Genomic DNA, 144,179 nt, shown 5'->3' on the forward strand with positions numbered 1-144,179 from the left:
AATGGAAAGTAAAACTAAAATATATAAACACCATAATTTATTATACCATACCTGTTCAGACTGAAACACATCACAATATTCTGTGGATCTATATTAAAAAAAAACTTGTTAAACTTTGTGACATATTTCCATTCTATGGAGGTCAGGTGCGAACGAACACCCCATAATTTTATTATGCCATATTTCTTCAAACTGAAACATAATTATCAAAGTATACTTACACAGATACATATGAAAAGTCTTCATTAAAGTTTGTGCCTATTTCCATTCTATGGAGGCCAGGTGCGAACGCAGACCCCACAATTTTATTATACCATCCCTATTTAAGTTAAAACATACTTATCAAAGTATTCTTATGTACATCTATATCAAAAACACTTGTAAACGTTTTTTTTTATTTTATTTTTTTTATTTCCATACTTTATGGACCAGGCGCGAACGCAAACCCGACAATTTTAATGAACCACCGTTCTGCCAGATCAAACATACCCATTCCTGTGTCTCGATACATCTTCTATCATTATATGTAATCAGTTTTTTTAAAATAGTCAACCATATAGGAGCCTATTCGTGACCACACACACACATACACACACATTCAGCTTTATATATATATATATATATATATATATATATATATATATACTAGCTGTACGTCCGCTATCGTAAAATACGCTTAAACATGATATTTTAATTTATGCCGGTTGTAGCATATACTAGACTACCCGTGACCCGTTGGGTCAGTATGTTATATTGGCTATGGAATTAATGTATGAGCGTGACAATAGCTTTTTGTGACATAACAAACATTTCTATTAAAGTATATTCAAATGAAAAAAGAAAATAGATATATTTCTATGAGTCATTCTGTTTATAATTGTTTTTATTTTTGAAAAAAAAGCCTTACAGCCATTGAAGTATAAATGGTTTGCCATACTTATAGATAAATCTGCACTGAACAGATACCATAATACTTAAAGTTGAATTCAAATTTTGATATACCTTTTAATTTAAACGCGAAAAAAAACAATTGGGACGCTGAAAACGTACACAGTAAAACAATACGTTTTATTGTCGCGTGGATTATTTGTTTGTAACGCAAAATAAAAAAAAACATATTTTCATGGTTATTTATTCATGTTGGTAGTGTAGAAGAAAACGGTTGAATGTTTTTTAAGACAGGTGTATTAAAAAACGGAGAATAAATTAAGAAAAATATATAGGCGCTGTGTAAATCGCCGTTGTAAAATGCCCTTATGTTTGTCAACGGGTTAAAGTAGATTTATTTGTAAGAAAATTGCGTTTTAATAACTTAAATGTAATACGGAAATGATGATGTAATAAAAATGCGGAAAGTATTAACAATTGTTAATTTGGATAATTTAAACACTTAGATTGGGATGCTGAAAACGTACACAGTAAAACAATACGTTTTATTGTCGCGTTGATTATTTGTTTATGTACACATGTGCAGCCAGTAGTCGTAAAGCGAATGCTGGGTTACAACACCCGTTATAAGGTCATTTGAGTTTTATAATTATATAGATTATTATAGAACCAATCCTCTATTGAATATGTTACAAGGAATAATTAGTCCAGTGTACTAATTTGAAAAACATAAAAATTAAATAATTATAATAATGATAATGATGTTCATCAAATTTTTTTTACAATATAACGTAAGATGATATTTGGGCTGGACGATGAATGCCCCAGAAAAGTCATATTTGATTAATGTTTAGTTTTAAAATACGAAAACGAAGTAATGATTTGCGCCGATTTTAAATGATACCTCTTCTCTCATCGTAAATTTAACTAATTAAAAAGGAAACATTAAAATAAAATGGTGGGGTAGACCCAGCCTTTAACAGGGGGATAACTGAATCAGCAGTCGAAAACTGTGCTACATCTTCAGTATTGGTATTGTCAAGAAGACATGATTTGCTAAACATTGAATCTCCAAGTGTAACATAAAAAATTCCCCTGTAAAATGTATTTTTTATCTATTAGAAAGGAAGACTATTTTTAGGATCGGATATTTTCGATTTCCAATACTTATTGGATGAAAACAGAACATATCTAAGAACACTGTCAGACATATAAATTACCTTTGTGTGAAATTTGCAAAAGACAGGCTCAGCCTTTTCGAAACCTAAAGGGAATGGACTCACACACACAAAGTAACTTCATATATATATATATATATATATATATATATATATATATATATATATATATATGAAGTCATATATATATTAAATCCCCGAAACAGTGTTTCATGGTAAACAACTGATGATCCCTTAAAAAATAAAAAATTTGGTATCATAGTAAATTCGAGAGAGTTGATGAAGTGATTGCAGGTGATTAAATGACTTACTGACTATATGTTTTTTTTTTTTTTTTTTTAACGAATGATAAAAAGTAAATTTTTGTATGGTTTCAAACTTCAAAGACTATATATATGTGTGTGTGTGTGTGTGTGTGTGTGAAAGTTTAATGATCTATATATAGATGTATATAACTACTTCATTTATTCACATAAATTTAATATACGAAAGTATAGATTTATGCGTAAACTTTAAGTATTTACTTCAAAAGTGCTCAATACGTAGGTAGAGCTAGGTAGTAATTTATAAAATATATATGGCGATTAAGCTACACTGAATATTCTGCGTTTCATCCAACTATAGGATTCGTCAGGCTTATGCGCGAATTCTGTCGTTGCTTCTTGTTTTTATATATATGTTGAGGATTAGTAGTTGGCCAATCAGCTTTCTAGTCTCCACCGCGCCCCTTCCTATCAGCCAATGGGCATGCATTTTATCAAACAAAGGGTCTGTTTTAGAACTAGGTTAGTGGTTTTAGGTGGCCGCTCTCCTTTTTTTTTTAACCTAGTTCTAGTTTTTTTTTAACCTAGTTCAACGACAGAATTCGCGCATAAGCCTGACGAATCCTATAGTTGGATGAAACGCAGAATATTCAGTGTAGCTTAATCGCCATATATATTTTATAAATTACTTACTATATATATATATATATATATATATATATATGTATATATATATATATATAAATTTAATGATTAAAGTTAAATTATGTAGATGAGAATATATATAAAAATATATTTAAGTTAAGAATTTATTTCCTCTTAGATCACTACTCGTCTGACCTGGCAGTAACATCCCGGAAACTAACTTATTCTGATATTGGACTGCCCAGGTTGTATGCTATCCTTTTTCTATGACTTTTAAGCCCCATCTAAATAACTTTTAAAAAGCATTTTCAATATATGTGTTAAAAAAATTAAACTTAGAACTCCAACTCCCAACGTAGACTCCCACTACCAGGTTTCTTTCTCTAACATCAGCCATCTACGTCCAGAGGTTGAAATCCAATTAGAGGCATTGGACCAACTGTTTTCCTAGATGAGTTTGCGATTACATAAAACAATAAATTATTAAACATTGGTTAATATTATTAATTGAAAAACTATTCCAATTATTTATCTGGAAACAAAAAAAAAAAATCATGTACGAATTAGAAAAAAAAATATTTAACCCTTCAAATATATTATTAAGTGTTAAGGAAGCATCACTTGTTATAGGAGGTGATTATAGTTCAGTAGTTAATGAGCCACGATCACTAGATACCTGGGTGTCCCAAGTTTAAATCTAGTTCGTTTTACAAAAATCACTTTCACTTATGATGTTGGCAACCTTCAGGTTGTCCCTCTTGATGTATTTAAAGAAGGAATTCTGAGGAAAAAATATCGGAGAAACCAATGCTAATAATGCTAATAATATGTTAATAGGTTTCGGATTCATGAGTTATGATAATGATCCCGTGTTATGATATACAGACTGTTGGTTTTATGGAATTGGCTAGAATAATATAAGAATACTTTAAATTATTAAATTATTTGAATAATCGTGCATTATGCCATTTCAGCCTTTTAATTGGCATTATTTTGATATGCGACAAGGTTCCTTCAGGGTTAAGTTTAAAGAAAAATTACGGAATAAAGAAAACCTTTATTTCCTCATTTTCCGACACACGCGAGTTCGCGTTACGATTGTGACGTCACCCACGTCTCTAACGCGATCTTTCTCTTTTTTATAGTCCTTTTCTTTTTTCTCAGCCTGGCATCATTTTGTACACGCATTCGTATGCATGCGTCTGTGCTCTATTACACATGGGTATCGGTTAACACGCCATAGTCCAGAGAAAGTCGCACAAATAACTACTCCCCCCTTATATTTGCCGCAATTTTCCGTTCACGATGTTATTAAAAAATTGACAATACATTCTTACTGAATGAGCGTAGAAATACAATGAACGTTTTTATGTATTATTTTAATATCGGAAATTATTTTTAATCGTATACAGTGCATTTTATCTGCATTACTGCGGATATTATAAAACCAGTGAATATTAAATCCGCGGGTCTGGACATAAGCAAATAATACCGAATATGAAAACTGAGGCACACACAAAATCGAAACATTTAGAATAGAAGATGGATCGCCTAAGATGGATATATAGATATAGATAGATAAATGAATGCGTAGGTTAATAAAATATAGATAGATAAATAGGTATGCACCGACTGATATGTTAGAAAGATTAAGGTCTATTCTTACTCTAATTCCAGGGTTTTGTCTCTTTTTTTTTCATTTAAATATTTCCCAAAGAAACTTAGAACATGAGAACCAGTTCAAGACTTTCATGCCTCATGGCATTTCTCTGGTTTGCGAAGAGGGGAAAAATGTCAAGTTTACCAACAATGTTGGCCTTGTTTGCGTCGTACTATCAGAACAGTTACAGACGACGAGGCTAGCACCCCCCCAAAAAAAAAACGATGATAAAATTAAAAAAAAGAAGAAAAACAAATAAACATGAATAAATCAGGATTTTCTTCTTTCTTTTTCACTGCATAGCCAGAATAGTTGACTTGAAATTCAAACAAGGTTCGTTATATTCTTTTTTTAGTCTCGCACTTAAGTGAGTAATGTCGCATGATACAAACCTTCGTTTCGGGTATATAAATAGAACTGTTGACTTGTGCGTGCAGTCAGCAATAGAGAGACAAGAAACAATTTTTTGGCGGGGAAAACCGTCGATTTGAGATGTTACGTTTTATGACACATTTTCTGCTAAAATTTTGGTCAGATCCTGGGTGTGGCAGCAGGACTTAGTGGCCGACCCACAAGTCCAAAGAGACCCAGGCTTGGCTTCAGAAGGAGTGCTACAGCTTTGTACTCTTCTCTCACTACCCCCTTCTCCCCCAGCTCTACTACATAACCAAGTAACCTGAATTGATTTTTTTAATAAAACTTTTATAATAAGGCTGGAGTGTTATTTTTTTAGGACGACAACTTTATCGTTCGACTCAGTAGTTGAGGATCCCTCTCCGGTATGCACTGAGAAAAAGCTTCACGTACTTCTTAGTTTACAATATATTGTAATTTACATTGCACTGTAAAGAACCAACTGTTGATATTATAAAATTATTTTTATGCAATAGCTGGAATTACAGCAGAACTTTGGGATACGGTCGTCCTGGGATACGTTCTTTTTCCAAGTTACAATGAGGAATGCGATTTTTTTTTCGGACCCTGGTTATAGCATTTGCCCCATCTTATGATGTTATTTATAAGGTTATTTGTATTATATACATCATGTACTCTACAAAATTTTGCTTAGGCCCCATCACATAGCGATTTCATCAACCCCGGTACGGATTACTGCTGTAGCCCGGGGTTCTACTGTATAGTAAAAAATTCAAAAGTCATGGGTTATTTGTGCTCTAAATAGAAGCAATTATTTCGAACGTGGCCCTGTTATATTAAAGAACCTACTGTTCATTTTCTATGACTGGCCTTTCTGCTTCTGGGCCAATAAAATTTCTCAAATTCTCTTGTGATATTAGACTGTATGGGATGTTAACTTTTATCAAAAATCGACCGTTCCTTCTTTCATCAAAGTTTTACGATTATCGATTATGGATACTTATTGAAGACTTTCTCATGCAAACACTGCCGTAGATCATTGCCAGCCACTTAAAGTACATTTGTTTGAGTTTTGTTATAAATTAGTCCACCCCGTTAAGAATCGATAGGAAACGAACTCACACACAGAGGCAAACACATAGACAAAGTTCCTTTTATTTTTTATTTTTTTTAATACATTTTCACCCCAAGCAAAACACAGTGCTACTTTGATGTAGGGGGCTACTATCAGGGAGATATGTTGCTGGAATACTATGTATGGAGTTGAACAACAGGATGTTTGTTCACATGACACTTGAATTTCTGCATGTCAGTACAGTTGGGAAAGCAGGAAACCGGAAGGGAATTCCAGAGCCTAGCAGTTCTGGGGAAAAAAAACTGTTAGAGTAGAAGTTTTTTTTACATCTAGGGATCCCTTCTGTGTAAGGGTGGGATTTTGCTGCTTGTTGGGTTCGACGGGTGCATTTACGTCGAAGGAGTGCAAGGGCTTGTAGTTAGTCGGAGCATCCACCATTAAAATACTTGTAAAACAAACAGAGGCATGCAACATTTCGTCAGTGGGACAAATGTTGGCGCCTAGATAACACTTCAGAACCTATCAGGTTGGCGACTCTCTTTTGAACCGTGTCCAGGAGTAAGAGATCAGTAGCAGATGCACCAGTCCAAATGTGACAACAGTACTCCATATATGGGCGAATTGTGGCCTTGTAGAGGTACAGGATACTTTCAGGCGCAAGTAACTTTTTAGCACGGTAGAGAGAACCAACTTTTTTTGCAGCAATTTTAAATGAGTACTTCCGGGTAATGTATCTTTACCCAAAGCTGTTGATGGTAAAGAAGGTTACTTGTAATTATTGAAGGAAACACGGTCTTGGCAACATTGAATGTGATCATCCATTTTTGTCCCCATTCCACTACAGATTAGAGGTCTTCCTCTAGTGTTTCTGCCATTGCCTTAGCTATGTGTTCATTCGTTTTCCCTTCGTGCCTGTTATAGAGCGTGGTGTCATCAGCAAGTATACACATCTTAGAGACAATTTCATCAGGGAGGTCATTTATGAATATTAGGAACAATAAAAATCCAAGGACCGATCCCTGACGTACACTCGCATTTATATCATATTGTTTAGATGTACGACCATCGAGGACAACCTGGATTCTTCTCTTGTTAAAGAAGGATTTCATTATTTTTATATAATAGTAAATATGCAAATATTTAAGTATCTGATATTATCTTTTTGAGTCTTAAAAGTATGATTCAGGAATTAGAAACATATTTAAATTTATTTTCGATACATTATTCCTATTGGAAACTTGACGATTCATTTTTTTTGTTCTTGTCATTATTCCGTTGTATATTTCGCGATAAACAAAGTGAAGCGTCCGTTCTGATGTTACTTAATCTATTTTGCCTTCGGCTTGTAAACGTGAAGTGTTTCTAGACTGAGGTAATTTTTATTTTTGATCTAATACAAAGTGTTCCTTTTGGGGTAGTTGGATTTTCCCCAACATTAAAAGAAACGAACCCGTCTAACTTTGCTCTTGTAAGAGAACAAGTAAATAGGAACCAAACGAACGTGGATCATCGTGAATAATCATATTTTTATAAAGTTATAACTAGTACAGTTGACGAATTTATATTTTTCGAAAAAATGCCGCCTTCCCACAAGGGCGGATTTATACAAGAGGGTAATTTTTCGATGTGGAGAAAATCCAGTGTCACAAAATGAGGCTCAATATATTGGAACACAATCATAAATTTTGTCAATCCAGAATAATTTACCTGCACTAACTGAGCACAAAACAAATGTAGTGTACTTGCAGAATTGATCCTATAGTTCACCTTTAGTATAAAAGTAAATGCAATCGAGGAAAGAATGTTTATATCGATAAAAAAAACTTATTGAATTTAAGAAAAAAAAAAGACATTAAAATTCATAAAATCAAGAACTGTTCCAAATACTGTGAATCGAAGGTAGCCTTCCTTGCCATTATTATTATTATTATTATTATTATTATTATTATTATTATTATTATTATTATTGTTGTTGTTGTTGTTGATGTTGTTGTTGTTGTTGTTGTTGTAGTAGTAGTACTACTACTCATTAGGAATTTTTCACACAGATCATCATCGAAGACTCCTCTTCGTCCCCAACCTACGGTGTTCACTAGAGTCTATGTGATAATTAGTGTCCCCAGATTTACAGTACACCCCTCTTCTTTCGAGAAACTTTGCAAATGAATTCCTGTTATCGCATCAGCCGTCTACCATGAATTTATCGCTGTCAACGACAATTGGTCTCCACTTTGACTTTGTGTTACACTAAGCCTCCCCAAGGTCCCAGCCCACTTGGCAATCATCCATTGAAGGTCTGGTTAAAGATCCTCTTCTCGGTTTTTTTCATACTCCTTCACCCTCCATGGTCATTTGGTGTAATGCCAACAGTACACATATTTTTGGAAAGGGGCGATGATGATGATGATGATTATTATTATTATTATTATTATTATTATTATTATTATTATTATTATTATTATTATTATTATTAGCAGCAGCAGCAGCAGCAGCAGCAGCAGCAGCAGCTCACATGGAGCTTTCACACAAGTCAACAAACGATCTGATTGGAAACCTGTGGTGTTCTCTGGAGGGTGTGTGACAACAAGTTTTCCCAAACGTCCAGCTCTCTCCACCTTCGATAGCATTTGCAAATGAATTTGTATCATCGCAACAGCTCCTTACCATTGATTTCTCGCCGGCAGTGGCCATTGATTAATACTGGAATGTGAGTGGCACTAAGCCTCCCCAAAGTCCCAGTTCTCTTTGCGCTTGTCCAACCGAGGTCTGGCTGGCGCTCTTTCCTCGGTCTTTCAGTCCTTCTTGACCCTTTATTATTGTAATTATTATTGTTATTATTATTATTATTATTATTATTATTATCGTTATTATTATTATTATTATTATCGTTATTATTATTATTATTATTATTGTTATTATTATTGTTAATATTATTATTATTATTATTATTATTATTATTATATTGCGTGGTAGTAGCGATGGTAGTATTAGTTTATGTGTGACAGGTGAGATTGCCTTTCTTAAATCTATAATCAAATATGAGTTTCCTTGTGCGTGACATTCCTTTGTTTAATGAAAACAAACATATTGGCCGCTTCAAGTTCCATCTTCGGCTTGTATATCATTTAATATATAAAAGGTTATCTCTCTCCCTCTCTCTCTCTCTCTCTCTCTCTCTCTGCCTGTCTGTCTGTCTATCTCCATATTTTCAAACTCTGTCTCTTTCGAAAGTAAAAGTCGCAGAGCAGCGCTAGGAGTCTCAGATGATTGGATCTATTGTGGGCCTTTTGTCGGTAAAAATAGTTATTAAAGAGTTAAAAATGGGTCAAAATTTTTTAAAAAATCGTTATAAATTTTGTATATTTATCTTAATTTATTATAATTTTTAATTTTTAATCAGTTCCTATCTGTGACACGTTGGTTCAGCGATAATTTCGCCAACTTTGAATGCTGCAGTTTTGCTTTTAGTTTCGATTCTAGCTAATGGCGCCAATATATATATATATATATATATATATATATATATATATATATATAATTTTGAAATCATGACTCTATAATTATATGTACGAAATCTGGGCGAATTAAAATATCATATTTAAGCGTATTTTACGACCGGACAAAGCCAGGCACCCCCGGTCCGTTAGTATACATACCAGGTGGGGCAAGGGAAGTGGCTTATTTGAAATACAATATAATTTGAATAAGCAAGTTGCTCTGCCACACCATATATATATATATATATATATATATATATATATATATATATATATATATATATATATATATATATATATGCAGGTCACACGGCATAGCCCGGTTATAAAATAAGCTTAAGTATGATATATTAATTCATGCGAATTTCGTATTTATTATTATACTAGCGGGGGTACCCGGCGTTGCCCGGGTGTTTGGAGGAGTTAAATAAAAAAGAAATCGGGGGGGGGTAGGATCGAACCCGAAACCCGGAGGCAAAGTTTGAAAATAAAATGTGAAAAAAACATGAATCGTTCGGCCAGTCAGAATGAGTTACTTAAAGATGTTTGAATTTATTTAAGTAAGAACCAAATTGACAGGTGTCCGCACGGAAGTCGTAGAGCGTTACGACGACGACGACGACGACGACGACGACGTAAGCAATAGCTATTCAGCAAATGAGGTCAATGTCCAGGTTTGTTTGTTATAAGCGAAGTAAAAAAAAGAAAACAAAAAACGAACGTTAAAACTTAAGCGAGAGGGGGGGTAATCAACCATCGAAAAATAAAACACAACAAAAACTAACTTAGGGCAAACGAACGATGTTAAATGTAAAAATTAAAGAAACAAAAAAGAAAACAGAAAAATGAACGTTAAAACAAACAAAAATCACGTGAAAATGGCTTAAATAAGCCTGTTTCGATATTAAAATTTAAAAAATCGATGGGTACCCGGGTGTTTTTTGGGTGTCGCTTAGAATAAGCGAAGTAAAAAAAAAAAAAAAAAAAAAAAAAAACAGAAAAACGAACGTTACGTAAAAAATGGCTTAAATAACATTGGTTCAATATTTAAATTTAAAAAATCGAAAAAAAAGACATCTCACACCACGATTCGAACCCAAAACGTTTAGATAATGACCCAACGGGCTAACCAACTGAACTAACGCGACGTACATGTCAGTTCTTCAACTATTTAAAGTAAATCAGGTCATGGCGTCATCTGACGCATGCGTAGAACCGGTCGTCGTTACGAGAGGACCGTTCTTGTTGACTCCCCCTGTCGAAAATTGTCGATGTCGGGGTGAAAAAATTAACGTTTTGGGCCAGGTTTTCGATATTTTCGGGCGAAGGGTGGGCTTCAATATGATACTGATTTTGTGAATTTTTGTTCTGTCTGTCGAAAGTTTTTAGTGGACACACAAACACACATACATACATACAAACATACATACATATACACACACATTTTCGCTTTATATATATAGATAACCAATACTCTATTTATTATACGGCATCCACTATATAATAATGATTTCAAAAGTTATATAGTAGTTCCCCCAGCATATGATATTTTGATTTATGCACATTTCGTATTTATTCTTATATATATATATATATATATATATATATATATATATATATATATATATATATATATTCTTATATATATATATATATATATATATATATATATATATATATATATAGCGTTATTTGGCTGTGGAATTTATTATACAATCTCTCACATTCTGAAAATCCTATTATAAGTTGCTCGTTGGGTTAGCATTGCTGGACGGCGTCGTCCCTTCGAGTTAAAATCCTACTTGTGAGACATCGGCAAGGGTTATTGACTGGTTGGACGGATTTCGACGCGGTTTATTTGATCTGTGTTGATTAATAATATATATATATATATATATATATATATATATATATATATATATATATATATATATGATTATATCTATTGATTATGACAATGTACTTAATGCACAGTAATGGCCATCCGGTGTGGCCCAGTCGTAAAATACGCTTAAGCATGGTATTTTAATTATAAAGATTTCGTATTTATTATTATAGAACCAATCTTCCATTGATTATTATATTTTACGTAATATATAGTAGCGGAAGTTCGGCGTGAGCCAGTTGTAAAATACGCTGAAATATGATATTTTAATTCATACAGATTTCATATTCATTAATATAGAGCCAATTGTCTATTGATCATTATATTGTACCCAATATATAGTAGTGGCCGCCTCGTGTGATCTGGTCGTAAAATACACTTAAATGTGATATTTTATTTCATGCAGACTTCGTATTTATTATTATAGGGTCAATTATTTATCGAGTATAACACAGTGCTCAATATATATTAGTGATAGAAAAAGTTAAAAGAAATATGACATGGCTGCCATCCGATAGAATCGAAACTAAATGATATAATTCTACGGGCTTTTTCGATACCTTCTAAGCCACATCTAGAAGTTCAGTTTAAGTCGAATTACGGCTGCCAAGTTGTATTTTTTTAAAAAATTATTGATCTATTAGTAGCTATTTCTTACCGGCTAAAGACCAAATCAAATTTGTTCCACAGATCCTAATCCCGTATACATCACATTTTTAGTCTGAAGAAGTTAAAACTTTGCCAGCGTAAGTCGACTAAATTGTACTATCTGCGCATGCGCAAATGCACATTTTGTACGGTAAAGTCGATTAATTTTTTAAAGTTTGCTTATCAATCTGGGGTTAGCTCAGACGATGACAAGTTAGACTGGAGCGCTAAATGCTTTATTTTCGATTCTAGATGATGGCATCCAATTTTTTTTTTAAACTTCTGAATTCACTATTATGAAATCACATATTGGGCACAATATGATAATCAAGAACATATTGGCTCTATGATGATAAATAAGAAATGTGTATAAAATATAATATGAAAGCTGCTTTGCAACCAGCTGCTAGCCTTAAAATGAAATTATTCGTTGATTTTACGTGATTTTTGTTTAATTTAAGTAACGCGAGAATAACGTCAAGAATGAGAGTTCAATAGAAACGCTGTTTTAATTTGAATAAAATAAAATACGCATCAAGTGCGCTTGAAACCAAATCACAACGTAATATTATAAAAATAAACAAATATATTACTTGCTTGAAATTTATCACAAATATATTTCGCTACATCATTTTATGTGACATTTTTTGTACAAAGTTTTCTTGACGTCATGGATAAGATTTTAACTGTTTTTGCATATGTGCAGAATACTGTACAAGTACCTTATCTCTTATTTAAAAATAAAACGACTCGATTATTTTACGTTATTTTTCTTGTACAATTCCTTTCCATCATGGTTATTTTTTTTTGTCTCTTTCTTTAATTCTGTACGAGTTCCTTATTTTCTTATTTGAATGTAATTTATCTTGCCTTTGGTAACAGTAATGTGTTGTAAGTATGGCAATAATGTTTTCGCCTGAAACGCCTGGGTCTATACGATCACCAATCTAAACAACCGGGCCTCAATAATAATAGGTTTCTAACCTACCCTCTGTTTTATTACTATCAATATATGTCCTTAGATGGCGTGCCAAACAAAAATCATGATACAATGTTTTAGTATTAGTATGATAGATTTTTACTTTCTACTGGTATAAACATTACTCTCTGTCTTCATATGTATATCTCCTCCTACTGCCACTATGCAACCATTTCATTGCATGTAATGTCTTAAAAATAAAAGAAACCTTAAAATTTAAAAACAAAACATTTGACTTAACTTTCTTCAAACGCAAAATGTTGTAATTCTCTAAAAAAAAAAAAAAGAAATGAAAAAATGTAATGCATGAAAAACGCATAAAAGACTGGTTTAAAAAAAATTGTTTAAAAAAATTATGAAAAACCCTGCAAATTTTCATGTAGTTACGTTCCATAGAGCCAAAGATATATGCATTTCAATATTCAAGTTGGCTACCTGTATGTATATATATATATATATATATATATATATATATATATATATATATATATATATATATATATATATATAGTCATCCACATACAGTACTGTTTCGAAGCTCATCAGCGCGCCTAGACAGGTAACTACCTCAAGCCAGGATTGAAACCCGCCCATCTGTACGGCAGTCAAGGCTCCTAACCATTACGCTATTGGCGGCTGCTGAACGAGTAGTGAATTTAACGATGTTTTGACATCGTCCGAAATACCTCCGCTCGATATATATATATATATATATATATATATATATATATATATATATATATATGTATATATGTATATATATATATATATATGTATATATACGTGTATATGTATATATGTATATATATATATATATGTATATATACGTGTATATATATACGCATGTATATATATATACGTGTATATATATATGTGTATATATATATATACACATGTATATATATACGTGTATATATATATATATATATATATATATATATATATATATATATATATATATATATATATATATATATATATATATATATTGGCAATAAGTCATTACTGGGGCTATGACAACAGAATATTCTTGTTGTTTTGACTCTTGAGTATATTTCCGCACAGTTAGACACAGTTATCAACTGATAACCTCATCACTCTATATAAAAGCATATCAGATATAAATGAATACACTCCCGAGTATCAAAATAAAAGAATATACTGTTGTCATAGCCCTAGTCATTATTGAAACACGGCTGATTGAACACGACGTAGTCCTTCTTTCCGATTTTGTTCAATAACTTGCTTGAGTAATATATATATATATATATATATATATATATATGTGTATGTATATATGTATGTATGTATGTATATATATATGCATGTATGTATATATATATGCATGTGTGTATGCATGCATGCATGTATGTATGTATAAACTCACGTATATGAGGATATGTGGGTAGCGTCTTTATATATGTATATGTATATATTTTCGGTATCTACATGAGAATCTCTTTCAATCAGTTCGCTTAAGTTTGAAGTAAGATTTTCGTTGTGTTGTTACGTTTGTTTGCGAATGTATTTCCCCGATGCGTCTACGTTTCTCGACATGTCGTTTTATCTTCCGATTGTCACGCATGAGTTTGAAGTTTCATTCTTGTACAGGTTTAACCGCGGCATCTCATGAATACCCGGGCTTGTTTATTCTGTCGTTATTTATTTTACATGTTAGTTTATTTGTTTTAGGATAGCGAATAATGCTTTGTAATTTAGTCCATTTTGCTCTGACTAACAGATTCTTCTCTCTTTCACCTTCCTATTGGTCCGTTCGAACACACGAACTATACAGCCAAACAAATAAATCCCCTTTTTAGTCTTGTCAGTAAAGTGTTATCACTGTGGCCCGTCCCACATCCTTCCTTATCCCTTCTAACAACACCGTACGTTGTCTACAGGTAAAACAATACTATAATACTTCAGACCTCGAGTCACCATTTCCTGATACCACCTGTCTTTCTTTTCGTCTTTCCACAGTGCTATTTACCTTTCATCCTGATATTCCCCAGCACCCCCGCCCGAAACTTACCTTTCATTTGAATTCTCATGTTATCCGCCACTAGTTTTTTTTTTTTTTTTCAGGTAGATAGATGCCTATGGTTGATTGAAAATCTACTGGTCTAAGCCTTTATTTGACCTTTGTTCGACTGATGTTTCCCTACAGTGTGGGTGGCGATATATTTTAGGAGTGTATGGACGTGGGAGTTAGGAGATTGTTTAGACAGCGATGGATATGGAGGGGACATAACTTTAGCAGTAACGGGAGTGAAAAATGTTTGTTCTGACTGAAAGATGATGATGATGATCATCATCATCATCATCGTCATCATCACGGTGACGAAGAAGAAGAGAAAGAGGAAGAGGAAAAGGAAGAAGTAGATTAAGAAGATGAAGAGAGAAATAAGAAGATGAAGAACAGTACTTGTGCAGAATTTGAACCAACCATAACAAACTGGCCGCCCAGCTTTGCTCGGAACATGTCGTAAACCGCCGGGTTTCACTTAGCGTCGCCGATTATCAAATTATAACAACGCTATTCAAGGAAAACACTGAAGAAATCATTTAAATATAACAAAATTACCAGATTAAAAATATAACAAAAATAAAAAAGAGATAAAGACCTATCGTAACAATTTCTGTTTTATTATCGTAAACATTTTTAAGTGAAAGAAATAAACAAGTTGTATTTTTCAACCATTTTGTTTTTCAAACAAAATGTTACAAAATTTATAAGGTAACTAATTTTTTTGTTTTTCATAATTTTTAAAACAAATGTTTTTTTTTAAACCGGTTTTTTTCATGTGTTTTTCAAGTATTATATTTCTCATTTGTTTTTTGTTTTTTATTTTTTTGTAAAATAACATTTTTGTTGTTATTTTATTCATGAACATTTTTTCCTGGAGGGTGGGATTCGGCAACGGCTCTTTTGTATATTTTATTAAATTAAGACAGCCGGAATATTCTCTTAGGATTAGGTAGACTTTTCTACAGTCGCGTCAGATGATGTCAAAGTAAGATGAGAAGGGTCAGCCGGTATGGAAGAAATTTCTCCAACCGGGTAGCTTTCCAATTTATGGTTTACTATGGATACAAAATGAGGATCACCAAATTTCTGTCTCCACATATACTCGAAGAGATAACTGGTGAGAAACTCTCTGTTGGTCTCGCATTACGGCCCTTGCCGGCATTTCGTCCTGGTACACCTCCAGGCACATTCATCCTTAACGGGTGATGCACCTCTCACCACAAGATGCACAATTCTTCTTTGCAGTGATTAGTCGTTTTGTTTGGCGATATGAAACGATATCTTTCGGCCTCTGCAATTGTTAATTCAAAGTGGAGATATTCATCTTGTATAAAGTTGTCAGGAATGGTCGTTTGAGCGTGTGTTGTTTACTTAATTTATTGATTATTTTCTTCCAATATTTTCCCCAAAGATCGTCTGCTCCTTTGCCGCCCATTGATTGGTTGATCGGCGTCTTATCTCAGATTACCGCCAAACCTGAGCGCTTGACGTCATGTTCCGAGCAAAGCCGAGCGGATGGTTGGTTACGTCTGATTCAAATTCTGCACAAGTACCGAAAGAATAATCAAGAAAAGAAGAGATTAAGTAGATGAAGAAAGAAATGAGGAAGAAAGAATAAACAAGAAGAAGAAGAAGGTAAAGAAGAAGGAAAAAGTTAAGAAAGAATTGGAGAAGGAAGGAATAAAATAATGAATGAAAGAAAACGAAGAAGAAGAAGAAGAGAAAGAACATTACCCACAACAAAAAATACAAAACAAAGTTAAAAGAAAGAATTTGTAGTATCAGTTCCCTTCATGGTGCATATGTTTTGTAATGACAATGTCAAATTTAAAAATAATAAACGAGACCTTTCAAACAGAAGAACTGGAAAGGGTCGCCATTATTCATAACGGAAAAAAAACAAAAAGAAGGAAAATAAACAAAAGAAAAAAAACGTTGCCAGGTCATTTCTTTTACTTCTTTCATCAAACAAAAATCAGTAAGTCTGCATCAAACTCCACCCAGCCCGTCGCTCTCCTCATTTCGCACCCGATTATTCTGACCCACACATCAAAAAGCCACGTTCAAAAAGACAAAATATGTCATTGTAAACACATAACCAGGAGTAACCTGAGCCCTCAACAGGTCACGCAAGATTAGTAAAGGTTTTCGGCCAACAAAGCAACAGTTAATAAAATCCCGGCGGCTACGGTGAACGTTGTACAATATTATTTCCTTCCCAGGGTGCAGGGTGGAAGAATGATTTTTTTTTTTTTTTTGCTAACGGTAGAAGCAAGACAAGGTCAGGGAGGGGATTAACTTTACCTGATAAAACTGGATTTGTTTGAACAAAGGGAAGGGGGTAAACCCTACTATTTGAGTAATTCTAGTGACACTTGACTGACACCGTAAACAAAACATACTTTTGTCCACACATGATTTGTAAATATAATTTCCCCCACTCTATATCTGTGCCTAAATCAAAACGCGGATTCCATGAACTCTGTTCCGTCTGCCGGCTTCCCTCCGGACTACAACTTGGATGTCTTCAAGTCTGATGTTAACAAATTCCTAATGAACCGCCCCCTTAAGTAAACACTCCATCAAATCTCCACACTAACGTAATGTACTTGCAATAACTCTTATCCCTGAGTGGCTTCCGGGCCTTGATAAGTGGTGATCACTGTGTAAAAAAAAAAAAAATTAATATAATGTAGACCGTGCGTCTGTTTCTATCCAAAACTAGGAATATTATGTAGACAAGCATTGACATAGAACGAGGTGTATAAAATTAGTGCTTAAATGGTATTCGTATATACACGAGGTGTATAAAATTAGTGCTTAAATAATATTCGTGTATACACGAGGTGTATAAAATTAGTGCTTAAATGGTATTCGTGTATAGACGAGGTGTAAAAAATTAGTGTTTAAATAATATTTGTGTATACACGAGGTGTATAAAATTAGTGTTTAAATGGTACTTTCCACGTAATGCTTAATTAAGCAGACGAATAGAAAATTTAATTGCATGTTTGAGTTACCTCTCAGGATATGATGTCATGGACAGGAAGTAAAGAACAAGACGTGGCGAATAAAAAAACTCTCCTTTTTAGTCTGTAAGATGATATTGTACGGTCTATTTTATCGCATCTCTGTCCTCTTTCGCCACTTCGGTAAAGGGGGCATAGAGGGAAGACCCCACGTAAATTATACAAGAATAAAACGTTAAAGAGCACGACACAATTGAGTAAATATATAATTGCTATTTTTTTCTTTATTTTCACACAGTATTGCAGTTATAACGAGGCATGAAGATACCGAAACTTCGGCTGATACATCACCGCTGCGGTCACTTTTACAACGATGATTTCAAACGACAATTATTTTCATGCTAGAGAGACGAAAAGATGGCTACGTAATATACTGACATGCAATCCACGGGAATCAAAGAACTGCCCCTGCAGTATTACAGGTGAAAGTCGGCGTTAAATATCACAGTTGATTATATCTAACTATACAATTTCATAGACCTGCTGTCCAGATTTCGAATATATTATTATAAAATCGTGATTTCAAAATTAAAAATATATATTTGAGTGCCTCAGCTAGAATCGAAACCGAAAGCAAAGCTGTAGCATTCAAAGCTGGTGACGTCACAAATAGACTATGATGAATGTACAAAATGTATAGCGATTTTTTAAAAATTTTGACCCACTTTTGACCCCTTAAAAAATTTTAACCGGCTAAAGACTCATAAAAGAAGGATACATAAAAAAACAAAACACCAATCATTTGAGGCCCCTACCGCTGCTCTGCGCATTTTAGTTTCGGAAAAGATAGAGTTTGCAAATATGAAGACCGACAGACAGACAAATAGACGGACAGACAGACATAGAGCTTTTAATATATAAGATTTCCTGTTTGTGTTTCCACTCGATAATACAAAAAGGCAGTGAAAATAATTTTCGAACACGGGCACAAGTTTTATAAGGCGATACAAATTTTATAAGTCAACACAAAATATAAAAACATAAAACCAGGCAATTATACGTAAATTAGCATATAATTTAACACATTTGTTGCCTTACAATAAAATGCACAAATTATCTATCTATATATCTATAAAAGTAAACGTGTCTGTGTGTCTGTGTACATTTACCTACACAATAGCTCTGTCAATTTTTAGTCTACAGACTCGAAATTTGATATACAGGGTACTGAGATTTGGAAAACTATTTTTCATTGGTTTTTGGCCAGAAGTTTGGCTGCTAAAGGGTCAAAGTTCAACTATTTGACCTTTGAGAACTCTACCAAACTCCTCCGACAATTTTGGGTCTAACCACTTGAAATTTTAGATATAGACTCCTTGGACATGGATCTAACTTAATAACTAAATTTAAGCCCAATACAATAAATGTTAAGGGGTTATAATAGGGGTCAAAGTTAAAAAAAATGACTTTTATTTTTGCTCAGTATACACCTCCAAACACCTGGGCAACGCCGGGCACCCATGCTAGTTAATAAAAATAAGAATATTTGTGTTCCGCACAAAAAGGAAAACGGACATTTTTCCGATGGCATCTTTTCAATATTTTCAAGACAGGTACTCGATTGGGATTAAGTCTGTGGTCACGCCTGTAAGACATTCACAGTAAAACCTCGTCTAACTACAACAATAGTTTCCTTTTCTCTCTTTTTCTACCTATACTAAAGAATGCATTTATGCATAAAGTTTCTCTCCTAGAACTGCCTGTCTGTGATTCATGGTGTACAGAGGTTTAGTCTACGCTTATCACAACATGGTTGAATTCAAATCCGATATAAACAAAATTTGTTTAACCATCCTGTTAAATCAACAAATTCTACTAAATCTCCATCATAATTAATTATCACGGTGTTGTCTTACTGGTAAATTGAAACTTATTTAAGCATTATCCTCGAGTTGTTCTGACTTTAATGATGATGATGATGATGATGATGATGATGATGATGATGATGATGATGACGTTCAATAACGTTCAATAACGCGCGTCTTGATAATTTTTTACACCTTAGTAAAAATATTTTGTATAGTCACATAAAATGTTTTAGAGAGCTATAACATTTTATGTATATGTTTAGAGTGCATAATTGAGAAGCGCTTATTATTAGTGGCCTGGCAAGTTCAGAGAGGAGATAACGAAGCAAAAAAAAAAAAAAACTAAACAAAATTCATCCCAAAGTATCAAAACTAAAGCTGGCATGCCAGGGCACTATATATACATATGTAGGAAAATTTTTGGCTTAATTTATTGGTTTGAAAATATAGGAATAGATTTTACAAATTGTCATACAATTTTAACCATAGTGTTATAATTTTCAAAAAGCGGCAAATTTTCATGTAGTTTGGCCCATAGAACCTAAGATGCGATCATTCAAATATTCAATTTTGCTACATATATATATATATATATATATATATATATATATATATATATACTAGCTTTACCCTGCCAATCATTGCTGTGGCTCAATTTGGTGTAATGGAAAAATCTAATAAAAAGAGAAAATGCATGTTTCTTATATTCTTAGTACAGCTATCCACTCCAAAGTGAAAAAGAAGGCGAAAATGAAAAAAAAATTGTACTCTTGCAGAATTTGATCCGCATCCTTCGGAGTTTCCGTCAATCATAGCTTGGGCTCGACCAACAACCAGTGGATTAAGCCGAACGGTTCTAAAATGTTGAAACGCTAAATCGAGTTTTTTTGGGTTTTGTTTTTGTATTAAAAAATGTGAGTTTTTAATTAATATTTGGGTGAGGGGTGATTACTATACACAGATTCGAAAAAGTTGTCCAAAAACGAATAAATGAAAGCAAAGGAAAGTTAAGTTACGTTTCTACTAACTGGATAATTTTTCAGTGTTTTTATGGAATATAAAATGTTTAATCGGCTCGCAAAATATACAGTGTTTATTGATATATTTGAAAAAGACAAATGGTCGCGGACTCTGTTGAATACGTTACGTTTGGGAAAATAAAAACTAAAAAACTATACAAAACAGTGTCAGAAACTGAATATATGTTACCGTGACATAGCCTGACATATTCGGTGGGTTTCTGACAGTATTTTGTATAATTTTTAGTTTTAACCAATTTTCACAAAATTAAAGTAATCAACAGTGTCCGCCACCATTTGTACTTTTCAAATACACCGATAAACACTGGTGTTTTGAGCCGACTAAACATTACCATAAATAATAAGGGTTTGTATTACTAAACGCAGATACGAAAAAGTTGTCAAAAAATAAATATATAACAAATAAATATTATCAAATGCAAGAGAAGTTAATTTTCTACCTTACTGGATAAGATTTTAGTGTTTTTATTTAATGTAAAATGTTTAATCGGTTCGAAAACAGGCAGTGTTTATCGGTATATTTGAAAAATACAAATGGCAGCAGACTGTGTTAAACACATTAAGTTTGGGAAAATGAGTTAAAACTAAAGATCTATACAAAATACTGTTAGGAACTCACCCAATATATGTTACCATGATATAGGCCGTCATATATTCGGTGGTGTTTTAACAGTATGTTGTATAGTTTTTTAGTTTTAACTCATTTTCCCAAAATTAACGTGTTTAATACAGAGTTTGCTGACAATTGTAATTTCCAAATATAGCTGTAAAAGCTGTGTTTTTCGAGCGGAATAAACATTTTACATTAAATAAAAAAACACCAAATAAGTATCTAGTTTGGCAGAAAAGTAACTTATCCTGCCTTTGATAATATTTGTTATGCATTTGTTTTTTGACAACTTTTTCGAATCTATGTGTAAAGTAATACAAACCCAATAAAAACACTATAAATGATCCAGAATGATATGAAGAAAGGTAACTCATCTTGTTTTTAAAAACATTGACTTATTACATATTAGTTTTTGTTGACAACTTTTTTCAAATCTTTGCCCCAATACAAGCCTGAAGGGGGTATTTTTCTGTCTATTTTTATTTTTGGTACCGCGCTATTTTAAAACGTTTTTCCAAGCTAAATTTAAATTTCACGATATCTTTTTTCTTTTTGGTATTTTGTTTTACATTAGGTCTACCTCCACAATTTTCTTTACAATGACTACTTTTAAAAGGTTTTCAACTATGCTGAATAAGAAAATATCATTAAAAATTTGTAGGGGCAAGTAGTTTTCGACCGGTACTATGCACTATAATTCACTGGCGGCCATGAATAAACAGCCCAAACCTCCCCATATTAAGAACGTCTTTCGGAATAAACACCCCTTACCTCCCCCATGTTAAAAACGGCTTTTGGAATAAATACCACCATTCTCTCCATGTTAAGAACGGCTTTCGGAATAAACACCCCTACCTACCCATGTTTAAAATAGTGAAGGTAGACCTTATGAGAAAATGTACCTTTTGTTTTTTTAATAAATTGTTAATTGAAAGCATAGGATAGTTATAAAACACCATCCTCTCCCCATGGTTGGGATGGTTTTAAAAATAACGGTTTCCTTGGTAGAAACTTTTCTGGGTTTCATTTAACAATTTCTTTAATAAATAAAAAGCATTCATATTTTCTTATGTAAAGACAACTTCTGTAAAAAAAGTAAATAAATAAAAAAGTGTAGTTTCAATTTTGTTAAAAAAACGTTTTCTTGAAAAAGAAAACAGAAACAACTTTGACCTAACAATTTACGGTAAAAAAAAGCAAAAACAAAACAATCGAATCTTAATCGGACCTTATTGCCATATAAGACCACTATGTGGAACGCGCTGTCCACGTTGTTTTTTTTTGTTTGTTTTTTTTAAGCTATCTTTCACAATATCTTTTATAATTTAACGATATCTCTTTTTTAATAAGAAATTGTTAGTTGAAAGCACAGAATGTATGTTTTATCGGAGTTTTCATGGCAAATGCTCGTCAGAGCTCCAATCTATTTTCTCCCTTCGCCAAACTTTCACGAAAAAACATTCGTCTAGCTGAAATGACCATCAATAATTTTCCCCACTCTATATCTGTGCTTGAACCTAAACGTAAATTCCATGAACAAAGCGTCTTTCTTAGAACTGCACGCCTGTGGAACTCTGTTTCGTTTTCCTGCTTTCCAACTGACTACAATATGGCCGTCTTCAAGTCCAACGTAAATAAATTCTTGATGAGCCGCCTCCTTAAGTAATTCCAATTTCCACTACTAACAATGACTACGATATTGTCCCATTAGCTAATGTACGCTCATCAACTCTTATCCTCGAGTGGCCTTCAGGCCTTGATAAGTGGTAACTTCTAAGTAGAAAAAAAAATTAATATTACTATTGTCTAATTATTCTTTAAATTTATCAATAGCAATGGTACGTCAAACTGTTACTCATGATTCATGACAGCAATACCGCTATTATCTCCATATTTCATAATGGTTTATTTCATGTTATTTTATTACAAAATTTACATTATTATTATTATTATTATTATTATTATTATTATTTTCACCATTGTTGATATTGTTATCACTATTAATACTACTATGATTTTATCCCTTTTAAATTTAATGTTTTCCTTATTACTGTTAGGATTGAATGACCTTGTAAATTTGAGCACCTATCGTATGACGCGTGTTTCCAAAGACACTGAAGAGAGTCCAACATAGATGATCAAGACTGGTTCTGTTTGTGTTGGATTTGAAACAGACGGTACGAATGTTCTTATCTTTTATAATATATATATATATATATATATATATATATATATATATATATATATATGGGCGTAGGGTGCGCGCACGCGCGTGTGTGTGAGAGAGTGTGTATATGTGTATGTGTGTGTACGTGCGTATGTGTACTACATTTAATTTGGCTTAGATTTATAATAGACTACCAAATACATATATATTAATATATATATATATATATATATATATATATATATATATATATATATTAAGTAATGTGATTTATAATTTAAAATTTTAAAATTTAAAACATTTTTTTAAATTTAAAAATCAAATTTTAATTAAATTAAAAATCAGTTTCATAAGAAGGAACAACAACAAAATCAATTATCTGTACGATCGTTTCGGAAAACAATGCTTTTTATTGTGGTATACATCAAGTTATGTAGAACAATTATATATAGTTTTTTGATATCATATCACTTATATATATATATATATATATATATATATATATATATATATATATATATATGTATATATATATATATTTGTTTGATATATTAAATGTTATATGTACACACGTACACACACATATTTATTTATTTAATGAACGTATATATAATTCGATATGATATGAAAACGCTTACAATTAGAAAACCGCTTTGTTCTCTTTACAATAAAAATATGTTTTGTATATCTCGGGAAAAAGCAAAACAGTTCCACACAAATGATCTTTTTATTTCGTTGGACTTTTATTTTATTTTCCTTTTACCCCTCGGGCAATTTTTCCTTCAATAATCATCCACCGACAATAATATTTTTCAAAAAGAATAAAAACTTACATAAGATAATGGCGTTAACCTCGCGCGGTTAACAACGCGCGTCTCATTTAGCGAAATGCGTGAAAAATCATTTACGGTATTTAATTTGAGCAATTGTTATTTTGTTTTCCGCCATTTTGTTTTTTGCTTGTTTGTTTGTTTATTGTTCTTTTGCGCGGTTCTTTCATTAAATGTGGCTTCTGCGAATTTCCGATAGAAAAAAAAATCACTAGCGTTCCATTCTTCTCTCTCGACAAACCCGGTTACACCACTAGGGCCATCACTGCCCTCATCACCGCCACCACCACCACCACCACCACCAACAACAACAACAACAACAACAACAACAACACTTTCCTTGTCTTCTTTCTCTTCTGAACTTCTCGCGGGTATTATGATATCTCCACCAACCCTCCAGCTGAAAGTCCCTTCCAGGAAACTAATCGCATAACGTTCACTGCGATGTCACGATGTATGTCGAAATTATTTAATGGTTTCAATAAAAATGCTGTCATAATAATCCCAACAATATAATAAAAACGTATCGCGAGATGCGTCAACTTAATCTGCACGTTTAGTGATGAAACTTAAAAACTATAGCACCATTATAATACTTCTCCTACAAATACGTGAATATACTATAGTTGTTCTATGTTTTTTTTAAACTCAAAACGTTGAAGAACTACGCAAACAGGAGTAGTATCATAAAGACGAACGATCTTTGGTGCTCCAGAACTTATGTTTTTACATAGTCACCAACATTCTCAATGTAATTTTGCTACGAATTACATGACGCATCTCTGCTTCTGACGTACGTTCATGACAGGGGTTTTCTTAAAGTCTAACGCTGTCAATATCTGCAATGGAGAGACGAAAGTTTGAGGCCATAAATGTATGAGATTAGTACTCATAACAATGAAATTTGCAATAAACTCTGATCCATTCGGGCGGAATAAATAAATAGAACACATTACGTTTGGAACGCAATCGTGTATTATATATTTCTTAGTCTGTCTGTCCCTTCTACTTTTTATCGGAAACTACTGAGCCTATCTGGCGTTGTTATGGTAGCGTGTTGCAAACTAATTATTGTAGTGATCTACCGATGCAAAATTGGGCGTTTATGGGGATTAATAAAGATTAGTCGGCACATTACCACAGTTTCTCTTGAAGTTTTATCGGAAACTACTGGGCCGACTTGGCTGAAATTCTGTATGGTCATTTGGTATGAAAAGCTGAAATCAACAAAGTATTATGGTATCCATTAGATTCAGTGAATAATAGAGAATAATATAGATTACTTGTCATAATACTACACTTACTCTAGAGGTTTTCTCGGAAACTACTGCACTGTTCTGAGAAACATTTTGTCCGGACGTTTGTTATGATAAGTTGCAGTGAACTAAATTTTATGGTATCTGTTCCATGCATAGATAGAGAGTAATAGAGATTAATAGGGATTAATAGGGACTAATATTTAATGCAAAAATGAGCACAAATTTAACCATAGTGAACCATCAATTTGACATAAAGCTCTTTATTCTTATTTAACGGTCCATAACTTTTGTTCATTTGTAACGGGTTAAAGAGTTTAGTCGTTATAATAATACGCTCAGGCAATTACATAGCTGTGAGTATGTTAACACCCTTCATCTACGCACGATCACGAAGGATGCAAAACAATAAAAGTAATTACGATATTTGCGTCGAACGCGCAGCTCTAACTAAAATAGGTTTTCTTGGCCTTCGAATCAAGATCACAAACGACCACAAAGGTTGTGCAGGCGGATTTGAATAACCTAAGATATTATGAAACTATCAGGTCAGCGCAGAAGCTTTTGCAGGTTTGTTGAAGGAAAGTTTTGAACTATTATAATTTATTTCATGCATAATGCTATTGAATGTATCACTATGATTAGTTTATGTTATTTTCTCGGATTATTAAAGCATATTCATATTTTCTACTATATTCTCACTGCAAAATATTTTGTTTAGTAGACAGAAAGGGGGTCACCTTCTATCATAGTAATGCTCGTCCTCACAGCGCAAAACTGACCAAAGATCAAGGATGGAATACTGTTGCCATATCTGGGTAGGAGCTGCAAAAAACAGCCTATCCTGCCTTGACAGAGTACAAAATAGACTTCGTGGCTTAGTGGGGGATGCCCTTTTCTCTACCCTGCAACCTCTCTCCGACAGAAGAGACGTTGCGAGCCTATCCTTGTTTTATCGTTATTTCCATGACAGGTGCTCGTCTGAACTCCAATCTCTGGTCCCCCCCCGCCAATCTTTCACGAAAAACACCCGTCTAGCCGAATCCACTGTGAAAAATTTCCCCCACTCTTTATCTCTGCCTAGACCAAAACGTGGATTCCATGAACAAAGCTTCTTTCTTAGAACTGCACGCCTGTGGAACTCTGTTCCGTCTGCCTGCTTCCCACCGGACTACAACTTGGATGTCTTCAAGTCCAATGTTAACAAATTCCTAATCAACCGCCTCCTTAAGTAACACTTCATCAAATCTCCACACTAACGTAATGTACTTGCAATAACTCTTATCCCTGAGTGGCTCCCGGGCCTTGATAAGTGGTGATCACTGTGTAAAAAAAAAAATCTTATAGGAAAATTTGTTAGGGAATGTTGCTCCATCCCGCATATTCTCCTGGCCTAGTTCCCTCGGATTATGAATTTTTATCGATAATTACGAAACCATTTAGACGGCCGTAGGTTAGCATCACGAGATAAACATGAGTAAGACTAATATTTCACAATAAAAGTGAAAGAATTTTAAAAGCGCGGCACTTGTCAGTTTGTCGACAGATGAAATCAAGTTATAAAGATGAAAAGTCTTCTTGTTACGAATAAATCCTTCAAAATAAGAATAAAATTTTTAATCGGCAAAAAGTTTTGCTCCACTATAATACAAAAAAAAACATAATAGCATGTTTCAGTTTAAACAAAGATGATACATAATTATATTGAGGTCTACATTCACGCCGGATATCACTAACTTCTACAAGGATTTTCGAGAAAGCAATATATAACAGATGAGGGACAAAACTCCGAACTTCCAAAAGTCTCGCTAATATTGCAATATTAATCAGGAAAATTAGAATATACGACAACGGATTTTGGTAAGATGCGTCCATTGATTCTGTGCATTTAGCAATGAAAATAATATATTATACTTAACCGTAACCGACAGACCGATAGACAAACTCATAATAATTCTTCCATCGATATTAGTCGCATTTGAACATTTTATCAACAACTTTACAAACAAAGGGTATGCAATTTAAAATGTTGTGTGTGACAGCCCAAAGAAAATGCTATTTAAAAGTTATATCTATAAAAGTGAACGTGTCTGTGTTTTTGAGTGGCTGTGTGTCTGTCTGTGTACATTTCCCTACGCAATAACTCTGTCAATTTTAGTCTACAGACTCGAAATTAGATATACAGGGTACTGAGATTTGGGAAAATCGATGTGATCGAGTTTCAGCCAGAAATTTAGCTGTTAAATGGGTCAAAGTTCAACGATTTGACCTTTGATAACTCTATCACACTCCTCCGCCAATTTTGGGTCTAAACACTTAGATATAGGTTCCTTGAACATGGATCTTACTTAATAACTGGATTTGAGCTCAAAACAATAAATTTTAAGGGGTCATAATAGGGGTCAAAGTAAAAATAGTTGACTTTTTTTTTTGCTGAACATACATCTCCAAACATCCGGGCAAAGCCGAGCCCCCATGCTATTAATATAATAAAGACAATAATATTTTAAACTGACGTGTGACAGACGACGCGAAATATTATTTTATTTATTTATTTTTTAAACAGACCAAAAAACATGCTAGTTCAACCTGTGACAGACAAAATAATAAGTTATTTCAAACAATAATCAGTTATCTCTGACAGATTAAAGAAACTGTCATTACATATTTATGCGCGACAGAAATAAAGAAAATGCTATTTCACGCTTGTGTGTGACAGACGACATTAAATCTTATTTCAAACTTATATGTTACAGACCAAATAGAATCTCATTTCTGACTTATGTGTGACAGACTAAAGTAAATATTATTTTAAACTCATTTATGACAGACAAAAATGCTTTTTTAAACTTTTGTGTGAGAGACAGAAGTAAATATTATTTCAAACGTATGTGTGACAAACAAAGGAAGATGCTATTTCAAGCTTATGTGTAACAGGCAAAAGAGAAAGTTATTTCAAATGTACGTGTGACAGAATTTTTATTTTCAAATGCATGTGTGACTGACGGTGTAAGTCTTATTTCACACTTATGTGTGACAGATTAAAATTGCTATTTTAAACGTATGTGTGACAGACGATGGAAATGCTATTTCACACTTATGTGTGACAGATAACAAATACTATTTAAAAATTATGCTTGACAGACGAAAGAAAATGTTATTTCCAGCTAATGCCTGACAAAACAAAAATATGCTACTTAAAACTCATGTGTGTCAAATAAATCCCTTTTAAAACTTATCTGTTACAGAAAAACGGAAATGGTACTTTAAACTAATGTCTCAAAGATAAAATATATATGTTTCAAACTTACGTGTGGCAGACTAAAAAAACATGTGTGATAACTTATGTGTGACAGTGACAGACAAACGAAAATAGTATTTTAAATTAAAATGTGAATGATTGAGAAAAGGTTAAAATTCTTAGACTCATAAGAAGAATATAATTATATTCAATATATTTGGGGGTTTTCAAAATGCTATTCGGAACTAAAGCGTGACAGACAGACAAACGGACTGAACCTCTCATAAATATGCTTGGACGCATCTAAACTAAGTTGAATACATAAGCCCTCTGTTATTGATCTAAATCCTATTTGAACTTAAAGCGTGACCGACCGACCAACCAACCGACGCTTAAGGACGCAATGCTAAGGTGTAATAATCATAACAATAATTGGAACGTCGCGTTTATTGCGAATGTATCTCCATGATTCAATAAACGCAATTCATACGTATTAATATTAATTCCTGGATGTTTCCGGCGTAAATATGAGAAGTTAAACCTATTATGGCAGCCGTGAATTGATAATCTTTTCGCACGGATACAATTACTTATGGAACGAGAATAAATAAATCAATTCATTTCGGTATTTTAACGAAAGAAGGATTTCCCCGCCAACACTAACCCGTTCCTGTCAAGATTTCCACTCAACATATTACTTCAGATCAAATTTGGAAAGTTATAACCAAAACAATACGCCATATTCATTTGACAAATTATAGCGTTATTTATCTCGTTTCGTTTTCCGCGTATCAATGATATATATTATACTAGCGGATTTACCCAGCTTTATCAGGCATACCTTCTATATAAAAGGCAGTTGTCTGTGTGTTTGTATGTCCAACTAAAACTTTAAAAATACACAACTGCACGTTTAAATGTTATTATTTTTTATCAGTGTCACCCCGGAAAAATAATATACAAAGTTTCAAAGCGAAAAGATTAATTCCATAAGGTAAAATGGACATATCATTTAATGTTATCAAGAATTGAACATGATTTTTAATGTTATCGTGTATGTATACAACACAGAAAATGAATCGCCATTTTTATTTTTTTTTCAAATTAAAAGACACTCACTCCGGATCTACACAGAACGGGCTTAGTTTTATAAAAATGTTCTGTGGGCATCCTTCATATCATTTGGCGTTTTAAGTAGCGCTCTTGCAGCCTCCAGTGTTTTATGTTTTCACTTCTTACATAATAAAGGAATTTCTCATCTAAGCAAGAGTGTGAAACTTAATACTATTTAAACATTTTGTGTTTTTTATTGCCTTGAGAAACGCCGGGTAGTCCTGCTAGTCCGTACTATAAATAGCAGTTGTCTGTGCGTATGTTTATATATTCGGCTAAAACTAAAAAAAAAAAAAAAAAAAAAAAAACAACGATGAAGACAAATACTACGAAAATTAGAATTTTCATGATTGGTGTTGCCCGGGTGAATTATATCTACAATTTAAAAAAAGAGTATTCATTCTCGGAAGATAAACTGAGGCAGTTTACATCAGGGAGGGTCGGTTTTTTCAGTTTTACTATGTATCAAGTTGGATAGAAAATGTCGCCTCATGCCTCAAGGAATTATATATAGGAGAGTGGTCTGTATTTATATTCAACTAGAGAGAAATATACTGAACGGGTGAAGAAAAAGAATTTTTGGAGAGGGAGAGGTAAAGAGAAAAAGATAGAGAGATGCAGACAGATATAAGTTTTAATAGAAATATGTTACACTTTTGCCCCGGGCAATGCTAAGTAATCCTACTAGTCTGTTACATACAAAAGAGATGTCTGCGTATTTGTGTGTATATTTATTTCTGCTAAAAGCTTTTCTCATACGCATCGCACACGCAGCAACTCATTGTTAGTAAGAGCGATCTCTGAGACAAATAATATCAGAAAATATTCGTAAAAAAAAATGGTCAATTATTTTGTGTAAAAATTGCATTTTATTTCAAGACGGGTCACCTAAAATCGTCTCTTTATAAGCGAGTTCAACATGTGCGCATGCGTTAACTCTTGTTCTCTGAATAAGTTTGAATAAAAGAATTTTCAACATGATTTCATAATCAGGGCTCTAGTCGAATAGGTTAGTACGTTGTCTCATGAGCATTAACTTTGTGGTTCACGCACGTCATCCGGTGGACGTCTTTTTTATGCCTTTAAACAAGATTGTTTTGTAATTTGTACCATTTACTGGGATTTTCTTTTTACGGCTAATTATATTTAAACAAAAAGCAATATTCTGATTTCGATTTTTTTATCAACGGTTTAAATCAACTAAATGTTAAAGTTTACTTAAAAGGAACAAAAATTCCAATTCAATTACGATTCTTTAATTAAAACAACAAAAAAGACCTTTTTGACATTTTCATTTTTTAACAGTTTCAAATTTTTTTAATTCATTATTTAATTTTTTTTCTTTTACATGGAGTTCACCACTTATCAAGGCCCAATAGCCACTCGGGGATAAAGGTTATTGTGTGTGCAGTAATCAATGGGTTAGTGTAGTAATAGTATTGGAGAATTAATAAAGTGTCATTACTTAAGGGGGCGGTTCATTAGGAATTTATTTGTGTTGGACTTGAAGACATCCAGGTTGAAGTCGGGAGGTAAGCAGGCAAGCGGAACAGACTTCCACAAGCGTGCAGTTCTAAGAAAGAAGCTTTGTTCATGCAACAATTTCGAAGGCTAAAACCAATGCAAAAAGCAGTAATAACAACAAAAAAAGCTGACGAATTGCAGTGAAATGTTTTGACGACTTTATAATAAAACTAAGTTTATAACATTAAGTGAAAGTGCTTTAGCGAACCAACTAAATACTTGCTATTTAGGTATTTGGGTTTGCTTTGAACGAATACACCATTTAAGTAGTTTTTTTATTTTACATTTTTAACAATTTTTAAAATGTTTATAACCTTTTTTATTTAGTCATATTTATATTTTTTCCATGCAAACTTTTTAATTTATCTGTATTTATTTTTTACCTTATTTTACAATGGTTGCTGTCGGTTTCAATTCTGGGTGATGCCACCGAAGTCACAAATTTTATTCCTTAAAATATAATTCTTCAGCGGATTTTACAACCACCTCATCCCGCTGTTACAAATATTTGCAGGATGAATTAAAATATCATATTTAAGCGCTATTAACCTCTAGTCTATTATATAAAGGAGAGATGTATGTGTGTTTGTATGTCCTCTAAAAACTTTTCTCATGCGCATCGTACACGCACTTACTCGACATCTTTAGATAGAACGATCACTCAGACAAATAATATCCAAAAGTTAGAAAAAAAGGGTGAACGTGAAAGAGAGGATTGGTGACAAAGGTAGACGAAAAAAAGGAAGGATGAAGAGACAGCTAGAGAGAAAAATGTCAGGAAAACTATGTTTTAATCTATAAGTGTTACACACCCTAATTTATTCTATTTAGTTTATTATGGCCCTTTAAAACGCAGTACCAATATATTAGTTTAAACTAATGACTCGTCACTTTTCAAGCATAAAAGCCATTTGGGAATAAGGGTTATACTTGCAGACTACCTCAGCTAGTTTATTTAAAATAACATAAAAAAGGCTGAACGAATGGAAAGCAATGGTATTTTCACACAAACACCTACTCACTGCACCTACTGTCGCCAGTGAACGACTAAGAAACAAATCAATTAATGAACTTTTTTTTACATACATATGCGGTCTTAATTTTTTTATCGCCATTTTCCATGTGAGTGGTCGTTGATATACAGTTTAATCACGTTGACACGCCGGTGGTCCTTGGATCATTGAAATTAAACAACGTTGAGCCTTGTAAAAACCAGGTGGATGATCATGTAGAAATAGCAGGCGATGGTATGTAAGAGGACATTGACACCTCCCGGTAAGAGTTTCAAAAACCTAATGTCGTCATCTGCCCTGACAGGGGATATACATGCGACTGGGGACCGTTTGTGAATTTCGTATTTATCTGACATTTTCTCCTTCGGATGAAGCCAGTTAAACCCTCATAGGGAGTATTTAAGTTCTGTGGTCGTTAATCCTCTTTTGGTTGTAATTTCCTGTTAAGTCAGAACGAATAAAAATCATGCATGTTAAAACAATGGAGATTGTTGGCGGTTTCAAATGTTTTATTGGAAAGAAAAGTTCGTTTACGAGGGGAGAGACCAAACGAGCCTAAAGTTGATTTATTCTAAATTTTCTTACTTAGCCTTTAAAATGGTCGATGAACTGATAGCCTTAGGGAAATTATTCAATTAGATTTCTACATTCTTGTACAGGTCTTCCCGATGCGAACTCTCTCGAAACTCTGTCCCGTCCCGGACATGTCCTCATATTCCATGTATATCATTGACATCTGTATCTAGCGTGTTTAATCTAGGGAGCTGAGTCTTGACACTCCGTTAGGTCTACTGAGTCTATTTCTATTTCTCACTAATTGCCAAGTAAATATCAACAATACTATAAACAGGTTGAAATCGAGAAATGAAACAAAAAAATACCGTTTAAGGAATCTTTATTTAGATTGAATTAAAAAAACATTTTGTAGACTGCAAGCAAGTAACCCTGTTACAATGTATTCCACAGATATATACCAAATAAAAAAAGTTACCCAATAACATATGCCTAGAATATGCATCGTGCTTAATTAAAACAACTAGAAAACTTTATTATTATCAGCAAGAAATTATTTTATGTTTTAAGTGTTCTATATTATATCAGGAATTTTAATCAGCTTCTACGTAAATAGTGGCTCATTGAAGCCTCGTTCCTACAGAAAAGTGATTGCGAGTCTGTCTCTTTCTATTGTTATTTTCATAGCAAATGCATAGCTGAGCTTCAATCTATGATTCCCGCTTGGTAAAAATTAAAATAAATGGCCCTTATCTCGAGGAAGCACTCTATGCTGACAAACATTTAGGACTGACATTTTTTTTTTATCTTAATTGGGAGAATTACTTCAAATCTGTTATCAAGGTCGCTGGAAAGATGATTGCATGATTCGACCAATTCAGAAGTACCTCACTCCCCACGCAATCTTCTACCTGCACAAGGACCAAAATACGTCATAAAGGGTTACTTTTCCGGCATCTGGTAGTAGCCACTAAAAGCAACATTTCTTGCATTGACATTAAAACCAGCTTACCATAGTAGATGATGTCCTTTACGCATTCTTAAAAGTTTTTCTCACAGAGCGTTGCTAGTCTGTTCCTGTTCTATTGATAGTTAACCACACGTGCACAATTGGAATTCGGTCGTGGCAAATATTCACAACAAACATTCATTTTACAAAAACATATTCAGAACAAACCACCATCTTACTAAAAAATCTATTCAGAACAAACGCCCATCTTACTAAAAAAAACTATTCAGAACAAACGCCCATCTTACTAAAAAAAAACTATTCAGAACAAACTCCAATTTTACTAAAAAAATATTTACAACAAACGCCGATTTTACTTAAAAAGTATTCGTAACAACCCCTCATTTTACTAAAATACATATTCACAACAAACCCCTATTTTACAAAAATTATTTACAACAAACACCCATTGAACAAAAAAATATTCACAACAAATCCTTATCTTACTAAAAAAAAATATTCAGAATAAACCCTATTTTAGTAAAAAAAAAATATTCACAACAAACCCTCATTTTACTAAAAACATTCACAAAAACACATTTTTACTAAACAATATTCACAACAAACCCCTATTTTTCAAAAAACATTTACAGCAAACCCACATTTTACAAAAAATATTCACAAAACCCCTCATTTTACTAAAAAGATATTCACAACAAACTCTAATTTTACTAAACAAATATTTACAACAAACCCCCATTTTACTAAAAAAATATTTACAAAAAACTCTCATTTTACTAAAAATATACTCACCAAAAACCATCATTTTACAAAAAATATTCACAGTAAACCGTTATTCTATTAAAAACATATTCACAATAAACCCCACATTATTAAACAAATATTCACAACAAACCCTCATTTTATTTTTAAAATATTCACAATAAACCCTCATTTTATTAAAAAATATTCACAACAAACACACATTTTACAAAAATTATTTAGAACAAACCCCCATTGAACAACAAAAATTCACAACAAATCCTCATCTTACTAAAAAACTATTCAGAACAAACCCTCATTTTCCTAAAAAAATATTCGCAACAAACCCTAATTTCACTAACAAATATTTACAACAACCCCCCACTTTACTAAAAAATATTCACAACAACCCCTCATTTTACAAAAAATATTTACAACAAACCCTCATTTTACTAAAAAATATTCACAACAAACCCTCATGTACTAAAAAAATATTCACAAAAAAATCCTCTTTTTACTAAAATATTAACAACAAACCCTCATTCTACTAAAAAAAATATTTACAACAAACCATCATTATACTAAAAACTATTTACAACAAATACTCATTTTACAAAAAGATATTTACAACAATCCCTAATTTTCATTAAAAAATATTTACAACAAACTCTGTTTTTACTAAAAAAATATTTACAAAGAACCTTCATTTTACTAACAATATACCCTCATTTTACAAAAGAATTTTCACAACAAACCCTCATTTTATTAAAAAATATTCACAACAAACCCTCATTTTATTTTAAAAAATATGTACAACTAACCCTCATTTTATTATAAGATATTCACAACAACCCTTTATTTTATTAAAAAATATTCACAAAAACCCCTCATTTTACTAAGAAATATTTACAACAAACCCCTACTTTACTAAAACAATATTCCCAACAACCCCTCATTTTACAAAAAATATTCGCAACAGACCCTCATTTTATTAAAAATATTCATAACAAATGCTCATTTTACTAAACAAATATTCACAACAATCCTTTTTTTACTAAAAATATATTCCCAACAAACCCCTATTTTACTAAACATATTTACAACAACCCCTCATTTTGCTATATAAATATTCACAACAAATCCTTATTTTACTAAAAAAATTATTCACAACAAACCTTCAATTTACTAACAAATATTTACAACAAACACTCATTTAACTAAAAAATATGTACAACAAACTTACATTGTATTAAAAAAATACACACAACTAAACCTTATCCTGCTATAAATATATTTTCAAAAAACCTCATTTTACAAAAAAATATTCACAACAAACCCTCATTTGACTAAAAATGTTTACAACAAACCCTTATTCTACTAAAAAAATATTCACAACAAACCCTTTTTTTATTAAAAAATATTCAAAACAAACTCTCATTTTACTAAAAATATTTACAAAAAACCCTCATTTTACTGAAAAATATTTACAACTAACCCTCATTTTACTAAAAAATATTCACAGCAAACCCTTATTTTACTAAAAAAAATATTCACAACAAACCCTCATTTTACTAAAAAATATTCACAACAGACCCTCATTTTACAAAAAATGTTCACAACAAACCCTCGTTTTATTAAGAAATATTCACAACAAATCCTCATTTACTAAAAAAAATATTCACAACAAACTCTCATTCTACTAAAAAATATTAATAAAAAACCTTCCTTTTTGTAAAAAAAATATTCACACCAAACCCTCATTGTACTAAAAAATATTCACAGCAAACCCTCGTTTTACTACAAAATATTCACAACAAACCAATTTACTACAACTACTGTCAACAATTACCCCAATTGTGTATCTTTACCTTTATCTAAACGTATATTCCAGAACAGGTTTTTTTTTCCTAGAACTTACCGACTGTGGAATCCTATGCTACGGGTCCGTTTTAAGCATACTGCAATATGTTTGTTTTCAAGTCTAATGTAAATAAGTTCTTTATAACTATCCATGTAAAAATCAATGTTTATTATAGTCTGATGGAGTATCAAGCTTAGTGCGGTCATATAAGTAACATCACTTAGGGAATCTGCCCGTATAAGCCATTGTGCTTAGGCCGTCCTGAGGAGACCTTATTTGGGAAGCGAATAATATGTAATATTGAATATCTTATCAGGGCTTACTTTTAGGTAAACGTATCCTCATTTCAGCTTGTCCTGACAAATCCTGTACAGAGATAGCTTAGGACAATGTTTAGTAAACATTGAAATTATTTTCGTTGACATTCAAGTTCTCCCCGTAGGCAATTAGAAGTACGTATGTCCCAATAGAGGTTCAAACCTAAAATCGGTCTATAAGTACCGTACTATGTTAACGGTTAACTAGATTAATCAATAGCAGTTAATCTCTCATCGGCCTTATTTAGATTAAAATTCTTTGTCATTTTTAAAGGTTTTTCAGAACTCTTCCTTGTACTCTCATAAATTATCAGTGTTACAGTTATTTTCGAGTTTCCTATTTTATGTCTATGTATTACTAGCAGGGGTGCCCGGCGTTGCTCGGGTGTTTGGAGGTGTATGCTGTGCAAAAAAAGCAAAAAAACAAAAAAATGGTTAATTTTTTAAAACTTTGACCCCTATTATGACCCCCTTAAAATTTATTGTTTCGGGCTCTAATCACTTTATTAAGTTAGATCCAGGTTCAAGGAACCTATATCTAAAATTTCAAGTGTCTAGACCCAAAATTGTCGGAGGAGTTTGGTAGAGTTCTTAAAGGTCAAATCGTTGAAATTTGACCCGTTAACAGCCAAATTTCTGGCTGACACCCGTCACATCGATTTTCCCAAATCCCAGTACACGGTGTTTTAAAGTTTGAGTCTATAGACTAAAAATTGACAGAGTTATTGCGTAGGGAAATGTACACAGACAGATAGACACACAGACAAACAGACAGACAGACAGACACGTTCACTTTTATAGATATATAGATTTACTCACGAGGAGTAGTCACAGAGACCATCATGAATGATTTCTCTCCTAGAACAACCTATGCTTTTTCTTGGAGTCTGGGCGACAACATGTCTCCCCATATCTCCAATACTCATCACCTTTATCGATAACTGTTGTAAATGAGTTTGCGTCATTGCAACAATCGTTTACCATAGATTTCTCGTTGGTAGATAATAACATTGTTAAAAGTTCAAGTAATTATTATCGAGCTATCTATCTATCTATTTAATGATATTGTTAAAATAGTTTATATTGGGAGTTATTTATTGTTTATAGAATAAAGTGTAGCAAGGGGTTTTAACTGAGGATGTTTACATAGATTAGCTAGGTTAAATATAAACACAATAACCTTAGGCAGGCATACGTGAAAAGGTCGCACGTCGAGATACGTGTTCTTTTTTAATGATTGCGTAACGGGACTAAGGTCAATAGGTCGAGAAGTTGGAGTTTGATCACGAAAGTGGGCAGGCGTACTTCAAGCCAGGAAGCAAGGTTGTGAAGAACCAGTATGTTGACACGAAATGCAGACTTTTTCTGAAGACTATTTAAGACAGCATAAATACAGTTATATTTTAAAAATATAAAGTGTTGTTCTGTGGTTTCACAAAAGAAGGAAGAACAGAGGTCTCAATTGGTTATGGCGTTGGTCATTTTATGTTTCATCACGGAGCTCAGCAGTGAAGATAGAAAAACGCTTGAAAAAAGAAAGGTATGAAGCATATATTATTATTCTTAAAAAAAATGATACCTTATGTAAATATGAATTGTAATATATACCCGTGTGATAACTCTCAGAGACAACATCACTCAGTTTATACGTCGATATCATATCCTCTGGTTAAACAAACATACAAACAATTTATAAGTTTTTATCTGATCCCGTTATAAGAAGAATATTTCCCACCTCACTATGTAATATGACTGTTTTGGTACCAGTCCACTTCACAAAATATAACAGTCTTCACTGGAATTTGGGTGGCAATAAGCCTTCCCAAGGGTCCAGTACTCTTTGTACTCATCCAGTTAAGGTCTAATTACTGCTTTTCCCCCCTCGCCGTTCAATCCTTTTTAACCCTTCCTGATTATTAGGTGTGGCACAAGCCAACACTACATTTTTTCTTTTTTTTTTGGGGGGGGGGTAATTTACAATTATACAGTTTCAGTTTTCATGATTCCATGTGGCATTTCTTTGTATTTTACATCAGTAGTTTCTATATGTCATGCTTGATTCTGTAGCTCATAAGTAGTAGCGGTAGTAATACTATATGTAGTAGCGGTAGTAATACTATATGTGGTAGCGGTAGTAATACTATATGTGGTAGTGGTGTTAATAGCAGTTGCTTTATTTGTCTACTAGCCTCGATGCCCGGCGCTGCCCGAGTGTTTGGAGGTTTGTGTTAAGCAAAAAAAAAAAAGTGATAGTAGGCAGGCAGGCTCGAACCTGTACCGCAAAGAAGGAAAAGAAAGAACGTGAAAAAAGTGACGTCCTTGCTGTTGCGCTCATCGCCAAACTGTGATGTAGGTTTAAAGTAAGGCTAGTCTATCGAGAAGAGGGATGACTTTCGAAAATATCGGCGAAAAAGCAACCCCTCCTTATAGAAAAGTGCCCAGTTGAGGGTGAAGGTATTAATGTTTTTAGCCAATGTTTCGATATTTTTGTCCGACGGGTCGCCTTCAAAACGATAATAATCTCGTGAAAATTCGTCGCCTCTGTCGAATTTTTTTTAGGCAGACATACATACATACATACATACATTTAAAAAGACATGTGAGATTTATATTATGGACTAACCTGGATGCCCGGCGTTGCCCGGGTCTTTGAAGGTGTGTTGAGCAAAAAAAAAAATGGTAGTACGTTGGCAGGCTCGAACTCGAACCGCGAAGGAGGAGAAAAAAGTGAAAAAATAATGTGAGGCCTTTGCAGTTGCGTCCATCGCTAAACCGGAAGCGGCGAAGGTTTAAATTAAGGCTAGTCAATCGAAAAGAGGGGATGACTTTGGAAAACATCGGTGATAAAAGCGACCCCTCCATGTACAAAAGTACCTAATTGAGGATGAAGGAATTAATGTTTTAGCAAATTTTCCGATATTTGTCGTCCGAACGGTCGAGCTTCAAAACGATACCGATCTCATGAAAATCAATCGCCCTGTCGAAAGGTTTAGGCAAATATACATACATACATACATACATTTAAACAGACAAGTGAGCTTTATATTATTTGCAATGCATCCCTATTGTTCTCCACTCTAGATCTGATACAATTATGTCGAGGATTTTTGGAGCATAAAAGTAATCAATGAGATGTGCTATAATATACATGTACGGCCTTCTAGTATTTTACTCATATGTTTAAATGTCAGGAGCGTTTTTTTTTTCAATGTTTTGTTTTGGAAGGTTATTTGAGAATTTGCCTAATACAGAAGAGTAATCAACAAATCCAAACCTAAATATCACATCTAATTAGTTGGTAACTATATCCTCAGAATATTCCACATCGAGGCTCAGGGGAGATACACGTGTTAATGACAAGATGAAATATGTTATACATCCATAGTCGAGAGACTTTAGCATTCCCGGGGTAGATTTCGAGATATCACTTATGATGTATGTGTGTATGCGTGTGTATGCGTAAGAGAGAGGAAGAAAGAGAGAGAGAGAAAGAAAGAAAGAGAGAAAGAGAGAGAGAGAGACAGAAAGACAGGGAGTAAAATAGAGAGGGAGCTAGATAGATAGATAGATAGATAGATAGATAGATAGATAGAAATATATATATACAAAGAGATAGATAGAGAGAGAGAGAGAAAAAAGAAAGAGAGAGAGAGACAGAGAGTAAAAAGAGAGGGAACTAGATAGATAGATAAATAGAAATATATATATAAAGAGATAGATAGAGAGAGAGAGAGAGAGAAAGAAAAAAAGAGAGAGACAGACAGAGAGTAAAACGAGAGGGAACTAGATAGATAGATAAATAGAAATATATATATACAAAGAGATAGATAGATAGATAGATAGATAGAGAGAGAGAGAGAGTATTTTCGTAGGGGTAATTTGAATATTTTAAAAATAAACGAATATCCAAAGAATTAATTTCTATTCAAATGCCCGTTTCTTGTTAACTGATAATTACGTTAAAACGGAATATAAAAAGATGATGTATTTATTTTTGGAACTTTTAATAACTCTTGGATGTTCCAATATTACTGGTTTTCCTATTTATCAATAACTCCTTCCTCACCCTCTCTCTTTCCCTCTCTGCTTTATGGTTTCGTCAATACAATAAACTCTAACAGATACCCAGCAGCAGATCACGCAAATCTTTTGTGTGCAAACCAACGTCCACCGGATTTCCAACACACTTTTCTGATTGAAAAGAGGGGAGGGGTTCAATTTCTGCAACGTGTCTCTCAAGAGAACCATGCTTTGCACACAGTACTGCGCCATCGACAACCATGCTGATCTAGGGATATACGCAACCACTTCTACGATAGGGGGTCTATTTTATTATGGGGTCACCGCACATCTCAACTGTAGTACGTGTAAATTTGCTTTCCCCCAAGTCACAGGCGCTCAATTAACTGAACCACATGTTGGATTTCTCATGTAAAACAGACGAACACACAGCCAGACACATTCACACACACACACACACACACGTATATATATATATATATATATATATATATATATATATATATATATATAGAGAGAGAGAGAGAGAGAGAGAGAGAGATAGATAGATAGATAGATAAAGAGAGAGATGCATGTGTGTATATATCAGTGTTGAGACGATTAATAACAATCGGAACCGGGAATGGAAAATATCGGAATTTTTTTTTTTTTTTGGGGGGGGGAGGGGGTATTGAAATCGGTATCGAAATCCGAAGAATTTCTGTTTATTTTCCGATGCCCAAAATGATCCGTGTGTCTTTTTTTATATGATTTAAATTTAAAACAAAATCTTCCACTGTTTTTAGTAATATTAAAATAATAAATATTGATTGATTATAAACTACAAGTAGACCCAAAATCTATAGGTCATCCCCAATCACACAAGTGTATTCTTACGTTTCGGAAAATATCTGCACATGTATTTTAACAAGTGTTTTTATAGTAATCAGGAAAAATAGCATCTTCATAGTAAAATATTAGGAGATTTATAAAGAATCGGAACCGGAATCAGTAAATGTATGGCAATCGGGAATTTAGTACAGAATCAGTAAATGTATTGGATCGGGAAAAATATTGGAATCGTCCCACCACACACACACACCCACACACACACACATATATATATATATATATATATATATATATATATGCATATACACACATATATATATATATATATATATATATATATATATATATATACTAGCAGAAATACCCGTCGTTGATTGGGGTCAAAAATAGCCTACAGAAAATGGGCTGTGATTGATGAAAGTATGATAGGTTATGAAAAGGAGGGGGTTGTAAAGAGATAGGTTTTGATACTCAAAAATTTTACCCTGAGCAAAATTTGATGAAAGTAAAGATACTTTTCGCGAAAATATATTTTTTATATTAACTTTGTTTCCATTCGTAGCCAAGAGTTACCAACAAAATGATGTTTCCTTACAAAGAGAAAATGTTATATATATATAATAATATAAATATACAAGAAATAAATGTTACCATAGTCAATAAAAGTTACTTTTATGATAGAAAAGTTCATTGTATTGTATTTTTAAGCAGTTTGTAAAATACATTTTTTTTAATTCACGAACCAGTTAAAAAAAAATCAAAATGTCAGCGACTTTGAAATGGAGAGCCCCGTTTTCAATTTGAAGGAGGGCCACCTACGCATTATGTGTTTACAATTTAAGAGAGTTCCGTCAACGTAAGGAATATTTATAAACATATTTTAATGTTTTCCGTTATTTTGTACTTGAGGAATATTTGATTATTGCATGTGTAGTTTATATAAAAATTAATTTAAGTAGTTATCGCCTCAAATTTCGTTTTAATTTCGGTTCGCTGAAATTATTTCAAGTAAAGAGCATTAAAACTATTTCAAAACAAAAAAAAACATGAACTGAACTTTTATTAACTATGGTAACATTTATTTCTTGTATATTTATTTTTTCGGTTAAATATGACTAAGAAGAAAATGGCGTCCTTTTCAAGCAGAACAGCTTTGTTTCAGTTTTAAATATTGAACGGTGTAGTATTGCGCCGTCGGATTCAGGGTTGTACCATTGTAATGTAAAGAACACGCAGAAAGGGTTGTAATCAACTGAATTCCTTTCTAGTACACTGACAAAAAAAGCTTAAACAGATATATAAATAAAAATAAAAAAGTTAAGTAAATATTTTTAAAAAGACACGTACTCACGTGAGCAGGTTTTTTTCCTTCTTTTGACACGATAACAAGTAACGTTCTTATTTTTTATTACTCATCTATTTATCTATTTTCGAAAGAGTGCCATGTGCACATGGAGAAGGAAAAAACAGTTATGCAAAATTTGTGTCGAGAATTGTCTAAATTTCCGACTTTTTTTGTTTTAGCTTTCACTTTAATAAGAACGTAAATTTATGAGGTGAATGCATTCGACACAATATGATTCAACTAAAAAAAATAAATAAAACATAACGTGAATTAAGATTAAAGATAAGGTGTTATTGTGGACCCTAATCCCTTTTAAAAAACCTTATTAAACTTTGTGACATATTTACATTCTATGGAGGTCAGGCGCGAACGAACACCCAATAATTTTATTATACCATGTTTCTTCAAACTGAAACATAATTATCAAACTATAATTACGCAAATAGATATGAAAAGTCTTTGTTAAAGGTTGTGCTATATTTTCATGGAGTACAGGCGCGAACGCAGACCCCACAATTTTATTATACCATCTCTATTTAAGTTGAAACATACTTATCAAAATATTCTCATGCACATCTATATCAAAAGCCCTTGTAAACGTTTTTTTTTTTCATTTCTATTTCAATACTTTTGGGGCCACGCGCAAACGCAGACCTCACAATTTTAATGAACCACCGTTCCGCCAGATCAAACATACACATTCCTGATCCTCGATAGATCTTCTATCATCATATGTAATCAGTTTTTGTAAAATAGTCAACCATATAGGAGCCTATTCGTTACCACACACACACCCACCCACACACCCACACAGAGACGTTCAGCCTCTTTATATATATATATATATATATATATATATATATATATATATATATATATATATATATATATATATATATATATATCGTTTTTGAATCGGAATATCAGCTCATTTTTTTTCTTCCAATTCCGATGCCAGTTTCGATACCCAAAGGTCCAACTTTTCCGATTCCCTATTCCGATTAAGCGTTCAAATAATATATATATATATATATATATATATATATATATATATATATATATATATATATTAGTATTTGAACGATTACTCGAAATCAGAATCGAAAATCGGAAAAGCCGGACCTATGGAGGGTATCGAAATTGGCAGCGCAATCGGAAAAAAAGAATGAGCCGAAACTCCGATTCCAAAACGATTCGTTTCATTTTTTCTTGACACTAACAAAATGAAACAAACAGAAAATTATTTATTTATTAGAATTGTTTATTTGCAATATAATCTAAGTGGCACAGAATCGGTTATAAATCCCGTTCCTAGATTTAAAAATGATTCTTAGTGTATCATATATTTTTGTATTTGTCCAATACTATAAACGAAGTCATTATTCGAGTGTTACCCTGCCTATTCCTTTTATAAACCTTTTCACACATATTCACAAACGTCTATATGCTTCTTTTCAGGGAGTTCACACTTTATTATTAAAAATGTAAAATTAATTTTACAAGGTCTTCCAAGTTCGTTGGGGCCTGTTGGACATTATCCTTTTCTGTCATCTGTTTCTGAAATAATTAACGTTTTATTTTTTATTTTTTCGGTTTTGACCCAAACGAAGAAAATAAAGACGAAAATCTCACAATGAGTTTATGAAGATCTTGAATGTAATAACTAAAGATAAAACATTAAGGAGTTTTCCAAGTCCAAAATTAAATTATATCTAAACGTTTACACACATTCTACAATTCACATTTTGCAGATGAATGCAATTTTACGACCTGTATATAACAAAGTTGTATTTTCTTTTTAAATAAATTGAAATGAAAGGGTTTTTAATATAAATATCAACACACAAAAGCAAAATTTACATGACTCTGGGGCAGATAGATTTCAAAACTTAAAAATGAACGCACTTTAATGCATAAATGTATATTAGCGCATGCGTAGAGGCGTATATTATGTCGACATTTCTAATTGTTCAATTTTGACACGTTAGCTGTTATTTTTACTGGTCAAATTAACTCGGATTAGTTTTACAAGTTCCAATTCCATATGCATTAAGTGTCACGTCTCTAGACAAAAAAAAAATAGACAGTAGTTTGGTAGAAAAGTTTCTGCACACACAGAGATAAGTCTACACATACACACACATAATTACATATATATATATATATATATATATACATATATTTATATATTTATATATATATATATATATATATAATTGCATTGCGTGTACTAGAATGTTTTAATCCTGGGTGTTATGCAATTATGCCACATGTAGAAAATATGCATAAATCGAAATGAACATAATAGTTAAATGAAGCGAATTATCTACTAAAAAACATAAAAATAAATAATTAATTTATGAAAGTTTGTTTTTAAAATAAATATGTAAACCTTTATGACTGAGCTTATTAAAAAGTTCGTTTAAATATTTTTTAAATAGAAAAATTCGGCTTTTACTATCAATATCAGCGCAAGAAATAAACACCAAATTTATATTATCTAGATATATTTACTCGCAATACAACCCGTGTTTATATCGGACGTGTTCCGTTTTCTATAAAAATAAAACGTTTATTTTTAATTCTAGTTTTTTATGTGCAGATTACAATATAGGCTATCAATTTTAGTGAAGGGTACGTTGGTTTTTATTTATGCGGTATGCTGTATAAACATACATGGTTTACTTATTTGTATTTCATCTGTCTTTTTAATTTTCCCAGTCCTGATACGAGTTATCTTTAATATAAAAAATGATAATTTGGTATATATTTTTCTACACAGACAACAATTTTAAACTATTAGCTTCTAAATAAAATGGAGACTTTAATGCCCGATTTTCACAGGGATTACAAAACCGACCTCGAAAGTGAGTAGACATTTCTCTTTTCTACTCTATCCTCCGTTTTTTTTTTTACAGAAAAGCTATTGCTAGTATTTTTCTGCTCTATCCTTCTTTTTATGCCAGGTGCTCGACTGAGCTTCAATCTATACCTCTATAATGTAAAACATTCACAAGTAATATCCGTCTAACTACAATTACTAACAATAGTTTCTTTTTTCCTCTTTCTATTTCTTTCGCCCTCTCTCCCCCTCTCTCTCTCTCTCTTTCTCTCTCTCTCTCTTTCACACTAGCTAAAATTAAACGAAGCGTCATTGAGCAAAGGTTCTTTCAGATAATTGCCTGTCTGTAGAACACAATAACGCAGTAATTCTTTCCAGCTGACAAGTGTGTCAGAGTTCGTATGCAAATGTATAAGAAATAGTCAAAGTCGTATGCAAATATATACGAAGCGTGTAATGACGTCATCGTAAGAACTACATATGAACAAGAACGTGAGCACGTTCGAGGGAATGTTCGCGAGGATAAAGGTCAGAGAGAAGGAGGAAGATCAAGTTTATTCGGGAAAGTCTGTTACAAAAAAAATGGAGTCGAGTTATCACTTGTCCTATGTTATTTGCGACGTACTCTGCTACAACGTGTTGGATCCACGTGTATAAACGTGTTAGCATATTGTGTAACGTTACACAATAACATGGTGTCTTTCCTTCTTTCTCTCTCTCTCTCTCTCTCTCTCTCTCTCTCTCTTCCTAGAACTGCCTGTATGTGGCAAACACAACTACAGGGGTTCTTCTCAGCTGACTATAACATTGTTGTTCTAAAGTCCAATTTAAACCGATTCTTATTGATCCCTCTTCTTATATTATCGAATTCTGCCTAATCAACCATTATTACGAATAATCACGGTGTTGTCTCACCGTCAAACTGACACACATTTAACCTTTATCCTCGAGTGTCATTTGGGCCTTGATAACTGGTAATATCTAGTAAAATACGTATCGAACATATTTTCAGTCCAATAACGCCTTACGATTATAAGCATAACACATTTAGAACAGATATTCTTGTGCAATTCTGAATTTTTGAGATGAGATGTGAATGTTTGCGTTATGTTGATAAATCGGACTATTATTCTCATCTTGAGTGTTATTAGCACAACGGTTCGGTTGCTGCGACCTGCGACCTTCCTCGGGTATTGAGAACATGCTTCTTTTTCTACTAAGTAGGAAAAGAAGCATGTTTTTAACATTCGAAGAAGATCGCAGGTTGCAAAAACCGAAACGCTGTGCTAATAACACCCAATACAAGAACAATAGTCCGATTAATCAACATAACACAAGATATTCCCGTATTCAAAAAACTACAATATGAAAATATCAACTCCTAACAAAAAAAAAACGAGATAAAATCGTGTCATGTAACAGGTAAGTAAAAGAAAACTTTCTGATTATAAACTTTAACACAACATCCGAATCGCAAATAATAAATAAACAAGAAATTATATATTTACAAAGAGGAAACGCAGATAAATTTGGTGAAAACAATTTTATTTTGAATCTTCAATCAAAATAATCGAAATGACTGCAATAAAAATTGACAAACGATTCCGTTATGATCGTAAAATATAAGACAGGAAATTCCGTGGCCATGGCTTGCTTAAACATGGAAACTTTCACACATGCATGTATGTGTGTGTGTGTGTGTGTGTGTAAACACATATCTAGATATATGTAAATATATCTAGATATATATATATATATATAAACACGAGGTGTTTTCAATAAGTCTGCAGAGTTTTTGTCGCATGCGCACTTGTATTAATAGTACACATATGAAACTTTTGTGCCCTTCGAAGTAATCTCCTCCAGCTGCAATGCACTATCATTCTGATAACTACTTGTGTATCAATGACCCTTGTGACAGCCCTTCTCATCTCCCTAATTGTCAAATAACGACTACTTCTAAGGTTTTCCTTAGGCTTAGAGATAGCAAAAGGTGACAGGAAGCATGATCTGGACTATAGAGAAGGTGAGAAACTGTTGTGATGCCCATCGTTGTAAAATAATTTGTGACAAGGATTGAGTTGTGGACTGGTGCTTTGTAGCAAACTTCACGCAAATCTTCCGCATCTTCGATTCTTCGCGAATAATTATGTGTACAATTCGCACACTGACATCAAACTGTGCACTTATTGTCTCTATAGGCACGCGACCGTCCTAATCTATGGAATTTTTTATTTGACCAATTAACTCTGATGTTCGGACTTTCTAATCTTCCCACATCTCTGATCATCCATCACAGACACACTGCATTCCTTGAATCTCTAATGCCACTCCAAAACTGATACTCGATCCATGCAAGATGATCTAGAAGCTGTCGGAAGCATTCCATGTTTCTTTGCCATTTTTTTTTTCAAGTTTAAAACGGAATTTGATTGCGAATTCTTCTTCTAAAGTGTCCTCACGTCCAGATTGCGTTTTTGAAATCTATCAGCTGTGACAATCAGGCTTTACGAGGGTGTATTCCAATTCCTGCTGTAGCTTTTCATTTGAACTTGAAGTCATAAAAATTGGCCAGCCATCTCATAAGATGTATAGCAATAACATACTGGATTTTTAAGGGTATACGCCCATTTTAAACGCTTATACAAAAAGTCTGGAAACTTACTGAACCCATCTATATATATATATATATATATATATATATATATATATATATATATATATATATATATATATATATATATATATATATATATATATATATTGAGTTAAACGATTCATATTTGATTCATATTCGATTTTACGCCCGCACGCCTAGCTGGTACTCTTACCACGTGGTGTCTGTTTTCTCCCCAGCTTTTTCCCCCTTTTTTCTCTGTTGTGACGCCACACCGAACACCGGCTTTCTCAGTTGGATACTTGTAACGCAGCTGCTGCTAACAATAGTCAGCGGCTCAGTTACACTGTTTAAAGCAAAAGCGATTCGTTTTTTTTTAAATTAATTAACGTACTTTTGTTGTATATTAAGAGGTTGGAGATGTTAAAACAGTCATATTATATTAGTGAGGTGGGAGATATTAGAAGGGTGATATTTTTTGTTCTCCGAACGGCATTAGGTAATAAACGTATAAATTGTATGTATAATTATTTAGCCAGAGGATATGATATCGACGTATAAACCGAGTCATGTTGTACCAGAGAGTATCACACGGGTATATATTACAGTTCATATTTACATAAGGTTTCATTTTTTAAAAGAAGAACGTGTGATTTATACATTTCTTCAAGAGTTCTTCTATCTTCATTGCTGAGCTGCGTGATGAAGCATGAAATGACCAACACCAACCAATTGAGACCTCTGTTCTTCCTTCTTTTGTTAAACTACAGAACAACACTTTATATTTTAAAATATAAATTTATTTCAGTTATCTCAAACGGTCTTCACGGGGTCTACATTTTGTCTACATGCTTATTCGTTACAGCCTCGCTTCCTAGCTTGAAGTACTTCTATTCACTTACGTGACTAAACTCCAACTCTCGACTCTAAATTTCCCTACCTCCTGACCTCAGTTCCGTTACGTCATCATTCAAAAAGCACGCGTATTCCTAACGTGTGACCTTTTCATGTCTGCCTGGACAAGTTTATTTAGTTTATTTAACCAAGCTAATTTATGTAAACATCTTCAGCTAAAACCCACTGCTTATACCTTATTCTATAACCAATAAATAGCTCCAAATATAAACTATTTTCAAGAATATCATTGAATAGATAGATAAATAGATAGATAGACAAGTAGATCGATAATAATTAATTAATTTTTAACGATGTTAATTATCCAACACGTTTGATAGCCGTTATGCCGTAAACAATGGCATTTAATTATATTTCAACAGTAGATTTAATTTTGTTGTTTTACGTGTCACTTTAATGATATTAAAACCGTATATAGATTTCGTGCCGATATTTTTAAACCATAGGTGTTTGTAGGCGGATATGTCACATGTATTATGTCGTTTTTTGGGTACACACACACACACACACACACACACATACACACACATATATATATATGATAAAAACGACATTATTTTTGCACCAACCTAAAATTTGAATGATCTTCAAACCGTAATTAGATGTTACACAATTACATTAAAAAAACGTTTTTTTACGGGTTGTTTTTATAATATCTTAACAGTAGGGAAATATCGCACAATTATCCGATTTCTAAAAATTGGAGCAAAGTTCAATGCAGCACTTTAACTTTAGCATAGTCACCTCATTATTTATAAATTCAATCACTTATCCATCATTCGTCACTGAAGCGAAAGATATACAACGCTCCAATGTTTGCATAGAGACGTGAATGTCTTCTGATACGTCATCGTAGACAAGACAAACGTCTTCAAGTGTGAAATTCATATTTCGTCAAAATGTGTGCATGGCTAAAATTTCATTAAATTCTCTAAAATGAACAATAAATCTAATACGTCCCCAACCCCGATCACCCTTTCAACAATAACTGTCGTCACGTAAATATCTCCTGCTGATTTCCCTAAAAAAACGCACAAAATCAAAAATAAATTCACATTATGCGAATATAGGGAATATTAATAAAACTATTTTATTTACAATGAGAAGAAAATAAACTGATATTGAAAATCGAAAATTTAAAACGTACATTTAAACTTGAGCTCATATTGTACCGGCATATTTAGCAAAATGGCGAAAATGTTCGCCAATAGATTGGGCAATTGGAGTTCAATCTTGGTAGAGTTATACTAACGATTTAAAAATTAGTACTTGATATCTTTTGCTAAACACTCGGCATTATAAGTAAAGGTCAAGAGTAAGTGGAGTAATAATTGGAGTAGCTTTTCAACCAAATTATATTCGAGCGCTTGTACCAGTGCGCGACCAGGTCCGACCTTTTTTTCATAGAAATCGCCCGAGACAAGGCATAAAACAACTTGATGTAAGGAGCTAACAAGACCGAAGGAATGATTATCGCAAAAAAATGATTATCTTGAAAAAATAAATGCTTTGGTAGGGGAAAAACAGTGAGCAGGAAGAGAGTTCCACAATCTTGCAAGCCTTGAAAAGAAGCTTCTGGAATAGCAAGCAGTATTACAATAAGGTATTAAAACAGCTAACGAGTCAAACGAGATGGAACAAAAAATGCAGGAAATAGGGCAGAGAATCCTGAAGGATACATGCCTTTATAGTATTTATAAAGATGACTGACTCTAGCAACATAATGTCTGAGAGACAGGTTGCAGTGAAGAAGAAAGGGTGCGGTCAGTGACATTACAGATACGTTTCTGCAATTTATCAAGAATCTTCAGATAGGGTACAGATTCACCAGCCCTAATACTCCATACACAGTCTGATAGTAGTTTTTTTTTTAGAGATAGAGAACAGCCTCAATTGTAATAGATTGTTTGGAGCGATAGAGAGAACCGACTATACAAGAAGGAAGAGGAGTAATGGATTTAATATATGAACTCAAAGAAAGATTGGATAAGACAGAAACACCAAGAAGTTTTAGAGGCAATTTGTCATCAAGAACAGTGCAATCCAAAAAATCACAGAATGAAAAAGGGACACATCTACGATTGAAAGACAATAGCTGATTCTACACAGGATTGAACGATAGAAGCTAGTTATTTTCCAATCCATAACTGAATGCAGATAAACTTCTAGATCAACTGCATATTTCCACTGTTCCGAGGAAGGTGGTCGAGTAGCAATACCAGAATAGAAGGTGGTGTCATCATCATAAATGTTAATTTTCTTAATAATATTTTTGGAACGTCATTTATATAGGGAAGAAACTGTAAGTCCATATTTATTAATTTCTAGAATAGGGTTAGAGAAACGCCGGCATTAATAGTAAAAGAAAATGAACACACATCAGAAGTTATTCGCATACTTTGAATATAAAGAAAACATTTTATAGTGTTCAGAACTTTACCACAATGCCATCATCTTGAAATATATGTAAAAAACCAGTATGGCTCACTCTGTCTAACACCTTTGAAATGTGAAGCACAGTGAAACTACCTTCTTCTGAGTAGTCCCTACACCGACATATCTTTTCAATTAAATCAGTTAATAGAACGGCTGTTGACCGAAAAACACAAAAGCCATACTGAAGATACTTCAGTAGCCTAGACTTTCCAGAAAATGAACAAGTTTTCCGTTAGCCAAACTCTTAAAACTTTGCTAATAACAAAGGAGAGATTAACAGAACGATACTTAGTTCTGTTAAACCGATTGCCATATATGGACACCATCGGACTCTTTCCGATAAGAAGACAAACAGGACTGAGACAAACAGGGATTGAATAATATTGAGAACATAGAAGAAAGTTCAGGAGCACAACGTTTGAGAACAACAACAGGAATTAAATCAGGACCGAAAGACTTAGGCAGGTGAAGACTAGCAAGCATTCTAGCAATTACAGAATTCGAAATAAAAATCTAGAATCAGAATCATGGATAGAAGAATTGTCAGCAAACAGACGAGCAAAGATATCAGTCTTATCCTTAGAAGATGATATGACCTAGAGACCATTAAAAAGAGGAAGGATAACAAACGCCACTATTAATAACACTATTATAGATGCTTCAGAAATCAAAACAGACGATCTTTTTAAATAATATAGAGCCACGAATCCCTTGAGAATAGCTAAAGCTAGCTTAAGAAATTGCTCTCTAGCAGGCATTGCTAGCTCTTCCGTAGGATTGTCTAGAAACCTCAGAACCACCCGATGATACTGATTGGAGTTATGATTATTCGTTGTGGCAGTGCATGAATCGATTATACGTTAAAATGGTTAGACAAAAGCCGAGTTGAATTTCTCCTTTTTTTTTGTTCCTTTTCGACTGTACCAGATGGTGTTGGAGTCCGAAAAATGTTTGAACTGTAACGAACACGATTCAAGCGTAGCTGCCACGTTACGCTACGCTAAAAAGCAGACCCGTGTTATTTTCGTCTCATATATGATAGCGTCTGTTTAGTTACAAGGGCACAGTAAGAGAAAGAAAATAAATTTTACAGTGGTAGCTTTACGGTTTATATTTCGCATAAAGGACCAAGACATTTGAGCTCAGTCAAGCATCTACAATAAACCGTCTCTTCTGAGAGAGGTTGCAAGAAAGAGAAGAAGACACACTTAGATTTCGAAGTCGATACTGTACTGTCTCAATGCAGTAGAATAGTACTCTAAAAAGAATCTCCGCAGATGTGACACAATACTCCGTCTTGAGACATACCTGTCTCTTGTGGAGGTAGATGACCGTCTCAGGGACAAGTACTTTCTGGAGCGGTAGAATGATTCAACCATGTTGGTAGCGAGCTGAGTTACAGATTTGTTAAGTTTTTCAGTTCACATTTGGTGAGCATAAATGGTTATTAAAAAAAGTATATAATTCGATTTGTTTGCTTATTTGCTTGTGCTTTTTCTATCAAACATAAACTATCTACAAAGCGTCACCGACCGATGGACAAATCCTCATAGAGGGATTCGAGGGCGCATGTAATCCTGTCTGCATGTCTTTGTGTCTGTCTGCCGGTAATTGTGCATAGTGCATACATTTTTCTGTTTTGTCCTGCGTGGCCGGATCTTTATGCTTGGTTTGGGATTCCTTTTCTATCGCCTTCCGATGCGACGCATTCCATTTGAGAAAACTCATAACTCGCCTACTCAAAACTCAATCCATAATATTCTATAACTCTCCAGACACCACTTCCGGTGTGACGTGGTGGTCATAGCGCGGATTTTTTATTTCCTTAACATGACAAGCTTGGAGGTTTATGCACACACACACACACACACACACACACACACACACACACTAACACACACACACTAACACACTAACACACATTCGCATGTACACATAGTATTTTATACGTTTAATAGAGTCCTCAGATAAATAGAAGCATTTATTTAATTCTCAACAACAATAGGGTGATTACAAACAGACAAATACGCGTATACAGACGCACGCACACGCACACACATACTTATGTATATATATATATATATATATATATATATATATATATATATATATATATATATATATATAGACTTGGAAGGGAAGCTTGTTCGATGACGTCCTCCTAGTGAGTGTAAAATTCTACTTCTGAAACATCAGCCTGAGTTCGTACTAATTTGATTACTATACGCTTTTTGAGACGGGTAGGTTCATTTTACAGTTGGTCTTCGTTGCGATTGGCTTGATCTGTGTGAGTTAAATGGACTTTATTGTATGTGGCGTAGTAGCTCAGATAAGAGAGTCCTGACTTATATCAGTGGCTCGAGTTTCGAATACTGAGTTCAGATACGTTCTACTGATCAAATCAAAGGAGAGCTAAACTCATGCCTAGGCAGTTCAGTATTTTTAACTTGGGGATTATTACTTCTCAAGGACCAACGGTCATTCTATGATAAGAGTCAATAAGTTTTAGATAAGACAATACTGAGATGATCAGTAGTGGTGGAACTTGGGTATGGTTTGATTATCAAATAGGACGGTTCAACATTCGACTCGAAAACGACCAAGTTATAATCAGGTGCGCAGTTGTGTTCCAAAGACGGGCAGATTTAGTAAAGAATCTGTGTTCATGGAATTTTCGTTTAATTTAGGCACAGGCAGATAGTGACGCAAATTATTCACGGTTGGTGTAGCTTGGAGAGAGTTTTTAACGAACGTTTAATTAAGTGTTATCATTAATTGAAGCTCCATCGAGCACCTGCCATAAATGTAACAAGAGAGTAGTGATAAACACGCAACGACTCATTTGTGACAAAATGGAAGCAGCGAGACGAAAAGGCTCTCGCCCGGTAGATTTCGAAGACATATTTGTACTCTGGCAACACAGAAAAAGGGTACTCTTAGTGTTACGTTGCGTGTGTATATGAATGTGTTCCATAAGGACGTACATGTTGAATAGTGGTGTTTATATTTTATCTGTATATTCATGTATGTGTAAATGCGTGTATGTATATACTCCTATCATTTACTTGATCGTCTGGTGTGTATATTTTAACATTCATGCAACAGTTCTAACATGAAACGATTTACGTGGATCTATCGGAACAGTTGTTGACAAACAGTACTTTTAACAGTTGTAAATAACACAACACATAACTGGATTATATACGAACATCTATTTTCATGATTCCAGCCGGCATCTTCAGAGATTATAACGTCTTCACATCTTGGCTGCCTGAGAAAACGCCGCTCCCTGCGTCATGGAGAGACCAACTCCCCTATGAGTCGTCCGTTCTCTCTGATGTTCAGCTAACGGCTGACTAGAATCTCCTCAGTTCTACATCCCATCATGTGTCAAAGACCCCACCAGCTGACGTAATATAAACCTAATTTCAGATACAACTGTGCAACGAAAACTAAGCTAATCGGGTTTTAAACGGTTTCAAGATGCAGGATTTTATCAACTTGGCTTCCTTCAGATTATTTCTCAGTCAAAGGAGGAAGAGCTTTCCCACTTAGCACTTTTGGGGGATATATCAAGCCCTGGATGGAAGACTAAAGCGGAGGTGCACTCTCCCACAACCAGCAATCAAGTCACCCTCACCTGCCAAAGTAAAAGGTTTTATGATATTTGTAATTCTGTCCCCTACATTTCTGAGATTAGTATTTCCTTCTCTGTCGTTTGGTGATTATCCACTTTTCTTCTATTATCACTTCACGCATCTTTTATTTCTTCTGAATCTCTTTTTCTTTCTCTTAATCTACAGCTCTCTTTAATTCTCATTCTTATTCTCTTTCTCTTTCCTTCTCTCTCTCTCTCTCTCTCTTGATCTAGCTCTCTCGTTGGGTCTTCCTATCTCTTTTTCTTTCTCTAAACAAGCAATTCCACTATCTACTTCTCAGTGTCCTTCACTTGATGCAAGACACATGTACGTCTCTAGATTATTTGTCACCAAATATGTCTATTTTACTGTAAATTTATGAATTTTCCCAACAAAACTATGTTAATTTATTAATGTTTCCCAACAAAAACATATTCTATCCTCCCTCTGGGCATATGAGACATTCCTGACTACACCCAACTTTAATGGTTACGAGGAAGACACTCTGATGCTGTCCGGATGCATGAAAATCGTGTCACAGTTGTAATCAAGGTTTTTTCCCCTATATGTGCAAGTTACTGACTCTACTATATCTTTCAAAACTCGCAACAACCTCGTTCAACACTCTATTTCTTGTCTGATTTTTTGTAGAGTGTGCTCCCCTATGAGTCGTCCGTTCTCTCTGATGTTCAGCTAACGGCTGACTAGAATCTCCCCAGTTCTACATCCCATCATGTGTCAAAGACCCCACCCGCTGACGTAATATAAACCTGATTATTTGTTTATCCAAACCAAAAGTTATCTTTTCCTGTATTTTCCAAAATCACATTCTTTTTTGTAGTTGTTTATTATTTCACCTATTAATAACTTTTTTTCCAAATTTAATTATTTTATTTTTCTTATCATAATAATCGATCCAGCGACCCGCCATCGCTTTAATCATTTAATAATAATAATAATAATAATAATAATAATAATAATAATAATAATAATAATAATAATAATAATAATAATAATAATTTTTTACGCTTGGCCTTGTCTGTCAGAGTTAACACAGATACTACGCTATCATCACAACCAAAGGAGCACATCATTGCATTAGGACTTCCATTCCAGATGTGGAAACAGTTCTCCATCTTACGACGTATTTGTCTCCTGTACAAGTAGAGGATTGCGTCAGGAGTGAGACTCTCTGGGACGTTAGAATAATCCCACCACAATTCTAATAGTTTCGCCAAAGGATCTGATGTAGCTTTCCATTTCAGGTCAGCTCAGGAGTAAAAGTCAGAAGTGGAGCGTTTCCTCAGGACGAGACTCGTTCATTTCCAGCGTTTGTATTTTGCCATAGATGGAAGTATCTTCTGCAAAAATGTCGACGTATCATCGTAGAAAATAATTAAGGAGATAAAGATTAAGATCAGGAAGAGAATTAGGCTCAAATTTGATCCTTGATGCACAGCAGCGTTTATACTGTGAACTTTTGATTTCTACCTATCAACTTGGATAGACCTATCAGAGAGAAAATATTTGATAGTGGAGAGGACATTTCCACCTATTTCGTTATCGTAGATCTTGTGAAATATACCTTTATGCCTCACCTTATCAAATGATTTAGATACTTCAAAAGCTATTAGTCTAGAAATGAAACCACCGTCAATATAAAGACTGTCAGAGATTCTACTGAAATATCCAACATCCCACCCAGAAATAAATGAACATTTATTCAACAAGAAAATGAAACTGTATATTTACATAATACATTAATATATTCAAAACTGGAAAAAATATTTGAGCGCATTACACTCGTCATATACAATTAATACACACTGAAGACAATTAACCTCCCCTAAACGTTTTGCAATTAAAAAATAAATATGATGATTGTTCACCCTAAACTTTTGCGAATTGAAAAGTAAATACGAGGGTCATTCGGAAGTAAAAACAAAAACAAAACAAAAACAAAATAAGACCTTGATGATTGCGAGTTGAAAATATTTTGTTGCGAATCCAGCACCATTTTTTTTACTGTAGTACAGCTACGAGAGTCATTCCAAAAGTAAGCCTTCGTATTTTTACTAAAAATCGAAAAAAGCTGAAGATCTACAAAAAGAGAAGTTGTACAATTAAAACGTGCGAGTTTTTGTTCTCCAGTATCGGGTGGAGTATTAGCGTTGCTTTAGCTATGTTCCTTTAATTTTTTTTTAGACCTATTGTATAACTTCAGTCATCCGCGGGAGATAATCGGCTCGCTCTTTCTTTCTGATATAGCCGTGACGAATTTGATCAAACTGCATCACGTAACATGTTGATTTTAGTTAGCCTTTACTGTATATTCACCTCATTGATTCTAGGACCAGATAATGTAGCATAAAAACAACCGCTTACACTTCGATGTAAATATCTTTTGTTATGTAATCAGATGAGGATGTGTTTCGCCCTATCCTACTTCATGGGACCAAGTAGCGTTTCCAGTCTATGAACTCAGGAGCTAACCCTAATCTAACGTGGCTACACTCTCAACTTTGTCTAGTGAGGGACCATATAACCAGACACCTACTAGTTACTAGAATTGCGTCTCTGATGTTTTGCGCGTACAAAACGCGCATGACCTTAAGTCTGTGTGACAATATCTTTAATACTATAAGCTGATCGCTCTTCATCAAATGCTGTGGTGGAGTTCCTCTCGTAGGTGCTCTGTTGTTGCTCGTATATCGCTTTTACATGGTGTAACATGGTGTCGGGCTCAAGTAAATTTTAAATTAACTGGATTATTCTCCACAATAAACGCAATTCAATAATCAATGAAAACTGGGAGATCATTTTCTTATAAACGAGATAAGATATTTTCAGATACAACTGTGCAACGAAACCTAAGCGAATCGGGTTTTAAACGGTTTCAAGATGCAGGATTTTATCAACTTGGCTTCCTTCAGATTATTTCTCAGTCAGAGGAGGAAGAGCTTTCCCACTTAGCACTTTTGGGGGATATATCAAGCCCTGGATGGAAGACTAAAGTGGAGGTGCACTCTCCCACAGCCAGCAATCAAGTCACCCTCACCTGCCAAAGTAAAAGGTTTTATGATATTTGTAATTCTGTCCCCTACATTTCTGAGATTAGTATTTCCTTCTCTGTCGTTCGGTGATTATCCACTTTTCTTCTATTATCTCTTCACGCATCTTTTATTTCTTCTGAATCTCTTTTTCTTTCTCTTAATCTACAGCTCTCTTTAATTCTCATTCTTATTCTCTTTCCTTCTCTCTCTCTCTTGATCTAGCTCTCTCGTTGGGTCTTCCTATCTCTTTTTCTTTCTCTAAACAAGCAATTCCACTATCTACTTCTCTGTGTTGTTCACTTGATGCAAGACACATAACTTACTGCTACATCTCTATGTACGTCAAGCTCGATTATTTGTCACCAAATATGTCTATTTTACTGTAAATTTATGAATTCTCCCAACAAAACTATGTTAATTTATTAATGTTTCACAACAAAAACATATTCTATCCTCCCTCTGGGCATATGAGACATTCCTGACTACACCCAACTTTAATGGTTACGAGGAAGACACTCTGATGCTGTCCGGATGCATGAAAATCGTATTACAGTTGCAATCAAGGTTTTTTCCCCTATATGTGCAAGTTACTGACTCTACTATATCTTTCAAAACTCGCAACAACCTCGTTCAACATTCTATTTCTTGTCTGATTTTTGTAGACTGTGCTGCCACTTTGGGATAATTGGATTCGGCATATTTTGCCTTTTTCTTGTCATGTTACCTTGAATTCTTCTATGAAGCTGCTGAAGATGAGCTGCAACGCCTTTATTGTAACCAGAGAGGCCGCATTGCTTAGACATTTTGGTGCGCAGAGCCTTCTTTCTTCTGATTCCTAATTGTTATCGCCCTTCCTTCCACGGTGGCAATTGGCAAATTATAGAGATTAAATGATCAAAATACCCGGGTCAACAATGCATGTGAAAATAATCAGGTCTTAAAACACCTTAGCAGTCCCGATTTATCTACCTTCGTAAGCAAGTCACCAAGGTCCTTAATAGTCTCATGAATTGCGGCTGTATTCTTATAGCTGTCGTTGAAGGTATTTTCCCAAGCTCTTTACAGGTTTTTCATGTAAGGTCGGTATTGTTTCCTTTGCAATAAAAAATCGGACCTTCTACGCGACTTTTCCTTTCTTCAATATCAGTGATCTTAAGTTTTCCGATTTAAAATGCATTCTGTCCGTATCATATTCTCTTCCAGCTATCTACATGCCATGACTAAAGTCGCAGTAATTATTAAATTAAATTGTGTACCTAAGCTGTTTTATGAAGCTGATGTCTTACTGATACTGAAAGCGTTTCTCTGCATTCCATCTTAGCTGATTTGACCAACATGTTCAGAGACATCGACAGAACGACAGCTGACAATAGACAACCGTTTCTTATACCTTTTTCTAGCTTAACCATCCTGATGATGTTGTTCCAAATACTATTTTCTGTAGCAAATTTTCATAGTAGTTGGTTATTAGTTTGCATAATGTCGAAGGCACGTAATGTCTCTTTAGGGCTCTTCCACAAGTTTACGTGATATGGACCAGAAGGCATCTGTAAGACGAACTATAATACCGTCAGTTCCCCCGCCGTTTTTTCTCTTTCTCCCTTGCATTTTTTTTATAACACATCTATTGACATTTTATAAATGGATATTCGAAATGCATTTTGATAACAATTCAATAAAGATCTAATAGGAAAGTATGATAAGGAATAAGTTCAACATCTTTAACGATTCTTCCTTTAGATTCCATATCCCTTGTAGGCATATCTACTGCTCCACGATCTTGCTAATCTGCTAGATAACGCCTTATATTTTCTATGAAATTGGGGCATTCCAATGCTTCAGTTATACATAATGATTGAGGGCTTACGTATTATTTTAAGAAGAAAGTTATTGCGGAATTTTTAATATTGATTTCAAATGATGTATTTTGATATAAAGTTTCGGTATATAACGTTTACCTTATATATAATTTGAAAGAGCGTGTTTCGCTTTATTTAGTTGTTTAAATTATAATCATTTAAAAAACAATTATGTCTTCTGATAAAAACGTTGAATACGAAGATGAATAACATCAAATTCGCACAATTTTCTTATTTCAATTAAAGCTAGTCCGAAAACATGCTGAAACAGCACGAGATATCAACAAAGCGTTTGGACCAAGAAAACCAATACTATACGCACAGTACAATGGTGGTTTAAGAAATTTCGTGGCGACGACAAGAGTTTTTAAGACGATGACCGTAGTGGTCGGCCATCGGATATTGACAATGATCAATTAAGAGCCTTAGTATAAGGCCAACTACGCACAACTGTTTGAGAACATGCGTCTGAATTAGACGTAATTTTATGACGATTTCTAACCACTTGAGAGAGGTTAGGAAGATAAAAAGTCTTGATAAATGGGTGCCTCACAAATTGAATGACAAACAAATGAAAAGCCGTCATGAAGTGTCGTCTTCTCTTCTTTTACACTACAAAAATGACCCGTTTCTCGACCAGGTTGTAACTTGCTATGAAAAGTGGAGTTAGCTTAGTAGTTAGACACCGACGAAGCTCCTCGAAACTGCCCGAAGCTAGAGTTGCATCAAAAAAGGGTTATGCTGACTGTTCGCTGGTCTGCAACTAGTCTCATCTATTAGAGTTTTTGAATGTGGGCGAAACCATTACGGCGAAAAAGTACTGTTAACAAATATCTTGAGAAGTTTCTGTGTGAGAATTGCTTCAAAAACCTAAGCGATATCAAAAACGCCTTCGCCAACTGTACCACCACCAGAACGCAAGATTTTTACGTTACTAACATAAGCTCTTGTTTTGCGTTGGCAAAAGTGTATTCATTCTGCAGGAGCTTACTTCAATTAATAAATATTTGCTTGAGCAAAGATATGTTCAATTGACTCTAAAAGTAAAAACCGCAAGAACTTTGTCAAGCTTATATAAAGGTCGTATCATACAAATGTCCGTAATTGTACAGGGCGTATCATACAAATGCTCGTAATTGTTCTCTTTATTAATAAACTTATCAGACAATACATCGTGTGTTTATTGTATTTATCGCTTATACGTTACTTTTATAATAGTCGAACTTTGATAAAAATCGAACTTTCTCATTGCTGATATTCTTTTTGTATAAACATGTAGAAATATTTGGTTTTTGAATAATTCTATTTTTCATACGAAAACATATTATTATCGGAAAATATTTCTCTCTCTCACTCTCTCTCTCTCTCTCGCTCTCGCTCTCTCTCGCTCTCTCTCTCTCTCTCTCTCTCTCTCTCTCTTTCGGATCAATTAACATTTCAACATTTGCATTTGCGATCAATAATTTTTTTTTGTTTTAGCCGAAATATGTTCATCTGAATTTAAAAGATAAAAACCGCAAGAACTTTCTTGTCAACCTGATAAATCTTGATTGGCGAATCAAACTACGGCAAAAATTTTAGCTAGGAATAATGTTGACTTGTCTTATGTCACTTTATATATCTGAAAAAAAAAGACCTGCAAATATTTAAAACTAAGATGTTACGCAGATTGATAAAATCTTACATTTTCTTGCACTTGGTAAAAGTTTTTAAAAATACTTTCACACTTTTTTTCTTGCTAACTGCTTTTCACCGTCACCGAAGTCGCACGTACTTATTTGACCAAACTTTGTCCATAAAGAATTTTTAAATATGTGATAAACGCCGACTGATTACATAAAAAACGGAGTAAGTTAATTCATACTCTAAGAATGTTCGCTATTCACAGAAAGCAACAAAAAGAAAGAATCTATTTTGATGCTTCAGGCAGAACATAACACAAATCGATTAACAATAAAAAAAGGGATGACAAGCTTGGAACAAAATCAAGTGTATTATTTTATCTATTTTCTTATGGAGAAGTGAGTAAGGACAGATAACTCAACCAAATATGCAGACTTTGGCGAGCATTAATTACTGACTAAGGAATTTTAGATTCCTTTGGTGGAGATGGAAGTCTGGGTGGAATGAAGCAAGAAATAAATAAGATTATTTCAGCATGTCTCTTTAATTACAAGATAATTAATACTAGCAAAGGGCATATATAAAGTAATGTAGGCATATATATATATATATATATATATATATATATATATAAATTCGTATTCCTTTGTGTTTGTTTTTTTGTTCACAACGCGATCGTATCATGTAAGAAAAACCCTACCGAAGGCGGTGAAATGGCACAAAATAATCCCAAGGTGTCAGGGTTCATACCATGCAAACGGTAAATTTGCGACGGATCTGAGTATCAGATTCTTTGTCAGCGACCTCGAATACCTCTAAAAAACAAATTAGAGTGGTTGGTGTTCTGTTATAGCGTAAGGTAACATTTACCTATGAAAGTACAGGGAATTTTTTTTTCAAGAAAAATTAATATTTTTATTTTTTATTTTTTTACGGCTGTTCATTGCCGGTTGAACTTTCCCGAGGTAAGGATATTTCCTTAGGAATCTTTTACTTCGACCGACGGCTAAGAGAGAGGAGATAGGGCAAAGGAAATGGGTAAGTGTGCTCCGATATAATACCGCATTCCCTTCGCATATTTTTAAGGGTAGCCAGTTCGGACGCCCATAAAAAAATGCTTTTTACTATTGTTAGAATCTCACCTGGTGGAGAGGGTATCACGCACTTCTTTTTGTGGGGTGATTATATTTACATGTTTTTATCTATTATTTTATTTTGGAAATTGCTGTGTGTATGTGGGGGATCGTCGTTACCCACGATAAAACTGAATAATATCCTTAGTATAGTAGGTTTGTTAAAAACGGAACTTTATGCCGACCCGGGCAACGCCGGGTACCCATGCTAGTATATATATATATATATGTGGGGGGTGTAAATGTATGTATATCGAATACCTACATATAAACATTTATTAGTATAATAGCAGGAACCGTTAAGCAGCGTTGTCCGGTGGTAGCATGCCACTCGCATGTTTTTTTTAGTAAGCGTAAAAAGAAAGAATTTAAGTCAATCCTACATACAGGAATGAACGAATAGTCAGTTCTAAGCCAATAAGATTAAGCGGAATGTGAGAAGGGAGAAATTATTATTTTTGGAAGTAGAGAAATAGAAAGATTATATTATGTACATAATATAATATATAAGGCCCAGAAAAGGGTATTTATTTGCTCCCCCACCGAGCAAATGAGGCACAAGGCCGATTTTTAATGTGAGGAGTTAATAGGAGATGGGGACCAACTCCCCGGGGAGTAGGGGAGCTAGATAGTGACAATTAGTATAAAGGGCTGCCCCTATATTGACCAAGGTCTTATATGAGGGGTTGGTATTTATTTACTTCCCACCGATCAAATTAGGGACTAGGCCGATTTTTAATGTTAGGTGTGAAGGGGGAATGGGGACCAACTACTCTTGGAGTAGGGGAGCTTGATATTGACGATTGGTATGACGGGTTGCCTCTACATTGACCAAGGTCTTATATGTGGTGTTGCCCCCACATATAATCGTTGCTTGCAGTATCTGCCGGAACAGATACTACACTTGGATCCTGGCCAAAAGGCCAAGAAAAGCTGTATATATTTGCTCTACCATATAACTATAATAATTTTCAAATCAATAATAAATAATCGTTTTTATATTCATCGAGACTAGTGTTTCAATCTTACAAAATTATCCGTGTTGGAAGTGATAATTACTACTGGTCGGGAGATTTAAACTAAATAACAAGGTCGCTCTTGACTCTGAAGAATAGCATCTCTCCTCCGGGCCACCAGTGATTAAGGTACGATTTTAGGAAAAATAAATGGCATATCGACGGACTCACATAGTAAGCTGTTAGAGAATAATTACTCGACCAGCAGAAGTCGGAATGTTGTGTTTTGCGTATAAATTAGCCGCTGTTTTCTTAATTCCCTAAAGGGCTCAACTTTAATGTTGTTGAATCGGATTCAGCTTCCAAAGAATCAGTCGTTCGGATCGCTACTAAAATCCAGAATGAAGCTGAAGGCGTATATGGCATAATCACGTTGAAACACCGGTTCTCCCTAGATCACCGAAGTTAAGCAACGTTGAGTCTGGTCAAGTCAATACTAGATGGGTGACTAATTTGGGAATTACAAGCACTGTATGTAGGAGCATGTCGACACCTCCCTGCAAGAGTTGTAAAAACCTAACGTCGTCATCTTCCCTAACGGGTATATACCTGCAACTTGGGAGCGCTTGTGAATTTCGTACTCCCATCGAACCTCCTCCTTTTGAGGATGCCGGTTAAACCCGCATAGGGTTATTGCCGTTTCTATTTCAATTCCAATCAAACTGAAGCTAAGAGTATTAAAAATGGGTGACTTCGCATTTTGCCAATTTCCATATATATATATATATATATATATATATATATATATATATATATATATATATATATATATATATATATATGTATGTATATATATATATATATATGTATGTATATATATATATATATATATATATATGTTATGCTTACAACCAGTAGCAATATTATTTAATATTCAGCAGAGATACTGATTGCACCCTGATCGATACTAGCATGGCAACTCCGTATTCACATGCTTCCATTCGAGGTCAAATGTAGATGAAATATTTATCTGTAATATTGGGAAAAGAACACCTATATAAAGGAGGGCACTCGGAATTAGAATTTAAAAAAGAACTTGTCTCAGTCTAGAACTATCTATTAACTGACCGAGAACAAAAACAATGTAGAATAATGGAACGAAAATAAGTACATCCATGGTTCCTCTGTACACGAATAAGATTATCTCGTTAAGATATCCGATTGACAAGAAAGTTCTTGCGGTTTTAAACTTTTAAGTTTAAGTGAACATATCTCGGCTCAAACAAAAATTTATTGATCGAAAAAAAAAACTGATTATAATCAACACAATTTTACCAAATGTTATGCTAGTAACGTAAAAAAAAATCTTTTTTGGGGGGTGGAGGGAGGGGCAATGAGGTCGGTTGATATCGCTTAGGTTTTTCAAGCATTTCTCACATAGAAATTTGTCGATAACCTTGAATAAGTGATAGTCGCTAAGTAAAAGATCTGTAGAGCATAGCAGATGAGGCAGAGTTTCGTAGTACATTTCGTTCAACATCTTCAGGGTCGGTTTAGCAACGTAAGGTCGGGCATTGTCGACCTTGATTTTGATTAATGCTGGATGTTGTTGTCGAAGTTTCTGATGCATTTCATCAACTTGTTGATAGTACTTTTTCACCGTAATGGATTAGATCGGTCACAGACAACCAAATAGTAAGCAAGACCTTCTTTTTGGTATAATTCTTTCTTCGGGAAGTGTCATGGCATTTCGTTGGCATCTAACCACTTAGCTGAGCGTCGCAAGTTGTCGTAAACAAACACTTTTCATTGCAAATAACAACCCGGTCGAGAAACAGGTTGTGACTTAAAACGAGAAAGGAGTTCTTGTTGCGTAAAAGAAGGAAAGATGACACTTCATAACGGCGTCTCTTTTTTTTGTGTCTTTCTAAACTATTTCTAGCTTTTGGAAATCGACGTATAAGTTATGTCTAATCCAGAAGCAAGTTCTCGAGCAGGAGTGCTTAGATTGGCTTTGATTAAGGCTTTTAATTGATCGTTGTGAACATCCGATTTCTAACCAATTTACTCATCATCTTAAAGACTCTTGTCGCCGCCACAAAATTTCTTTATATCCACCATTGTACTGTTCGTTAAGTAGTTGTTCGTGTCCTAAACGCTTTGTTAATATCGCGAATTGTTTCAGTAGCTTGAATTGAAATAAGAAAATTATTTAACGTTCTGAAATGAAGACAATTGTTTTAAAACGATTTTAATTTAAAAAAAAAAAACCTTTTTAAAATGATACATAGACTAATGAAAACATTTGAAAATGCTCCATTTAAAATGAAAATTAAAAATTCCGCAAGAACTGTCTCCTCAACCTAATATAAACATGGACTTGTATAGCAGCTTGAGAATAACATCGAAAGACCAACTATAACTATGAACACTATGTCAGTTAGGCGACTTAATTATTATTTGAATACTGTAGCAAAGACCGCGCATGATATATCATTTTCAAAATGAATGATACACTTTAATCCAAGTCAAAGTGTTCCATATTCTGGCATCGCCATTAAATAACGACTAACGTGTCAAGTCAGCACTTGAAGTCGTGACGTGGGCGTGACGTGACGGAATAAAATGCATATATAGGCATGAAAGTTGGAAGGAAAACCAGGAGAAGCAAGGAGAAGACAAAGAAAAAGAACGCGTGGCGATTGGGAAGTTACGCATGACAATCACTTGAGTATCCTCCTCTGACTCGAGTCAGCTGTAATTAGTGCCAGCTTTGTCTGACGCTGTGTATGGAGTATCAGCTGTGGTTGCTACAGTATTTTGCGAACCAGCTGTGTCTGGTGCCGTGTATTGAGGGCCAGCTGTATATTGTGCCGTTCATTGGGAACCTGGTGTGTCTGGTGCGTGTATTGAGAGCCGGTATTTGGTGATCACTCACTGGTTTAACTTTTATTTAATCTCTCGAATTGATTCCATTTAGAACAGCTGCTAATAATTTAGTTCGCTGCTAGCGATTTAGGTCGGGGAAATACTAATTTTATTTATTTATTTTTAATCATTAACTTTTGTTCACCTTAAGCAAATTATGTTGGCACTGAGACATAATGCGCTACTATGATAGGAGCCGGATTTTAAAGGAGAAGCCTTAGTTGGAAGCAGTGCACCAAGATATTTGATAATATTACATTTAGATCATTGCATGTTCGGTCAGTCAGAAATAGCCAGCAAGAAAGGAATTGCAAATGTAATCGATATAAGGAAATAAGTTATAACAATAGAACATTTCTGCCATTTGGAGTAGTTCTAAAGTGGTGGGCCTTTTCTGTTTGTCTGTCATATTTGTTTACGTCGAAATATTTATTTATTTACATCGAAAGAGTAAAAGCGCACTAAGTTCACCGGAGCACACTAACAGGGGTGCAACAGTATTTGGTTTAACGCGTCCCCACGTTAAATATTCATAAAGAATTACAAAATTCGAAAACAAAATCTAACACATTGACCATTATTATACTTCATGACTTGTATTGCCCGGTCGTAAAATATGTTTTAATTCATGCATATTCTGTATTTATTAAAATGCCATGAGATAGAATCGACCTTAAAACATTTAGAGCTCCAGTCGCGTCCTTTATCATTTGAGCTAACGCCAATTAGAAAGAAAAGATTTAAAACAAATCTATTTCACGCTAAGATTGAATTTGCAAATGCGCAGAAGTAATAGAAATATGTCGGCAAATTGAAATGAACAGCTTGCATTACAACTTGCCGACGTATATCTGTACACGTTAATCATTAATCCAAACAAAAATGTTACTCGTTATAAGCCATCCTTGATTATTATTTCCTGGTAATTTCTGTGTTGTGAATAGTAGTTTAAGAGTTAATCGGTTACATATTTGTAACATAGCACAGAAGGTTATATGAAAATGCATGCGAAATAACGCCACCGGTTAAAAAAATGATTATAAAAAATGAGAAAGAGGATGATCAACGGAGGGACGTGGAGAAAGGACCTAAAATACTTTCGAGATCACCTGAGAACTGTGTGGATAACTTTTGAGATCAGGTGGATGACGTCACGGCCATAACAATGGGGAAATAAATGTCGTCGTTACAGAGGAAAAAGTTACTTTCTATTCTTTGTCCACCTTACGACTGGACTTACAAGGTATTGGTTCTCGGACAACGTTAAATATTTATACGCAGACACATACACACATACATAAATACATACATACATATACACACACATACATACATACATACACACATATATACATACACACATACATGATGGCAGCAAATTCGTTTTCGAACATTGCCATTATTTGATATAGCACAATATATATATATATATATATATATATATATATACAGAAGCACGAAAACAAATGAGTGATGAGCCGACGAATGGTGGCTTTTAAGCCCTGCCAAACTCGGGCATTCTTTGGCACACATTGTGCAGACATGTGCTCCACTAGCAGCACGTTCTTGATGGTCACTTCTATGTATAATAAAATGCCGCTTCAAACCACCTGCTGTTTTGTACGCCCGCTCGCATACATACATACATGCACATAGTCATACATACCCACATACATACATACATACATACATACATACATACATACATACACATATTCATACATACATATATACATACATACGTACATAAACACATACATATAAATATATACATACATTTACCGTGTAATTTATATAGATAAACATTTAAAGACCCAACATGAATTTCTTTCTACATTTCTAAGCCGTTTTGTTTCCAAACGGCCATGTTCTTTGCAAATAATTTTTAATTCTAATGGTAGCGTTACATATTATTCAGTTGGTTGGTGTTGACGGCAACAGCGGAAGGGATTGATGGTTGTGGTCGTGGTGGTATGGTTAATTCTTAAACGCGGTGGTACAGGAGATGGAGAGGGCAGTGTATGGGCTGTCAAAGTCTCTTTTGGTTTATTTAGCTTGAAACCAACCAACCGAACCATCGAGGAGCCAGCGCAGCGACCCACCCTATCCACCCACCAGGCAGTGAGGTCTGTCTCATGTTCGGTCTGATGGGCAATTACCAAAGAGATCTTATAAATATTATGAGTGACTAAGGATACATTTTACACCCAAAATGAGATTGTTTACATAAACATATTCACATACACACATATATCCATCGACGTATGAACTTAAATGCCGCCCTCGGTGTGGACAGTAAATCTTGCTTAAGCGTTACAATTATATTTACCTACTTATTGAACGATCAGAGCACTCTTCGGCTGCATATCTATATATCTATAAAAGTCAAAATGTCTCTCTGTGTGTCTGTGTGTCCAAACCTGCCTACCAAACTACTCCACCAATTGTCAGTCTACAGACTCAGACTCAATATTTGACATAATTGGTAGTGAGATTTGGGAAAATCTTTTTAATCGATTTTCGGCAAAAAATTTGTTTGTCAAGTGGTCAAAGTTCAAAGATTTGACCTTTGAGAACTATTCCAAACTCCTCGGCCAATTTTGGGTCTTAACACTTGAAATTTTAGATGTAGGTTCATTAAACGTGGAGTAAACTTTTAAAGGAGTCAAAATTGGGGTCTTTTTTTTACATAGGCATCACCACATTATCAAGGCCAAGAGGCCACTCAAGGATAAGGGTTAAAGAGTGTACAGTAGAAATTGGACATTATAGTAATCATTAGTAATGAAAATTTGGTAAAGTTGATAACTTATATGGAACGGCTCATCAAGTACTTATTTACGTTAGACTTGTAGTCAGCCGGAAAGCAGGAAAACGGAAGACAATTCCACAGGCGTGCAGTTCTAAGAAAAAAGCTTTGTTCATGGAATCTACGTTTAGGTTTAGGCACAGATAAAGAGTGGGGGGAATTATTGATAGTGTTTACAGCTAGACGAGTGATTCTTGTGAAAGTTTGGCGAGGGGGGACCATAGATTGAAGCTCATTCGAACACTTTCCATGAAAATAACGATACATGAGAGACAAACTCGCAACATCTCTTCTGTGAGATAAAGGTTGCAACGAAGAGAAAAGGACATCTCCTACGAGGCTACGAAGTCTATTTTGAACTCTATCAAGGCAGGCCAAGTCCTTTCTAGCAGCTCCTGCCCAGATGTGGCAACAGTATTCCATCCTTGGACGTACAGATGCTAGATAGAGAATAGCATCAGCAGTGAGATATCTACCGGATCGATAGAAAGATCCCACCATTTTTCCAGCGGCCTTGGCAACAGATTTGATGTACGTGTTCCATTTAAGATCAGGAGTAATGGTCAACCCAAGAAGTTTGTCAAAACTTGAGGCCTCCTGAAGACGAGAGCCATTCATTTCAATTGATGTCAGATGTAGATCAGAATGTTGATGATGTAAAGACAGAAGCTTGGTTTTAGATGCATTAAAAGTAACCAGCCATTCTTTACCCCATTGTACTACGTGCTCAAGATCAGAGGAGAGAGAATTGGAGAGAACTTGGTCGTTTACTGTCTTAGATGTGCTACCATAAATGGTAGTGTCGTCAGCATAGATGTCTACAAATGATGTAAGGATGTGATTTGGAAGATCATTAATGTAGATCAGGAAAAGAGTTGGGCCCAAGATGGACCCCTTAGGGACACCGGCATTAATACTGTGAGCTTCTGATTTTTGCCCATCAACTACTACTCTTATGAACCTATCAGAAAGAAATGATTTAATAATTGAGAAGACATTTCCAGCAATACCATAGCTAGAGATCTTATGAAGTAAACCTTTATGCCATACCCTATCAAAGGCCTTAGATATGTCAAGAGCAATTGCCCTAGAAAAGTTGCCTCCGTCGAGAGATTTGCTAATCCTATGAGATATAACTGTAAGCACATCTGCTGTAGATCTAGCAGAACGGAAACCATATTGAGTGTCACTAAGAAGGTTATTTTTGTTGAGATGGTTGATTACTTCTGTATTTAACACAGATTCCAGCAACTTACTCATGACGCACAGGAGACTTATTGGCCTGTACTGAGAGGGGGATGAGCGATCACCTGAATTTTTTAAATACAGGGCATACTGATGAAATTTTCCAGGGAGATGGGAAACTATTCTCCTTAAGACAACGTTTAAACAGTTTTGTAAGTATGGGCGCTAGTTCAGGTTGAAGTTTTTTGATAACTATAATTGGAATACCGTCAGGGCCAGTTGCTTTACTGGAATCAAGGTTTTTGATTAGCTTGGCAACATCACGTACAGATATACGTATATCACATAGCGTGTTTTCTGATACAGGAGGAAATATTGGGGGTTGGCAGCCTTGATCGCAAAGGGTAGAATTAGCTGCGAAGTTCTTGACAAAGAGTTTGGCTTTGTCTGATGCTGACGAGATTACCTCAGGTCCATTGATAATAGTTGGGATGGAGCACACGCTTCTGTTCATGATTCTGTTTGCTATTTGCCAAAACTGGTGGGAACCAAGCCGCTGCTCAGCTACTTTGGACTTAACAGATTGAGCATACAACTCTCTAGCATTCTTTATTACTTTCTTACAATGGTTGCTGGCAGTCCTGAAAGCGGCTTTAGTTTTCATACATCTATTACGTTGGAAACAGTGGAAAAAATGATTTCTGTGCGCAATGGCAGCAGCACATTCACAGCACATCATAGTTTAAAAAAATTTACCTCTGCGGTTTCTACCACATTACTTAGCCAAGTTTGGGTTAAACATATTAAATTTTACATAAAGTGTATTCAGACATAGGGTAAGTTTTTAATATATTTTTGGCCGAAAATTTGGCTGCAAAGGGGTCAAAGTTCAAAAGATTTTACCTTTGCGGTTTTTGGCAAACTATTGAGCCTATTTGGGGTTTAAATATTGGAAATTTTACGTAAAGGGTATTCACACATGCTGCAAAGATGTAAATCAGTTTTGGACGAAAATTTGGCTTCCAAGAGGTCAAAGCTGAAAGAGTTGAACTTTGCAGACTCTACCAAATTTCTCCGCCAATTTTGTATCTGAACACTTGAAATTTTATATGTAGGTTACCTGGACATGAGTCAAACTTTTGAATACATATATATACATATGCGCATACATTATGAACAGTACATAGTGTCCGAGTAAAGCCGGGCGGAACTGCTAGTAATCTATATAATCATGAAACCCTGTGGACCTTGTTTACATGCGTCTTGTTTTCAGAGGAATACAGGTAAATCCATCTATCTATCTATCTATCTATCTATCTATCTATCTATCTATCTATATATATATACATATACATATATATATGCATATATATATATATAAGTTTCTGTATGTCTGTCTGTGTGGCTGTGTGGCTGTATATCTGTCTGTCTGTGTACATTTCCCTACGCAATAAGCCTGTCAATTTTTAGTCAACAGACTCAAAATTTTATATACAGGGTACTGAGTTTTGGGAAAATCTTTGTGATCGGTTTTCAGTCAGAAATTTGGTCGCTAAGGGGTCAACGTTCAACGATTTGACCGTTGAGAACTCTACCAAACTCTTCCTATAATTTTGGGTCTACACACTTGAAATTTTAGATAAAAGTTCCTTGGACAGGGATTTAACTTAATAACTCAATGTGAGCCGAAAACAATAAATTTTAAGGGGCCATAATAGGGGTCAAAGTTAAAAACATTAACTCTTTTTTTGTTTGTTTTTGCTCAGCATACACCTCCAAACACCCGGGCAACGCCGAGCTGTAATGCTAGTATATCTATAACAGTGAAATTGTCTGTGTGTCTGTGTGTCTGTCTGTGTGTCTGCGTGTCTGTTTGTGTGTCTGTGTGTCTGTCTGAGTACATTTCCTTACGCAATATCTCTGTCAATTTTTAGTCTACATACTCGAAATTTGATATACAGGGCCCTGAGATTTGGGAAAGTCGATGTGATCGGTTTTCGGCCAAAAATTTAGCTGTTAAGGGGTCAAAGTTCAACGATGTGACTTTTGAGAAACTCCCCCGCCAATTTTGGGTCTAAACACTTGAAATTTTAGATATAGGTTCCTTAGACATGGATCTAACTTATAAACTTGATTTGAGTCCAAAATAATAAATGTAAAGGGGTCATAATAGGAGGCAACGTTAAAAAAACTTGACCTCTGCGATCTCTACCAAATTACTCAGACAATGTCTGGTCTAAACATTTGAGATTTTACATGAATGGTATTCAGAGAAAGAGCAATCTTTTTAATCGGTGTGGGTCGAAAATTTGAGCTACCAATATATAAATGTATGCATGTATGTTTGCATGTCTGCTTAAAACTTTCGACAGAGGCGACAGATTTTCACAAGACTATTATCGTTTTGAACCTCGACCCTTCAGACGACAAATATGGAAAAATTGGCTAAACACCTAAATAGCTTAACCTTCAACTGGGAACTTTTCTACAGGGGGGGTCGTTTTTTCGCCGATATTTTTGAAAGTCATCCTCTCCTTTCGATTGTCTAGCCTTAATTTAAACATAAGTCACTTCCGGTTTGACGGTGGTCGTAACAGCAAAGACGTCACGTTTTTCTCCGTTGTTTCCTCTTTGCGGTACGGGTTCGAGCCTGCCTTCCTACTACCATTTTTTTTTTTGCTCAAGACACACTTCCAAACACCCGGGCAACGTAGGGCACCCATACTAGTATATATATATATATATATATATATATATATATATATATATATATATATATATATATATAATGTCATCCCTTTTAAATATTCGGTTCTTATTGTTGAGCACTTTATATTGAAATGAAAGTCGGTCACTTAAACTCGAATATGCAGCCCATCATGTTATAACCAGAAGATCACTCTGAACGGATATTACAACATTTAAAAATAAATGTTTAAATTTCAACGATATTTCTGGCAGTTGAGGTTACCTAGGAGGTTAGGTATTTGCTGATGGAGTCAGAGATTAATCGTGGCTGGGTTCGAATCGCTCGATCGGCAGTAATCGTATCACCCTCTTCTGATGATTCCCGAAAGGGTGAAATACTAGTGTTTGTAGGTATATAAAAATTATTATTATTATAGTAGTAGTAGTAGTAGTAGTAGTTATAATAATAATCATAATATATATATATATATATATATATATATATATATATATATATAGCTACTTAATTTACACACATAAATTTATATACGAAGGTATAGATTTATGCGTAAACTTTTAGTATACACATATAACGATATAAAAACTACAAACAACCACAGAATTCGCGCATAAGCCTGAAGAATCCTAGAGTGGATGAAACGCGGAATATTCAGTGTAGCTTAATCGCCATATACATTTTATAACTTACTATATATATATATATATATATATATATATATATATATATATATATATATATACATGTACATGAATCAAGCAGGCATATATATATATATATATATATATATATTTATATATATATATATATATATATATATATATATGCCTGCTTGATTCCTTTAATCTTGTCCACAACGACAGATAAGAAGGTTTTAAACCATTTTAGCTATGATTAGATTTACGCATACGCAAACGAAAGTCAGCGAGTTAAAATAAACAGTTTGTATTTAAACTTATCGGCTTCCGTACGTATTATCTATCCATCCAAACAAATATTTTACTCGTTATAATCTATTTCCTGTTAATTTCAGTGTTATCTGACCAATACGTTAGGACTATATCGGTTTACATACACAGATACACATACGTGCATATGCTGTTTCATTTATATAGACTTATTGAACGATATTAAAAAATATTTTATAGCGTCCATTTTTGTTCAAAAGACGAAAGCTATTTGTTAGTATTATTTTGATTAATCTGACCATTATACTCATCTTGGGTGATATAAACGCAACGTTTCGGTTGCTGTGCCCTTCGGCCTTCTTCGGTTGTTGAATGCATGCTTTCTTTTTCCTCTACTAAAGGGGTCACTAAGATATTTCTTAGGAGTTGTTCCCTTGCGTTGTGTTTTTTTTTTTAATAAAAATACACGTGGGTATCGATCTTCTGTTTCGTAAAACATGTTTTCCCTAATATTAAGACTTAGCATCGATATCCCGAAAAATTGAGTCATAGGAAAACCCTAAAAAAATATCTTAGTGACCCTTGAAGATTTAACTTTCTTTGTGATCTACGGACCCACCTTTAAATCCACGGTTCGAATTCTTGCAATGTAGATTTAACCCCTATTTTCCTTAGTAGAGGAAAAGGAAACATGTATTACATACCGGTAAAAAGGTCGCAAGGTACAGCGGCCGAAACTTTATGCTAATTACACCCGAGATGCGAATAATTGGCCGATTAATCAAAATAATACAAACATTCACATCTAATCTAAAAAATTCAGAATTGTTAGAAAATGATTATTTCAACGTTATAGATGCATCACGTATTTTCCAATATTGATTTCTATGTTTTGCGTCAAGACAGGAATCTTGAGAAAGTCTTGAAATAAAGATTAAATGTTGATGAATATAATAAAAAATCTACATCTCTAACGTGATCGTCTTCTCTAAAGTGATTTCTCTTCTTTTTTTGTATAATCTTATTCTTTTCTTATCGTGATGTCATTACGCACACGGCTCGGTATTTGCATATGGCCGCCATACGCGCGGCCGTGACTTGTTACATTTCGGTTTTTCCTTTTTCCTTTTTTACTTCGCGTATATCGATAAATGCCGTTCTTCTTATCTTTTTTAAATACTTTTCTTTCTTTTATTTTGGTCTGGAATATTGTGTCGGGTTTTACTTAGATGTGATCATCTCTGATAGACAGCCAGATAAACCAACGACAATGCGTTTCGTTATTGGTTGCGAAAGGCACGTAAGACGCTAAATAAAACAAATATATATAGTCATTCGCCGAAACAAAATGAAAGAAAAATGAACAATAATTTTGATTTTAGATTGATTTTTTGTTATTTCATCATTAGGATGCTACGCACTATGTACGCTGAAGTCGAAAACGTAACTTCACTGAGTTTGTTATTTGAAACCATTTGGACGATATTATACCTTAAAATATTTTTTTTGTAAACTCAGGAAATGTATATATATATATATATATATATATATATATATATATATATATATGATTTTTGAGCTGGATTAAATCCGACGATATGAAATAAAATGGAGGTGGGGGACCTGAATACTCAACGTTTCACCCGATTTATGTGGGCTTCGTCAATGACCATCCCTCTTGAAGAAGCCCGCATAAATCGGGCGAAACGTTGAGTATTCAGGTCCTTCCACCTCCATTTTATTTCATATATATATGTGTGTGTGTGTGTGTGTGTGTGTGTGTGTGTGTGTGTGTGTGTGCGTGTGTGTGTGTGTGAGAGAGAGAGTGCGTTGGAAAAGAATAAGAAAAATGAGAAAGAAAGAGAGAGAGATAGAAAGAAAAGTGAAAAGGTAAAAAATAAGGGCGAATTAAGCGAGCAAATAAAAGCAATTGTAGGTTATCGAGTGTGGTGGCACTTGTCAGGGGAAGGTAGAGGGGAAGATAATCCAAGACAATTGCACAAAAAATGTGAACATATGTTTTAATCTGATGTGTATGGCTCCCCTCCTCCATTGCCGCTCGGCTTTAATTAAAGCAAATAATTTGTGCAGTTTGTGTGGAAGGAATGGAATTAAAAATTGGCAGCCATGTTTGTCCATGCATAGAGACGTAAAAGGCATTAGTTACGGAGCAGTAAGTAAAATCCTGAGTAGTTGTTATTTTTGTCAACTTCCCATGAAATGCTAGCATGAGATTTCCACTTTTCGTTCTTCCTTTCTTTACGTCTTTCTTTCTTTCTTTCGTTATTTCATTATTTTAGTTTTCATTCTTTTCAAGACTTTACATTTTTTTTTTAAATAAACAGCGGATTTTTCTTTCAGCCTTCTGCGAACAGTAGCTGTTTTTATTGCCGAGCATTTTTTCTCTTTTTATTTGTTTTGGCTTCGTTGGTTTCCGTTTTAACAATTAGTAATTTTTATTTCATTGTATATATATATATATATATATATATATATATATATATATATATATATATATATATATATTACTCTGAAATACTTATATCCGTTAATAGTATTTGAAGAGAAAAATATAATCTTCAGAGCAAGAATTTTGAAACTACCAAAAAGTAAACAAAATCAAAAGATATCAAAAAGTTTGCAAGCAACGGAATCGGTGAGATGGAAAAGAATAACTTAAACAAATTTTAATTATATATAGATATACTAGCATGGGTGCCCGGCGTTGCCCGAGTATTTGGAAGTGTATGTTGAGCAAAAAAGAAAAAGCAGTCAATTTTTTTTTAATTCGACCCCTATTATGACCCCTTAAATTTATAGTTTCGGGCTCAAATCACTTTATTAAGTAAGATCCAGGTTCAAGGAACCTATATCTAAAATTTCAAGTGTCTAGACCCAAAATTGTCGGAGGAGTTTGGTAGAGTTCTTAAAGGTCAAATCGTTGAAATTTGACCCCTTAACAGCCAAATTTCTGGCTGACACCCGTCACATCGATTTTCAAATTTCGAGTCTATAGACTAAAAATTGACAGAGTTATTGCGTAGGGAAATGTACACAGACAGACAGACACACAGACACACAGACAGACACGTTCACTTTTACACTTTTATATATATATATATATATATATATATATATATATATATATATATATATATATAATTATGAAACTCAGATCAACATGCTTGCTTGGAAGTTTAAACCGTCCATCCGGTTTCAGACTTACGATTTCTAAAATTTCGTCTACTCGCCTATTTCATGGCCGCCCTGTCTTAAGTTCGATATTAAAATCCACTGTTGCCATTCAAAACATACACAAGGTCAACAATATGTTTTTATTTTAACTCATTTTAACGTGTTTTCATTAAAATTAAACGTAGTTAAACCCCGCTGAGTTAAAAAAAAACTGATTTAAATATAAATAGAAAATATATAATTATAATAATATTTATAACCATATTTACAGCTTTTAGTAGCGCTCCTATGAATTCTGACGATTTATTTTTTCAGGCCTTACTTTCAAAATATTTTCTCTTCAAGAAGGGGGGAAATTAGAAACTTGGTTTTAGTACTGCTTTTAGTAGGGCCTCCTTCATTTTAATTTGTGTTTGTAGTGGTGTTCTGGAGGCTTCCTGAGTAATTTTAACTCATGACTTCCAGAAATGTTTTCTCATGACAATAAACCACAGTGTAATCTCTAAATCACTTTTTATTTTTAAGTTTTTCATCTTTACATTTTAAGGGTCAACAGGTAGACTAGTATATATATATATATATATATATATATATATATGTGTGTGTGTGTGTGTGTGTGTGTGTGTGTGTGTGTGTGTGTGTGTAGGGTGACCCCAAAAAATAAAAGCTAAATGGAGGCCATCTAGAACATATGCTGTAGAACGGAGAAAAAGACCCTAGTGTTCTGATGTGATATTTTGACTATAATAAACTAGTTATGACCAAAGTTTCATTTAATTCGGACAAAACACTAAAAAACGGGGCCTGATTAGAGTTGGGGTTCGTTTTTTTTTTGGGGGGGAAGGCACTCTGTATAATGTGTGCATATCCGAGCCTCGTTCTAAATGATTTCCTTAACTATAAAATTTGAAGAACTACGAAGGGGCAAGTGGTACCATTAAAACGAGCGACCTTTTGCGGTCCTTAATTTATTTTACTACATAGTCAACAGCATAAAACGATGTTTGTGAAATTACATAATTTGTGTTATGAACAGAGTTAAAGATAGACGCAGGTGTGAGATAAATAGAGAACGTTGTACATAAGAGCGACGTGTAAAACGATATTACGGTGAAATATTTGGAGGGAGAGAGACATAGAAATATAGAGATGTGTCACTCTTTAAATTCTTTTACAAATAATGTCTTATTAGATGGAATAATTGTTTGACAATTTTTAAATTGTTTTAAGTGGTTTAGTTCGATTGAAATTAATTTCTTCGAAACACAGCAATTGCTATAGTAGTGCTAGTAGTACCTGAGAAACAAGTTGTCATACGATGGTAGTTCTCAAAGAAAAGTTTTGAGAATTGTGCATAAAACCAGACTTTAAATTTCAAACATGGCGGCAGGTCTGTCAATTGAGTTATGGAAGCTCAAAATGGATACAATACTCCCGCTTACTTATATATTTGGGGAAAATATCAAGATTTTTTTGTTAACATATTTTTTCTAACATATTTACGTTTTTTTTTTTTTCGAAAACGTTTTTTTTCTTTCTTTAAAGCAATGCAGTTTCTTACGTTCGTCGCCGACTAAAAAAAACAAACATTATTGTTATAGTTAATTATAGTGTACATATATGTCTATACTCCCTAATAATAAAAATATATAAAAATACGTAAACTTTCTTTATCACATGATTTTGCGTTTTTAATCGCATAGAATTATCTCAACAGTTTGACAAAATAAACATAGTTATTTGAAAAAGATATGCGACAAAAAAAAAAACCCAAAACACAAAATCAATTGGTTAAAGGTGTTTATGTATTTTTATATATTCTTATTATAAGGGGGATAAAAAAATAAACGTGAAATATAATTAACTATAAACATATGTTTTTTTTTAATCGGAGAGGTCGTAATAAACTGCGCTGGTTTACATAAAGTATATGGTAAATAAAGTATATTTAAATATAGTACATTAAAAAAAGAAAACGTAACTATATTAAAAAAATAACTATGTTATAAAAATATATTAGTAAAAATATATTCATATTTTGCCCAAAGGTTATCAGTTTTGAAGAAAAGCGGAAGTATCGTATCCATTATGTGCTTCCATGACTCAATTGATAGATTAGCCGCCATGTTTGAAACTTACGGTCTGGTTTTATTAGCATTACCAAAGTTTGTCTTTTCCTGTGAAAATTGAAGAGCTACGATGACGGAAGTTGTACCATCTAAACGAGCGACCTTTTGGTCTCCAGAATTTATTTTTCTACATACTCACAATCATCCACAATGCACTTTCGCCAGGAATTGAATGGCGCATCTCTGCTTTTAATGCACGTTAATGCCATGAGCTGCTGAAACAATAAAGCTTTCAGTGCATGAATGCGTAAGTTTAGTTATCATAACAACGCAATTCAAAATTAGCTCTGATCAGTTCGGACAGAATAAAAAATAGCAGATACTACTTCCATACGCTCCTCGTATAAAGGATATTTACAATTTCAAAATATGTTTACTTCTGTGCTTTCTCTTTTGTAGTAGCCATTTAAGATGTTTAGTAAGCTTTTGCCCTTTGATTAACTATATATCTATAACGCAGGGGTTAGCTATGCATTGCAGGAAAACCCTAAAAAATATCTTAGATTGAAGATTGAATTTTCTTTATGTTTTACGGACCCACCCTCAAACCCAGGGTTCGAATTCTTGCCATGCAGGGCTAACCCCTCTTTTCCTTAGCAAAGAAAAAGGAAACATGTATTCAACACCTGAAGAAGGTCGTAGGATATAGCGACCGAAACGTTGTGCTAATTGCACCCAAGATGAGAACAATTGTCTAATTAATCAAAATAATACAAACAGGCCTGATGATAGTTTGTTTATTATACAAACATTATTGGTGCATATATGTTTCAGTGAAATGTTATACTTGAATTGGGATTCCACGGAAACATTTATGCACATATATAACTAATAATGTCTGTATAATGAACCAACTATATATATATATATATATATATATATATATATATATATATATATATATATATATATATATATAGATAGAGAGAGAGATTTATCGAGCTCTTATATATATATATATATATATATATATATATATATATATATATATATATACTATGTATGTAGATATATAACTTTTGTTTGGGTCAATTTAAATTAAGGTTTTCAAATGTTCGTTATCAACGGCAGTAGGCCGGCCGCAACCTTTTTCATTTTGAGGCTTTCGTCACAATTGCGAAATTTCTTGAAACACCGTTGTGCCAAACTTTCGTTAGTGATTCCTGGGCCAAACGCATCATTGATATCACGATTTCGGCCTAGATTGAACTAGAACAAGAAAACGTGCGGATTTGAATTTTGTCCATGCTGTTGAAAAGCCTGCAAAAAAAAAAGAATCAAGAGATTGAGAACGGTAACGAATAACAGGATTCGATAAAGCGAAGGGCGCCCTTCAAAATGATATATACCATGGCTATATATATCAAGGAATTAATTCAGAAATCATATATAAACTGACATATGTGAGAAAACAGTATTGAATTTGTATCAAACTAATATATATATTTATATATATATATTTATATATATATATATATATATATATATATATATATATATAGCAATATATATATATATGAATTTGTATCAAACTAATATATATATTTATATATATATATTTATATATATATATATATATATATATATATATATATAGCAAGTTATAAAATACATATGGCGATTAAGCTACACTGAATATTCCGCGTTTCATCCACTCTAGGACTCTTCAGTATTACACACACAGGATGAAACCTGGGTCCATCACTATGATCCAGAGACCAAAGCTCAGTCAATACAGTGGAATCACTTGAACTCACCAGCTCCAAAGAAGGCAAGGGTGCTGCCCTCCGCAGGCAAAGTCATGCTCACAATCTTCTGGGACCAGGACGGAGTAGTGATGACAGATTTCCTGGCAAAAGGTACCACAATTACAGGAGCCTATTATGCTTCACTTTTGAGGAAAAGGGAAGCTATCAAAATCAAGAGGCGGGGCAAGATCAGCAAAGGTACCATCCTCCTGCAAGACAACGCTCCGGTCCACAACTCGCATGTCGCCAGATCAGAAGCACGAGCGTATGGTTATAAAATCCTTCCCCGTCGTCCCTACTCTGCTGACCTTTCACCCTCTGTCTTTCACCTCTTCCAAGCCATGAAGTTGTTTTTGAAAGGAAAGCGTTTCCCAGAAGATGCAGCCTTGATTTCTGAAGTCACGTCGGGGTTGGAGAACCAACCTGGGGGGGGGGTTTCTATAAAAAACGGTCTCCAGAGCTGCATCAAACGATGGGAGAAATGCATAACTCTGGGTGTTTCCTATGTAGAGAAAGACTAATAACTGTGCCAAGTTTCGTTGCTCTACTACTATGGGAAGTGGATCAGGGGCATTACTTATTGCACGCCCCTCGTACGTATATGGATCAAGAATATTTTTTTTGAAACATAAAAGAAATATTCGTGTGTAAGTATATTAAAACGAAAAAAAATATGGATAGATTTCTCTGGGTTGTTTCACCATTAAACCTAATTTATATCCCCATTATATGTGTGTGTGTGTGTGTATGTGTGTGTGTGTGTGTGCGTGTGATTATCTCCAATCCATTTCATATACATAATGAAAAATTATTAATTGACGAATGTTTCATTGTTTTTTTTTGTTATGATTAGGTGCAGCGGACTAAGTATTATGGTAGGCACCGCCAAAAATGGCCGCAAAATAAAGTTGTTGTCGTTTTTTAAAACGAAATTACATTTATTAAAATCCATTATTTCTGAGTAACTTTTTTTTTCCAGAAAGATAAAACCCTGAATTTTATCATATAGAAAACAGAATAATGTAAAACTTTTTCTACTATTTTTAATTAAATTTTAAATGTTAAATTTTCCCAAAAAGTTAACAATTGACATTTTTTGTCTTGCACAAAAAACGTACATAAATATTTAAAAAAAAAAGGTTTTTGAAGTAATTAATTCATTTATTTATTGTCTAACTAAGATTTAGGATGATTTTCTAAGAGAATATGCAAAAATATTATAATATAAGTACCTGGATTTCAAATAATTCCACTTATTCATATATGTAACCAGTTATTTCGCGTCGATTTAGAGTCTAGATTGACACTGTTTACGTTTGCGTTTGATAAGAAGCAAACTATGGAAGACCAAACAGGCCAAAAAAACTTATTTTTCAGTGACGAAAATTTCAATGTATTATTAAGCTGAGGCTGGCCAGTACCAGATGGGTGACCATTTGTATGAGTTTGGTTTTTAATGTGTATGTGTGTGGGGGCCAGGCTCCCCAAAATGGGGGGGGGCAATTTAAAGCAGAATAAAAAAAAATTATTTCAGCGCGTTTGGTCCACCGTAGTCGAAAGGCGGCAAACGTTTTCAAACGGGATCGAAAAAAATGATGCTATTTTTAACACAAAGGGCACAATATTTATCGAATTTTTTTTTTTGTATCGATTCTTCAAAGCATGCCCTATTTAATAATGGTCATGCATTATTCGGCTCGCTAAAAAAAATTGTTAATTTATTTATCAAAATTTTAAAATGGCTTTTTTCGTATAAATATTAAAAAAATTTTTTTTTTTGTTTTGCTTAACTTAAATTAATTATTTTACTTAGCATATTCACCAAATTTCACACTCCAAAACTCAAAAGCGGGATAATTAAACACAATCGAAGTTCTGATATTCAGACGTCAAAATAAGGTATGCAAACAATTTTTTTTTTTAAATCTATAATTCTGTCCCTTACAACGACACAATATGTTTTGTTCAGTTTCAGATGATTATTTTAAGCATATTTGTTCCCACTTCAAAACAAGGGGGGGTTGTAAGCAAAAAAAATATATATATATAAATAGTGTGTATGAAAAATAAGTACACCGTTATAAAGTTCATTCTTCTCTTAATAATCGCTGAAAATTTCGTATTGATCGGCTAATTACCTGATTTTTGGTAGATTTTTAAAAAGACGGTCCGTCAAAAAGTACTGACCTGCCCCCCCCCCCCAGTTTTGGCGGTGCCTATATTATGGTATACGTTCGATGCACAGTTAGGAATTAATACAGATTAATCACCACAATACCACATTACTCTATAAGTATGAGTTAAGAGTGGCACTTCTTTGTTTACAAAACCATTCGGCGGAAGTGACGTCAGTCAATTTTTATGGTACAAATGACTAACGCTGTATATATCATGTAGCTTTTTTAAAAGCAAATATAAAAATGAAAGTTTATTTTTTGAACTTTCATCACAAAATTATAACCTTATAATAAAAAAAAATGATGCGTTGTTTTTTTTTTTTAAATCAAACATCATGTGTTGGTAAGTTTTTCACGTGTTAACATAAAAATAGAACTGTTATAAAATATTTATGAACTGTTATAAATATATTTATGAACTGTTATAAAATATTTATGAACTGTTATAAATATATTTATGAACTGTTATGAATATATTTATGAACTGTTGTAAAATATTTATGAACTGTTATGAATATATTTATGAACTGTTATAAAATATTTATGAACTGTTATAAATATATTTATGAACTGTTATAAATATATTTATGAACTGTTATGAATATATTTATGAACTGTTGTAAAATATTTATGAACTGTTATAAATATATTTATGAACTGTTATAAAATATTTATGAACTGTTATAAATATATTTATGAACTGTTATGAATATATTTATGAACTGTTGTAAAATATTTATGAACTGTTATGAATATATTTATGAACTGTTATAAAATATTTATGAACTGTTATAAATATATTTATGAACTGTTATGAATATATTTATGAACTGTTGTAAAATATTTATGAACTGTTATGAATATATTTATGAACTGTTATGAATATATTTATGAACTGTTATAAATATATTTATGAACTGTTATGAATATATTTATGAACTGTTGTAAAATATTTATGAACTGTTATAAATATATTTATGAACTGTTATAAAATATTTATGAACTGTTATAAATATATTTATGAACTGTTATGGATATATTTATGAACTGTTGTAAAATATTTATGAACTGTTATGAATATATTTATGAACTGTTATAAAATATTTATGAACTGTTATAAATATATTTATGAACTGTTATGAATATATTTATGAACTGTTGTAAAATATTTATGAACCGTTATGAATATATTTATGAACTGTTATAAAATATTTATGAACTGTTATAAATATATTTATGAACTGTTATGAATATATTTATGAACTGTTGTAAAATATTTATGAACTGTTATGAATATATTTATGAACTGTTATAAAATATTTATGAACTGTTATAAATATATTTATGAACTGTTATGAATATATTTATGAACTGTTGTAAAATATTTATGAACTGTTATGAATATATTTATGAACTGTTATAAAATATTTATGAACTGTTATAAATATATTTATGAACTGTTATGAATATATTTATGAACTGTTGTAAAATATTTATGAACTGTTATGAATATATTTATGAACTGTTATAAAATATTTATGAACTGTTATGAATATATTTATGAACTGTTATAAAATATTTATGAACTGTTATAAATATATTTATGAACTGTTATGAATATATTTATGAACTGTTGTAAAATATTTATGAACTGTTATGAATATATTTATGAACTGTTATAAAATATTTATGAACTGTTATGAATATATTTATGAACTGTTATAAAATATTTATGAACTGTTATAAATATATTTATGAACTGTTATGAATATATTTATGAACTGTTGTAAATATATTTATGAACTGTTATAAATATATTTATGAACTGTTATGAATATATTTATGAACTGTTGTAAAATATTTATGAACTGTTATAAATATATTTATGAACTGTTATAAATATATTTATGAACTGTTATGAATATATTTATGAACTGTTGTAAAATATTTATGAACTGTTATGAATATATTTATGAACTGTTATAAAATATTTATGAACTGTTGTAAAATATTTATGAACTGTTATGAATATATTTATGAACTGTTATAAAATATTTATGAACTGTTATAAATATATTTATGAACTGTTGTAAAATATTTATGAACTGTTATGAATATATTTATGAACTGTTATAAAATATTTATGAACTGTTATAAATATATTTATGAACTGTTGTAATATATTTATGAACTGTTATGAATATATTTATGAACTGTTATAAAATATTTATGAACTGTTATAAATATATTTATGAACGGTTATAAAATATTTATGAACTGTTATAAATATATTTATGAACTGTTATAAAATATTTATGAACTGTTATAAATATATTTATGAACTGTTGTAATATACTTATGAACTGTTATAAATATATTTATGAACTGTTATAAATATATTATTTTCAAATAATATATTATTAACTTTTTTTAATGAAAAAATGACAGTTAATAAATAATTTTTTTAAAATAGTTCATAAATATTTTAAACCAAAATCTCGTTGGAAAAACAATTCATGAATATATTTTATAACAGTTATACTTTTATGTTTGATGTGTAATAGAAATTACCAACACCTCTGATGTTTGATTAAAAAAACAACTCACAATTCTTTTTTATTATAAAGATAATAATTTGGTTTAAAAAGTTCAAATAAAGACTGTTTGAATAATATATTTACCTTAGCATTTTCCTTTAAAATAACGAACGTTGCATTTCAATTTTCTGCAAATAAGTAATTTTCCGGATATTGAGCAATGTAATCCCTTATGTTAAAAGTGGTGGCTACTGTTGTACGCTGATGTGCGCGCTAAAATATGCAAATAGTTTTGTAAATAATAAAGCGCGACTCTTAACGAAAACCAGTATGGCATAAAACATTTATCATAAGTCAGCGGCTTTAACTTTTGCTCATTTTTAACAGGCTAAATGTATATTGCTTGCATAATCATTAAAGTATTAATAAACATTTGTAAGTAATTTTAATGTCTTTAAAATGCCAATTACGAAGTCTAATGCAATAAGACGACTTAAAAAGTTTAAATCGTAAAAAAACTAAAACAAAATACGTAGAAAAGTAACTGATTTTTGATAACAGTTACTTATTCTACGATGTTTTGTTATGTTCCATTTACAAAAAGTTAGATGTCATTATATGTTGATAGACAAATAGTTTAAATGTATTTCCATGGTTTTAACGACTGGGCAAGCTGATTTGAGTTTTTTTAATATATAAACGAGTAATTTTAACGTCTTTAAACTTCTAATTGCAGAATATATAAAATACTTTTAATAGTTTAAATATTTTAAATAGTAAGAATATTCGATTTTCTTTGAAAAAGATTTCAGCTTGCAATGATGCATACAAATAAAATAATCGTACACGAACAATTTGGGACGTGGAAACGTACAATTTTTTTTATCAAGTTCTAAATTTCCATCGATAGTTAAAATCACGCAGAACTTGGGTAAAGAAAATATTTTTAAAAGACTTTACATTAGAAAAACATTTTTCTTTTAGTTTTAAAACGATTTCAAATTGCAATGAAAATACAATAAAAATTGGTAGGCTAAAAACGAACGTTTTTTATCTTCGTTTTCATTATTTCTATTAGAATTCTTACAAAGTAATATACAGAAATGTAAGAAAAAAATGAAATACGGAAAAGAACGATTTGAAAAAAGGCCGATGTAAAAAACAACTTTTGTTTTTATTTATTTAAGCATGCGCATCGTAAACCGAGACTGGATAGTTGGTTTCAATACCCAAGGAAAATTATTGGAGTTTATATATATATATATATATATATATATATATATATATATATATATATATATATATATATATATATATGTATATATATATATATATAACTACTTCATTTACTCACATAAAATTAATATACGAAAGTATAGATTTATGCGAAAACTGTAAGTATTTACTTCAAAAGTTCTCAATACGTAGATAGAGCTACTTAGTAATTTATAAAATATATATGGCGATGTAGCTACACTGAAACTCCGAATATTCAGTGTAGCTTAATCGCCATATATATTTGATAAATTACTATATATATTTATATATATATATATATATATATATATATATATATATATATATATATATATGAACAAATGATTAATAAATAAATTATAAGCTCTATTTCAAAGATTAATAAATAAATTATAAGCTCTATTTCCTTTTTGGTTTTATTGAGCTTTTAAATCTGGCTGAGATTACTTTACTTGTAAATATTAACTCTTTAATATTTATAATATATTTTAAGTTTACCATTTTGATTACCTTGGTAAACTTATTGTAATTTATATATATATATATATATATATATATATATATATATATATATATATATATATATATATATAACTCTTTTTTTAATTCACGACTAGCCTTCGGATATTGATAAGTGGTGCCACCTTAATATATGAAAAGAATCAAAACTCGACTCCACAATCTGGTGGATTATACTTCCCTCTGTCTCTTAATAGCAATTTCTAACAGCAAGGAAATACTGCTAGTTCCTCTCTTAGAATTTGTGTGGAAAGGTTCGGAGGTGAACGACATCATAACCCTGAAGTGATGAGAGAAGCAAGGGTATTGTACGGCGAGAATCAGCCTCACGCACAATTGCCAAACGATAATATATTCCTAAATAGTGTCATTTTGTATGAATCTTGCATTGGACTGTCTTCGCATAGTTAACCCCAGAAACGAAGAACCTGGAAAACGGTTACTTGATTCAAGTGACAGTTGTGTTGATAATCATCATCTTTGGAACATATTATAATTGTACTGCTTCATTGCAGATGAAAATATGGCTGTTTTCAAATCCACAAATATACAAAGTTTGTGAATTCCAAGAATCATTCTCAATCCTTTCATGGCATATTTCATCTTTTCACTGACAGCCATTCTATCTAATTCACCCTTATCCTCTAGTGGCTTTTGTCTTTGATAAATAGTGACCCGCTATAAAAAAAAACAACAAAAAATCATTCGAATGGATTGCATGACAATGATTTTTTTTACATAGGTCTCACCACTTATCGAGACGCAATGGCGACTTGAGGATAGGACTAAATGGGTGTCATGTGAACGGTGAAAAAACACATTCTGATTATTGATAATAATTTGGTGATTTGGGAGAATTTTAGTATTTAATGAACGATCATACTGTTTTCAGAAAGGAAGCAACCGAGCGGCACTGTTTACCACAGACAAGCAGTTCTAAGAAAGAAACGTTGATCATAGAAGTTTCGTTTAGTTTCCAGTAGATAGAGAAGGAAAATGAATCGATGGATAATAGTTGTAGCTGGACGAGTTAATGTTGTGAATGTTTTACACGAATGACTAGCAAGCACCTGCCATGAAAATAACAACAAACACAAGCAACATCTCTCCTGTGCGAAAGACGAAGTAGGAAGGCGGAAAGACCCTCGTCCACTAGATTTCGAAGTTATTTTTGTACTGTCTCACGACAGGAAAGAACGTTTTGAGCCACACCTCTTCAAATGTGACAAAAGTACACCATCTCGGGGCGTATTTTAGTTTTTTTTATAGGCAAATAATTACGTCAGAGGTGAGATACCTTCTGGAGCGGAAGAAAGATCCAATCACATGTCCAGCGACTGTTGCAACGAATTTGATGTAAGACTTAAAATTTATTAGAGGCAAAGCCAGTCCCAGAAGATTCTCAAAGCAGTGAAGTTCATCGAGAGACCATCCATTCATTTCGATTAGGGACAAGTGATGTTCAGTACGTTAGTGGTGAAAAAATATTATGTTTTAATTTATTTTTAGTAAATACTTTTAAAATAATAGGTTAAATGCTTACTTAACCACCAACTAATTATACTCAAACATTAATAACATTTCATTTTATTACGTATTAATTAAAAGTTATGTTAGTAATGATTAATTCACGCCCATTAACCACCAAGAGCGAATAGTAAGCATTGAATTCGCACAGATTTTTATCTCTGACTCCAGGAGAACGTGGATGATAGAAAAATATAAACTTAATGCACAGGACTATTCAAAAGTTTACCTTACTTGGAGGTAACACGGATATTGCGGTTGTAGAGTAATTCGTCGGATGTGTTATACTTCCGACGTATTACGTATGTTAGACTATTCCATCCATGGTTGACACTTTACGGTACTTATCTCCCTTCTGTGAAGATGTTAAGCAATGTGGAGAAGTTGAGATGTTTTCTACTGTCAGGATGAATTAATCTACATACACCAAAAATATATATGGTGAATTACACTATTTAGAAAGGATCTAATCTTGTCATTCTCCAACTATCAGTCACTCTCATAACTTAAATAATAACCATGTAGAAGCATTTAATTTACTGTTATATGTTTATCTATCTATCTATCTATCTATCTATCTGTCTGTCTGTTTATATAGTTATCTATCTAGCGATAAGTGGATTTGAATGGTGACATGTTTTGGCACTATTAAACTTTGTGACCGGTCAGTTTGCACCGGAACGTATCTGATCGGATACCGGATATGACTTCGTACGTGTCAAGTGTTCCAGTTTGTGCAGCTTAGTTTGACTTGGTCTTGAGACGCCAAACAAGTGAAGAGGGTCTCTCCATGGGGGGGGAGGTGAATAGAGAAACGACAAGCCAAGATTCACTCTGTGATGAAATGCTTGCGAAGTCAATAAAAAAAGAAAACATTCATTTGTCTTAAAGCGTTTTCTTTTAAACAGGTTCCTACTCCCCAAGAACGGTTACAGATTCCCCCAGAACGACCAGCAGCAGAAACAGGTATGTCGTCATGTTACGCGTATTTTATGTTCTGACACACACACACACACCAACACCATTAGTCACCAAGCCATGAAGATAGACATTATAGAATCTGATGACAACAGCTTGTTATACCACAAACACCGCGTACATACATTTATATACGCCCGTTAATTAATGAAGGAGATATAAGTCTTATTTAAATAACAACAACACAAACCTACACGAAGATAACAATATTCTGCAAGCGTCGACGATATAAAGCTCTCGTGCGGATGAACTTGACCAACACCCACATTACTTAAATACACATCAGTTAATAATGATATATCCATACTAGAATAATGATATATCCATATTAGAATAATGATATATTCATATTAGAATATTGATATATTCACAATAGAATAATGATATATTCATATTAGGATAATGGTATATCCATATTGGAACAATGATATATCTATATTAGAATAATGATATATTCATATTAGAATAATCATATATTCATATTAGAATAATGATATATCCATATTAGAATAATCATATATTCATATTAGAATAATGATATATTTATATTAGAATAATCATATATTCATAATAGAATAATGATATATCTATATTAGAATAATGATATATCAATATTAGAATAATCATATATTCATATTAGAACAATGATCTATCTATATTAGAATAATAATATATCCATATTAGAATAATCATATATCCATATTAGAATAATGGAATTTGGCATAAATTTGGCCCAACACATTTAACCGCATGAAAAAATGAAGGAAAACTTTTGCACATTATTTTCAATCCAGATGCAATATCTAAAAGTGTCCACAGTCGAATCCTGTTCCTGTAAAATTTGTAGGTGTAACTTACAACCGTCATCAAGTTCAAATCTTATTTCAACCATCGTTGCTGCAGGACTTCTTTGGAGTTGAGTCTGCCTTTTTCACGGTTAGTCCAGCCGTTACGCACGAAACAGACGCCCTCTATATTGTTTATGTTGATGAGAAGGGTTCTACTTTTTACAGTTCAATATCACTTGGAAAACAGAGTTACATTGACGGGTAGGCTATACCGGAAAACAGTTACGTTGACGGATAGGCTATACCGGAAATTACTGAAATAGAAGATAATGCGGAAGCAACTTTACGTAATAAGGAGTCATTACTTATGATGAATATAATAATTTAATGAAGCAAAAAAGAAATATATTTGAGGTTTTAAGAGCTTATGTCGTCATAGCCCCCTTAGAGTAACACTTAGGGATTTTTAGACTCTTCCAGTGCCTTTCCCTCTTAATTTTACATAATACACTTTAAAATTTTATGTAGTTTTTCTAACCTTTCGTTATATAAGGAACACGCGGATTTCAACAACACATATATACGCATGGTTTTATAGGGAAAGGTGTATTTTCTAATAACAAAAAGAAAATACTTTAATTGCCCGTCTCCGTAATTCTTTTTCACTATTATAAAAATAAAATGAATTTAAGTAAGTATTTTGCTTTTGATGAAAACATATACATTAATAAAACATGTAATTTGGATTAAATAACAAAACAGTTAATAGACTGTGAAACGTTAGTAACAAACGTCAACGATAAATTAATAATTCCTGTTTATATTTTCATATTTTCATAGTTTTTTTTGTATTGCAGAAACCATGTTTTTATGATTTTTATAAATTCCATTGTTGGAGACTAGCTGGTTTCATAATTATTAATTACAAAAACAAGACCATTAACACTAATAAATGGGCGTTTATTTGGAAAGTTAATTGGAAAAAATCTAAATAAAAAATGTAATATTAAAAGAGAGGGAGGTAAGTTGCGAATCTATGAGTCGTCAATCGTTTTCGCTTTTTCTCACTGTCTTTTTCTCTAACTCTCTAACTTAGAACCCTCAACATAATCTTTCACTCTCACTCTCTATCAATCTCTCGCACAAATACACAACTTATAGTAAACCATGTCATGCAGGTATATGATTCTTTTTTCTGCTTTTTCAATTGCGATTTAATTCAGTGTTGTTCTATTTGTACAAATCGGCTTTCAATCTGGAACCGACCGACTGGCACGGATAATCTAAAACATTTTATATGCTCCGGTGAGTGTGGCGCTTTATACTTAATCGACATGTCACTCATATTATTAATTTAGCATATTGCGTGTTTTAAAGCTAAGTCACGCCTGCATTTTTGGATATAGGCAATACATCAATGAATTTTATACAAAAAAAATGTAGCTTGACTTACTTATTTCTCGAAAATCTGTAACAGAGCCATAGCACTGTTAGCAGTTGCAGCCGCATGAGACTCGTCTTAAAATAATCATGCCTGTGGCTCGTTTAATTTGTACCACTCCTGTCTTCGTAGTTCCTTAACGTTTTAAGATAAGAAAAGGAGGCTTTACGATACTTGTACATATATACATGCATAGTTTTCAGATTTATTGTCGTATGATCACTTTTATTAATAGTACACACATGAAACTTTAGTCCGCTTAGAAGTAATCTCCTCCGGCTGCAATACTCTTGGTGAACCGTTCCAACAACTTTTTGAAGCCCTCATGGAAGCCCTCTTGTGTAAGCGTGCCAATAACCCTCTTTCATCCTTTTCCATCTCCTCAGTTGTCCCACAACGGCAGCTTTTAAGGTTTCCCTTGAGCTGAGGGAATAAGCAAAAGTCACAGGGCGCAAGTTGTGAACTATGAGGTGGGCGAGGAACTGTCTTGATGCCCATCTTGGTCAAATGGTCTGTGATGGAGTTGTGGACTGGTGGTTTGTCCAGGTGGAAATATCAATGACCCGATTTGAAGAGGATTCCTTTCTTGAACTTCCTTTAGACCTTAACATAGTATTCTTAGTTGATTTTCTGTCAAGTTAGAACCCAGTGCATGTAGATCATGTAGATGCCGATGCTGTAAAAAAAAGATTATCTATCATAAGTTTCTGGGTAGATTGCTCTTTCTGGCCTTCTTGGATCATGGACAGCCAGCATGCTTTTACTAAAAACTTTGTGTCCAGCAGCTATCGTGTTACAAATTGAATGTCTCCCATTTCGCCGGCCTTATACGGGCAATCCAGGCTTTTAGCTTTGTAAACATTTCAACATAATAGTCAACCTTGATTCCAAACAATCCAGGAGGCTCGCTATTCCTAATCCAGAATACCGTACGTATAACTTTGTCTAAAGATGTCTGTGTCCTGAATTTATTATTTGCTCGGGAGTGTTAGTGGTGCCATTCCACCGACTGCCATTTTGACTCCGGCTACAGATGACACCACGTATTTCATTTACCATTGTCCGCCGATCAGCGCGGATGAATTAGTCGAGGGGCAGTGTTGTCCAAAGTGATGGCTATGCATGGGCAGTTTATCACTCACATTTCTGTCGCCACTCTAAATTACATGAACTCATCTTCTAGCTGTGTTGACATCGATTGCATCGGCTTGGTAAACGTTCAACAAGTGCAGGTAAATTCTTTCTGCACAGAGCAATTTAATGGCATCACCATTTCTGATGCACGTCGATAACAGGATTTGTTTTCTTAGAGTCTCACGCCGTCAATATCTACAACAGAGAGATGAATTTCTCAGGTCACGAATATATAAATTCAGTTATTATAAAAATGCAATTTGCAATCCATTCTGACCAATTCGGACGGAAAAAATAGGAGACATTACTTTTGGAACGACCTTATTTACAGGATGGTCCCCAAAAAACGGGTCCCAACTCTTATTAGGCCCCGTTTCGTAGAGTTTTGTCCGAATGAAATAAACTTTGGTCATAACTAGTTTATTATATTCAAAACATCATATCAAAACCCTTAGGTCGTTGGCCTTTTTTTCTCCGTTCTACAGCATATGTTCTAGGTGGCCTCCATACATAATCTGTGGATACAGAAAACAATTAAATATATTATTAAGAACTTGAAAGGCACTCTTTAAGAAAATTTAACTTCGAACTATTTCACTAGCAAAAATAACTAGAACAGAAAGATATAGTTTCTTACTTATACGAATGAACCCTACAATTGTTGTCAGAATTAAATGAGTCATCAGGGTTGATATATTGCAAAACCAATCAAAACAAGGAATTTTTTCTGTATCACAGATCTTAAGTGTGTCTGGACTAACAAGTACTTACAAGCTGAGACTGAAATGCGACTGGTTTTGTTGTGTCACAAATTTTTACTTTGTGTATTCATTTTTTTGCGGATTGCAATCCTCATCTTCATAGTTGCTGTGTTATATTATAAACCCTTTATCTAAGAATTCAAAACACAGCAACCATTGGTGTAAGCAACAGTCCGTTTTTTATTTCTCATGTTGTGCTTGCTTATAGATTGTTTTATCTCGTTTCGGCTAACTTATCCTCTGACGTTCTTCAGATGATTAATCGCGACGGAATAGGAATGCTGAGTCTTGTAAATGTATCCCCAGTAATTACTGCCTTCCATAGTTGTTGCTTTCTCACCACGTTTTGGCCCACTACTCCTCTGGCCTACTTAGATAGGATTAAAACCGCTATCTTCAGGCAATGCTTCTCTGGAACCGTACACTCAACACCTTTATCTACTGCGACTTCGATTAACTATGAACGCGGTAATTCCCAGGATACGTCAATACAGCAAGCCACGTAATCGTACATCGATTAGGTTTTCGTCCTACATTTGCTGATCGAGTGAAGAAAAATTCGGCAAAATCTGTCTTCTGAGCTATTTCAAGAAGGAAGGAACACCAGTGTTTGGATTGCAATGGCGGGAAACTACAATGGACACGAGGAGGAAATACTCCAGAATCCCCACTAGTCAAGACGAGGCGAATAATTTTTTCAGTGTGTGGAAAACTGATTGGTAATTTTCCTGTTTGCGGATGACTCCACATAGCTACAATATATATAAAACATCGCGCCAACAAAGTCACCACTTACTGGGATAACGAAACACGTGATTTCTCTTTCATGAAACACTGAGCAGGATACATCAGAATGATCCTGTGCAAAGTGATTATTGTGTAAAAGGAAATGAGGTTTTAGTTTAGGTGGACACAAGCTGACTTGGCACTGGGGTCGTGTTAGAAATCAACGAGCCAGTCATCGAGAATGCGAGCTGTTTGTGCCCAACGAATAATGTGCAGCACATTAACTTGACAGAACTGAAAACAATGTTCAAAGGAGTTAATCCTGTGCTCCAGTGGCAGGCGAAGATTCTACATATCAATGCAGATTCAACCTGCGTTTAACAATGGACAACAGACACCCTGACACCACGAGGAAAACAAAAGAAATGCTCACAAAGGCGGCTCAGTACGTTCATGGATTTGGTTAAAAAGTACTAGCTGACTGTATATTGAAGGGGATAGTTAATATCGAAAATATTATTTATTAAAAAAAAACGCTCGAATCGAACGCAGTTATCAAAAGTTAAAATAAATACATATTGTTATTTGGATGCAATTCCAGGAATGCAGTGAATTATCCATTGCGGTTAAAAATAACTATACAAAAAGTTTAGGTCAGAGGAATAATGGAACAATTAAATTAAGGAATGCTCTTTGTGACTTCAGGACACGTGTTGGAAGCGTTGGTAATATCCATGTAAATCCCCATGCACATGTTTGGTCAGGTTCTGACGTCACAAAGAAATATAGATCAAAATATACAGTTAAGTTAGGGGTCGAAAGTAGAGACAGTTCGAGGGAGCGAGTCGGAGTTCAATTCCAGTTGAGTTGGACAGAGAGTAAGTTTAAGTTTCTTTAGGAAGCGAACGGGAAGAAGACGAGATTACGTAGTAATTTTTCCAGGCATCAAATTCTCATCATTTCCGTCTCCAGCTGGAAAATAAATGCCTTCATATTGCTATGTAAGCCTTTGTCTTCGTTCGTCATTTAAACCGAGGAGTTGTGTTTTTTACTTTACAGTTTATATGTATCATTACGCTGCATTGTATAATGAACTTTATATGAAGCCCTCTTCCAACGTGTTGACTGTATTCCCCTCATCCATAATAAATCTCCCCTCTGTGTTTAAAGAACTGTTCGTAAACACCTCTCGTCTCTTCACCTCTATAATCTATCTCCTATTATAAATGTCGTCTCGTCTCATTATTAATCCCAGCAACGCAACACAACAGCAGATGTAGCACTAATCAAGTCAGGCGACAATAAAGCTGAGCAACTGACAAGAGTACCACAGAGATGTGTCAGTAAAGTAAAAACTGAATGATCCCATTCAACGAACTTGCGCCGTCACTGCACATTGTTTGATCATTAAGCAAATCGCACGCATCTATCATCAGAGTAGACACCCGCCATACAACGCACATTATCCTTTGCCGTACAAAAGGACCGAACTGTCGAAAGCTGGTGGTTAAAACGTGTGAGGCGCGTCAGTTTATTAATCCTGCACCTGGACACTGGTGCAGAGGGAGGTTTGATGTCGGAACAATTGGAAAAGAAAAGACGGTGAAGATTTCAGTTGAAGTCAGGAGTTAGCAAGGATGTTCGGGTGAGTATTAATTATTATTTCTTTAATCTTATTTTCATTCATTATGTAAATGACGATGTGCGAATTGTTTGTGAAAACGTTTCAAATACTGCAGTAGAGGTGAGCTGAATGATAATCAACACTAACAAAAGAATATATGCTTATCGGCAGTGCAGTTCTTATTTGCCGCATGTCAATAGGGCTTATAGGAAAAGAACTGGCAAACCAGAACTTTTACATTTATGTAAATTGACTCTTGCAGCAATTTATTTCGCCAACTTGTCACCCATCTAAGTACTACCCAGGTTTGATGTTGCTTAACTTCAGTAATCAGGAAAGAATCGCCGTGTCAACGTGATTCAGCCGTAAAGCAATTTATTGCGCCAGCTTGTCCCCCATCTAAGCACTATTCAAGTTTGATGTTGCTTAACTTCGGTAATCAGACAAGAATCGTTGTGTCAATATATGGAAAAAGGTTTATTTTCTACTTTTTTTGTATTTTGTACGATCTTGGAAAATAATACGCCAAATGTTTACTTGATCACCAATTAATTATACTTAGATATTAATACCATTTCATTTTATTACGCATTAATTAAAAGTTATGTGAAGATTAATTCACCAAGAGTGAAATATTACCATTTGTTATGCATTTTTGGATTTTTTTTTTTTTTCTTAGGAAAAAAAAATTGACCGTGGAATCATTTTCTTTTCTTTTTGTTTAATATTTTTAGCAGCAATTTTTTGCTAATTATAATATATTGTTTCATTCTTGTGCGTATTGTATCATGTTTCGCGTGGTCAGACGACTGGAACCGTTAATTAAGTCAATATAAATTCTTTATTTCATTTATTATTTCAGACTTAATAGGATTTGATGACTTTTTTTACGGATTGGAATGTTTACAATTTGACGCAGACTTTGGTTTATGTGGTGGGAAATCCGATAGATAATGTAATACGGATTTCGAGGAATATAGTCTCTCGCTCCTGAACAGAATTCAAAAGAGAGTCGCCAATCTGATAAGTCCTAAACTTCCATTAAAGCTTCAACCTCTGTTCCATCGACGAAATGTTTCATCCCACTGCCTGTTATACAAGTTTATTAATTGTGAATGCACCGACGAACTACAAGCCTTTGTACGCCTTCGACTGACCAACCCGACAAGCAGCAAAGTCCCACCCCTACACAGTTGAGATCCCTAGATGTAAGAAAGCCGTCTACTGTAATGAACTCCAATCGCTGGTCCCCCCTCGCCAATCTTTCACGAAAAACACCCGTCTAGCCGAATTCACTGTGAAATATTTCCCCCACTCTTTATCTGTGCCTAAATCAAAACGTGGATTCCATGAACAAAGCTTCTTTCTTAGAACTGTGGAACTCTGTTCCGCTTGCCTGCTTCCCACCGGAATACAACTTGGATGTGTTCAAGTCCAATGTTAACAAATTCCTAATGAACCGCCCCCTTAAGTAAACACTTCATCAAATCTCCACACTAACGTAATGTACTTGCAATAACCCTTATCCCTGAGTGGCTTCCGGGCCTTGATAAGTGGTGATCACTATGTAAAAAAAAATAGTTTCTTCCCCACAACTGCTACACTTTGGAACTCCCTTCCGGGTTCCTGCTTTCCCAATTGTGCTGACATGGAGAAGTTCAAGTGTAATGTGAACAGACATCTCGCTGCTCAACTCCCTACATAGTATCCCTCCAACTTATGTCCTCGAGAGTAGCCCCCTACATCATGGAATTTTAAAAAATATCATATATAAACAAGCAATTATTCGAAGGTGTATCTTAGTGGTTTCTTAAAAATAAATAGTTCTACCGGTTAAACTTTTATTCTTCCCTTTTTTACAATTTTATTCATCCCAAACAAAGCACATTGACAGTGAGACATAAAGGTAATATTCATAGATGGAACCGTAAGCGATAAGTTGTGCATCAAGATGTTTGTTCACATTACATTTATTTTTTTCATGTGTGTACAGTAGAAGCATATGGAGCAATTAGTGTAGAATTAGAGTAGAAAGCTCTCCGATATCTGGGGACATCCACATTGAAGTAAGGTATGGCATAAAGGCCTACATCACAAGATCTCCAGTCATGGTATAGCTGGAAATGTCTTCTCAACTCTTAAATCATTTCTCTCTAATAGGTTCTTAAGAGTAGTGGTTGATGGGTAGAAATCAGAGGCTCTCAGTATTTATGCTGGAATCCCTCAGGGGTCCATCTTGGGTCCAACTCTCTTCCTGATCTACATCAATGATCTTCCAGACCACATCCTTAGATCATTCGTAGACATTTATGCTGACGACACTACCATCTATGGAAGCACTTCGAAGACCGTAAACGATCAAGTTCTCTCTGACTCTCTCTCTCTCTCCTCTCATCTTGAGCACGTGATACAATGGAGAAAGAAGTGGCTGGTTACTTTTAATGCATCTAAAACCAAGCTTCTATCTTTACATCATCTACACTCTGATGCCCAGCTGCTATCAATCGAAATGAATGGCCGTCGTCTTGGGGAGGCTTCATGTTTTAACAAGCTTCTGGGCTTGATCTTTACTCCCGATCTGAAATAGAACACGTATATCGAATCAATTGCCAAAAGTCGCTGGAAAGATGGTAGAATCCTTCTACCGCTCCAGTAGATATCTCATTCCTGATGCAATTCTCTACCTATATAAAAGCTAGATTCAGCCAACGATAGAGTACTGTTGCCACATCTGGGAAGGAGCTGCTAGAAGCAGCTTATCCTGTCTGACAGAGTTAAAATAGACTTCGTATCTTGGGGGGTGCCCTTTTCTCTTCTTTGCAACCTTTTTCCCACAGAAGAGACGTAACGGACCTCTCCCTGCTTTATCGTTATTTTCATGGCAGGTGCTCATCTGAAATTCAAACTCTGGTCTCCCCTCGCCAGACTTTCACGAAAAACGCGTGTCTTGCCAGAACCACTATCAACAATTACCCACATTCTTTATCCGTGCCTACACCTAAACGTAGATTTCATGAACAGGGCTTCTTTCTTAGAACTGCTCGCCTGTGGAACTCTATTCCGTTTGCCTGCTTTCCAGCTGACTACAATCTGATTGTCTTCAAGTCCAACGTGAACAAGTTCTTATTGAACCGTCCCCTTAAGTTATCCAAGTTACAAATTTCCCACTAATGCCTGTTACGCTAAAATCACAATAACTAATGTATACCTATTAACCCTTATTCTCGAGTGGCCTCTGGGCCTTGATAAGCAATGACCCTCCATGTAAAAAAAAGAAAAGGCTGATTGTCGGTTTGGTCAGCCATTTTAATGTCGAGGGCTCACCTTAGCTACAATTTCGTTCGAGCACCTTCAATTGAATTTCTTGTAAATCAAACATGGTTTGAAACATAGTGACGATGTGACACGGGTTATCGTTTGGTGAATAGTGCGGGACTTATTAGTTGAACAGGTTTTTGCATACTCTTTAGCAAGAAATGGCCAGTTGTTAGTGCATGAATTCGGATGTGACAACTATACTTAACGTATACGCTCATAGTGGCCTTGTTCAGATATAGCATACTGGCAGGTGCGAAATGTTTTCTAGCATGGTAACTGAACCTTATTTTCCTTGCAGCAGCCTTGAGAGTTTCTTATACATATTTATTTCAATCCACGTTTGCTGAGAATGTTAGGCTGAATAGTTTGAATGCTTGAATCAAGGGTAAAGTGCTATTACGCACGGCAAATCAGTGGTTGAAAAGGGTTTCTTATAATTGTTAAAGAAAATGATCATTATCTTAGTAGCATTAAATCTAACAATCTATTTAAATGCCCATCAAAATGCAGACTGGGTATCATTTTCTAAGGATTCATCGAGTGATTTAGATATGTACAAATTGGTTTCCCCACATGTTAAAAATAGACCGTGATGTTATCAACAATTATACCATCTCTAATCCCATTTCTTCAGAGAGGTTGTTTATGAAAATCGGAAAAAATAAAGGTCTAACAGTCGACAATACACGCGCGTTAATGTGATATTTGGATGTACAGTCATCAAAAGGAACATAGGGGTTTCGTTTATCTTGGAAGAAGCTAATTGTATTAAAAAAATTCATCCAGTAATACTATACTTACTAGAGTTTTAGCCCTTTAAAAACAGGCAAAAGTTATAGCCCGTTGACTTACAATGAGTGTGTTCTGCCAGATTGATGGTTGGATATCGTGAAATGTGTACACGTTTTTGCATTACATACTAATTTCTATTTATTCTTATTTGTGCATCGAACGATTAATGTAACACTTAGTTAATCGCACTTGATCATGGCAAAGTCCAAACAAAGTTTTAGCCAGATCGACCAAGTAGTTTCCGAGAAAAAATCGGGATAATGTAGTATTGTGGTGACGAATCCGGATTAATGGCCACCAATTACTAAGTAGACTTAGCATAGAATTTAACATCATATGGACACCGTTAATTATAAATAATATATATATACTAGTAAAGGTACCCGTCGTTGACTGGGTTCAAAAACAGTCTACAGGAAATGGAACCTGATTTATGAAAGTGTGATAGGTTATGAAAAGGAAGGGTTGTAAAGAGATAGCTTCGAATTCGGGGGTATCAAAACCAAAGCAAAATATGATGAAAGTAAAAATAAAATAGATAAACCCCATATTTTATTATACCATACCTGTTCACACTGAAACACTTATCACGGTATTCTGTGGATCTATATTAAAAAACCTTGTTAAACTTTGTGACATATTTCCATTCTATTGAGGTAAGGTGCGAACGAACACCCCATAGTTTTATTATACCATAACTGAAACATAATTATCAAAGTATACTTACGCAGATAGACATGAAAAGTCTTTATTAAAGTTTGTGCCTATTTCTATTCTATGGAGGCCAGGCGCGAACGCAGACCCCACAATTTTATTATACCATCCCTATTTAAGTTAAAACATACTTATGAAAGTATTCTCATGTACATCTATATCGAAGACACTTGTAAACGCTTTTTTTTTAATTTTTAACTTTTTTATTTCCATACTTTGTAGACCAGGCGCGAACACAGACCCCGCAATTTTAATGAACCACCGTTCTGCAGGATCAAGCTTACCCATTCCTGTGTCTCGATACATCTCCTATCATTATATGTCATCAGTTTTTTAAAATAGTCAACCATATAGGAGCCTATTCGTGACCACACACACACACATACACACACATTAAGCTTTATATTATAGATAGATATATAGTAATAAGTAAACAATAATATTAATAAATATATAGTAATATACAGTAATAATAATTAGTAATAAATAGTAATATTTGCAACTCGAAATATAATAGGTTTATGGCTCCCAAAATTCGTACTAGAACTGTATGCAGTGATTAGAGTAATCTAAAAAACAATTGTGAAAGTGATATTCCCCGGAAGGTTGAGTGTTCAATTCTCGGTGTGGGCGACCTAAAAATACTATTACAAATTACTTAGAACCTCTATCTCGTCATGGCTAACCACGTGAAATAAATAAAAATGCTCCGTTCCAAATTTCGTCCAGATTCCCGAATTCGACAAGATACACTTGAGGAAGGTTAAAGGTTCCATCGACCGAAACGTGGTGAAAATTACACAAGATGAGAACAGTAGCCCAAAGAATGAAAATAATACGAATAAGCAATCCTCATCTCAAAAATTCAGAAACGTGATCGTTAATAGTGAAAATCTTAATATTACTGTACTTGTCCGTAAGTCTAGTGTATAAAAAAAAGCATCATTATCACAAACATTAATAAATAACGGATTACCTCCCTTTACAGTCGCTCCTTATCAGTTAAAAATCATTAAAAACATTTTCTCTCCAAAGATTTTCAAAACAAAAAACTGGCTGTCTATTTACGGTTTCCAATCGGCTATTTTAAAACTATAAAAAGTCATATTGAGAGAAGACTGTAAGCTATTTTATGATTTATTCTTTTTAAAATTTAAAAAAATGTGACTTGACATCTGTTTCTTTATAATTTATATAAAAGCTTATTCAGTGAAAAAGCAAAATAAAATAATGTGTTTTGTGTTGAATTTTCATTGAAAATAAAATCTAAATGTTTTAAATCATTTTTTTTAAGATTTACAAGTTAAAAAAGAATTCGCTAAAAAATGTTTTAAATTTGTTTTATTTTATTTTTTTATTCAATTTATTTGTAATGTGTTTTAAAAATGTTCAACTGCTGTGGAATTTCCAAGGGTTCTGCTAGTAAAGTAATCGTTTGTAATTTAAGGGAACGGCTCAAGGAGAAATTGTTTACATTGGAGTATTGTTTACAAATAAAAGTATAACGCTTATCTCTCTCTCGAATTTCTCGTAGTGTGTGATTGTGACGACAATCTCGCAGTAAGAAACCACGGTTCAAAAACCTACTTTGCTTTTTTCAAAGCTTCTAAATTGTGATGGGCCTAACGATTGGAGTGTTTTGTCATACCGAAAACACTAATACCTCAATACAATGAAATCATTGACTAATATGACGACAGTTTAGTCACAGACAGAAACCGGCGTTTGCTCAGCGTAGACGGTTTCTTTCGGTTAATAAACATCTAGAATTACCCCCGGGACTAACTTGTTAAATCAAAACCGTGCCAAAAATGCCAGCCATGTCTTCAGAATTTGCAGAACTAATTAAATCCAACGTGAAGAGATGCCATATTCCACTTATTGCATTTCACACTATAATTAACCGAAATGAAGAATCAGAATAAAACAAACAAAAATAGAATTAAAAGAAAACTTTCGCTGAATCCCATTTTGATCGCTACAACAAAAATGACGAATTCAAAATGGCGGATTATAAGTATAACAAGAATTATAATAAACAATCACGGATAAACCTTAGATACGTCCATTCAGTATGCGTATTTAGAAATAAAAACGGGTATCATAGTTAAGTGTGACGAATAGACGAGCCGGTAGAAGGATGAACACTGATCCTCATACAGATAATTAATACATTAAGATTGTGTTTTTTTTTCTTTCTTTTTTTACTCACGTTTACCTCTAACAAGGCATATCGTCACTTAGACGCAAGGGGTTACTATTTGTAAAAATGCATAGGAAAGATTAACAAGATATTTGTTTACATTACATTTAAACTTTTGCATATGTTTGCAATAAAGGAAATCTGGTAACAGAAATGGAATTTCAGAGTTCAGCTGTTCGAGGGAGCAAAATATTAGAATAAAAAGCTTTCTGGACTTAAGGACCTCAATAGTGAAAGGAGGTGATTTTGTTGCTAAGCGTGATTGTCAGTGATATATATGTCGAGGGGGCACAAGTGCAACAAGTTCATGAGAGCACATTTCATTAAAATATTTAGAAAACGGGCACAGAGATGCAACATTGCGGCGATTGGACAGGAGTTGCAGCTTACTTGACAAAGTGGGATATATTAGATTGAATACTCTTTTTTGGATCCGATCTAAGAGGGAGAGACTTGTGATAGATACATCAGTCCAGATGTTGCAGCAATATTCTATGCATGAACGAATGGTGGCCTAGAACTCTCAGGTGTGAGTAGTCTTCTAGCACGATAGCGGAATCCTACATTATATAAGAAAATATTAGTTCAAACTTATGAGTGGCAAACCAAAGAAAATGCTATTTTAATGTTATATGGAACAGACAAAATGGAATGTTATTTCTAACTTGTGTGTGACAAATTGAAAGAAATGCTACTTCAAAGTTATGTGTGACTCATATATCATACAAATATATAACATACGAAAAATAGCTACTTAATTAAAACTTCATTGTGACAGATCAACAGTAACACTAATTCACATGTGACGAACCTACAAAAATTCAGTGTGACAAAACAACAAAAATACATTTTTAAAATCTAGTGCAACATAGTAACGAGAATATTATTTTAAACTCCAGCGTGACAGTGTAAGGAAAATACTATTTCAAACTACATTGTTATAAACCGATTAAAAGTGAATTTCAGTGAAACAATCGAACACAAATACTATTATAACTTCATGTGACAGCCCAAAAGAAAATAGAATTTCAAACTTAAGTATTACAGAGCAATGAACATTTTTAAATGTCACAGACGAACGAAAATACTTATTTAAACTAAAGTGTGATTGACCTGCAAAAATATTATTTCAGCCATCAGTATGACAGCCAAACGAAAATTATTTTGTCAATATTGATTAAATACAACCGAAAATATATTTTGTAACCGTTTATTTTTAACTGATGTGTTACATAGCAACAAAAATACGATTTCAAATTTTAGTCTTACAGACAATTTTCTTTCAATCTCCAGTGTGACAGACCAACAAATATATGATTTTAAACTTACGTATAACATACTAAAGACAATACTTTTTTCAAGTTTAAGTGTGACAGACTAACGAAAATATCATTTCGAACTTAAGTATGACGGACTAACGAAAATATTTTTTTAAGTGTGACAGACCAGCGAAAATGCTATTTCAAACCTAAGTGTGAGTGACCAACGACAATATAATAATTTATATGGAAATAAATATGCAACCCCTGTGGGTTTAATAAAAGATTCCGTTTGAAAATCAGAGCAGATTCCGAAGTCAAACAGAAAGCTGCCAGGGTTCGAAAGACACACCAGAAGAAGATCCGAGGTTACATCGGCCGAAACATTGTGCAAATAGCACTATAAAAATAAGAATAGCAGTTCGAATAATCCAAATAATACAAATTGTAAATCCTCATCTCAAACGTTCAAAACATTAATCGTGGAAGACTAAAGAAAGTGCAATGTTTATTCTGAGGAATATCAGTAAAACAAAAGATTATTTCTTACTTTATTTTTACAGCTCAACGAAAATGCTATTTCAAACTAAAGTGTGGCATACTAAATAAAAAGCTATTTCTAATTGAACATCATCTACTATTGTTTCCTAAGCAAAGTTTAACAAACCATATAAACACTTATTCAACCTTAAGCAGGAAAGAGCGAAGAAAATGACATTCGAGAATAACAGATTGACGATAATGCTATTCCAATTTAAGTTTGACAGACAAAGGGACATTTTATTTGAAAGAAACCTGACAGACTGAAGAAAATGAAATTCATACTCGAATGCAATTTCTACTTTAAGCAAGTATACGGATGGATAGCGGTTGTAAAATAAACGCGTTTATTTATTAATGTAATAAAGATTTCAAACTTAATCCTGACTATTTAGATAATTTGCAGCATTTGGATTGTTGTGCCTCATATAAATCTCAGTTATTTTTCGTACTTTATGCCGGTAGTTGAAATAATCCGAATAATGAACATTATCAATCAGCATCTCAAAATGTCAGCAACATAATTAAAGTTAATACTTCTACCTGTTCATGGTGTACAGGATGATAATAATCTACCTATATATATTAAATAAAAGGGTCCAGTTTTATATATACATATATATATATATATATATATATATATATATATATATATATATGTGTGTGTGTGTGTGTGTGTGGGTGGGTGTGAGTGGGTGTAGTTCGAATAGTAGTTTGACAAATTTATAAAGATGTACCCTATGAATGTCCGAAGTTAATCTAGCAAAATGTTGTGAAAGAAAAAAACAAAAATAGTGCAAACAATACATATTACACAGTGCAGCACTGACAGAGTACAAGGCATCTGTGGTCATTTTTAAATGCATAATGGCATGGGAAACCCCTTCCCGGTTTACTTTTTGTCGATTAATGGCATAGTTATTTATTTATTTATTTATTTATTTATTATTATTATTATTATTATTATTATTATTATTATTATTATTATTATTATAATTATTATTATTATTATTATTTATTTTTATTTTTTTATTGGTCTTTATTTTTTATTAATTAATTTATTTTTCATTTTTATTTATTTATTTATTTTATTATTTATTTTTTTATTTTTTATTTATTATTATTTATCATTTATTTATTTATTATTTTTTTTTATTTATTTATTCATTTTTTATTTTATATTTCTTATTTATTTTATTTTTTAATTTTTAATTTTTATTTATTTATTTATTTATTTATTTTTTGTTATTTTTTTTTTATTTATTTATTATTATTTTTTTATTTATTATTATTTTTTATTATTTTATTATTTTTTTTTTTTTTGCAAAAGTTGTCACTTTCGAGAATTTTGAATTTTGCAGAGAATCTTAGTGACATGCCTGATGATCATGTGCGAGGATTGCATCAGGATATTTCAGGGATTGAGAAACGTTTTAAAATGATAGCAGATTTCTAGTGGAAGAAAGGATGACACTCACCACAAAAAAAGTTAAGGGAACAAATGTTTAAACTGACAATCCAATGTTTTTCATTCAACACCAATAATATTAAAATATTATTTATAGTACATGAAAACAGTAGCTAATCCAGAAAGATAAAGGTCAGATTTGGTACCAGGGTAGTTTTCTTACACTAAAAAGTGTTTTATGTGGCATGAACTTTTTTAAAAATGTAATTTGTTGTACAATGTCATATATTCTTATTTCAAAATATCTGAAGCATAATATTATGCCTGACAGACTGACCGACAGACATAATATTATGCCTGACAGACTGACCGACAGACATATCCTCTTTTGTAGATACATATATACATATTAGATCTTTTCATTCAATATGGACGAAAAGCGTTGAAAATGTTATTTCACACTGAAGCGCGACAGAGCGTCCGACCGAAGAAAGCGCGTATAGATATATGTGGACTTGCCTAATAGAAATTAAAGAGAAAAATAAAAAGAATTAAAAGCAAACGCCCATTTAAACCCATTCTAATAGCAAGAAAGAAATAACATAAAATAACTTGGAAATTTGCAAACAGATAATGACGTTGGATAAATAAAACACAATAATTTACAAAAAATAAAAATAAAAATTAGAATCCAACATCCTCCTTTCGCTTTTCGTCTCTCTGATCCCCCGGGGGTACCGTTGAACGAAGCATCGATTGTCATTATTTATAGTTTTGTTCTCTTTCAGAACAAAAGTCGAACTGCCATCTGCACACAAGTCCCACGTGCATGAAACTAGCAACTATGTATTCAATAGCAAAAATATAGGAATATATATATATATATATATATATATATATATATATAATGGTTTTGCTGGGTTTCCATTATGTTAATCTAATATAACTTTAATCGTTACAAAATAGTGCTTAATAGCAAGTACAGTTGCATTATTGTACAATGGCATTATTTACATCGATATTATTGGCTACATAAGTGCATACATGATCCAGAAGTGATTTTCCTACGTAATATAACTTATTGAGGCCTGTGCATAACTGGGCAGTATCAACTGTCTTTTTTTTTAATTTTCTTCCTTTGAAGATTATAGCGCTGGATATGGGGCATCCAAACCAGCTGCCAACATTACTCTGCTTTTTATTGAAACCAACCGAGAGCTTTTTTTTTTTTGTATCCTCGTTGTTCCCTTAAGTGCAATTGTCTGGATCTCTTTTGCACTTGGTTCACCAGGAATATTAGTTAGGTAGAACTTCAGCTTCTTCATAAGCCCTGTAGCACTTATAATAACTAGTATGAGTGATATAATCCTAAGATTCCAGTTTCTTTTCATATCATAAATGAGACCTTGATATTTGGTCTGTTTCTCCCTTTTGAGCACTGTTCAATTATGTAGCCAACACTGTTCTTATAAGTAATAAGATATATGCATATATATATATATATATATATATATATATATATATATATGGGGGGGGTGAGCGTGTTTGCGTAGTCTACTGAACTTTTGTACAAAAGTTGGTTAATCAATTACTGCTAGGTTAAATACGAATTTGCGTTTGAAAACAAATTGAAACTAGTGGCCTGATGACGCTGGATTTAGAAAGAATTCACACCTTTAACCCTGTATGCATATATGTAGCCAATAATGCTTGCATGAAGAAACTTATGAAACTACATGTATGTGGTTGTGTGTGTTTCTTGTTTATGTATTTCCGCAAGTGTTTTGCCTTTGGTCAGTTGTCTTATCCGTTGTACTGTCACACCGCAGTTTTAAATATCGATTGTCGTCATATGCCACGCTTAATTTAAAAACAACATTGTCATTGACAAACACGTAGAATTAATAAACGCATCATATTTTAATTGGGCCCATAAATTTAAAATAATAAGACAGATTCGCTAGTCGGCCTATAAGCTTCAGCTAGAATTTTCATTAATCTCCGACATTTCTGTTTAAAATAGAATTCTCGTCAATAGGTTCATAAAGCTTATTTCTTTAATACATACAAGTATTTCTATGTCGGCTGGTTCGTCTCGATCCAGTTTGATTCAAAGTTTTCCTTTATATGTCACACTTATATGCAGATTGCGTGGACGAATATTCCATGGTGTAAATGGAGAAACATATTTATGCATGTCCACCATTATTATTATTTTTATGCAAGCTTTTTAATTTTCCAATGTATGTGCTTAATAGGAAAATGTATGACTTCCTATAAACATTATTTTGCTACAAAACATTTTCTCTGATGAGATGAGCCATTTGTTGAAAATATATGGATTAAAGTACAAGCCCTTAAACAAAAATGTGTTCGCTGTTGAAAAATAATTTTCTCGTAATTTTATTTTAATTTTCCTTTTTATTGCTGTTCTATTTTGTATACCCAGCATATTTTAATCTGCTTGGGAGTGTCTTATAAATATTGATACTAATATATTCAGGTGCGCCAAAAAGAAAGTCCGTACTTGTCCTTTTTTTTTCAAAAACAGCAAACTTAAACTAAATTGAATATAACTGTTTATAAAACCTATACCTTATTTGATTCGCCTTTTATTTCTCTATAATTTTACATGTTCATATTGAAGTATCTTAGTGTTCACGTCAATTTAAAAAAATAACTTCAAATCAAGAAAGCAAAAAGAAAGTCCGCACAATGCAAAATTGTTATTCAAATGATAATTAAAATATTCTAGTGTTCACGTCAATTTAATAAAAATAACTTCAAATTGAGGAGGTAAAAAGAAACTCCGCACAAGGGAAAATTGTTATTTAAATGTAACTTTAGAATATTAATGCAACACAAATACAACAGGAACACAATGCACTAATTAATATTTAGTAGCATAGTGCTTCTACAATTTGACAGCCTGCAATTTTTAGGGAATTCCTTGAATTGGTCTGCGGCAATACTCTTGTAAAAGGACATCCCACTTCTCTTTAATTTTTGTCCAAAGTTCTTCCAGATTTGAAATTTTATCATTGCGTAACTGTTGCTTGATGTAATGCCATGCGTTTTCGATAGGATTAAGGTAGGAGATTGTACAGGTTAATCCAAACATGGAATATCATGCTCTTCTAGGAACCACTTACATTGACAGTTGTGTGAATGGGAGCATTATCTTGCATAAAGATGGGATAATCATCCGAATTTCAGCCAAAGTAGAGTAGAAATTACTCAGTCAACATATGAATGTACTTGGTTGAATTAATTTGACCTTGCAAGCGAACTATAGGCCCTGGACCATTGGCATTAGTACTGTCCCACCCCAAAACTGAACTTTCACTATCTTGCAGTGTTGAAACTGTGCACCTAGGATTAAATTCTTCGTCCTTCCTTCGACGGACGTACTGCCTACCATCACTGCCTAACCTATTCAATTAGATTTCGTCGCGAAAAATCACTTTCAACCAATATGAAGAATCATGATCTTCATTGCATCTGACAAAATTTAGACGGCGCTTTCTGTTCTTTACAGAGATCATTGGCTTGCGTCTTGCAACACAGCCTCGCAAATTAATTCGATTCAATTTGTTCTTAACTGTAGAAAGAGGGCACTTTTTAATAATAATACACTGTTTTTGGGTTTGAGGAGCCGTTTCAAATCTGTTCTAAGGCTGTGAATCTTGATAGCATTGCATTATCTGTAAGAAGTAACTCTAGGACGACCAGATTTAGGGTCATCACGAAAACTGCCGGTGTTTTGTGCTTTGCATGGTGATTCGTACCGTTTGCTCATCACATTTCAATCTGCGGCCGATTTCCCGATTGAATAAACCAGAAAGGTAGACATTAATAATCTGCTAACGATCACTAAGGGGCATATGGACTAAATATTACGTTGTCTAACCATAAAAAATAAATAACACAATTAAAGACTTTGGTCGTGCAGCTTTAGGTATGGACAGAGTGTAAAGAAAAAAAATATTAACAATTTTAGATAGGCAAGTAAAGAAAAAACATAATTGTTCTAGATAGGCAAGATTTTGTTGCGAATGTTTTACGGAGGAGGTGGTCAGAGATAAAGGCTAAGTCAAGCACTTGCTATAAAAATAATAGAGCAGAGACGTCTCTTTTGCTAGAAGGAAGTCGGGAGGAGAAAAGGACCTTGACCATTAGATTTCGATGTCGAGTTTGTACCATGTAAAGACAGGAAAAGATAACTTAGCAGCTTCTCCCCAGTTGTGGCAACAGTACTGGTTTTATTCCTTTCCAACACTGCCGAAATAAAGTTGTTTCAACTGACTCCTTTTTCATCTAAGATTCGGCTCAGAATTCTTGCATGGAGTCAAATAGACCATAAATTTAACAAGTAATCGTATTGGTTTTCAAACCGATAAAACGGACTTATTGTTCGGCATGTGCAAATCGTTTACGGAACCAACCGGAGCTAGTTAGAAGATCGGCGAATCAGAGAAAAATTAAATCTTAAACAAAAAGCGACATAAAAAAAAGTTATTATCTTGTATCAATGTGAAAACAAAACTTTCGAATCAAACCTTTTCGTAGTCACAATATTTTAGCGGTAAAACTGGACTCACTTTCGAAATGTTAATTTTACAAAATGTCCATGTGAATCATCGTGTGGCCGAGGATATACATTCCAAAATCCATAATGAACAGTTCATTAGTTTATAACTTAAGTTTATTTTGCCTAGAGATTCCATTGCGGAGATGATATTTATACATGGTGTTTGGTTTGATTTGATTATTTTGTAGAGGATTTTTTTTGTTTTTCTTTCGTTTACATTGAGTCAAATCAACCATACATTTAACAAGATAATCGTATTGTTCAGCATGTTCAAATTATTTATGTAACCAACCGAAGCACCTCACAAGACTGGCGAATCAGACAAAACTTAAATCTTAAACAACAACAACAAAAAAAAAAAGAGTGCGAATAAATGTGAAAACAAAATTTTAGAATCAAACCTTTTCGTACTCACAGCATTTTAACAGTGATAGTCCATGTTTTACCGGACTCACTTTCTAAATGTTAAAGTTTACAAAAAGTATTAAAATGCACATGTAACTCACCGTGTTGTCGAGGATATATATATTCCCAAATCCATAATGATCAGTTCATTAGTTGAGAAATTTGTGAGATACAATAATATATATGAATATAAATGTAAGCATTATCTAACTGTATACATTCCACTATGCTCAATAGCTTAGTAGTTAGATATTGAAAATATACTTATGGCAAGTAAACCACACTGAAGCGTCCGCAACTCATTCCCACTGTTAATCATCAGGATAAGTGTATTTAGCCTAGAGATTTCCTTGCGAAGACAATATTTATTCATGATGTTTGGTTTGATTTTATTATTTTGTAGAAGATCCTTTTTATAGACTTGAGTGAATTTTGCAAATGGAAAAGAAAAAACATCGATGTTTTGTGCATTTGAGATCAGGAAGCCTGTAAGAAAGAGAGAGGGAGAATATTTATATAATAAGTATCAGATAATATATTTATATCTACAAATACAATTATTTCATGCATGCGCAATCATCAGTGTACGTAGTGATAATTACTACTAGTCGGGAGATTCGAACCGAGTTACAAAGTCACCCATGACTTCGTAGACTAACATTTTACTTTCAAGCTAACAGAAATTAACATAGAAAATGACAGAAATTAAACACCTACTATTGCCAAGTCAGTGGGTATAAACAATACACGGTCAAAGCGTATTCAACCACAGAAAATCGAACAATTTTGCATTTGAATTGAATGTTTATATAAATGTGTGTGTGCGCGCATGTGCAAGCGGGTGTGTTTGTGCTCTCCTCTTATCTCAGGGTTGTTTCCAGTCGGTTTGGGCCCTCTCCTTGAAACTAGACCAAAGCAGTGCTGATACAGGATAGGTGTGGTTAGGATTGTGCAACACTTGCCTTACGATTACATGCGCAGCTAACCTTACAGGGGTATCATTTTTCTCCTGAGATTGGACGGAGGCATAGCTATATATATATATATATATATATATATATATATATATATATATATACATAGCTATATATATATATATATATATACATAGCTATATATATACATACATAGCTATATATATACATAGCTATATATATATATATTATATATATATATAAAATATATATATATAAATATAAATATATATAATATTTTATGGAGAGTTTTTCCTTGTTTGTAAATACAATGTATACGGAATAATAAAAGGTCTAATTAAATCCGACACATAAGCGAATGCATTGTCACAGGAATTCAACCTTGCATCATGTCTTTAACTAATTGACCATTCTTGTTGATCAACCCCTATGTTTTCTATGCCACTATCTTCAGTTAGAATCATGGGGTAACCTCTGAAGATTTCAGTGTGAAACTCTTCTATATAGTAAAAAAATAAATATAAGAAATAAAACAAATAAGCATCCATAGAGATTATGGTCGTGTAACATTTAAGAATACATCAAGCCGAAATGTTGATTAAAAGTAATCATACCATTTTAAAACTATATTGGCTTGAATAGCTATGTATGTCACAGTCGGAAATGGTAGTGGTGATAAGCTTCTTCTCCTAAAAAAAAAAGTACCTACATGCTGTGCGTCTCAAATAGCCTCTGGCAACCCAGTCCAGCTCCTAGCATTCTGGTGTGGCTTAGCTACTTATCCCGGCGAAACTGCTTCAACTAACTGGAAGAAGGGACCAAACGTGGTCCACTGGTGTCTTAATACCAGTCACTTAGGGCAAGTGAGGCTCGTTAATTTTGCTCACCAAGAAGGCTGTTCTGATTCAAAATGTTCGTTGCCTTATAAGATTAACCCACCAGGGTAAACCTAAAGGAGTAAATCCTGACAGAAAATCCAGAGATGGATATCCTAAGGGGACTTGACTATATTGTCATCACCGGCAACTCCTGCAGTGCAGTTAGATCCAAATTGTATCGACTCAATCTTTCCCTTGGATCCTTTAGCTTCACGGAGACAAGGGACTACTGCTATCTTCTCATATCACACTGTCCAGGCTATGTAGCTCCACTTCACCAATGCTACAGTATCCTCTCCAGAAACGGGAAGATGCTGCCAGCGGCACTCACTCTCGACAACTTGAACTGGCTTCCTTCGAAGGAGAAAATGTCACAGGCATATAAAATTAACAAGCCGTCTCCAGTCGCATTTATATCCTGCTGATAATGACGTTAGGCTTAGCAATTCTTGCAAGAAGGTGTCTAGGTCCACTTACATATACTACCTGCTATTTCAAATTGACCACCTATCTTGCAATGAACAAGCTGCGCGTAGCTTAACGTCAGTGATCTAACGAGAACCGATGTGTCAGTGTGATTGTTGGCTTCAATATAATTAAACATTAATTGATAAAAATTATTTGCATATAATTTTAAATCATGATAATGAAGGCCTTACACCTCACGAAATACAAAACAATATTATTCAAACACTGTAGTGTTCGAATACATGAGAAACTGACAGTTTTAGTCATTTAGAACTGCTTTAAAGCTTCACCGCTCACTCAATTTTCGACCAAATTTCAAGCAATTATTATAATTTATAGATCACCTTCTCAGCTATATTGTGAAATTTCTTTGTTCAAAATCGTTAAAAAACGTAAGGAGGTGAGCGATGTTTTTCATGACTGATTGCCATAGCAACCACGTCGATTCAGCGACTACTGTTGCTACCAATTCACCGCTCTCGCGAAAGGGGAAGTAACAAGTGAAACAGAAAGAATGCAAGGATGAAAGGGAGATAATTGGGGGGATTTTATTGAAAGCAGACGAGCGCCGTACGTTTGTTATTACATATGTGTATTTTATGTTTATTGGGGCCGAAAAATAATCACTAGTCAGTAAATAGTTAATAGCGTCTCATTTTCATAATTGCGAGATTGAAATAATCCTTTAATATGATGCAGGTTACTTTCATCTACCGTATAAATATTTTTTTCTGCTTTTGGCATTAATAAACATAAACAATCACAATATTAAGTTAGAATTAATGAAGATAATACAATAGGAAAATGAGATGAAAATAAAGATACTATGTAAGGCATGGTAGTTTTTCTAGTATAAATTATAATAAACAAAAATTAAAAATATAAGTGGATTTTCCCGCCATATAAGCGTTAATTGAACTTGAATGAAATCTGTAATTTTAAAAAGCCGAAACAACGCAATAATTTTTAAAATAAACATTTATTTGTGTATAATCAAATTTCGGCTATATAACGTCTTCTTCAGAAATAGAATCAGTTTTATTTCCTTTTCTTCATTCTTCCATATGGCATAGATAACACAGTAGGGAAATGAGATGAAAATAAATATATTATGTAAGACATGGTAGTTTTTCTGGAATAAATAAAAATAAAAGTAAATAAATAAAAATGTAAGTGGATGTTTTATTATGATTATTTTAATTTGAATGAAATGTATAATTTTAAAAACACAATACCACGCAAGATTTTTTTTAAATAAATTTTTTTTGTGTGCATAATCAAATACAACGTCTTCTTTGGAAATAGAATCAATTTGTTTTTTTTTTTATTTTTCTTCACCATTCCATGTGGCATGCTATGATCGGAAACGTAAAGTCCGTATTTTGCTTCAATGGTGATATTTTCAAATCGCCGAAAATTTGATTATAAACACATAAATATATATATTTTTTTTTAATCCCGTGTTGTACTGACTTTCTAACATTACATATTTTATTTAAATAAAAGAAAACATATTAAATTACCGCTACTGGCAAATAGAGAATTAAAAAATAATTACATTAAACAAAAACAAGTTTTACATCGATAAAAATACTTATGAAATTAATTAATTATATTAAGTTACATTGTAAGTTAAGATTATTTAATTAGCTCTAGTCTTAACTTTCACAAGCATGCTTAAAAACGGGAGCCGCAAAATGTAACAAATAAAATAATAAATAAAATACATCGAAATTTATATTTTCTATATTTTTAAAAGAACTATGAACTATTTATGAATAAAACAAGAATTTACAAGAAAAATCTTTCCCTAAACCATGCAACCGTTAATGGAATTCCTGACCAATTCGAAAGGTTAGTAAACTGAAAACACTAAATCGTCATGAATTATCTATATATCTATAAAAGTGAACGTGTCTGTCTGTCTGTCTGTGTGTCTGTGTGTGTGTCTGTCTGTGTACATTTCCCTACGCAATAACTCTGTCAATTTTTAGTCTATAGACTCAAAATTTGAAATACTGGGTACTGAGATTTGGGAAAATCGATGTGACGGGTGTCAGCCAGAAATTTGGCTGTTAAGGGGTCAAATTTCAACAATTTGACCTTTAAGAACTCTACCAAACTCCTCAGACAATTTTGGGTCTAGACACTTGAAATTTTAGATATAGGTTCCTTGAACCTGGATCTAACTTAATAAAGTGATTTGAGCCCAAAACTATAAATTTTAAGGGGTCATAATAGGGGTCAAAGTTTAAAAAAATTGACCACAATTTTTTTTTTTTTTGCTCAACATACACCTCCAAACACCCGGGCAACGCCGGGCTGAAATGCTAGTCTATTAATAAACGAAAATCGTAAGTTGTTAGATACAAATAAAACTTATTTTTTTCTTCTTGGGATTCACCACTTATCAAGGCCTAAAGGCAACTCGAGAACAAGGGTTAATGGGTATAAGGTGTAGTAATTGTTAATCATGTAAATTGGGCAAAATTGTTATTATTCATGAGGACGGCTGAACAAGAATTTGTTTCCATTAGATTTGTTACTTTCGTCATCATTCCATGTGTCATTCTATGATCAGAAAAGTAAAGTCCCTATTTGTACTTTTACCTGATTTGAAGGCTACTATGTTGTATTCAACCAGGAAGTAGGCCAGCAGGACAGTGTTCCACAGGTGGGCAATTCTGGGAAATAAGCTTTGTTCATGGAATCTGTGTTTAGATTTAGGAACAGATAGAAAAATGAGGAAATCGTATATAGTGGCTCTAGACAGTCGAGTGTTTTTTAGTGAATGTTTGGCAAAGAAGGGTGATAGATTGGACGTCAGTCGAGCACTTGCCATGAAAATAATCATAGAGCAAAAACGGGCTCGCAGCGTCTCTTCTGTTGAAAAGAGGTTGCAGAGAAGAGAAAAGGGCATTATATACTGGGTTTCGAAGCTGGTATTGAACTCTATCAAGGCTGAAAATAGTGTGCCGAGTAGCTCCTGCCCAGATGTTTTAAGGCGTACCTGGCTCTTATACAGATAAGATATTCCAAGTTGTTGAACATAGCGATGAAAACGTGTAGGGTGTGAGGAAGCAACTATATAATATTTTAGTTTGTAAGTCTATCAGTCCGTTCCAATACGCGCGGAGATTACTGAGATCGATCTGGCTGAAATTTTCTATCTACTTTTTTAGGATCAGATGCAGCGAACTAACTATTATTGTATCCGTTCGATGAACAGATAGTGATTAATAATGATTAATAGGGATTAGTGACTAGAACAACCACATTTACTATAGAAAATTTCTCAAAAACTACTTGGCCAGTCTCGTTGAAATTTTGTATAAACCATTGTTATAATAGGGTACTGCGAACTTAGTATTAATGTATCCGTTTAGTGCATAGTAAGGAATTAATTTGGATTAGTAACAAAAATACCATATTTATGCTAGTAATTTTTTCAAAACTACTGGGGCAATGTAGATAAAATTTTGTCATGAAATTATTATAAGGTGCAGCGAACTGAGTATTATGATATCGGATCGATGCACAATTAGTGATTAATAGGGATTAGTATTTAATGAAAAAGTAATCACACATTTTACCAGATTCAAAGTCTCGTAATTGTTAATTCTTCAATTGCATGTTTTATTTTTTATTTTTTTGGATGATGCTAAAGAGAGGCACTTAACACACCCGACGACAAATCTAGGCCAGGCTTTCTCTTCAAGGACGGCATTTCCGTTTCGAAATTTTGTCAAGCCTTTTCTGCACGCTCTGTCATTTAGGCTTCCATTTGGTAAACTGAGCTGATATTGTGATTCGTGTCGGCTGTTACTATTTTAAAATCATAAGACATTAAGTTCCCCAAATCAAGTTTGCATACTAACATGTGTTAATGACTTTTAAAAATAAACTTTGTCATATATATATATATATATATATATATATATATATATATATATATATATATATATATATATAACTACCATATTTACTCACATAAAATTAATATACGAAAGTATAAATTTATGCATAAACTTTAAGTATTTACTTCAAATGAATTCAAAGGAACTCACAAACACACAAAGAGACTTATATATATATATATATATATATATATATATATATATGTATATATATATATATATATATATATATATATATATATATATATATATATATATATATAATTGATTTTATGAAGTACCATGCATCCAAATTCATTCAAATCTTATATAATTCTATTAAATTCTTCAAACTATTACGAAATTTAGGAAAATGGAAATCCGGATAGAACTCATGCGATGACATCATTTTTTTTTTTTTTTTTTTTTTTTTTTAGCGGAGGTGAACTTTAAATTAAATTTATCACCGAAAAATATATTTATTATACAAGTATTTATTTTTTCCGAACATTAATTTTTGGCATTCATGATTTATATAAAAATTTCAGACATACGCACCCCGCCCACATCTCGGGCGTATATGGCGTAATCTAGAAGCCCTATTCTCACAACTCTACGTAGTAAATTAGAGAGTAATTCAATAATAAAACTTCAAATGTGTCCATTCAAATGGTATATTATGTCTGGTTTATCAGCCTAGATATTAGAGTTTATATATTCCCAAAGAAAATAATCTAATGAACAACCAAACAAATGAACTGGCCAGTTGACAGGGTCATATCGTTGAATTATTCGTCCATCAAATGTGAATTTATCGTATCGCGCGCTGTGTGGCATGTGATTCTGTCCTGCTGGAATTACATAACGAATTGCCAAACAGAGTTGAACACAAAATAACTAATAGCTTCTGCATCTAGAATAGACAGAAAATATAGTTGTTAATTTTAAGTTCGAAGCTTCTTAAAAAATCACGTTATGTATTAATATCCATCGATTGTCTCGTTGTATCACAGTTTTTCAGAGCGGCTAGGCTTCCAACTGCCTCAAGGTAAAACTGGAATTTGACCGCCTACACGACAGTAAGCGCTTCTAACCGTTACTTTTTCGGCTTCTACTTAATAAGTATATATATATATATATATATATATATATATATATATATATATATATATATATATATATATATATTTATATAAAATGGGTTAATAAATTCCAACGAAAGAAAGATGTATATTTAAATAAGGGAGTAGTCACCAACAATGTGTATTTTTTAACATTATTTTATTATTCCGTGTCTTGGTTTTTCATTGAGAATTATGTTTGGATCATTGTAATAATGTTTTTAAGTCATTGAAATCGTTTACGTACGTTTCAGACGGTCTGATGCGTCCTCGTCAGAAATTATTTTCAAATGTGTAAAAATGGCGATTTTCTAGTTAGTTTGAAGTTTTTCCAAGGGGTGGAGGCTTGTAAGTGTTTATTATACATTGGTATGCTGAATTTTTTTTTTTTTTTTTTTTTGGTTTGTCCAGGGAGACCTTTTGACCTCGCTGTAGTCAGTCGCTATCTCTTTCTGCTAATGTGTTTTTCTTTTCCTTTAGGGTGGGGTAGGGTGTGTGTATGTGTGTGTGTGTGTATGTGTGTGTGTGTGCGTGTGTGTTCATGTGTGTGTGTGTGCGCGTGTGTGTGCGTGTGTGTGTTTGCTTTTATTGGTTTGGGAATGTGTATATTGTTTTATAGTATTTGGGGGTTATTTGCTTTCTTAGGAAGGCGGCTGTGGTCCGAGGTCGTTACTAATGTAACACACACATTAGTACCGACCTCGGACCACAGCCTTTATGTTGACCTTTACAGATTCTACCAACTTTATCCGCCAATTTTTGGTTTAAATACTTGAAATTTTAGATGTAGGTAACTTGGACATAGATAAAACAGCATTTTTTTGCGTCTAAAATAATAAATGTTAAGGGGTTAAAATTGGGGTCAAAGTAAAAAACATTTGACCTCTGCAGTCTCTACGAAATTACTCAGAAAACTTTTGGTCTAAACATTTCAAATCTTACATAAAGTGTATTCACACTTAGCAAGCTATGAACAGTACATAGGGCCCGAGTAACGCTGGGCTAAACTGCTAGAATATATATATATATATATATATATGTATATATATATAAAGGTTAGTATATATATATATATATATATATATATATATATATATATATATATATATATATATAAAATGAAAATTACAATTGAATTTACCAAAATGAACCAGGATGGTAAAATTAAAGTAAATTATAAATTTAAGAGAATTAATATTTATAAAATTATTTCAGCCAGATATTGTACAGTCGGGCAACGCCAGGCAGTCAGTATATATATATATATATATATATATATATATATATATATATATATATATATATATATACTGACTGCCTGGCGTTGCCCGATTGTACAATATGCTTAAAATGATATTTTGATTTATGCAGATTGCGTATGTATTATTATAGAATCGTCCGTCTATTGAAGTCGTTTTTTTAAGAAGAAATGATTTACTGAGATTTTATTATTTCCCTTGACCAGTGTAACGCAAAGTATTTGCCTGTAAACGTATTTTTTTAAATCTCTAAATGAGATAGCTTTCGTTTAAGATCCCATTACTGTAAAAATCATTCTCTTTTATCTATAATAAAGAAAGGCTATTTTTGCGATCGCATATTTTCGAATTTTTGACACTTATCGGATAAATTAATGTACAAAACATATCTAAGAACACTACCAGACATATCAATTACCTTAGTGTGAATTTTGCAAAAGATAAGCTCAGCCGTTTCCGAACCTATGAGGAAGGAACTCACAAACACACAAAGAGACTTATATACACACATATATATATATATATGTGTATATATATATGTGTGTGTGTGTGCGTGTGCGTATGTATGTGCATGTGATTGCGTTCTTGATCAGGTGTATATATATGTATAAACTTATAATCAGTGCATTTTTACATATCTATGCATACTTATAAATGAATGCATATCTATAATATAAAGCTGAACGTCTGTGTGTGTGTCTGGTCACGAATAGGCTCCTATATGATTGACTATTATAGAAAACTGATCACATATAATGATAGAAGATTTATCAAGACACAAGAATGGGTATGGTTGATCTGGAATAATGATGACTCATTAAAATTGCGGGGTCTGCGTACGCGCTTGGTCCACAAAGTATGTAAATAAAGCAATTTAAAATAAAATAGAAAAAACGTTTATAAGTGTTTTTGATATAGATGTATATAAGAATACTTTGATAAGTACGTTTTAACTTTAATAGGGATGATATAATAAAATTGTGGGGTCTGCGTTTTTGCCTGGCCTCCATAGAATGGAAATAGGCACAAACTTTAATAAAGACTTTTCATATCTGTGTAAGTATACTTTGATAATTATGTTTCAGTTTGAAGAAATATGGTATAATAAAATTATGGGTGTTTATTCGCGCCTGACCACTATAGAATGGAAATATGTCACAAAGTTTAACAAGTTTTTTTTTTAATATAGATCCACATAATATTGTGATAAGTGTTTCAGTCTGAACAGGTATGGTATAATAAATTATGGAGTTTATCTATTTTATTTTTACTTTCCTCATATTGGGCTTTGGTTTTGATACCCCCAAATTCGAAGCTATCTCTTTACAACCCTTCTTTTTCATAACCTATTATACTTTCATAGATCAGAGTCAATTTTCTGTATTCTTTTTTAACCCAATCAACGACGGGTACTTTTGTTAGTATATATTTACATTTATACATATATAGATAGATAGATTACTATTTCATTTAATCACATGAATTAATATAAGAAGATATAATTTTATGCGTAAATTTTCAGTATTTACTTCGACAGTGCTCAACATATAAGTAGAGTTAGGTAGTTAGTTATGAAATATGTATGGCAATTAAGATACGCGAGCCTTAAGAATTCTCACGAGCCTGAAATGCGGAATATTCTGTGTATCTTAATTGTCAAATATGTTTTCATAACTTTATTTTTAAAATATAATTATCCACTGACACGTGTTTCGTCGTCTATGACTCATCAGAGTGGCTGAATCTAGCATCGTAGACGACGAAACACGTATTAGTGGATAATTATATTTTTAAAATAATATATATGCCGCTCCCCATTTAAGTGGGTACCAAATTGGTCAAAGGAAAAATTATTCCCAACTCGCATTTAGGTAAACATGCAATTTCGTATGAATAATTGAATTCATTCAAAAATTATTGCTAACAAAAACAAATAAAAACATCTACACATATATATATATATATATATATATATATATACGTTTATTTTTGTATGTGAACCTTATGTTATAGTTTATTTTTCTCGACATGTTTACAACTGTATTCGCAAACAACAAAACGTTATTGTTGTAAAATACAGATAATCATTACTATATCTCGTTTGCCCCACCCCATAATGCTTGCCCACACTCTTCCTTTGACTCCCCTCGATGTCATTTTCAACATCCCTTTTTTAAGATGTCCTAATCTCCCTAAGATTTTTTTTCTCTCGCTTTTTGTTTCAGCATTTAGGACAACTACCGCAAACATATTCTGTTTATCCAGATTGGCCAAGGAACACAACAAGGCAGTTTCCATCTGGAAGACGTTGTCTCCTTTTTTTTTTCGATTATATTCTCTTTTTTTCTTCTACTTCTTTTTCTCCGTTTTTTATTCTTTTTCTATTTGGCTTTTAGTGTTCGTCATCATCTTTCTGTTGTCGTTAATTGCTGTCACATATACAAACTCTTTCTCTCTCCTCTCTCTTTCTTTCTCTTTCTCTCTCTAAGAGAGAGAGAGAGAGAGAGAGAGAGATAGATCCGCCATTCCGTTTCCCTCTATCTCCTATCGCATATATTTTCTTATCCTCTTATTTCTTTATTATTAGTAGTAGTAGTACTAGTAGTAGTAGTAGTAGTAGGATTAGTACAAGTAGTAGTAGTAATATTATTAGTAGTAGCAATCTAATTTTTGTTATATACAAACAATCTCTTTCTCCCTCTCCCCTTCTCTCTCTCTCTCTGTCTTTCTCTCTCTCTTACTCTTTGTCTACATATATTCGCCCTTTTTCTTTATATTTCTTCTAATCCTGTCGCTCATATTTTCCTATGCCTCTATCTCAATCTCGCTCTTCTTCTCTTCTATTATTGTTTACGTCTTCCTTTTTCCTCCCTCTTTTCTTCTTCATTTCTGCTGCGGTACTTCTTCTCATTCTTCTTTTTCTTTGTCTTCTTGTCTAACTTCCATTGCTTCTGTGCTTTCTTTTTCTCTTCTGTTTGTTTTATTGTTGTTTTCCTTCTTCTTAATCTCATTTCTCTCTAATACTCTCTCTCTCTTTATTTTCTTTACTCCTTATTCGTTCATTTTCTCCTCCCCCCTTTCCTCATTCTCCTTTTTCATCTTCTATTTCGTGTTCCCTTTGCTTCTCCTCTGTTCTCCCTGTTGTTCTTGTTGTTCTTGTTCTTTTTTGCCGTTTATTTAGTTGTTGTTGTCTTTCTTATTCGTTGTTGTCTTCTTCTTCTTCTTCTTCTACTTTCTCTCTTACGCACATTCTCTCTCTTCGTCTACATAACTCATTTTCTCTTTTCATTCCTTCTTATTGTTGCTTACATTGTCCACCCCTCTTCTCCATTCTCCTCTTTCTGCAATTGCTATTGTTTCATCATCTTTTACTCTCCTCTTCTTCTTCACTTCGTCCTAGTTCTTTATCTTACCATTTTTTGCCCCTCACCTTCATTCTTATTCTGAACTCCATCGACGACACCAAACAACTGTGCCGTGCCTGCCAGCAGCCGTGGCTATGGCGGCCATGTTGTTCCGCTTGCGCTAATTGGTTCCCAGAAGTGGAAGCACAACCAGAAGAAAGAAAATCTCTGCTGGAAATTCTCGAGTGTGACAGCCATTACAAGAAATAGCCTTCAGAGATAAGCAAAGGCATACGTCAACCTCCACATACGTAAGCGTGCATATTTATATAAATATAGCTATGAACCTACGTCTGTTTAAGAGAACTATAAAATAAATAATCATAAATAAATATTTATAAAATTATGTAGAGTGTGTATAAAAATATATTTTGTCACACATAAAGATAAAAATAGATATATATATTCATATTGTGAACGCAAATCTTATTACATTAAATTAATTCGCGTTATTTAAATCTTATTACATTAAACTAATTCGCGTTATTTAAATTCTTCGGACTATTGTTCTCATCACGAGTGTTATTTTCACAACGTATCGGTCGATGTCACTTCCGACCGCCTTCCAGTGTAACTTTTCGAGCTCGCAAATCATTACGTCGAACTCGGGTATTATTATATCCAAGATAGAACTTGCACAGAATTTCGATCGGAACCCTTTATTTAATCCACGGCGGCACCATATCCTCGTTCTGTCAGTCACGACTGGTCAGAAGTCCTAAGTAATTCGTAATAGTATTTTGAGTATCACCCGAACTGAGGATTGAATCTTCAATTTCCAGGGGGGTACAGGAGCTTGTATTTCCTCGAAGCACCTACCATTAAAACACTTGTAAAACACATAGACGGATGCAACATTTCGCCGATGAGACAGACGTTGAAGCTATTCTCAAGTAATTTAAAATAGAATACAGGAAGACCCTCAAAAAACGGGCCCAAACTCTAATTGGGCCCCGTTTCTTAGTTTTTTGTCCGAATGAAATTAAACTTTGGTCATAACTAATTTTTTTTTTTTTACACAGTGATCACCACTTATCAAGGCCCGGAAGCCACTCAGGGATAAGAGTTATTGCAAGTACATTACGTTAGTGTGGAGATTTAATGAAGTGTTTACTTAAGGGGGCGGTTCATTAGGAATTTCTTAACATCGGACTTGAAGACATCCAAGTTGTAGTCCAAGTTGTAGTTTATTATATTCAAAACATCACATCAAAACCCTTAGGTCTTTGTTTTTTTTTTCTTCGTTCTACAGTATATGTTCTAGGTGGCCTCTTTTAGCTTTTGTTTTTTTGGGGGGTCACCTTGTATATACATAGATTTTCCAAACTTTGCTACAAAGAAGGTAGTCTCTCTCTATCGGGCTAGAAACCTTCTCACAGTATTCTATATTTTTATAAAGCCACTATTTCCCAATGGATGTAGTATTGTTGCCACATCTCGGATCGTGCACCAATCAATAGTCCCTGTCTTTTGGGCAAGGTGCAAAAAACGAAATTCTAATTTAATATGCCTTGAAGTGTCTAGTAAGTCTCAGCCCCTCTCGCATCACCGCAGTCTTGCATCGCTTTGCTTGTTATACAATTACTTCCGTTCTGTAACCGATGAATTACTGCATTACTCTCGACACACCAATTAGCACAAAATAACATTCTCCTTCATAGTGGACGTCCATCGATGCTGGAAGATTGTTTTACGTTTGCTGTTAGAATAAACTTTCTGCCACGTGTCCGACACGACAGAGTTTTGTCAAGCATATTGGAGTAGGAGAGGACTTTTGATCCAGAGACATGACTTTTTCTGGAAGTACGTGTAAATAAATATATGTTGTTTCAACTAAAAAACGTGAGTTATATTCTTTTATTGGTTTTGTTTCCTTGCGACTGTCTGATTACAACGTGTCCGAATGTTGACATGTAACGATAACGTTACAGATAAAGTTCGCGGGTGTAATAGTCTAAAAGACAGAGTATATGGCAAATCGCTTCTCATTAGATCACTGCTGAAGTTAAGCATCGTTGCATTTGGTCAGTATCAGATGGGTGACTATTTGGTAATACTATGGCGCAATATAAATTCAGGTAAGCAGGTGCGTATAATATTACAAGTAAATAAATGCCCCCGCCTTGCAGAGTTCCGGGAAATAGTCAGGCAAAGTGTAGTACCTGTTAACCTCGCTCTAATGTCCTGGGCGCTTATCATGGGGATAGGAGGAGCTTCTAAGTTGTTGTTAAGCCAATGCATCTAGAAAATAGAATGCCTCTGTTGGTATTTCTTTGCTTCCCTAGGAAAACAAAGTGTGACACAGTGTCGTTTTTAATGTAAAGAGAAACCAGCTCTCCAAAAAGGGCGACTCTGGAAGTAGGTAAAAATAAAAGATGCCTCAGTATAGAAGGATTTCCCCTCCATTGACTAGAGACAAATTAATTTCAGTGTAGCATGTTTCTATTTAAAACAAACTGTAGTGAGCGCCTTATATGACAATCTTCTAGAGATGATGTTAACTATAAACCACCCGCTTCCAATTTCTTATAAGCTTGCGCAGAAGTAATAAGGTCTAGAAAACTGTCATGAAAATGTTCATGCCAGTTTTTAATCTGATCTAACTGGATATAGCGAAAAATAACAAATAGCGATAGACGTACAGAAAGGCGACTAGTATATTAGTATAGACTGGCAGGACCAGTGGAAATTCCACGGAGTAAGAAATATATTTAATCAATAATTTTTTTAAGCTGATATTTTTCTGAACAACGCAAAAAAAGTGTTTGGGGGGGTCAGAAAAACAAATAACATGCAGCAAATCTGAGTTTTCATTAAAATAATGTTCATTGTATATGAAATATAAAATTAAAAAAAATGAGATAAATTAATAAGTAATAATAAATACTCAGAAAGTAATATTGTGCTACATTGTTCAATAATAATAATAATAATAATAATAATAATAATAATAATAATAATAACAAAAATAATAATAATGATAAAATAATAATAATAAAATAAATTATAATAATAAAATAATGATAATAACAAAATACTACTACTAATAATAAAATTAAATACTACTTATACTACTACAACTACTACTACTACTACTACTACTACTAATAATAATAATAATAAAATCTTTAATTTACTTTCTTCGTTCAGCACCTCTTGATAGACAATGTTCTTTTGTTTTCCTAGCTTCTTTCAAATGTTCCCTTTTTTGCGTAACGGTTCACTGACTTCTAAATTTTGTGTAGAACCACTGCATATCGAAATTGCTATGAGTTCCTCTCTTACACAATTACAACAATGACCATATATCATTATAATCCTATTTAAAAAAAAGGGTACAACAAAGAGAGGTCACTCGCATATTCTTGCCCACGGCTACCAGATTTGCCTTTTTAAATAAAAAGTTTACGAATTTGCATTTTTGGTAACAGTTTAGCCTTTAAAAGCTGTATTTTTTTGCCTTTTTAAAACGTACAAACTAAATAAGGTAGGACACGCAGAATTTGTTATAGATGTTTGATAAGTCGTTCTGTTTTGAGCGTCTAATGTTCGGATCTGAAAACAAAAACAGAGAATTCCAGACGATATCGATGCTTTTGTTTGTTTTAATTTTTTTTAAAAATGTTGTATGATTATCAATTTCTTTTTTCAAAACTTATCAAGCAAAGAAGTTATATGTTAACAAAAAAAAATCCTTATCTAGCCAAACAAAGGAAACAGGCAAACTATGATTCAATATTTAATCTATACGTCTTCTTCCGTTTCTGCTGTCAATAATTATTTCAGATAGCCAACTTAACACCTCCATCGTTCCACCATCGGCCTTTGACCACACACACACACACACACACACACACACACACACACACACACACACACAAACTATATATATATATATATATATATATATATATATATAGTAAGTTATAAAATATATATGGCAATTAAGCTACACTGAATATTCCGCATTTCATCCCGCCTAGGATCCTAGAATGGATGAAACACGGAATATTCAGTGTAGCTTAATCGCCATATATATTTAAAAACTTACTAACTAGCTCTATCTACGTATTGAGCACTGTTGGAGTAAATACTTAAAGTTTGCGCATGAATTTATACTTTCGTATATTAATTTTATGTGAGTAAACGAAGTAGTTATATGTATATATATATATGTGTATATATATACACACATATATATATTATTATTATTATTATTATTATTATTACTACTACTATTATACCGTTTTATCTGCTTAATTAAACATATTTCGGTTACCGAATCGTATCAACGACCCAGTAATTTCATCAGACCTTAACAGAAAGGTTTCTGTTAAGGTCTGATGAAGTTACTGGGTCGGTGATACGATTTGGTAACCGAAACATGTGTAACTAAGCAGATAAAACGTTAATAAAAATATATATTTGCTCCGCCATAGTACTGAACACTTTCTTCAGTTTTTTTACTAATTACCATTTTTGATATATATATATATATATATATATATATATACACACATATATATATATATATATATAGTATCGTTGATACCATAAAAGAGGACCGTTGTATGATCGTCTAGAGATTTCTGTCTAGTTGTGATATATCCATATCTAATTGTTCATATGCAGTTGTGTAGGTGTGTATGTGTGTGGTACATGTATTTTGGACATATCTTCACTTCATGTGTCGTTGATCTTGTCCACCTGGAATTCATCTTGTTCTTGGATGAATATTCATTTACTCCAAGACAATATTTATATAGTCTTTATTCACCTTCCAGGTCTCGATCGCAGAAGAATGGAAAGTGAATGTCAGTTTATGTTCGACCTATTTCCTAACATTCCTTCCCCTCTTTTTTATCAAAATGCATGGCGAAGACATACATTTTCTACTACCCACATTTACTAAGAAGGGAATACCTAAGCTCACCCCACTGACAAAGAAAACTATCATAGCATTATCCAATAAATAATAACATCTAACAATTAAAATAACATCCACAAATAATATCATGTGCCGCGAATCCTTGCGCCCTCGAAGTCAAAAACTCCTTGTGACCCCATGGCTTCCATCTCGTATCTTTGGATCATGCAGAGATCACGATAATCTCTCGTCACAGCTATAATGAGTTTGCATAAGCACATGACTCCTATGAGATAAAATATTTTCCTTATAACATTACGAGAACATTTTCCTTTGTCTCCCGCCGAATCACTAATCCGGAGAAAACTCCTACGAAAAAAAAAAAATTCCACGAGATCTCGAACAGTAGAATAAATACCGACTGAACCATTGACTCTTCCAAAACTTAAGAACTAGTTGACCCCGTACACATAACCCATAAATCTCTTTTTCCCAATTTTATTATTATTATTATTATTATTATTATTATTATAAATTAATTAATTAATTAATTAAGAAGCTGTTCTTACTTTTAAATTAATCATTATTTAAATAAACCTCACAAGTCAAAGATCACACCTCCATTCCGCGAAAAAAATACATGTCAAAGAACAGGAAAAACTTGCACAATACTGATTCGAGAAAGCATCAATTACATAAAAATAATAATTAAAAAATTCCTTATAAGCATTCACACAGTCTCATCTCACCAAGAATAAAATTCCAAAATAACTAAACACAGATTCGTGGAAATCCAAAATTGTCCACATCATCAAATTTTGAGATCGGCTGCATCACCGAATATCATTTCACAGAATATCATTAAAAAAATCACAGTCGTTTACAAAAATACATAGACATTTACGATTAAAATACATAGTCGTTTCCAAAAAAAAAAAAAAATGATTCACGTATAAACTTCTGGACAATCCTTCATCAAAATAAAAGTTCAACAACAAAATAACAGATCCATGGAAACTAAAATTGTCCACGTCACCAAAACTCTAAGGTTTTCTAAAAATAAAAATACTTATATGAGTGATTATTATTATGGCCACTTCTGCCATTTTCTCTTCTGCCCTTTATGCCATGTCAGGGACATTCGATTTGCTCCCTGACGCTGGGAAAAATATATTCCGCTCTGCTATATTGGAAAAACTTTTTTTTTCAGGTCGGTAACCGCGATTGCCTTCAAGGCATATAGCTTATCGAAAAATATCGGATTTGCACACATGAATTTTTCCATGTTGATTCTACGCGATGGAAATCCCAATCATTCATGAAACACAACCCGTTTTAGAAAACACTTGTGTTTTTTCTTAATCTCAGAAACATACAAATTAGAATTTCATTATACAGTTTACTTCCATTTATATATAATGAACAACATTTTTCTCACACCAGAAAAAAATATTCCTAAGAAAAAACACCTTACAAATTTGAAAAAAAAATTACATTGGCAGAAATTGTCTATTGCTTTACACAAAAAGAACATGAGTGTTACAGTTAATAATTTCGACACCTGCACATTCTAAATTCCATAACAAACTTTTTTGATTGACATGTTTCTCTTAAGATGAGAGGTCTTTTTCAGCCACATTGAAACTAAAATTCATGAGTTCTCTTCTATTTCTTTTTTTTCTTCATTTCTTTTTTTCACATTGTCTGTATTAATATCTTTTTCTCCTATTTTCTGTGTGTGTAATGTTCATTTTCAAAATCTTTATGTCTATCGATATATCTTTTTTCTTATTTCTTTTATTTATCTTATTTACACAGTGACGTTCTCTTTTTTCTTTTTTTAACGTACCGTCCTTCCATTATTTTTTTCTTATTAATTTAGCATATAAATCTGTCTATATATAATTTTAACGTGTCTAGTTTACTTCAGAACAATTCCTTTCTCCCCTCCCCCTCCCGTTGGGTATAATTTTTTTCCATCATGCTAACCTCCAGGTTCGATTTTTTTTTTTCACGCCCTTGTATGAGCGCCTGGAACACGAGCACCAAAATGGTGGTTTGTTGTATTGTTGGTATACTAAAAGGGGATCGTTGTATGATCGTCTAAATGTTGTTGTCTATTTGTGATATATTCATATCTAATTGTTCATATGTAGTTGTGTGTGTGTGTGTGTGTGTGTGGTACATGTATTTTGGACATACCTTAACTTCATGCGTCGTTGATTTTGTCCACCTAGAATTCATCTTGTTCTTGGAAGGGAGATTAGACGCCTGTTTTGGACGAATATTCATTCACTCCAAGACGATGAAATGGTTTTATATAGTTTTTATTTACCTTCCAGATGTCGTTCGCAAAAGAATGGAAAGTGAATGTCTTTCTTTGCGTGGTTAATTCAAAGTCTTATTTTCACACACGTCAGGCCCCCTCCCCAGTGAAGGGGAGGCGACGACCTGTAAAGCCATCTGTTCTTCTCTAAATCCAAACCCAAACTCACTGACTCCAGCTAACTTGATCACGCAGATCCGATATCAATTTAGCTGACTTTCACTTCCGGTAAAACGTGTCTCCAATATAATTTACCATATTTCTTTCTTATGTTCAACATTTTTCCTAACACACACACACACACACACACACACACATATATATATATATATATATATATATATATATATATATATATATATATATATATTACTTTGGTCTGAGGCTCGAATTGTATGGTATTAGCAGAACAGTAATATTCCAAGCTGATGACTCACAGAAAGATTAAATACATATATATATATATATATATATATATATATATATGTGAATAAGATTTGTTAAAATCTATCATAATATTGTTTCTGTCCACTTAATGCTAGTATTGATCCTTTGAGAAAATATTAATTAGTTTGTATAATTTAATTTTTTACACGAAGTATGAATTATTATACATAGAATCGTCTGGTCGAAATTGTTCAGTCGTAAAATACGCTTAAATATATTTTGATTCATGTAGATTTTTATCTATTATTATAGAGCCAATGTTATTTCGATTATTTCCTTGTATCCAATATATACTACTGATTTCAAAACTTTTAAATATATAACTAAAACATTTAACGCTCAAGCCTTATTTGCTACCATCTGAACCATCAACAGATGGATATCAGAGAGTCAAAAATTAACCTACATTAACGTACAAATATATACTTGCGCCGGCGTAAAGAGGCACTTTAAGTCAATTTCCAATTTTATTAATGTTTACCCCGTAGCAGCAATTTTACAACTAAAAACCAAATTGTATTTGTTTCAGAAATTCGAATTCCCTATCAAGTTTTAAGAATGTAGACAGAGTAGTTTATTGGAGATCTTTCTTCATACAGACAGAAAGAAAGAATATAAATTGAATACATTTGGTTAATAACACTTAAAAGGTGTGTGTGTGTATATATATATATATATATATATATATATATATATATATATATATATATATATATATATATCTTTTACAGACAAGTTCAAGCAACTTCATCATAGTATGAAAGGTCGCGTCACCTTCAATGGTCGGCTTTCGGAAGAATTCCCCATTGATAATGGTGTAAATCAGGGTGATATAGCTGCACCAACATTGTTTTCGCTCTATTTTTTACTGCTGTGCTCTGGTATGGTTTCCACGATTGTGATATGGGTGTTTATATTAGATTCCGAACGACTGGAAAGGTGTTCAACCTCAGAAAATTCCAAGCCAAAACACTTGTTAGTGATGTATGCTGATGATGCAGACCTGGTAACACACTCCCCAGTAGAAAAAAATTGGGAAAAGGTTCATTTTACTGATGAATCTAAATTTAATCTTTTCGGATCAGACAAAAGCCCACATGTAAGAAGAAAAAATGGAGAAAGACTGTCCCCTAAGTGCGTTAAAAGTACAGTAAAATTTGCAGGCGGCAGTATAATGGTATGCGGCATGATATATTCAAAAGGAACTTGTGAGAATTCATGGAAAAATTAATGCCCGAATGTACAGAGAATTGATTAGAAAACATGTGGTACCTAATCTTTCTAATTCTGATATCTTTATGCAAGACAACGCACCGTGCCATAAAGCAAAAATAATTTTAGAAGAGCTAAATAGATCCACTATTTGCGCTATGGATTGGCCAGCTCAGAGCCCAGACCTGAATCCAATTGAAAATGTTTGGAAAATTATTGGTGATAAGATTACAGAAAAAACCCCCAAAAATCTTGATGATTTATGGGAATGTATAAAAACATCCTGGAATAATATTTCACCTATAACATGTGAATGATTGGTTCTGTCTTGCAGCAAAAGATGACATAGTGTGATTGAAAACAAGGGGTTTTTCACTAAATACTGAAAGGATTGTTTATTTTTTCATAATGAATTTCACTCGTTCCTTAACTTTTGGACGCCTGTAATTTAATTAAATTTATTTATATGTAAAAAAAAACTAATATGTATTAAAATCAAAAATTTTTAATTTTTTTTTTCTTTAACTACCATTATTAAACATTGGAAAGTTCACCAAAAATGTTTTTTTCTTTTTCATAGATAAAATTAGAAGCCATTAAAAAAAATGATCGATCGTTCCTTAAGTTTTGAACGCTACTGTATATGTATATATATGTATGTATATATATGTATGTACATGTATATATATGTATATATATATGTCGATGTATGTATGTATATATATATGTATGTATATATATGTATATATATACATATATATACATGATGATTGCAACGTCTTGTCAGACGAGTGCCACTCCCTCAGACATTTAAAACCCATGAGCCCAAATGCCTGAGGGAGTATCTATACAAATATGATGTTACAGAGTCTTAGCTTTGTACGACAGCTAAGTCTCTCTCTCTCGGTTCAAAATGTTGAGATCCAGCAACAAGCAAGAGCAAGATAGGCAGCAACAAATTAAACTGCAGACCAGCTTAATGCGGGTACTGGTCTTCCGCTTTATGGTTTTTGAAATACATATATATATATACATATATATATATTCATACATATATATATACATATATATACATATATATACATACATATATATACATATATACATACATATATATACATATATACATATATATACATACATATATATACATACATACATATATATATATACATACATATATATATACATACATATATATATACATACCTATATATACATGATTATGGCAGCAAATATGTTTTCGAACATTGCCATCACTCGATATAGTACAAAAAAAGAAAGAAAAAAGGTATGTAGAAACACGAAAACATTCAATGATGGGCTGCACGAATGTGGCTTTTAATCCCTACTAAACTCTGGCATTCCTTAGCACACATTGTACAGACATGTGCACCACTAGCAGCACGTTCTTGCTGTTCTTTTCTATGCAGGATCAAATGCCGTTTCAAACCGCCTGTCGTTTTGTACATGCGCCCGCAGTTGAGACAGGTTAACTCTAGCAACTCAAGACTGCTTTGTGGCCCGCTGCGCCGATGAGTAGACTGGTGACTCATCAGCCCAGCTCTGCTAAGACATATTCTTCTGCACACCTCACACTCCAGACCAATTTGGCTCCCCCTCCCATCCACGGCTCTTTTCACTCTCCCTTTCCAGATATTGCGCTTCAGCCGCTCATACTGGGTTCGATCCACCTCAAACTTGCCCACACACCCCGCAAGGCCCTTCTCCACCCTCCAAGATCCAAAGCAAGACTCTACCAGGTTCTTTCATCAATCTCCCATTTTTAAGGTGGATCTTAAACAATCCTTAAATCTCAATTTAGGCTTTTGAGCCAGACGTCTTCCCTCAGCGAGCTCGCCATAAAGGAGTTGTTTCGGAAGTCGACTGTCTAACATCCTCACCACATGTCCACTCCATCTCAGTCTATGCTTAATAACGTGAGCCTCAATGCTAAGGCATTGGGTCCGATCAAGCACCTCCACATCACTGACATACATCTGCCAACTCACACCTAAGATTCGCCGTATGGACATCTGATGAAACCGTTCCAGACGTCTCAAATGTTCCCTGTATGTTGTCCAAGTTTCATAACCATAGAGAGGAGTAGATAGAACGCATGCGGCATAAACATTAATCGTAGTTGGCAGCAAGATCCCATGACGTCTCCACAAACGCCCGTCCAACTTTCCGAAAGCATCACTTGCCCTGCTGATCAGTAACGATACCTCATCATCCAGGGCACCAGACATACTCAGTGTGCTACCCAAGTATACAAACTTAGAGACAACCGCTATCCTTGACCCACAGATATAAACTGATGGCTCATAGTATGGCATGCCCGGAGCAGGCTGATACATTAAGACAGTTTTTTTTTTCAGATTGATGGTCAGGCCCAATGCGCTGCAGGCAACCGCAAAAGCGTCCACAAGATGCTGCATATCAGTCATTGTATGAGCCACCAGATCACAGTCATCCGCATAGAGCAAGTCACGAATCGTGTTGGTGAGTACCTTTGTACTTGCATTGAAGCGCCTAATGTTGAACAACCCCCCAGTAGTTCGGTAACGAATATAGACACCATCAGAGCAACCCCCAAATGCCATCCGAAAGACCATGGTGAAATACAACGCAAAGAGTGTGGGTGCTGGAATATCTCCCTGCTTAACACCATTTTCTACTGAGATAGGATCAGCCAGTTTTCCCCCAACGTTGATCACAGCCTTCATATTATCGTGGAAGAGCCTTAAAATGGTTACAAATTTGTTAGGACAGCCAAGCCTTTTCAAAATCTCCCACAAAGCATCTCTATTAACTGTATCAAAGGCCTTAGTTAAATCGATGAACACCTGATACAGTCCCTTTTGTTGTGCTATACATTTCTCCTGCAGTTGCCTGGCTGTAAAAATCATATCCACTGTCCCTCGACATCTTTTGAAACCACACTGCAACTCAGGCAAAACATCATCAGCAATGTGCTCCAGCATTCTGTCTAGCATGATACTACAGAGCACATTACCGACTACTGACAGCAAAGAGATGCCTCGATAGTTTCCACATTCATCTCTCCTACCCTTCCCCTTGTATAGCACTACCATCAATGCATCCCGCCAATCCTGCGGAATACACTAATCTCGCCAAGCAGTCTGCAACAATTCCACTAAGCGTTGCATCATCTTGGGTCCAAAACATTTAAAGATCTCCGCATGCAAACGATTCGGGTCAGGAGACTTTCTATTGTTCAACTTATGGACAGGTTTCAACCTCCTGGAGAGAAGGAACCTCTGCCAAGATATCCTTGACCGGATTGCTAGGAATCGACCTAACAAACTCCTGATCAACGTAAGAATGTCTGTTCATGGGGTCATCGAAATCCTCTCTCCATTTATGAAGAATGTCGGTAGTGTCTCGAAGAAGATCCCTACCATCTTTCGATCGCAGAGGAGTGATAGGTGATCTGGATGGTCCGTAAAACGCGCGCAATAAGCTGTATAAGGTCCTGGTGTTGTTCGAATACGAGACGAGCTGTATTTCCTCAGCTTTCTGCCTCCACGAGTCATTCTGCATTTTACGCAACCTCCTCTGCGCCTCGTGCTTAATTGCTTTAAACTTGTCCCTCAATCGATCTTGCTCACCATCCGTTAAACCACCACCGAAATAAGCGTGCAATGCCCTGGCTTTTGAATCAAGCAAAGCCTGAATTTCAGTATCATTCTCATTGAACCAATCCTGATGTTTACGCTCACAATTACCTACTACTCTCTCACATACCTCATAGACAGATTCCTTAAAAACAGGCCAAGTATTTTCACAATGAATCTCTTCAATCTCCTTAACTAGTTTCTCTCTCACAATATTGTCCTTTAGACAGGCAACATTAAGTCGCTTTGGGATAGCCACACTAGCTCCCCTAATCTTGGGCTTCACAACACACTTAATCTTTGCACGGACCAACCGATGGTCGGTCCAGCACTCTGCACCCCACATGACACGAACACTGCAGATATCACTCATCTCACATTTTCTGACTAACACAGTCTATCAAGGGCCATTTTTTAGAACCAATATGCGTCCAGGTCATCTTGCATTTGTCTTTCTGCTGGAACACGGTGTTACCAATTTTAAAACCCATCTCTGAACAAAACTGCAACAACATCAAACCATTGCTATTACACTTGCCCACTCCGTGTTTTCCCAGCACGTCCCAGGTTTCAAAATCTCTTCCCACTCTAGCATTAAAATCCCCAAGAATGAAGATCTTATCAGCAGAGGGAATGCGTCTAACTACAGTACACAAAGCAATGTAGAAAGCAACCTTTTCATCTTCTGTTGCATCCATAGTGGGTGCATAGACACTCAAAAAAGTTGTATAACGACCATTTACCAGAGGTAATCTCATAGTCATGATCCGATCACTCACACTACAGGGAAGTTCTTCTAGGCTAGAAAGAATTGATGCCTTTATAGCAAAAGCCATGCCTGATTCCCTCTTACATCCATCCGCTCTACCACTCCAGAAAATGGAGTAGGCCCCAGCCAACTCAGAAAACTGACCCTCATCAGCCAGCCTGGTCTCAGACAGAGCAACTATGTCCATGTCATAACGTTGAAGTTCCTTATATACAAGAGCAGATATACGTTCTGGACGCGTTATTGCTGACGGCAAGTCAAGCAGCGTCCGCACATTCCAACAGCCGATGGTCATTGTCATATATTTCCTCGAAGTAGCATGATGACGATCGGGTCCAGGCTGTTGAGCCCTGAAACACCTGCCGGGCCAGTTCCCTTATTGCCATTTACGTTTATAATAATATTTTCCAACTTCATTGAATGTTTTGCCGTTTGAGGCTACTGCCAACCTTTTTTGCTAGAAAGATACACAAGATGGTAAAAAGTGTATCTAATTTATATCGAGCAATGCCTGTGCATGAGGATTGTTATAGTGGGGAAAGACTTTGCACCGAGACAATCCCACTCTCTAAACAACTGCCACATTAATCCAAAAAGAAGAGCAAGTCAACATCATTGGATGCAGCAGTCATTGCAGGTTTTATATCAGAGTTTTCCTTCTCCTAGGGAGGTTGCCTTCACTACGGCTTACAGAGCCCTCTTCGCCCATCATGCCATTGGATCCATGACTGTAACTAAGGTTGCTGGCCACCAGAGCATATTCCACACGCCGGTGGGTCATATATGCCGCAGCTTACAGAGCTTAAGCTCCTCTGGAGGTTTCTGTCAGGGTTACCTCATCCTTAGCCTTTGGTTAAATAAACTTGGCCCACAAGACAGTGCAGGTCCAGTTATACGGCGCAGGACACTCGCCGTTAATCAGAACCCCGTGGTCAAGGTCTGGTGTGGACGTGTGTTAAAAGCACACAGATATCGTAGCGTCTTTCTGTGCTTCTCCGAGACAAATCAACCCCATGTGCACGTCGTGACCACTGCCACGCAAACGGGGCTCTGATATATATACATACACATATATATATATATATATATACATACATATATATATATACATATATATACATATATACATATATGTATACATATATATGCATATATATACATATATATACATATATATATACATACATATATATACATATATATACATACATATATACATACATATATATACATACCTATATGTACATACATATATATACATACATATATATATACATACATATATATACATACATATATATACACATATATACATATATATACATATATATACATATATATATATACATGCATACATATATACTTATATATACATATATATACATGCATATATATACATACATATATATACATAGATATATATATATATACATACGTATATATAAATGTATATATACATATATACATATATACATACGTATATATACATACGTACATATATATACATATATACATACATATATACATACATATATATATATATATAAGCATGTCTGATTAAGCTCGACTGAGCTCTTTTTGTGATTTGTTGGAGCATTTTTTTTCAGCTGGCAGGTTATATATTATGGCGCCCAGTAGTTTTTGTTCGGTCATATTCTCCTCGAGTTCTTTCTATCGGTACATCAGATCGTCATCAGAAGTTGTTGTTAACAACACTCTCCCGATGATTAACGTACAATTTAGCAGACAATAGTTCCATCAAACGGCACCTAACCTTTCACAACAAAAACCTACAATCATCCGAAATATGAAATATCTTCAGTAACAATAGTAAAATTCCACACCAAAAAAATTACGCAAGAAGACTTAAATTACTAGAGGATATTCTAACTTTTGAAAATTACAGCCCCTTATTAACCGAATTTAATATTGACAAATATACTAACCGTATTCAACAACTAACAATAAATAAATAACTAAATTACAAAATATAAAATAAGAAAATCAGCATTAAATATATAATTCACCTCTACCCATCATCCACCCACCTTTATAACCAATATAAAATGAAAAACATAGAAATAAGTATAATTACACCAAACATTAATGAAGAAAAAAAACGACGACGACAACAACAACAACAACAACAACTCTTGATGATCATCGGATGTACCGATAGAAATATATATATATATATATATATATATATATTGTATTTTGTGTACATAAAGTTATTAGATGAGATAAGTCATTGGTACCGTCGGTTTCAAGCCCGATGATTAGGACCGTTTTAGATATCCATATTCAGCTCTCTTCAGAAAATACTCATCCTATATGAGTATTGGCTAAATAGAGCTTGATATGGATCTCTAAAACGGTTGTAATTATCGGGTTTGAAATCGATGGTACCAATGACTTATCTCATCTAATAACTTTATGTACACAAAATACAAAATATAAATACGCTCTTATTTTTCGGATTCTGCTGGATTTCTTTTTAAAAAAAACAAAAAACGTATCATTTATATATATACACACACACACACACACACATATATATATATATATATATATATATATATATATATATATATATATATATATATATATGAATGCTAATACATTAATATTAAGATATAAAAATTATTTTAAAGTGAAGTGCAACTATTCGTTGGGCCGACGGAGAACGCCACACATACAGATGTAAAAATTCAACACAGAAAAAACTAAAAAAAAAAAAAAAATAGACGAAAATATATACATCAAAACTTCAAGACAAAATCAGACAAAATATCTTCTGTCTACGAGCGGCAAAAATAATAAACAATGAAAACCGAAAAGAAAATAGTCAACATAAGTAATACTTATCTTTCGATAGGTGAATTCCTTATCAGGAAACAATACTTTCCACATCAATAAAATAACAGTTTTGTCGTATGTAACTCTAATCAGTCCCTATAAATTTGGCTCGTCAGTCGGACACAACAAAAGCAGCGCTTAGTCGGGAAAAAAACAGATTTTATATAAGAAAAGCATAAAGAATTTCGACACCACAGACTTTCTATATAATATTTATGCATACATACATACATATATATATATAAGCGACGCTCTTTGTGTAAACAAATCGAGCGGAGGTATTTCGGACGATATCAAAACATCGTTAAACTCACTACTCGTTCAAGCAGCCGCCAATAGCGTAATGGTTAGAAGCCTTGACTGCCGTATAAACGGTCGGGTTTCAATCCTGGCTTGAGGTAGTTGCCTGTCTAGCCGCACTGATGAGCTGTGAAACAGCGAAACAGTACTGTATGTGGATGACTATATATATATATATATATATATATATATATATATATATATATATGAACATTTTTCGGGGGATACAGAATTTTATAATGGGTAAATACAGACCAATCAACATAATGATTTAAAAAATCAAAAATCAAAATAAAGGTTAGCTAACCAGGTTTCATTCCTCGCTCAACAGAGCTAAATCGAGGAAAATACGATTTTAAAAAAAGTCAGGAATATGGCGGGGGGGATAAACTGGTGAAAAATTACATAGAAACTAAGTTAAGTCCTAAAAATATTTTCCTTTTGTTTGCAAGAGAAGTTCTCAAAGACTTAATAAAAGTAATCTCTAGAATTTTCAAATGAAAGGGCGAGTGCGACTTACTCAAGATCGTAAACATGTCAGCATTGAAATTCGTGGCACACGCATGGTTATTCATAAGGTGGTCGTAAATCGCAGAACCATACGTATTATTCAGAAAATCCGAGGGTAAAAAATTTGTATAACGAATTTTTGATGGTATATGTTGTTTCAAACGAAATCGAATCTTTGCGATGTTCGCGCAACATAGTGCGCACTGCAACTACATTTTAATAAATAAATAATAGAATTATTATGGTGGAGGTTGTATGTGCAACGGTGTTATTTTGCATCGGATCCACGCGTTGTTTTTTTCAACCAGACCAATGGGTCGTCCATTTGCAAATATTTAGCTCTGTTGACCAAGGAACGAAACCTGGTTAGCTAACCTTTATTTTCATCTTTTATTTTTTAAATCATCGTGTTGATCGGTCTGTATTTAGCCATTATATATATAATATATATATATATATATATATATATATATATATAATGGCCTCCTTCAGTCTTGACAGACTATAAATACCCACTGTAAGTATCTAAATCCAAAGAGATTCCATGAACAAAGCTACTTCCTTAGCACTACCCGCCTATGGAACACTATTCCACTGGTCTGCTTCCTACTGACTACAATATCGTAGCCTGTAAGTCCCATGTAAACAAGTTCTCAATGAGCTGTACTCTTAAATAATGAAATTTTTCTCAATCTACACCATTAAAGATTACTACAGTACCACATTACATTCATTAATCGTTATCCTCGAGTTGCCTTCGGGCCTTGGTATGATGAATCCCTTATAAAAAAGAAAAATATTGGCGTCATGTATTTAATTTTTAACTGTTATACAAGTTATAGAGGAAGGAGAATCGATTATCATGCTTTTGCCTACATTATCACAAATGGAACACGTATATCAAATCAATTGCCAAGGTCGCTGGAAAAATGATTGGATCCTTCTACCGCTCCAGTAGATATCTCACTTCCGATGCAATTCTCTACCTATATAAAAGCCAGGTACGGCAAACCATGGAGTACTGTTGCCACATCTGGGAAGAAGCTGTTAGAAGCTGTTTATTCTGCCTTGACAAACGTCAAAATAGACTTCAAAGCTTAGTGGTGGATGCCCTTTTCTCTTCCCTGCAACCTCTTTCCCAGAGAAGAGACGTTGCGAGCCTGTCTCCGCTTCATCTTTATGTTCATGACACGTGCAAAGCGGAGCTTTAGTCTATGGTCCCCTATCGCCAAACTTTCACAAAAAACAATGGTCTAGCCAAAACCGCTATCAATAATTTCCCACGCTCTTTATCTGTGCCTAAACCTAAATGTAGATTCCATGAACAAATCTTCTTTCTTAGAACTGCACACCTATGGAACTCTTCCAATTGCCTGCTTTCCAGCTGACTACAACCTGATTGTCTTCAAGTCTAACGTAAACAAGTTCTTGATGAACCGTCCCCCTAAGTAATCCAATTTACAAAATTCCCACTACTTATGTCTACTACGCTATAATCACATTGACTAATGTATACCCATTAACCCTTATCCTCGAGTGGCCTCCGGGGTTTGATAAGTGATAATTCCTGTGTAAAAAATATCAGAAACAAATTAATGCAGAGGTATTTCATTGCGATCTATATCTTAGAAAATCTAACGTATACTACATAGTGAGCTGAAATAATATAAAGAAACAGGAGTTAAGGTAAGGTTTCTTTTTTGTTTGTTTGTTTATCCAGTTATAGACCCTAAACCAGACACATTGCCACTGAAACGTATCGACCATAACTACAGGGACGTCCTTAGTAGGGACTTTAACAACGGCATATCTGTTCACATTCCATTTAAATTCATGCATGGTTGTACAATCAGGGAACAGGGGGAAATTCCAAAGGCTAACAGTTGGAAGGAAGAAATCATTAGAGTTACTTTCCGGCATCTGGGGATCTCTACTGAGAAAAGATAGTATTTTATTGCTTATTGGAATAATAAGGGGTATTCACGCGAATTCATTGGAGCTCATTCTATTGAAATATTTGTAAAACAAACATAAATGTGAAACATTGCGGTGATAAGACAGAGACGGGAGCTTGGTTGACAATGCGGAATTATTAGAATTGAACAGCTTTATTGGGCCCTGTTAAATAGGGTAATAGTGGTTCATGTTTCAATTCAAATGTGGCAAAAATACTCCATGCATGGGCGAATGCTGGTTTTATTGGATACTAGCAGATCTGAGAATAAGGAACTTATTTTTGCAGCGACCTTGGGGGTGTCTTTTGTGTATTTGTTTCAATTGTTTTATTACATTTTCGCCCCAAACAAGGCACATTGTCACTTTAGTGTAGGGGGCTACTATCAGGGACATAAGCTACTGGGATACCATGTAGGGAGTTGGGCAGCAAGATGTCGCTTCACGTTATACTTGAACTTCTGCATATCAGTACAGTTGGGGAAGCAGGGACCTGGAAGGGAATTCCAAAGTCTAGCGGTTCTGGGGAAGAAACTACTGGAGTAGAAAGCTCTCTTACATCTAGGGATCTGTACTGTGTAGGTGTGGGATTTAGCTGCTTGT

This window comes from Euprymna scolopes, chromosome 2, assembly GCF_053919585.1.
Source record: "Euprymna scolopes isolate OS-2025 chromosome 2, ASM5391958v1, whole genome shotgun sequence".
NCBI classification, from domain to species: Eukaryota; Metazoa; Mollusca; class Cephalopoda; order Sepiida; family Sepiolidae; genus Euprymna; species Euprymna scolopes.